Consider the following 144,179-nt stretch of genomic DNA (forward strand, 5'->3'; position numbering starts at 1 on the left):
TTTAAAAACTAAAAGAATAGACAAATGAACATTAGATAAGTGTATACTGACATGCTGAATGTAATGTGGATTGAAAGAATCAAGGAAATCTGAGGCAAGCTTTTATATGGACTGGACAGGTCAGGAAGAGGACAGTTCCTGATGTTAAGTATGTTATAAGTGAGATGGATGGGTAGGAATTTCGACAGTGTTGCTACTGTGTGCTTCCTGCACATGTGTACAATGTATATCTATATAATAAATAAATATAGCTCACACACTCTTCTGAAATCTTGTGTCGGTGGTGAGATCAAACTCACACAGCAGCATATCACTCCTTCACTGCTAGTAGTGTTGCAGATTGCTTAATATCAAAAATTCTTGGTCATTGTATCGGCCCTGTGGTATCGGGACACCGTAAGTTGCCTGCTTCACAACTGACAGGTTAGAGCTTTCTGCATTTCAGAATTACATAGTGTAATCAATAAGGGTGCTACTTCTTGTGTTAAAATATAAAATAAAATGAGTGAAATCCAAGTTGCTTTCATTCTGCAGCATTAGAGTTTTCATATGTTATTTTAAATGCAAAATACAATTCTAATGGTGATTTTAAAAAAGCAATTCGCAACTGTTTCATAGGATAATGGCAAATAAGTCTGAGAAGTATCTAAAATAAGAATCAAATTTATCTGTATTGGTTTTGACATGTATTTGTCTAATATCCCAATGAAAACCTCTGACTGGAGATTCCACAATCACTCTACGCAGTCTATTTTAGGTCTTAACTGTTCCTGCTATTAGAAAGTTTTCACTGTTTTCTAAACATCACCTGCTGAAATATAAATCTCTTACTACTTACCCTGCCAAAGTGTGCAAGTAGAATGGATTATTCCCCTCCTCTTTGCAAATGTCTTTCTTTCTCCCTTAATGTATAAAATACTTTTCTTTTTGTTTAAATTCTAGGCATTTTGATGTGTGTGTTCCTGTTGAACATGTTTGCTACAAAAGCTACAGTGCCTTTGGTTTAGTCATGTTATCCTAAACATTGTGTCTCCTGTATATTTCCTGTGGTGCTGCTTTTCCCACTCTCTGTGCAGGCCGATCCACAGTCAGTTCCTGCAGTGATTTTGCTCACAGTTCCTTTCTAAACTGCTGTAATACCATATTCTCAAGGCATCAATAAATCTGATGTATTTTGACTATTTATCTTGCAGGCAATAAATATCTGTTTACAAAGTGCGTTTCGTGAATTCGCTCAAATTACATTTGGGCTGCTGCAATCTTGGAAGAAAAAAAAGAGGCGGTAAAGGTTTGATGTGGGAGAACATTGCATTTAACTTCAGGGGAGAGCTAAACTTGTGATTCTGTCATCAGAGGTGAAACAGCAGAGCTCTATTTCTCGCTAATGTTAAACCATTTATTCTTATTTACCTGTCATTTTTATTACAGGCATTCAGTCTGATGCTCATGACAAAAAAGTTCAGACATGCTTCAAAATGAATTTGTTGCATACCGAGTGTAGAAAACTATACTTTATGGATGGTAGCTGGAGGTGACTTGTGGTTTACCACTGATTATAAATTATTTAAAGGGAAATATATATAATTGATATTCAGAGCTGATAGCATGTGTATTTATTGGAACATACTCTCATCTCTGGTTTTTTTGTGGCTATAAGCATGTAGATTGACCCAGACATGTGGCACTTTGTACCTTGATGGGCCCAACAGCTCTTCGTTTACACTTGATCTGTCAATTATGCAAATATTTTCAGAAACAGTAACAAGTTATAATTGGGAGTATACCTGTTATAGTATTGAGACAGCATGATGAAAAATAAATTCTTACTTGCTAATAACATAATATTTCCTCTAAGGAAAAGGGTTGTTCCTTAAACAGGTAATGGAAGTAGGACTTATTCAAGGAATTACTCAAGTGAATGATGCGCATATATATAAGAAGCCAAATTTCTGAACCTATATGTAGTCTCAGCATAAATTCATCCCTCTCTTGCATTCATCTACAGAAGCAGACAACATTGGTATTCACAAGTATTCCTAAACCTAATCTGCTTTGATCCTTTTGAATATACACGCTAAGATTCTTCTGGCAGATACCACAATTACCTTTTTTACTGTCTGCTCATGCTCAGCTGAGCAACTGCAGTAACTTGTTGTGCTGTACCTTGCCAAAGCTGTGAAAAGTCAGTATTTGCAACGTGGGCTTGAGCTATGGCTCTTGTTCAAGCTCTGGGAGACCACTGCAGAATGTTCCATCTTCCTCTTTTCCAGTGTTTCCTGTGGTCATGAGAAGATATTTTTGTGTTTGTTTTGATTTTGCAGAGTACAAATTGCATTACTGCCTAATGGTAGATGTTTACTTTCCCTTAGACTTCATGGCAATAAGTGAATAAAAGCAAGTAATTTTACTGCATAGCAATAAAACGAGTGTCCAGTGGTCTTTTGGACACCAAGCTCCCATGCAGCTCTGCCCACTATCAGAGCTAAGGTGCTCAGTTACTAACATCAAAGTGCAAGGATAGGCTTTATCCACTGTTCACAATGTCTCTGTTGTCTCAGAAGTAGGAGAAGAATTGATATTTTAAGTCTGCAAAGTTTTTTATATTTAGAAGTTTAAGGGAATCATACGTGACCCAAGACTGTGTAGTGTTGAAGATACAGAAATATATAAGACAATATTCCTTTTGTTTAAACATGGAATCTGAACTTCAAGCAAAAACTAAACCAAAACTCTGAGAAGATGCTGAATAGTTCATGTAGGGTGGTGCATGGTCCACCTTGTGAACTTCTCTCCTGAGGCTGAGTTTGGCAAAGGCTTCCTTCCCTGATGTAGGTTTCAAGTCCATGCTGCTGCCTGAATGCTGGCAAGATAAAACTAAGTGGGTCTGGAGGATGAGTGACACACCTGAGGTTACAAAGCAGAACAGTAGTGTTGAGAAAAGTAAGAAGCCAAACATATACTTGAGATACTGCTTAACAAATAATATCCTTATGATTCCTCATTTCTGCCAGAAAACATGCATGATATTTTATCTTCAACCTGGTTCATTTTTTGTGTGTAGTTAACGTCCTAACAAAGCAAGAGAAACATTCAGTGTATAGTGATTCTTTTGATTACAGTGCTGATTTTAAGTACTTTAGGTTTTGGCACTCCAGTGTGACACACTTAGACATCATCTGACCTTTATAATGTGATTATCAGGGTCACTGGAAGTGATTTTAATGAACCACTGAGTGTCACTAGTCACTATGGAATGTTTTGAGAACATGTGCAAGACAGGGATCTGCACAAATAATTTTGGAAGAAATTACCTGTAACCTCTAAATCCACTTAAGTGTTGAAATGGAATAAGAACCTGTTAGGTTGGTTGCTGCATTTCTGGTGCTGACCTTGGGAAGTTTAACATGCAACTACATTTGAGCTATAATAAATTAGTCTGTTCTGTGTTTTCCAAGTTCCAGCGCAATAATGGGATCCCATTATTTCAGAAATTCTAATGCAACAGCAATAAAAAGTAATCAATACCATAAGAGGATCTGCTAATTAAATAAAACATATAACATCTGTGAATATCCAGATAGCGTTTTGGCCATATGTATTTTCAAAAACTGATTATAACTGTTGGGGAAAATATGTGACAAAGTAAAAAAGGAACAGAAGTAATTTAAGAAAATGAGCTCAATACTGAGAGCTGTTTGGAACACTCATAGGAATTAGGTTCAAAACATGTATGATGAGCTATGTTATTCCCTGGTCAGGTAATTCAGCAGTAACAAGCCACAGAACATCTTCTTGGGCATATTTTTGACAAAGCAAATGGACCCTTCTGAACAGTTGCTTCAAGTATTCAGAAATGAGATTTTGGCACTTTTCCCCCATCACCAGACGTTCCTGCTTTGTAAGGTCTATGTGCCTTTCCATGAGATGCAGATGTAGCCAGGTATCACTTGTATCAGAGAGATATCAGGTATTATACCTTGCCCAGATTAACTGATATGTCACTGTCACAGAGAATGTTGTGATACTGTGATATATTATGCCAAGACAGGCATGTGCTACATATCATGAAATCCATGAAAACCTGTGCCTTTTTTTTTCAAAATTTGAACAGTCTCCTGTTATTTGGGTGAAGGAGAAATAAGTTACTGTCTGAGGGTCTCTGTAAGCTGCCTCTGTTTGGGGCCTTTCACTAAGGGCATATTCAGGAAAAACTGCCTCATAAAACTCTTAGGCAAATCATAGCTATAAATCATAGGCAGCAAAACAATTTCCCCCAAGCCAATGGCAAATCGTTGCTATATCTTGAGTGTAAATTACTAACAATCAGCAACACACCTAGGAAATGGAGCAAGTCTACAGTATATTTACGATTTATCAGAGCTGAATATACTTTTGACAGAATTTAAGATCTCCAGAAAAACATAAAGAAATAGGTTTGTCCCTTAGGTTGCACTTACCTACCTTTCTTGGGGCCTTCCTGCTAGTGCAGGAGCTGCTCAGTGCTACATTTCTTATTGCTCATTCCCAAGTCTGAGGCGGTTTGGTTGTTTTTTTTTTTTTTCTTTCATCAAGAGATATAATCTGTTAGACAAGATAATTAAATGTGTATGGGCTAAATTCTGTTCTTATTTACAGAGTCTGCAGTAAATCTGAATTCACTCCAATGACTGCAAGGGAGTCATTCTAGATTTATGTTATTATAAATGGGATCAGAATTTGACTTGTATAAATGAATATTAAAGAGGGAAAAGAACTGTTCATGTTCACACTCCTAGCCTCTGGCAAAGGCTAACTTAACTTCCTTAGCCTTCTTCATTGAATGTGGAGAGGTTCAGTCACCACTGCTCTTTAGGAAGGACTGAACCTGATTTAGAGCTTCCAGAGATATATTCATAACTATTAATTAATATTAGTATTTATTATAAATGTGTTATTGCCAAAAAAGTCCAAGGTAATTCTGACTTTATCTCTGGTTCTTCATTCATCTTTGGTAAAACTAAGGATTACTTCTGTGCTTCAAACACTTTTTCTCCTTTTTAAATTATATTTTCCTGTTAATACTCTTGAGAGGCACAGTGGCAACCAAGTGATGGAGGTACACTGTATTATGCAAGAAGTCTGTATTTTTTTACAAATTAGAGTAGGATGCTGTTCAAGGTTTCATGCTACTCTCTTGCCTTGTTGTTTCTGTAAAAGTCCTGACTTAATTCTTAAACATTAGGCTTTCATTGGGATTGGGCAATTCTTTGATATACAACATGGCAGAATGCTGAATTATTTACTACTTAATGTTATGTCTTCCCCAGTTTTGTTTTTTGATTTCTTCTCTGTAGTGGAGAGCAAGAAAACGAGTTTAATATGCATTTTTCGTAAACATTTTTCTGAAAAGTAATTTTTTTTTTTTTAATACTGTGGTAAATCAGTCTCCACTCAACTATAACCAGCAAATGATTCATTTTCAGAACTGGGCATTGTGGTTGAAGACTTTTTTTCTCCATCCTGTGATTGCAGGTACATAAATCAAAATCACTTTCTCCCCCTCATACCCCCTTCCAGTAAACAAAACCTAGCTATTAGAAAGCAGGGAAGTCAGATTCAACTCAACTGGCACTAAGTTTCAAAGAAAGATGGGTGTTTTTATAGAAGTCAGATATAAGTGGCTTCATTATTTTTTTTCTCCCCTGATAAAGAAGGGGATAGATACAGTCAGTGCCTGCAGTAGATACAGTCAGTGCCTTGTTAGTTGTAATGTGCAGTCACTCCGAAGTCAAATATTCCACCCTTTCCAATTTGCAAACATAAAATAAGAAAGTAGGTAATACTGGATATTTTTGTTTTACTGTTTCCCATTATTTTTCTCAGTAGACTGCAGTCTTCTTTTGTGATTATATGTGAAGATATAAATTAGGTGCCTTCCGAGTAAAATCATATGCTATACAGTGAATTGGTAGCTGATTTTTCAAAGGAAAAAAGACCTGAGATGCTACATGAGGATAAAGGAGGTTCAGTGTCTGATCCTGGGATTGTTTCATGTGGGGAGGGGTGAGGACTTACCTTTGTAAGTGGTATTTCCTCCTTGGATTTTCATCTGTGACTTAATGTACCCATGATCCTTTCCTAGCACCTGCCCACCTCCCAGTTTTCTTCAGCTGTAGACTCACACAGTTTTGCTGTAGCTATAGACTTTTACTACTTTTCTGTGAGTAGCCTAAAAATGAAATGATTTGTCTGAACATGTACAAACTCCATTTGATCTTAAATAAAATGGACTTGTGTCACTAGAAAGCCAGATTAGTTTTTTTTTTAATGAAGAACAAGCATGGTTTCTGTCTTGGTTTTTCTCTCTTCAGATAGGTTGATTAGTGTATTTTTAACATGGAAGTTTCTGAGAATGACAGAAGCCAAACCATTAATAAAACCTGTAGGCTGACAGAATAACTTTCAAAATGAAATATATTAATTTGTGTAGGAAAATGTCCCTATCACATTGAAAGTGTCCTTGATCACAGCCAAACAGATGCTCTGTCACATTTTTCCAGTAAGAGTAACAAAGTAATCCCCTTTTTAAATCAAACCAAGACTGGCACTTTGTTGAAAGCTGTTAAGCGATTTAGAATATAAATTCCCCTATCCAAAAAAAACCTTATCAGGGTTCGAATTCCAATGTTTATTCTACTTGTCATTATCCATTAATGTATTCCCTTCTAGAGGAGAACAATAAACCACTGATGTTACGTAAGGCAGGAATGTAGCCAGTAGTGATCTTGGTGCTTTAATGTACTGTGTGAACATTGGAGAAGGTTTTGTGTATTTTTAAAAATCACCTAATCATCTCCTAGCCAAGTAATAGACAAGGTGTGGTAAATCTTATATATTTTATATGAATGAAAAAAATCAAGTAATTGGCAGTGGGGAAATAATCTGTCAGGTCCAATGTACTTCTAAAATACACTTTTTAATTCTTATCTTTACTTGATTCCTCACTCTCATTAGTAGCAATGTGATTTTTGATTAACCGATGCTGGAGCATCATTTTCAGTTTATCAGTGCACACAAAAAGATGATACCAGATATATTTAATTCTGAATTTGTTGACTTGAGTCAGTCTGGTGCTATATTCAGGTACTTCTGTGTTTGTTCTTTATTCATCTTGCTTTCAGTTTGATACACAGCTATTTTTGGTGTTTCACACATGTATTGTCAGAGTAGCAGGTATTTCTTTTAAAACTCCTTTTATGTAATGTGCAACTAATGTAGTTTTTTTTCAGATAAAAAACTTGAAGTCCTCTAAGTGTAAGTCTCTGTCATCTCAGACCATGCAATCAATGCATTTTTGTGCGTCAGTCTTTTAAGATTTTAAGTCCTGGAAATTTCTCATACTTTATGTTGATTGAAATTCTATTCACATAAATGTGGAATAACAGCAAATCTAAGTAGATATGCACTAAATATTTGCATGACAGATTATATTTGGTAACACCATAACATGTTTCAGAAAAATAAATACTAAAATCATGTATAGCTTCTCAGAAGTCCAGATATTTACAAAACCCATTACACAGCTGGCTCAATGATACTGTACTTGTTTCTTCATAGCAAGAACATGTGGTGCAATAACGTTTAATGTGTTTCCTTCACCCTCCTCCTCTCTGGTAACAAGGCTGCTCTGCTTGAAGATGGCAGGCCCTAGAGGAGAGGCAAAGGTTGCCTGTTGTAGCTGCAGCTCAAGAGTCTCTCAACAAAATTGCATTTTGAAAGTTGCCTTCAAAATGCAAACTATTTGTTTGTGAAAAGTCATACACAGGCTAAAAAATCGAATTGCTATATAATCTCCAAGAAATTCGTCAGTATCTAAATCCTGAATACTCGTTGCTGAGATGAGAGGTTGGACAACTTTTTTCAGGTGCAAGAGCAGGGGCAACAAGCACATCTCAGAGGCAAGCTTATTTGAGGAGGTTGTTTGGAAGGATGCACGCTGACCTCTACCAAATATTTTACCATCAGAAGTTTTTATGTGTTCTCTGGGATGATCAGAGCAGACAGAAAGAATATTATGCTGCATCAAATGACTCACTTATCCATCTACTCTAATATACTTACTCCAAGGCTATGCAGTTAGCAAAGCCATTTCTATGGACCTTACAAGAAGTTTTCTGTTTTCCTTTTCATCAGCTGCTTGTAATCAAGGATAAAAGGTGATGATTCCAGAAGACAGTTTGAATTTGCAGCTTTTGGAAAGGAATCAAATATAAGGACACCTCCCCCATTTGTTCCTGCCCACTCACATTTTAACTAACTTGGTTGTTTTACTTTGGCTTTTTTGGTTGGCTTGGGTTCTTTTTCTGGTGGCTTATGGCTTATTGTTGGTTTTAGTTTTCAGTGGTTTGCTGCTTTTTTTTGTTTTGGTGGTGGTTCTTGTTTTCGTTGAGTGTTACTTGGAGTTGCCAGTGGGGTTAATTCCTTGGCTGTACTGTCAAATGCTAGCTTCTAGTACAGATATTTGTGTATATATGAACAACTGTTTTTTAATAACCTGCCAAGAAGCTATAATCTTCCATTGCAATCCCTCGGGATTTAATTAGAATGGTTTTCCACAGCCTGACATGTTTATGGGGCATAGGTAAAGAGACAGTTCATAAAGCTGTCAATTTTCTGAGAAATTAAAGAAAAATTGGGCTGCTTAGTGCCTTGGCAATTCCATGCTGCTGATACTAGCATTGCAAACAATGAAATCAAAGGCAATGTAACAAGATACTGATGCATTAGAGATGGGGAGGGTTTAAAATTATATACAAAGGCATTTGTCAATTTGAATTTGAATGCATAAGAGGACAAATATGGAAAACAAAATATGAACTCCAGTAGCTGCACAGGTTTAAACAGCACAAAGCTGAACAATGGTGTCTTCATTGCTTTAACAGTAGCTGTAACTTTCCTGGGGCAAGGAATGAAAACTGTGAAAGGAAGTCTGGACTATGAAAACCCTTCCTACAGGTTTCCGTGTTCTTTGCTGACTGGAGCCTCAGGATGAATGTTCAAATAACAAAAGGGTCTGAGCAGTTCTTAGAGATACAGTTCACAGTATCTTGTCACAGCTGATGTAATCCAGGTCTCTGTGAGACTCCGTTATGCATTGGCCATTGAAAAGAACCCAACTGCCAAATTCTGTCCTTTTTAGTAACTTTTCAGTCAAACTATTAGGGTGTATTTTAATCCAGCCACCCTCTTTAATGTAAAATAACAACTATTCCCCCTTCTTCATGGCTCTCATGTGTGATTGTTAAAAAGAAATTAGAGTTGCCATCTCTGCCTGTCCTGCAAATTCCCTGTAACTTCACGGTTGAATTAAATTGGTATTAAGAGCAGTGAGCAACGAGAGCTTGGAACATGGTTTCAATGGCAGGGTGATGTGTTGTTGAGGGGGCTCTGTAGTTGGGTTGGCATTTAAACAGAATTTAATTAGGATAGCTCATGTCTGTGTTTAGTATCAAGCATGAACTTCTTTAACACACTTTAATATGACTGAATATAAGGTCAGATGGATGTTTCATCTTTGCCATTCAATTGGAATAGCTTTTGCCTAAGTTCTGGGAATTACATTTTAGGAATAAATATGGACAGGCTGTGGAGCATTCAAGAGAAGGCTAAGAGGTAGTGCACAAAAGAAAAGGATCATGATTAGCATTCACCAAGTAAAACCTTTCTTAAAATGGTGTTTCTCTTGCTTTCCATAAAAAAAATAAATTTGCAGAGACACAAAGCAGCTTTCTGATGTATCAAGGACACATCTCCAGGTCCAGCAAAGTCATGACAGGAAACTATTTGTTCATTTATCAAAAAATGACTGACATTAGGAGGGACTTTTTAGCTAGGTTAATCCCTGGAATGACAGGTTATGCAGTCTTTGCCATTAGAGACTTTTAAGGAGGTTGGACAAATTCTTGCTTGTATGCTCTACCTGCTGTAGTGCAAAACAGAGAACTGTTCTAGTTCTGGTGTTTTGCATTGCACTTTCTGAGAATTGGACCATGGTCAATGTCCCAAACCAATACATTTTCACAGCTTCAGTTAATCAAGAATCACTATGTTGCAGTTACTGTGCCTACTACCACAGATGAGGCACTTGAAAACACAGGTGCTGTAAAAAAGGTTTTTAGGAACCGGTAAGGGAATTAAATACATTTGCTTTATCCAGATCTTGGACTGTGTTTGAAGCTACTCAGGTATAAAGAATGCAAAGCTGAACAGTGCTTCTGTTCAGGGCATATGGACTGGGCTCCATATTTCTCCTCAAAGTAAGCAGAAGTGTGTGACATTTCAGACTGAGGGTGCCTTGGCCTACTGTTACCTTGTGTCCTCTATCTCTGTTTGTCCACGTATTCATCTATTACACCCTGGCAAGACAGCTGAGTGTCTTTTGTGTCTGGAGTTTGTTCATACAATGCAATGCAATGTGTAATTGAATAAAACCCTACACTTCAGTCTCCAGGCACCATTTTAGTAGCAACCATCATCAATGATATCAGCATTTACTGTGGATTAGTTTGTTTAATTTTAATGTGCTATTTCTTAAGCCACATCATTTCCTTTTCATTTTATCCTACTCTGTGTGTCTGTGGTTTCCCCTTTTGCTCTCATTTACTTCTCTTCATTAATATTCTTATTACTTTTTTTTTTTTTATTTTCCTTCCTGCCCAAGTCTCCTTTCTGTCCAGCTTTTGAAGTCATTACTCCTATAAAATATATTGTAGGAGCCAGCAGACACAGAGTTTGTGTGATGTGCCTCTTATAACCATAAAACACCTTAGGGAGAATACTTTCTGAGGCCAAAACATCATATTTTTCCTTCTTGCAAGATTATTTAACTTCCTGTCTTTTTCTTATTTCTTTTTAGAATCCTACCATACTTACTAGGTTGGTGGGTTTTTTTCAAGCAACTATAAAATAAAAGTCACCAAGCCATTGGATCTAGGGTCTTTTTTATATATATTTCTGCACTTACATGATAAAAAAGGGAAAATAAAAGTTTATGAGCAGAGACACTGAAAAAGAAAGGAATGGAAGTCAAGGAGAGTCTGTGCTATAGGTCAGCAAAGAACACAGAGATTGAGTGCAGATCAAAGAAAGTTAAAAATTATTTGACAGCATTTGATTTAGAACAGCCATGCTGAGAAGTCTCCTGTAATAATTTATCCTACCTTTCAGTCGTAGATTGCTGAGCTGTCTTGAAAGAATTCAGAGACTGTGGAATGCAGCCACTCTTTTCATTTATGATTTGAGAAGATGGGAAGCAATGTAATGTGTCAATGTGAGATCAAGATGTCACCCTCCATCAGTATGGCTCCCAGTGATTTTCTGCAAAAGGCTGTGAACTGAATATTCATGAAAAAGAAGGAGTTTATCCTATGGTTTATGAGGCTGATTGAAGAAAGCTTAGAATAAAACATCAGCATGTAGAATTGTACCTCCTCCTGAGATTATTTCATTTTGTAGAAGCTCTCTCACATTATGAGTGTTTTTGTTGTGGTGGGGAGTGTAATAAAAATAGCTTAAGGTTAGTGTGATTCAGGACCTGGTGTGTTCCGTGCCTTAGAGACTTGCTTCTCATCTCAAGGGTATGTTACAAACCTGACATTCCATTGAGTACAATCCTGGGTCTCCAGAATTGGGCTTCATAATTCATTGCAGAGGCAAAGAATACAAATTATATTTGAATGCGCTCATCAAGATTGAACTGTACTGTCTCAACTACAAAAATGTTTTAGGAAAATTTTACTAGGATCCTAAAATCTTCTAATGGGGACTTATTTTAGTTATGCAGGGCTGCCTTGACATCTGTAGCATCTACTGCAGTACAATATCCCTGCTGGTGCTACTCCTGCTGAATTCACGTGTCAGACCATATCCTCCAAACTCATGAGGCTAATTTAAAATTGAGAGAAGTTCATTCAGTGTTCTGAGATTTGGAACTTTTAAAATTACACCCAGTGGTACATGTTTATGAGGCAAAGCAGTATCAAGGTGTGACATCAAAAAGAATAAAGTAGAGTGCCCAAACATGCTGGAGCTGTTCATACTCTCACCACCCTTGGTGGTGGCCACCAGCCAAACAACAATAACTACACAGAGAGTGAACTGGGGAGTGTATTTTGCTGGCAGTAAATGCCTAATAATAATAATATTAATGATACATGCTCTGAAGTGTTCTATAACAATTCCATTTTGGTTTAGACAACAGTCAGATTATGGTAGCTGTTTTCACTGATGGACATGGCCTGATTGGCAGTGGAACATAATTCAAGTATAGAAGGTTTCTACTGATTATCACAGGAAATCATATAAAATATGCCACAGCAGACCTTTAACATTTTTCTTCTGTTTCTATAATGTTCCTTTATAAGGAAAATGACCTGTAGGAATTTAATTCATGAGCACAAATTAGATGCCAATAATTTTTTAAGGGCTGTAATTTAGTTTTTTAGCTAGAATTCACAGAAGCTTCATCCAGAAAAAAAACCCATGCATTTAAAACAAACAAATAAACAAACACAATGATGCTGACTACTCATGCCTGACCAGCACATTTCTTCTAGAAGGAAGTGTGAGTTAGAAGTTTCCAGAAAAGGTTGATTGACATCAACTTCAAGTCTTACATTTTTTTTTTCAAAGTGGATGGTGTTTAGCATGTTTTCAAGAAGATATGTAAAGGTATGAAAGCAACTTTTGAGAACACACAGTATGCTGGCACTTATTTTCTACTATATTGTAAAAGGAAAAGAAATTATAGTAAGAACCATGTCAAGATGTGTTTTTTCTGTAATTGTGCTGCTATTTCATGGCTAGATGCCCACTGTCTGTATAAGAGACTCTTTGAACAGTGAGCTCAAATTTACAGGTCTACATCATCCACATCTATTTTTATTCAGCTGTGTCTGATCCTCAGTCTCTGGTTTGTCTTTAAACTTTCATATGACTTCATTAGCAAGTTTCTAATACTTATTCTGTTCCATTTTGACACTATATGTAAGTTATTATTACCACATACCTCTTCTAATTCTGTCTTGCTTTTTATTAGAGTTTTTGTCTATTTGCTGCCTACAACATCCTGTGTCTTTTGGGTTTTCTTCCCTTGCAAGTGCCCATCTGTGTGGTTTCAATGAGCTCCCACTTTAAAGCTTTACTAAATTTTGTGAAATTTAAGCAATAAATATATCTGAGCTGCTCACTCTTCTACTATATGTATGATCCAGTCTCACTCTAATTGGGTGCCTACTTCACAGGTGAGTTTAATTTTTTACTGCAACAAGAAGTCTGGAATGATGGGGTAGCTTATGACCAGCCATGGTGGTTTTCACTAAGGCCAGCTGATAGAGAACTTTATTTATAGAACTTTTTAATGGTAACTAGCAATAACGGTCTAAACTATGTCATTTTTGGAGGGAGTGGTAATCTTTAATCGTGTCAGAAAAATGAAGAAACTAAAGCTTATTTTTTAATCTAGGGGCTACAAATTTCAGTTGGACTTTACAAAGTATGTTAGTTTAAGCAGAAATACAAGATTTTCAATAGGCTTGTATAAGCCTGTCTGAGCTATCCCCACTTTTCTTCCTTTGAATTAAGACTACTTTGATTAAAATGTTCATATTAAATTCAGCATCTCACTGAATTTTTTCTAGCTTTGTGGAAAAGTCTTTTGAGACTTTTAATATATGATATTTTCACTATTTCTATTTGAAACCAGAGTACATGTGAAGTGTGTATTTCCAAGATTATTAGAGTAAATGCTGTAACACTGCAGCACTAGATCAAAGGATTCACCAATTACAATATAGGTTTTACCATCCTCGCTTTAAATGTGACTTCAAATGCAATATCCACCACTAATGCTTGTAGCTTTGTGCTTTCTAAATTGCTGTTTTGAAAGATCTACTTAACATCTAATTACCAACAGTTGCATTAAGGTTTGCAACAAGGAAACAAGGCCTTGCTTTCACCTGTTAATGTAGGCTTTACTTCAGTTCACTGTCTTCTGTAGACCTGATGTAAGATGATATTCCTTTGACACCTTTAGCTGTACAGTGGAGAATGTACATCTTCCATTTATTCAGAGATACATTTGAGCAGCACTTCAGGGAAATTGTTCAAGTTCCTTATAGATATACGTAAATTGTGATTATTTTGGTATGGGTTTAGTCTATGCAGTAAAGACAGAGTCCCATGTTTCAGTGCAATTTTCCAAATACTAGATTTTGAGGTGACTTATGATCCCTGATTTATGCTTTTTTTTTTTGCACAGATTCTGTGTCTATTTCAGAGGCATCTAGTGAAGTGGGAATTCCAGTTTCCCAGATAACCAGAAATCTTGGAATCATAGAATTACAGAATGTTTTGCATTGGAAGGGATCTTAAAGATCATCTAGTTACAACCCCCCTGCCATGACCTTCTACTAGACCAGGGAGGGGCTCAGAGCCCTGTTCTCCCTGCCTTGATGGGCCCTGAAATTTTACTAGGATATGGCTGTATTTGTATTTATATCTGTATTTAGACAACCATCTCTAAAGTCAGAATGAAGTGATACAGATAATTAACTCCCTATGATCTGTATTACTTATCCTTCTAGAATTGCTAGAATTACAAATGGATATCTGTGTCTTTCGCATTATCTGAGTTGAGTTCTGCTCTGCTTTTTAGGTAGTATTTTCCTAATTGAGGGATTTTAATTTACTGATAGTATTACTTATTATTTTTGATTTCATTTTTCCAAGCCATGGTTGCCTTGACTTTCCTAATCAGTGTTTCTCTAATTTTGCATTCCCCAAAAATCTTGTTATGATCTAACTGAAGCAATCTGCAAGCATGTTTTCTTATGTCAGATGCTACGTACAGTCCACTAGACATGAAATTCAGAGATCTGTGGTAGTCACTGTCACTGTGATGTGCTGTCTTGCACAGAATGTTGGCCTGTTGGGCTGTTCCCATAAATCCCAATAAGAAAGAGAACTTGAAGGAGAAGTTGCAGCCCCAGTGGCAGTTACTTATGTACTATGAGTGAGCCATAGGAAGCCAACCCTGGGTGTCACCTTCCCCTTCCTTTGACATCTTTTTCAACTGAGGAGTTGATACTGTGACTTCACACACAGCATTGATGCTCACCTTTGCTGTGCACCTTCCAATTCCATCACTGTTTAAATAATTTTTGTCACAAAATCTTTCTAATGATGTAATTGCTTCCAGCAAGCTATAAATTACCTTTCCATTGTTTTGGCTCGCACTGTCATTGTGGAACCAGTGGAATCTCAGGTTCTAACCCTGTGTGTACTCCTAAAGCTCTCTTTTGGTAGTTTTAGACCAATTCATCTGTTAGTCTCCGATGCAAAATACAGGCATTTTCCATGTCATTTTTTCCTCAGGGTCACCTGCACAATAGATAGTTCACACATTCAGCACTTTTAGGGAAAAGTGCTAGAAAGGCCTAAGAAAGGCCAGAAATGTGAGAATTTCTGTTCTCCTAAAACCTGGATCATATTTCCTGTGCAAAAGGTTGCACGAGAAACCTTACTTAGTGTAAGTAGTCACCCAGGGCTTGGAAACAGATAATTTGATGATTTTTAAATGTCCTGTTCAGCTACATGCAGCAGGGAAGCACCATTTCTCCTGCTGCACATACATGTGGCTACCAGGGGCTCAAACGAGAGAGATCAATTTTGTGCTCAGCACTTGGCTGTGGCTTGAATGGTGGTGGCATGTCAACAGCCACAACAGGCCATGCAACTCTCAGATGAGGAAAGGATTTTAAGATCTAAAGCTGAAAGTTAGGTGTATTTGTGAAGGGGAATGCAATCAAAGCATACATTTTTTTTCAGTGCATCAGAGGAAGGGGCTCTAAACACCCTCTCTCGAGGAATTCAGCTGCATATCAGTGAAGGTAAAAGTGGATATAAGAAAAATGCCATGTGTATGGAGAGCATTAGGAAAGGTCATATATTTCAAGAAAGAATATTGTTTACAAGGAGTGTTAATAGGTTTCAAGGGAAATGTTAATTTTTTTTCCTGGCTGAAATAGCTACTGTAAGTTTTTAATGGTTAATCATTCATTCTTGAATTTTTATATTAAGCATTTCATATTACTTTATTGACTTAACTTTTATGCTCTTCTTCATTTTGACAGTAAAGAATGACCAGGCAATACTCTTTGAAAATTGGAGACCATTTGCAGCTGCTCTCTGCTGGGGAAAGTGAATAATAGGGTGCCCTCAAGGAATTTCAAAGGTATCACTCAACAGAAACTTTTGTGTCTGAAGAAAACTAGATCATTTTATCATGGAAGGCATACTGATATGTTTGCTTTAATAAAATGCCATATTTCTGCCTTTAATCTCTTGTCAACCAGCTATTAAAACCCCAAAGTGTATGCGTGCAGCACATGTAAACACTTGTAGTTTCAAGTTTGTCACACAACATGCAAACAAAGCCTGTAATTTTTGTTTAGTGAACAATCTGTAATAAACTTACTGAGTAATGGCAATAAGGCTCTTTTTCTCATCCTTTTCTCAAGCCAACAAATCAATTTGGTTTAATTCAATAATCCATGCAATTTTTAAAAAGCATTATCTAAATCCTGTGGAGTCCTCCGAAGTGGCCAGATGATGAAAAAATGACAACTGTTTTCCATGTAAATAGTGAGAAGCACCTGAAATAATAGCAGTGTTGGAAGATGATTACTTATGAGAACTGACATTATGTGCCTCGAGCCCCCGGAATTTTGCACCTGCACTGAACAGTTCCCCTTGTCTTTCAGCATGGCAATTCTGTGCTGTTAACTCACTCATCATTTCTTGCCTGTTAAGGCAAGGCTTGAATTGGTGCCCACAGTAATAGAAGCTTTCTTTGGGAGTAAAAGACATTGTTTGTGACCCAGGTCTTGTAGTCCTTGCATTATGTTAATTCAGAAATTCCTCAACATTTTTGTGGATAAGGATACCTTTGTCAGTTTGGGAATAGTTTCAAATAATAGTAGAAGACTAAAATATAATATTTTCTGAACAATAGCCAATAAATATCTTATTGATAACAGTTATACTGTTTATGAAATAGATTTAAAAAATAATTACATTAACAGATATTGATATCCTTTCTGTTAATCCTCATGTGCTCAAGTATTTCAGAAGGTGGCATACATGAAAGAAGCCTGTTTGTTGATAAAACACTAACCCAAAAAATACAATGATAAAGACTGATTAAAAAACGATGCATTTAAGATTGTCAGCAGTCATATATCACATCAGTGAACCACAAGTATTGTCAGCTGGTGGCTGAGAGGGAAGCATAAAGCCTCACATGCTGCGGCTGCACGTGCTTGTGTCTGTGGGACAGACCCCAGCACCTGTATGTGAACAAATTGGGAGTGAAGTTTGCACTTCCCTGAAGTGGAAAGGGAGTCATACACTGTCTACTGACTGTTTGTACCCATTATTTCTCCCATTAAATTAACTCTTGTTGCTGTTTCTTTCAATAGAATAGTGTTAAACTTTCTTATTTCTACTTCTGGGGAAGATTTTTAGTCACATTGCTAAGTTCTATGCCTTCCTTTATTTCCTGTGTTTTGTTTAAGATGGAATTTGTCACAATGAAGTTAGTGTTATAAGTAAAGAAATGCAATAAATTTCAAAAGTTACTATTTCATTGTTGATATTCCATAAATGAAACCTGTAGTAAGTTTTCATGTAGGCGGGTGGTCCAGAGTAAAACACCTTCATACAGCTGTGCAAATTGCTTTCCTTTTATTGTTACAGTGTTCTAGGTTTTCCTTTATTTTTCACCGGAGTAGCTACTTATACGTGTGTGAAACGAAGAATTTTTTTTCCTTTCAGAGAAAGTTAATATTCCTTTTCTGTGTTGAATTTCAGATACATTGTGTCCTAGGTTTTTTGGGTGCTTTTAAATCTCCTATTAATCTTCTTTATCTTTGTCTAGCCCACATAATTAAGCACATTTTCCCGCCTCTCTATTTCCTTACTTTCTCCTGTCATATATTTTCTTAATTTAGTATGTTGGACCATTTTATTAATTTAGTATGTTGGACCCATGTTCTACTTCTTCCTAATCTGTAAACTGGTAACTAGTTTCTAAATCATAGGAAGATACTCCTGTAATCTATTATTTTCACTGAACCTTTTCTTTAGGTGTGAATTTTTGCAAACATTTTTTTGACCCTGCTGACCAATCCTAATGCATTGAAAACTCATAGGCTTACATCATGGAATTTGTGTTCAACTGCCTGTTTTATAGATCTGATTTGTGTGTCAGCCTGTTAACTGAGCCATTCTCACATCCAGGATTGCCACTAGTACTTTTTCATTCACATTTCACATTAAAAAAAATATTGATAAAATTTTGTAAAATAAGTTAACCATTGCCCAATAAGGACTAATAAATTATTGAACAGGTTGATGCTGTGTATAATCATAACTTGTTACCTTGCTTATTTTTTCTATGCTATCTGTTATGTATTTTTTTAAAATCTTTTCTAAGGTATTAGTGTCCTCTACCACATTCTTGCTAGTTACTTGAACAATTCACTTAAGAGCTCTTGTTTTCATTTAGACCTGGGTGTGTGGACATCTTGACATCTTGACAATCCTGTAGTTGGAACTCTCTCTCAACTTTTGGTTCAGTGTTGGTTGTTTCTGACTTATGATTGAAATAATTTTTTTTCTCCCCCATTGTTTCCTGTTGTGGAATAACCTTTGACAATTTTTCCGTATTGATAGGAGTGGATCACCCACTTCTGTGACAAGTCTGCAAGCGACCTGGCTCCTGTAGTCTGGTAAATCTTTTTAGTCCCTGATTCCTGTGGTCTCCAACATTATGTGTTTTTGCCTGAGTCTGAGGGCCTCTGATGGGAATTTTATCAAGACTGTGTCTGTAAGCTTTGCAGTGTTCTTCAGTTCCCCCAGGAAGTGATAGGGTATTTTTTTCTTTCCACTAAGATATTTGCTGGAAAAGGCTTTAATTTTTGTAGTAATAGAAGGATCTTTCAGTGTCAAAACAAAGAAAAGCTACTATTAAATGTTGGAACAGAGTGGGCTGTTTGATCAAGGTGTCCTCTTTCTTTCTTGTGTTGTCTTATGCTTAGTATTTATGCTAGTTATTTATCTTAACCAGTAGACCTTGTAGTGTTTCTGGGTCCTGAGACAAGATGTGTGTTTCAGACTATGTTCCATATCTTTTCAAAGTCTAAATATGATTCAATGTGCAGTTCTTAGGTGACTTTCACTGATATGCCATGGGTGTGGATAGATGGGACTACTGCTTAACATTGAAAAGTGAAAAAGCGAAGCTGTGCTGTACAATTATTAATCAGGAAATTATTATTCTGTTGTAATAATATAATTATTACAACTGTAGTCTGTTACAACCATTAAGTTTCTCTAGTGAATTTATTGCTGACAATTTGCTTTGTGTAGTCTGGATTTACTACTTACAAAATATGATTGCAGGAAGAAACTGTGCTTCTTTTCTGCATTCTGTAATGGGACTTTTTGTCAGTTCATTTGAGTGTGACAGGAGGTCTGACAGACAACTGATGAACCCTAGCAGTTCTTGGGAAAGAGTGCAGGATGCTGCCTTTAAAAAATGACTTTTATACATGTGAACATAATTTTTCAACATTCTAAAAACATGCATCAAATATGTCTTGAATTACATATTTTTTTACTCATGAAGTCAGACAACAAGCAGGCAGGCAGTAATTAGGATGGAGCTGCAAGAAAAAATTGTTTCATGGTTATTCTTAGGCTTAGGGTTTTTGTTTTTTTTTTCATTACCGGTAACAAAAAGTAAATTGTTTAAAGCCTTCTTGAGTGCACGTGTCTGGTCTTTAGAGTACAGTAGTTCATTCCAGATCAGGCAAAATCAAAAATGGAAATGTGGCTTTGCAGGAAGTTCTGGCCATGATGACACTGGGCATTTGTTAGCAGTAATTTGAGTCTTGGTTTCACTGCAGTCCTTCAGAGTATTCAGGGATGTGCGATATCATCTCTCTTACATGTGGCTGTCTTTGGGATGTTAAGCTAGACAGGTATTGTGCACACTTCCTGGGACATGTGAAAAGCCAGGCTCCTACTTCTGCACAAGAGAACTCTTGTTATAGAGGAGTACCAACAGTACTAGAGTTGTGTGGGAGACTTTTTGTTTGAGTTCTTTTTTATCATAATCTTTGGCTAGGCAAATGTGGTTATTTTCTCAAGAGATGATCCCCCACTAAAAAAAACCCACATTTTGTGGCTTTTGTTTACTTTGGGTCACCTCAAGAGGGCAGGCAAAATTTTATGCAAGTAAAAATGCACAAAATGTTCTGTGCTAATCTGTATGGCACACTGGAAGAACAGGATCAGCTCCTCAGTCTGCCATGATCTTTTCATGCATATTTGGGAAAAATGCATGTCTGCTTCCTCTACAATCTGTAAACACTTTAGGACAAATTTTTATCTGCAGGACAGAGCGCAATGAAGCCCAGATTTTAGCTTTGTCCTCTGGAAACTATTTTCAAAATGGCTTTGTGGCATCTCTCTAGACCCACATTTCAGTGCCAAGAGTCAAAGATAAAAATGAATGTTGTGGTCTCGTTTTAGTCCTGTTTCTATCCAGGCTTATCTAACACATGTCTGTATTTGGAAAGCAAGGATTTCTGTGGTCAGAATAGAACTGGACTGGTTTTGGGAGGTATGTAGGGAATTACAAAAGCTAAACGTGTTATTTTCCTCTTGCTAAAACTGAATATGTAAACATAAAAGATTCAAGCTACTTGTTAGGCACCATGGTCATGCTTTTTGATGGAGAATAAAAGATGTCCTTCAATCTGATTAGATAAGGTAGTCTTTGCTCCTCCTTCTTGATGAAGTAGAGGAATGCAGGAGTCCAGGAAAAGGCTGAAATCTCAGGGTGGTAGAAGGTGCACAATCTGGAATCAAGCTGGGGTTTGTGTATGTCAGGTGCCTACAAACCCAATGCTTATGGGGTAACAACAAAGCTGAGGTGTTTGGCAGCAAAAGCAGCAATCATGGCAAATCAACAATATAAACACTGTTTCTCCCAGTAGCAGGGTTTCCATTTTCCCCCAGATACAGGATGAAATCGTTCAGAGGCCTCCTTCTGTAAACACCTTTTTGGCATTCTCGCAGGGCAGAGATTTAACATGCAGGGTGAACTAGAGCAGAGACACAGAGCTGTGTGTGTGCACTGAACCTCCTCTCTCTGGACACATGCAATCGCCCTAAGGAGCCCTCTGTGCCGTGGTCTTCCTGCTCTGAAGAGGAAGAAGACAGCTGTTTTTAGAGGTTCACCTTGAAGCTGCCATTGAAGAGCAGATTAATTCTCTCTGCTGTTGGTGGTTTGCAAGTCAAGTAACCAAGCATAAATGCTCATGCAGGTGGAAGTATTTTAGACAGAGTAAGGCTTTGGAAATCTCTAAAGGAAAAACCAAAGCATGGGAGGCTTCTGTCTGATGTGAAGTGTGGCTGGATGTTCTAATATGTTCAATGCTTTCATAGATTTAAGAAATCAACAGCCAAAGAAAAAATCCACTCTCAGAATGAAAATTCTAAGTATGGCAGTTGCAAGATGGCTTTGATAGGATCTAACTCCAACTCCTATTTTGCTTGGGCTTTTTCTTTTTGTTTGCAGAGACTGGCAGGATGAGATGACAGGTTTTTTTTTTTCTGATGGCCTTGTTAATACTTTTCACTAACAAGGAAAGGGGAAGGGAATAATTCTCTGCAATAATATTGACTTCTTATGTGATCTTGGTTAAGTCACTGGATTATTGTGTGCTCAGCTTCCTCAAGAAGAGAACAATACTATTTCTGTAGCTTGCACAGGTGTTATGACTGTTGCAATGAATAAAGGATATTTTGTTTTTCATGGGTTGAACCAGCACAGAATGTTTTTAGTTCTCTCTTAAAAAAAAAAAAAAAAGAATGTTTTCAATCAGTCAAAGTGCTTTGGCCAGCATGTATTGAATTTTTCCATCACACTGTATAAATGTGAGGTTTGAGGTTTTTGATTTTTTTTTCCTTTGTTTGTTTCTTTTTAAATATTTAATTTTTTTTTTTAAAATCATAGGTGAATTTTTAAATAAAAATTGTCTTTTTTGGGAAAACCATTTCTCTCTAGAAAATATTGAAGCATAATGTTTTTACATTTCATACAGTGAAGTCCTTAGCATTTCTGAAATAGCTCTGTCAGAAAAAAACCTCCAGCTACTCTTTGACATGTTCAATTACTTCCTGTTCCACCCCCCATATTTTTTTCAGCCAAACTGTGTGTGAGTTTATTATAACAGTAAAATTCTTTGAAAGATGAACTTAGAGACCAAAGTGCATAAAAAGAAAGCTGAGGTGACTTTAAAGAACCTTTGCAACCTCTGGACTCCAGTCTGATTTATAGATATTCATGTTTGTGTGTCTTCTTTTCTGGGGCTTCCCAAGGAATCAAAAGAGTGACAAAATTTCTTCCATGTTAAATTCCATCACTGAAACATTTTTCTAGTGTCTGGCATTAGCGAATGTTAGTATTCTATGTGTATTTAGGGCACCTCAGGAGGCAACTCTTGAGACCTTTTCTGTAATGTTTGACTGTGGCTTTGCAGAGGCTGCCAGTTCTGCCCCTTAGTGCAGGTCACCACCTGGGCACAGACCCATTCCCCAGCAGTGTCCATGCCAGCAGCTCTTCTAAATTCTTTGATTTGGAGTTATGGTCAGACTGTAGTCAGCTATTTAAACAAAAACTCCCATCTTCTTGATCAAAGCCTCAGTGCTAAAAACAGCTTGTAGTTTGCCTGATAAAAATTTCTTAATGCTTGCATGATACTCTGGATGCCTTGAAAACAGCTTTTATAAATTTCAAGTGCAAATTTTTATGTGGGAATAAGCACACTTCATCCGGTCTTACAAAAGCCAAACACCAAAACCTCATTCAGAAATTCATAGCTTGTCTACCCTTTTTCTTCCTGTAAAGAGACTGAAGAAAGATTTCTTTTATGTTAATTAGCTATCTGCTGAAACTTGTTATAACAAGACAGAAAGCAAACTTCCCTTTTTGGTGAGCAATCCTGTGATTGCACATTTATTACCAAACTATAGTTTGTAAATAGGAAAAAAAAAATTCCCAGACTGCTTAAAACATAATTATTAATGTAACAAAGCAAGGCAAGAACAGCATCCAAAGAATTCATGTTTGAAGTCACAGATAATCCTGTAATTGCTACTTCTTGGTAAAATTCTGAGTATGTGAGAGGGAGCCTTTATTTTTAAAATGGCACATACACATCAAAGACACTTTCCTTGTCTTTCATACAGCTTTCTTTCTAGTAAAGAAACACCCACACAGAAGAGGGGAAAAAAAAAGTTCTGTTGTGCTTGAAAGTCCATTCATTTCTGCTCAAAGTAAATGCTGGTTTTCAGCAGCCTACAGATGGAAATGTGCTTAACACTGCGAAGGCGAATTACTGCTACAGCACGGACTGGAAGTGGATGTCAGCACAAGGGAATTATTATCTGCTCTTTTGTGACTGGCTCTTTGCTGAAGGGTTTTGGACTGGCCATCACCAAGCTTAGAGCAATGTTTATTTCCTCAGTTGCTGATCTTCATAAAAGTATCATGCAAGGAAAATTTGCCTTAGTGGGGATGAGAGCATATTGCATGGAATCCTGACTCGCGATGCATGCAGGCTGCTAGCAGAGCTGCCTGGTCAGTTTTCCTGAGAGTAGTGACCTCACTCTTTTGAGGTACAAGATGTCAAGAATCTGCTGTAAGCATTTTTCTCCCATTGTGATTAGCTTGGACTTGAACATCACTTGTACCAAAACTAGTGTCTTAGAAATTAAGCACCCACATTTTAATAGAAATCTGTTTACGAACATTCACACATAATAATAGAGGATAGCCTATATATCTGATTTTTAATTGTCCTATTGTCCTATACTCCTGTATACTGCATGTATGTATGCAACAGCATTTTCATCTCCACAAAATTTTACAAAACATTTATAAGTGTTCGGTTTATTGGAATTTTCCTAGGACCTTTCTTGAAGTGATTGGCAGGAGCTGGTGGAACTTTGGTATACCCTGAGTCATAGCTGTGCTAACTTGTACCTTACGTTAGCTCCTATGTGGTGGGCTGACCCAGGTGCCCACCAGAGCTGCTCTAGCACACCCCTCCTCCACTGGACTGGGAGTGACAATATAGCAAAAGCTCCTGAGCTGACATAAGGGCAGGGAGAGAGCACTCACCAATCACCATCACAGGCAAAACAAACCTGATCTAGGGAAAGTTAGTTTTATTTATTGCCAATCAAGGGGGAAATTAATTTAATTTATTGCCAAACAAGTCAGAGTAGGATAATGAGAATTAACACTAAATCTTAAAAACATCTTCCCCTACCCTTCCCTGCTTTTCAGATTCAGCTTAACTCCAAAATTCTCTACCTCCTCCCCACAGTGGTGTAGGGCGATGTGGAACTGGGGCTGTGATCAGTATATCACACGTCCCTACCACTCCTTCCTCCACAGAGAGAGGGCTCCTCACATTCCTCCCTGGCTCTGGTGTGGGGTCCTTCCCACTGGACACAGTTCTCCATGAATTTCTGCAAGGCAAGTCCTTTCCACAGGCTGCAGTTCTTCATCAACTTCCCCACTGTGGGTCCCTTCTGTGGGGTGCAATCCTTCAGGAACAGCCTGCTCCAGTGTGGGTGTCCACAAGGTCACAAGTCCTGCCAACCTGCTCCAGGGTGGAGAAGCAAACCTGCTCCCCTCTCCACAGGGCTGCAAATCCTGTCAGGAGTCTTCTCCAGCGTGTGCTTCTCACAAGGTCACAACGTCCTTTGTGCACATCCAGCTGGTCCTCTGTGGGCTGCAGGTGGATCTCTTCACTGTGAATCTCTCGGGGCAGCAGCAGGGGAATCTGCTCTGGCACCTGGAGCACCTCCTCCCCCTCCTCCTTCACTGACCTGGGTGTCTGCAGGGCTGTTTCTCTCACATATTCTCACTCCTCTCTCCAGCTGCAATTGCTCTTGTGTGACAACTTTTTCTCCTTCTTAAACATATTATCCCAAAATTGCAACAACTTGTTGCTCAGCCTTGGTCAGTGATGGGTCAGTCTTGGATCTGGTTGGCAATGGCTTTGTTGGACATGAGGGAAGCTCCTGGTAGCTTCTCTCAGAAACCATCCCTGGAGCTCTGCTGCTACCAAAACCTGACCACAAAAATCCAAAGCGACAAGTCATTGTTGTCTCTGCTAAAGAGCCTTTTCTGAATTCTTGACAAAGGTCCATCAGAACTGTGGTAGTGACCTCCCTTCCTGCAGTTCATGTTGAATCTTTTGCAATACTGATATTTATTTATTCTACTGCCCAAAAGAAGGTGTTCTTTTGTCTTGAACTGTAAGGTTGTTTCAGCGTGGATTGCTTCTTGTTTGGTGTGTGTCTTCACATGCTGATATCCCTTCCTACTACTAAAGTACAGGCATGTACTTACTAAAGTACAGTAAATGACATGTTTTAATCCCAAAGATGGTGCCCTTTTTACTTTGCAAGGCATGTGGGCTTTTTGCCTGTGCCGATGTCCTGGGTTGTAAGATAAGCTTGTATTCCATTTGCCATCTGTCGAAGGCGAACCGGTTGGACAGGTTTTTGTTATCTCTCTCAGAGACAATGGTTTGTCCTGTAGAGGCAATGGTTTGTTTATACACCATTGACTGATTTAATGAAGGGCTGAAAAAAATGTAACACCGTGAGGGGTCCCACCCAGAGGGGGGAAGCATCTCTCTCTCTTCTTCGCGGGACTCCGAGAGAAGCAGCTCTCTCTCTCTCTGCGCGGGATTCCCGGGGAAAGCAGCTCTCTCTCGCTCTCTCTTCGGCGGCACTCGCAGCGAAGCAGCCGGCGCGCGCAGAGGCGACGGCAGCGGAGCTCAGAGGCAACCCCGGCACAGAGGAAGACCGGCCCCACTGCCACCAGATCTTCAGAGGAAAATTATACCCTTCTAAAGATCACCACTTCAGCTGCAACTCATCAACTATTGCAAGGGAAAGCAATTGTCCCAGCAAAACTGTACTGGCATTCCTCAGGTTCTAGACTTTTTCTTTCACTGGTTTTGTTTGTACCGATTGCATTTGCCTTTTTTTTTAAATTGTTGTCCAGTTTTCTCCTAGTAAAGAATTGTTACTCCCACTCCCATATCTTTGCCTGAGAGCCTTTTAATTTAAAGATCCTGGTAATTCAGGGGGAGGGGGGTTTGCCGTTCTCCATTGTACAGGAGGCTTTGCCCTCTTTCACAGACTCCTGTCTTGTCTAACCAAGACAGAATTTGGCGCATCAACGTGAGGCCCGAGGGCATTGAGAGGGAAAAAGGATTAACAGTTCTTACGTAATTTGGTTTTGTTGTGTGTAAAAACATCTTCAGCATCACCATGTGGTCTAGTTTACCTTGGTTTGGGTGGCATGTGATCGTAGCTATACTTTTCCCATTTGCAGACCCTTATCTAAAAATGGGTCCTATAACTAAGGCTACGGTGTCTGTTATCAAGTTTGGCTTCTGGGTTAATTGGGTGAGGAATTCATGGATCTTTAATTTCCTCTGGAAGGCAGGTACATGGATTCATAGCTATCACACGTTAACTGTATGTTTTTGGGGTTACTTTAATAACGGTACCTACTGCGAGGAAATAGCACCTGGGCAAACTTTCTCTCAACCTTTTAACCATCTTTTTGGGTCTGCTCCACCAGTTCTCAAAGGGTTAAGATCCTTTATAAGTGCTAATGATACCATACAATGGGTGGTGTTGCTGATAGTCCTGTTATATTTAGCATTCAGAGATAAGGGAAGATTAACCTGGATAACTACCCTCACACCTACACCACAGACTCGAGATGCTGCTGCTCCAGAGCCTGACCCTGCCCCACAGCCCACCTCAGAAATGAACCGCCCAGATTGGGTGAGGGTTCTGGTTAAGGAGATACGAGAGATGCTGAAGGAGTGCATTTCCCCAGCTGGTGAGAAACCGGCCCTTTGCCTTGAGGAGGGACAGTCTAATAGTACAGCTGTGGAACCCACTAATGTTACAACTGTCCAGGTTCCAGCTGAACCACAAGGGCAGTCACGGTCAGCAGCAGTGGCCCCGGTAGAAACAAGGAAGTCTAAGGTGAAAGCAGAGCACCCTGCAGATAGGGACAGGAATGGAGGAACCTCACAACCCACAGGGGAGCCAGAGATTGCTATCATCACCGAGTCCCTGACGTACGAAAGTCTTCGCAATCTGCATAAAGACATTGTGCGACGAGGGCGTGAGGCTTATGCTACCTGGCTACTCCGGGTTTGGGATCTTATGGGTACAGGCGTGCAGCTGGACGGTGGTGAGGCAAGGAACTTGGGACCCTTGACCCAGGACTCGGGTATAAATCAGGTTTTTGTAAGGGAACCAGGGTCCCTTTCTCTCTGGGAGCGGCTCTTAATGAGTGTCAGGGAGAGGTTTATCCACAGAGAGAGAATGCAAGAGCACCATCATAGAATGCGCTGGAAGACCCTCGAGGAAGGGATCCAACAGCTGAGGGAAGTGGCAGTATTGGAGGTACTCTTTGGGAGGGATGGACGACACAATAATGATCCTGACAAGGTCAGGTGTACGGGACAAATGCTGTGGAGTCTGGCAAATCTTGGGCCATCTCAATACGCCACCTTCATTGCAACGATCAATGCTGACACCCACCGGGAGACAATAGGTTCTGTTGCCAACAAACTTAGGAATTATGAGAGTATGATTAATGGCCCAATGCAGGCTCATATCTCAGCTGTGATTAAGGAGTTTAAAGAGGAGATGAGGGAGGAGATAAGGAAGGTTAATACAGCACCCGTGAGAGTCACAGGCCCCAGAATCAGCACCCAACAATCCCCAGCTAGAGAGAGAGGGTACACCCCAAGGGCTAATCTGTGGTTCTTCCTGCGTGACCATGGGGAAGACATGGGGAGGTGGGATGGGAAACCCACTTCTGTCCTGGCAGCACGGGTCCGTCAACTCAAGGAGGGAAACTCTAACCGGGGGAGTTCCACCAAAGTGAAGGTAGCCTCAACCTCCCGTGACCAAGCTTGTGGGTACGATCTGTCAGACCCCCTTGAAGGGACCTCTAGTATGTATGCCCAGGGAAGGAATGATAACCAGTGTTAGAGGGGCCCTGTCTCTAGCCAGGGAGAGGCACGGGAAAACCGGATCTTCTGGACAGTGTGGATCCGATGGCCTGGCACATCAGAGCCACAAAAATATGATGCTTTAGTTGATACTGGTGCACAGTGTACTCTGATACCATCGGGACATGTGGGGGCAGAGCCTGTTTCCATTGCTGGTGTGACAGGGGGATCACAACAATTGACTCTGGTGGAAGCTGAGGTGAGCCTGACTGGGAAGGAGTGGAAGAAACACCCTATAGTGACTGGCCCAGATGCTCCGTGTATCCTAGGCATAGACTTCCTCCGGAACGGATATTACAAAGACCCAAAGGGACTCAGGTGGGCTTTTGGAATAGCTGCTGTAGAGGCAGAAGACATTAAGCAATTGAACACCTTGCCTGGACTGTCAGAAAACCCCTCTGCAGTAGGACTCCTAAGGGTGGAAGAACAACGCGTGCCAATTGCGACCTCGACAGTGCACCGCCGGCAGTATCGGATGGATCGAGATGCCGTGATCCCCATCCACAAAATGATTCGGGAGCTGGAGAGCCAAGGGGTGGTCAGCAAAACCCACTCACCCTTCAACAGCCCCATCTGGCCTGTGCGCAAATCTGACAAAGAATGGAGATTGACTGTGGACTATCGTGGCTTAAATGAAGTGACTCCACCGCTGAGCGCTGCTGTGCCGGACATGCTGGAACTCCAGTACGAGCTGGAGTCCAAGGCAGCAAAGTGGTATGCCACCATTGATATTGCTAATGCGTTTTTCTCCATTCCTCTGGCAGCAGAATGCAGGCCTCAGTTCGCTTTCACCTGGAGGGGCGTGCAGTACACCTGGAACTGACTGCCCCAGGGGTGGAAACACAGCCCCACCATCTGCCATGGACTGATCCAGGCTGCACTAGAAAAGGGTGAGGCTCCAGAACACCTGCAATACATTGATGACATCATTGTGTGGGGGAGCACAGCGGCAGAAGTTTTTGAGAAAGGTGAGAGGATCATCCAGATACTACTAGAAGCTGGCTTTGCCATCAAGAAGAGCAAAGTCAAGGGACCTGCCCGAGAGATCCAGTTCCTGGGAGTGAAATGGCAAGATGGACGGCGCCAGATTCCCACTGAGGTCATCAACAAGATCACAGCTATGTCCCCACCAACCAGCAAAAAGGAAACACAAGCTTTCCTGGGTGCCATAGGTTTCTGGAGAATGCACATTCCTGAGTATAGCCAGATTGTGAGCCCTCTTTATCTGGTTACCCGAAAGAAGAATGATTTCCACTGGGGCCCTGAGCAGCAACAAGCCTTCACCCAGATCAAGCAAGAGATCGCTCATGCTGTAGCCCTTGGCCCAGTCAGAACGGGACCAGAGGTCAAGAATGTGCTCTACTCTGCAGCCGGGAACCATGGGTTGTCTTGGAGCCTTTGGCAGAAAGTGCCTGGGGAGACTCGAGGCCGACCACTGGGATTCTGGAGCCGAAGTTACAGAGGGTCTGAAGCCAACTACACTCCCACAGAGAAGGAAATCTTGGCTGCCTTTGAAGGAGTTCAAGCCGCCTCGGAGGTAATTGGCACAGAAACACAACTCCTCCTGGCACCCCGACTACCGGTGCTGGGGTGGATGTTTAAAGGAAAGGTTCCCTCTACCCACCATGCCACTGACGCCACATGGAGCAAATGGATTGCCCTCATCACTCAACGCGCCCGTATTGGAAACCTGAATCGCCCTGGGATTTTGGAGATAATTACGAACTGGCCAGAAGGTGAAAACTTTGGTCTCACTGATAATGAGGAGCAAGTACAAGTGGCAAGGGCTGAAGAAGCTCCACCATACAACCAACTACCAGCAGAGGAGACCTGCTACGCTCTTTTCACTGACGGTTCCTGTCGCATTGTAGGGATGAACCGGAAGTGGAAAGCAGCCGTATGGAGCCCCACACGCCAAGTTGCACAAGCTACCGAAGGAGAAGGTGGATCGAGCCAACTCGCTGAACTCAAGGCCGTTCAGCTGGCTCTGGACATTGCTGAAAGGGAGAAGTGGCCAAAGCTCTACCTTTATACTGATTCATGGATGGTAGCCAATGCTCTGTGGGGCTGGCTGGGAAGGTGGAGGAAGGCCAACTGGCAACGTAGAGGAAAGCCAATCTGGGCTGCTGATATATGGAAAGACATTGCCTCTCGGGTGGAAAAGCTGACGGTGAAAGTCCGTCATGTAGATGCCCATGTCCCCAAAAGTCGGGCTAATGAGGAGCACCGGAACAACGAGCAGGTAGATCAGGCAGCAAAAATAGAAGTGTCAAAGATAGACTTAGATTGGCACCATAAGGGGGAGTTGTTCCTGGCTCGATGGGCTCATGATGCCTCAGGTCATCAGGGCAGAGATGCCACCTACAAGTGGGCACGAGACCGAGGGGTGGATCTAACCATGGACAGTGTTTCCCAGGTTATCCATGACTGTGAGACGTGTGCTGCCATCAAACAGGCCAAGAGAGTGAAGCCCCTATGGTATGGTGGGCGGTGGTCCAAGTACAAGTATGGGGAGGCCTGGCAGATTGACTACATCACACTGCCCCAGACACGCCAAGGCAAGCGCTACGTGCTGACCATGGTAGAAGCCACCACTGGATGGCTGGAGACTTTCCCTGTACCTCATGCCACTGCCCGGAACACCATCTTAGGCTTGGAAAAACAAGTCCTGTGGAGACACGGCACCCCTGAGAGAATTGAGTCTGACAACGGCACCCATTTCAAGAACAGCCTTATCAACACCTGGGCCAGAGAATATGGTATCGAATGGATATATCATATTCCCTATCATGCTCCAGCTGCCGGCAAAGTTGAACGGTGCAACGGACTCCTTAAGACTACCCTGAAGGCACTCGGTGGGGGAACATTTAGAAACTGGGAAATTAACCTGGCAAAAGCAACCTGGATGGTCAACACCCGGGGGTCTGTCAATCGAGCTGGCCCTGCTCAGTCAGAACCCTTACACGCAGTAGATGGAGATAAGGTCCCTGTAGTACATATGAAAGGTATTTTAGGGAAAACTGTTTGGATTAATCCCACCTCAGGCAAAGACCAACCCATTCGTGGGATTGTCTTTGCTCAAGGACCTGGTTACACTTGGTGGGTAATGCAGGAAGATGGGGAGACCCGCTGTGTACCACAGGGAAACTTGGTCTTAAGAGAGAACTGGGTGTAAGATTTCATGGTGTGCAGATGGAAATAGAATAAGGGGTGGATAATGTCCTGGGTTGTAAGATAAGCTTGTATTCCATTTGCCATCTGTCGAAGGCGAACCGGTTGGACAGGTTTTTGTTATCTCTCTCAGAGACAATGGTTTGTCCTGTAGAGGCAATGGTTTGTTTATACACCATTGACTGATTTAATGAAAAGCTGAAAAAAATGTAACACCGTGAGGGGTCCCACCCAGAGGGGGGAAGCAGCTCTCTCTCTTCTTCGCGGGACTCCGAGAGAAGCAGCTCTCTCTCTCTCTTCGCGGGATTCCTGGGGAAGCAGCTCTCTCTCGCTCTCTCTTCGGTGGCACTCGCAGCGAAGCAGCCGGCGCGCAGAGGCGACGGCAGCGGAGCTCAGAGGCAACCCCGGCACAGAGGAAGACCGGCCCCACTGCCACCAGATCTTCAGAGGAAAATTATACCCTTCTAAAGATCACCACTTCAGCTGCAACTCATCAACTATTGCAAGGGAAAGCAATTGTCCCAGCAAAACTGTACTGGCATTCCTCAGGTTCTAGACTTTTTCTTTCACTGGTTTTGTTTGTACCGATTGCATTTGCCTTTTTTTTTAAATTGTTGTCCAGTTTTCTCCTAGTAAAGAATTGTTACTCCCACTCCCATATCTTTGCCTGAGAGCCTTTTAATTTAAAGATCCTGGTAATTCAGGGGGAGGGGGGTTTGCCGTTCTCCATTGTACAGGAGGCTTTGCCCTCTTTCACAGACTCCTGTCTTGTCTAACCAAGACAGCCGAGCATGGATACCAGCACTTTGTGGCCTTGAAGGAGTGGTTCTCTTGTTTTCCAACAGATGCTAAAAGCCATGGAGCTGGTATGGAGCACTGGGATATAGGTGAAGTGTTTGGTCAGTTGTCTCCCTGACTAGCTAAAACATATTTCCAGACTATTCTTTTCATTAAATAATAAAGAGAAGAGGGCAAAAATATGTTCCCTATGGGCAGGTTTGGAGATGCCCCTTCTGGTTCTCCTGCAGCACCACCAAGTGATTGGAAACAGGAGCTGCTCAGACGTGATGGAGACAACAGAGCTGAACCTCTCCTAGAAAATCACAGGCCACAGTGATCTGCAAAACCTTCAAGGACAGTAAGTAACTAAATAAACTCACCTGATTGCATGTATCTGATCTGAGTATAAGGACACTGTGTTAGGGTGTGTAGAAGCAAGCAATATAACTGGCATAATTCATCCTGTTAAAACCAAGAGGCATTTTATCGTGGGTTTCTAATGGCAGTGGCACTTAGCCAGAGCTGGGGGCTATAGAACAGGATCTTACTAAGCAGTGTATCAGAAGACCAACATTTATTAGTGATGGTTTCCTTGTGGTTATAACCTTGTTGCCAACAACAAGGTTTGTTGCCTTGTTCCCACACTGGAGTTCTTTGCACAGCATTTCTTCAACTCCTCCCAAGCTTTTCAGGCTGTCATGTGTGCCATTGGAGTGCACTGCTGGGTAGACAGTAAAAATCTCTTCCAAGGAGAAGTGTATGCTTATGAAAAATTGTGTGTGACCCCATGCTTCAACACGCAGTCCTGTTGTCATAGATATCATAACGAGGAAAATACAGGGATTTAGAAAGGAAACCAAAGAAATATTTATTTTGCTGTAAAAAGTGACCTTGGAAATGTGCATATCAATTAAGCAGCATCTGCCAAGAAGTTTTTCTACAAATAGAAAACTAAAGAGCTTTCATAAAAGTACTTTTTTCTTTCTGGAAGAAATGGCTGGATGCCCACATGAATACTGTATCTTCACCAAGAATGTGTATTTTAAAAAATCTCTTATCAGATATACTGGGATGAAATTAGTCTTGACAAAAAATGCTACTGAGAGCCAAAGGAAATTGGAAATAAGAAACTCCACAGTTGCAAATGCTAGTTTAGTTCCTTTCACATGAGCCTGCTAAGAAAGAACAGAACTCTTGTGCGTCTTAAATGTTTTAATAACTCTTCCAATATCCAGCTCTGAGAAGGAGAGGGCTGTGGGCATTCGCTGCATGTCAAGTGCAAGAAAGAGACAAAGGGTCTGAAGGATCAGAGCTCATTCTGGATAAACTAACTCAGAGCTTAGGCAACCATAGCACTGCCTCTTGACAGAATGAGCTTATATACACTGAATAATTAAGTGTACTTACCTGCAGTGGTTTGGTTTTGCATGCCTCTTTGTTATGCCTCTGTTGAGCTTTCTGATAGAAATAAATTTCAGGAATTTCGTTCTTGAGAGTTAAAAAATGAGGGGAATAGGACAGATAGTCTTGAGAGTGGTAGGTGACTCTGGGAAATGAAAAAGGGAGGGAGAGACATTAAAGTGAATCGTGATATTTCAGTTGGGTTATGTGATTTTTGGTCTATCCATTTCAAGCAAAGAGAATTATTACTAAAGGCCAAACTGTATTGTAAATTACACAACCAAAAACTCTTAGCTTTACACACATAGCTTCCTTTTTTACTTTTTTTTTCCCTTTGAACAAATACAATGCTCTTAATCTGTTTCTCAGGAAAGGAGGAGGAAAATAGGAAGCTTTTATTAACCTCTACTTGGGCTAACATCTCAATTCTGAGGGATGCTAACTGCTTATCCTTGAACCTGTGATTGCTGTGCACAGGTTGATGGCTTGTGACTGCAGCACACAATTTGATAGATTAAACTCTGTCAATCACCCCAGTAACTCGGCCAACAAATTCCACCTTATTTTCACACACAGAGCTTTGCCTAATTTCTTTTTATGTGAAGGGCCCGTGAAAGCTGTAAGACAAGTTGGATGGACTCTGTTGATTTTCCTAGTATTTCAGTTTTAGCCTCAATATCCTAAAAAAAAAAAAAACTCTGTGAATAGTTTGAATAGTTCCAATCCGTTCCTATTTTTAAAACTGAAATCTTCTTTACCAAACAGAATTAATCATAAGCTGCCTTGTGCTTGTAGTTGATAACTGTTCCTGTAACATTCTCCTAATATGTACCTGATCAGATTAAAAATTTGGCAAAAAATTAGTGCTGTATCTAAATTTTTTTTTATTTAATGCTTCCAGGGATGGCGATTCCACCACTTCCCTCAGCAGTCTGTCTCAATGCCTGACAACCCTTTCAGTGAATAAATTTTTTCCTAATATTCAACCTAAACCCCTGCTGATTCAACTTCAGGTCATTTCCTCTCGTCCTATCACCTGTAACTTGGAAGAAGACTCTGACCCTCACCTGGCTACACCTTCCTTTCAGATGGTTATAGAAACCAAAAAGTTTCTCCCTGAGCCACCTTTTCTCCAGGCTAAACATCCCCAGCTTCTTCACCCACTCCTCATTGGACTTCTCCTTTACCAGCTTTTTTGTCCTTCTCTGGATGTGCTCAAGCACTTCAATGTCTTTCTTGCAGAGAGGGGCCTAAAACTGAACATAAGATTCAAAATGCAGCCTCACCAGTGCAAAGTCCAGAGGGAAAATTATTGCCCTAGCCCTGCTGGCCACACTGCTCCTGATGGCGGATGGCAGTTTGACTCCCTCCAAGCATTGATTATTAGTGCCATAGGTAAAGCTCTGATTCCCTGGAATGCAAACTCTGGTCTCATCCCACAGTCTGAGGGAGGATTTGTTGGTACAAGCAGTTCTTTGTTGGAGCTGGCAGCAATATGGTGGCATTAAAAAACAATGATCAGCAAAGAAAGCTTTTATTTGCTTCATTTCCCAAGAGGAAAAACCACAGTTAAAGGCTAAAAATGTGTCAATACTTTATGACACCTAAATCTGCATCATTTTACAAAGAACTTATAGCAAATGGAAAGATGTTTTTTTGCTGTAAAAGAAAAGGGGTGGAATGAGATGAAGTTTTCTTTGAAGATAACTGAGCCATGAAAGTTAGAGCATTTCCATGGCAATGGCTTACACACAGTGCAGGTACTGTTGTGCAGCAAAAATTGGTGCTACCTGGCTTCATCTGCCAAGCAGCTTCCTGGTTTGCAAGTTGCACTGAAGTATTCAGTTTGTTTCTACTTGCATAATTTTTCAAGTGGAGCTTTGGGTTTGCTAGCAAACAAAAACAAACTTTCTTTTTTGCTCCTTTTCTTCATGCTGGGCATTTTTTTGTCAAGGTGTCCTACCTGGGTGATAAGAAAGGCAGTAGAAATACTATGCATTTAATTGTGTGCTAGTCAGGCAGGAGAGGAAGAGCTTTAGCTGACCTTTGTGTGTAGTATGCAGTTAAATACAGATTTCACCTTCTCAAAAACAGAGGAAGCCAAAACAAAATACTTCTGGCTGTGAGTCCTAGTCATTAGCTCGAAACATGAGAGTTTGGCTGGGAAAACTAAGATGGACTTGTGGAGATCTTAGATGGATGTCAATGGCCTTTGAGTGGGAAAAGATCTTTGTGATCTTGACAGTCATTCCTATCTCACCAGTCTTATTATGATTAGGAAATTAATTTAATTCAAATAAGCTGTGGAATGGTTTATGGAGTAAATTTGACTTGAGTTCCTAAATTCATTGGAAACCTGGTAGCATGATTTACTTTTCTAACCTCACATTGTAATTTTCAGCAAGTTTTGTTTGAGCAACTAATTTACTCATAAAACTAGAAAAATGCTTGTTTCTGTAACAGAATTCAGTTTTTGCCTGCAGAACTGCTGCTTTTATTTCAAATCCCATGTTCTTACAAGACCCTCTTCCTCACTCCTCATTTTAGAATTGTTGATTAAAAAAAAAGCTTGATAGCTAAATTCCTGGCCATTCTGCCTATTCATCTTCCAAGACAGGATGATTTCTCACCACAGAATGCTGCTATGTCTTCTTGTGTTTCAGAAAATGGCCCATATGATAGCATGAATATCTCCAGTCTAGCTCAACTGACTGGTGCAAGTCCTATTAAAAATTTGATTATGCCAACATAGACCACCTGAGCAGTGCATATTTACCACTTTCCTGGGATATTTTTTCTGCTGGTTTTACTGTATCATGATCCTTCTAGAGACATTTAGATACATTTCCATCATGGTGCTGCAGTAAAAACAGTAACCACAACTTAATTCAGTGATTGAATCTGTCTCTATCTCCTATCTTCCTGTTTCCATTTCAATGTATTTTAATATGTGAAGTTAAAATAAAAATCTTTCTGGAATAGATGGCAAATAATTGGCTTCAGATTCTCTCCTTTTCCCTTTCCCCACTCAACCCACCTGGGCCCATGTTTATTGAACTCCATACATTGTCAAGACAGTATTTGTAAATGGAATTTAACTGTAGGTGAGCAGTACAAATGTAATAATATTACACAACTCTTGTTTAATTTTGAAAGCTCCATCCTCTGCAACAGCGCTTATAATGGACGGTTCAAGCTGAATTATCCATTATTGCTCCCAAAGTTTACAATTAAACTATCGATCAAAGCTGGCAGAAAATTCTCAAGCAGTCTGGATGTGTACCAGGCTTGTTTTAGATGCAGGCTGAGGGAGAGAGAGCCAGAAGCAGCCTTCAGCTAATCCTCTTAGTGCTAACTGTCCTGGATGCAGCAGTGATTATGTATCGTGCTTATACAGTTTTAATAGTGCAGGTCCTATGCAATTTGCGACCTCTATTTCTGCCTGGAAAGATTGGAGCTTAACAGGTTTGGATCCACAGGGAACCAGCTTCGGCTTTTAGGCTTCTTCAGACACTGCGGAATGCATCTTTTCTGGGGAATTCCACAATAAAATGACTGTTATTTATCATTACAAACCTCTTTATCATTTAGTCAATAAAAGGCCTCTCTCTCACTTTTTTTTTTTCCTATGGTGTGCTCAGAGTCAGAAATCTGTATTAGTCTCCCCTGGCCTGAAGGCAAGAGATGTCAAATGCTAAATCATGATCTGCCCTGGCTTTCTGGCTAAATTGTGTATGAAGGCCTGAGGCAAAAAGGTGCACATGCTCATTATTTGAAACAGAATGATTTTTTCCCCTTTCTTTCCTTTTTTAAAAAAAAACATATTGAGACATATATGGTAACACACATACAGTAAGCTTCTGAAAAGTATCAAACCTGAAACAAACCAGCCAGAGCTAAATATCTCAAATATATATGCTTGCAGATTGGGAAATAGAAAAGGGATTGTCAGGAAAAATCAGATGATCTCCCCCTTTTGAACTTTTTGTTCACAGTGGTGAAAGTAGTGTTAGAAGTTGACAGCAAGGTGACTGATTTGCTATATAATGCATCTGGTGAATTCACGCTTCTTCTTTTGGAGGGAGGAGGAGAAGGTTAAAATTAATCTTAGTTTGATATTGGTCAGAAAACCCTTATGAAAACATATTTTAGAGCCTATGAGTGTTTTGCAAACTGTTTTGTGTGTTTTTTCATATACTTATTTGTTTGCAGCTTGTGATATATCACCTTCCTTACAGGGCATTTGTACTACCCCAGGTTGACAAAGAGACTTTTGTGAAGAAGTTTTAGAACAGTCATCCCTTGGGAAAATTTTTGTGTGAACATATTTGCATATAATTGCCAAAGTCCTTCAATTCTGTAAGTAGTCTCTGAGGGATGTATCATGCATACCAAAATATAGGTGAAAAACTTATTTAAAGGGTCATGCTTGTCTCTGAAGCAAATTTAAATTTGTTATTTATTTATTTTGACACTAGGGAAATGTTCAAGATTGTTGTTTTCCAGTATTTGTTCAGCAGAAGGTGACAAGGAGCTTCTATAAAAGCATATAAAATTTCACTATTTCCACACTGCACTGGAGTTTCAAAAGCTGCAGTGAAACCTGGGGAGCTCCTCTGGAGAATCTAAACAATGTATGTATTATTTTTAGTGCTCAACATTTTCTGTGTTCAACAAAACATTCTACATATTTATGCTGACCACCTGCTCTCAGTGTGAGCATGAAAGCAACCACAGCTTGGAGAAAAAAAAAAGGGTTGTGTGTAACAGGGTATTATGTTCAGCCAGCAAAATTTTTGACATTGCAATTTCGATTTATATTCCAAAACACAATTTATTCAAGAGCTTCATTGCTAGTTACAAATGCTGGGAATGAGCTGAGGCTGCTTGAATTCAGATATTATATTTCTGAAGGGTTTAGGGAAATTTTATGATTGGATCAAAGTTTTCAGGAAGACCCCTCAATGGGATGACATGTCACTGGCTGAAACCTCCACCTAAAAAGCAAACTCTGTGAGCTCAACATCTTTTGAGCCGATCAATTTCCAGTTCTTGGTGGAGGGCTTTAGTTTTAGATATATCTTAAATACAAATTGGTTTGGTTTAAAATGTCACTGATTTATTAGAACTGTTCTAATATGCAATTTTTTTAGTTATCACTGAAATGGTCTGCATTGTCAGTGTGATTTTTCCCAATTTAAAATAATGCATTTTGAGAGCCCTTATAGCCTGGTCTTTGTAGTCAGATAAAAAATGAGGCTGCTCTGTACACATCACTGGTTCTGTATTTCTTCCAGAGAAAATGATGTCGTCTTGAAATTGAGCTCTTCCCCAGCTGTCACATATATGAGAGTGAAATTAAGAAGAGGACTATGGTTTTCAAAACCTAACATGGTCCCTGCTAGTTTGTAAAGTGCAATTAAAACAATCTTTAGGAATTTAACATACAGAAATCATGCCTGACTTTAATCAGAACATAAGCAAATTAAATAGGTTGATGTTTTCATATTTGTCATATGAAAAGCAAAACCAAAAGCAACAGACCAGTATAAAACAGACATTCAACACATGAACTTTTCAGCAATTTGACTTTTTCCTCCAGGTTGTGGTAGAGCTTAATAGAAGAGTCCTTGTAAAGAACAACACTTCAGAAACAATAAGGGACTCATACCAGTTTTAACAGAATCTGCTTCATTCTACTATTTAAGCATGAAACAGTTCTGTGTTCCTTCCTTCTGTATGTAATCTTCCACATTTTGCAAAGTTTGACTTTTCTGCTGCCTTTTTGTTTCCAAGATATCACATGCTCTTTTTCTATGTACATCCCAAGTTCTTCAGTAGAATTCTTCTGGAACATCATGGAATGCAGAATTTAAGAATGATATTTGTCTCCTAAATTTTATTGCAGAATTCTCATGCGTATTCACTTTGCTTGATTTTTTTGCTTCTATTTTTTTTTCTGTTATTTTTCTTTAAAACTGAATCCAGTGGAACCATATATTACTGCAACACGTCCAAAGTATTTTTGCACTGTGGCTGTCTCTTAAAATAACTCCATAGAAAGCATAACAGTTTCACCAAAATAAAGTGGTGAATTAGGCCCATAGGTTCTTTATTCATTACACAGGAACAGAAAATACTTTTGGGACTAACAGACTTTTAATTGTTACCTCCTTTCAACTTAATCACTGTGACTAACTTTCTTTAAAAGCATTTTAAAATTTACTAGCAGAGGAAAACAATAGTAATGAACTTCCAAGATGAGACCTTATATTGACACTCTTTGTCATATTGTGGGATTTTATGCCTAGTTAGAAATCATAAAAATTAGATTTGTAATGTAAAACCTAAACAACACAGACATGTATCTGTAAGAAGTGAGAATCACTATTATATAGTCTGAACTCCCTACATGATTCTATTTCATTAGAAAGTACAATTATAACTGTTTTTTCTTTTTTTTCCTTCATCTTGTCAATGTACAGGAAACTAATCTCATTGTCTCTGTCCTCCAAATTGAAGCTGCTTTCAAGAAAAGGCATACTTCAATGAATGAGACTGTTTATATACTTTTGATGATGTGCTTGTTTTAATTTAGTTGTAAGTTCATCCTTCTGTAGGATCCATCTGAATCTTATCCCCCAGCAATATGTGTAATTCAGGCTTCCTGTTTTAAGGTCATTCCTAATACAGAAAATTGTCATTATATTAGATATAAATGCAAGGAGGGATTTTTTAATGTTCATGAGCTTAGTATAGGTTTTCTTACTTCAGAAGTCAGCTTCTGTATCCTTCCCATGTGGAATCTCTGGATAAAAATTTTGTTCATATCCTTATACAAGTCAGAGCATTAGCCAGAGTAAAACACAATATGTCAACTATTCTTTCTCTTTTCTCATGGATTTTCTTTGTTCATCTGAAAAATAGATTTATTTTATCTTCTTAATTTATAGTTCCTATAGTGCATGCATATTAAAGTCCTGTATATGAAATGAATAAAGAAACTTCACCCTGTCTTTTAGCTCAGCAAAACCCCATGAGCTGCAAATAGAAGCAGCACTTCTGAGTGAACATTTTGATATTTTATTTTTTAACTATAGTCTCTGCAGCATTTGATACCACTCTGTCAGTTCCTTGGGCTACTCAGGTCTTGAATCAGTCAGGTGCTAAATGTCTGTCACTGTTGTCCTGTCAGACATGGCTGTGTTTGCATGGCTGATCACACTCCAGACCCTCTGCATTCCTGATATGTGGGAGCATGCTGGAATATAGATGTAAACTGAGCTTTAGAGCAGGGTGAGCCTGGGAAATGGGGCAGACCTGGGTGTTCAGCACATTGCACCACGTTGCACAGATGACAGCCTGAGAACTGTGTACATCACCTGGCAAAATGTCAGTGATCAGTCTGGGGTTGCTTGCCATGCTCTAACTGTAATATAAGGCCACTTGCTCTGGTGGAGTTCTGCTTTCCTCCACTTGTGCCATCTACTCTAAAAAGGAATCAAGATGACAAAGCCGTAGCTTGTCATAAGGACAGCAGAAGGCTTGGAGGGCAGGAATCTGGCTCGTTTTTTCTTGCAAAGGGCTGTGGAAACTTCTTTGGTTTTAACTCTTCATGTTTGTTCTTTTATTTTCTTAATCCTAAATTTTATGTTGTCTGAGACTGGTGCTTTCTCTTTCCTTTATTTCTAAAGCACACACCGAGTGTGGCCGTTCTCCCTGTTGTAGCCTGCCAAGTACTGCTGCATTACAAAGAGCGAGCAGCAGAAAGAAGAATGGACAGTTATTGACACTGTGTTTATAGGGCCACTGGCAGACTTGCGTCCTGCCACTTGGGTACTGGAATTGGATTTTAAAATCAAACATTATTTTCTGTAAGGAAGCATTTATTTTCAGAGTCCTTGGCACACAGTGGCCTGAATACTGCAGTCATAATTCTGGCAAAACTCCCAACAGACATCTAAGTTACTTTTTCCTTGATTCAGGTCTGCAGGACTCTGCTTTTCAGTACAAACATGTCATATGTCTGTGGCCTGGTTCCCAGAAGTTCTGAGCAGACCCACTGTATGTCGCCAACAAAGGGAATGGAGAGAAAGAGACAGCTTGAAATGTACTTAATGAAATAATTCATGTTGCTTTTATAATTACATTTATAACTGCATCATCATAATGTGATGTGTTGATTAGTATCCAGAGCAGTTCATATAATTAAACTGAGCATAGGGAATTAGCAGAGTTTGAGAAACACCATGCTGCTGTTTCTGGCACAGCTCTGTTCACAGCTCTTTGATGGATTGAGAGGCGAACACAGTGTGAGAACTGATGGAGAGGCAGTAGCTCCCTTCCTTTGCATGCCTCTTGTGTCTGTAAAGGGAATTTGCCACTGCGGCATTGGTGTTGTTGGTGTCTGGGACTGGCACTACCTGAGCATTACCTGGGTGCCTGATCTCACAGCCAGAAACCACCCATACATCTCTTCCTTTTCTATAGAGGTCTGCAAAATTTGCCATGAGCTGCTGCCAGAGATTTGTATTCAGCAGCACACTTTATCTGGAATGCACTGTAATACTTGGTCTATCAAAGTATTACACATGAACAAAAACCTCACATCACTCAAAAGGAGAAACTTGTGCATTGTCTCTGGTCTAGACTTCAGCTGTTTGACCATAAGCAAGTGCATTAAGTTTTCTTTTGCCAAGTGCCAATTTACAGTTGAGTTGGGAAATGTTAGCAGGGCTATAGAGAATGTGTAAAGGACTTTGATTGTGGAGCTTAAATAGTTGCAGTCATAATACAGTATTGACAAATATGGGTGTGAACAATATTTATGTTCAATGAAGTTCCATGACAAATACAAGAATCACATGAGTCTCTTCTATTCCAGCCAAAACACAGCTTCTGCTAAAGAAAAGAAGTGGAAATGTATCGTTAGGCTGGAGACTAGAAGAGGAGATCCGGTTTTGGAGATTTTCTTATTTGTATATTCTAAGAACATTGACTCAGTAACTTAGCCACTAATGGACAGTACCAGATGATTCAGACCCATAAGATCCAATAGCATGTTGCTTAGCAAAGTACAGCAAGGAAAAGGCACAATCCAAAGGCTTAGTTTTACTTTGTAATGCTTTCCATCTTGCCATATTATTTATAATCTACTTTCAGATGTGTCGTAAGGTGATTGCAGTGTGCAAAATGTTCTTATGGGGTTGGAGAGAGTTCAAGGAATTGTGGAAAACTAATCAAGGGTCTAATCTGTATTTTATATGAGTGCTTGAAAATAGTTCACAAATATTCTAACTGTCTTGTAATAATCCTCATAGGTTTTGATAAAAATATATGTTTGAAGGCACTTTGTATATGCATGTTACTTATTTCCTGGCTGTATTCTGAACCACATTGAGATAGCAATGTTAACGTGTTGATGCCTCCATGATTTAGGTTCAACTTTTTACCCTCATGGGTATTTGAACACTTGGCTGTTTCAATTTTCTGACGTTCATGGTAAATTTTCATTTCTTTTCTGGAATATTCCTTCACATTCTCATTTGGAAAATGTCTGCTATGTAATATTTATAACACAAGCAGAGACACTTGTGCTAGTCTGCCAGCTTTATTACACTGACTTGACCCTCTCATTGCTAGATGTCAGTGTAAAAGTATACTTACTATTACACTTTATTGCACCAACAAAGACAAAGATAATAAATTAATATTTTGACTGAGTTGTCTCTACATTTATAGGAAGATCTACTCTGCAGTCTGTATACTTCACTTCAAAAATGCATCTGTAGTAATCTGTGGTAATGGCACAGAATAAAATTTATTTTACAATTTTGAGAAACTATGGTTTAATTAAATTGATCTACTGAGTGCTTGAAGGTAGCATGTATGAAATTTATATATAGAGTACACTATAAGATTCAGTTGTTATCATTAAAAGAATATTATTGCATAAGATAAATGTGATCCACTTATGTCTTTGATTTCTTCTAGTATCATTTTTCTTTCAAAAATGAAATCTGTTATTTTGAGGGAATCTTTCCTACTGTTTAGCAGATTAATGATCATTCATGTCATTATCGGTTCTGCATGCAGTATGTAACTTTTGTATGGATTCCTGTACTAATATTGTACATCACTGGTGACTGACAGTAACAACTTATCCACCTAAATTTGCAGCCTGATTCCAGATATCTTACCTGACAGCATTCTAATTTCTAAGTGCTCATTTTTCATCTCAATTACTTTTTCTCCATACTCCAGATCTTTGCAAAAGACTACAAACAACACAATCCCTGCCACTTACAGGATATCATCTTCACATATTTTAACCTTTTTTTTTCCTGGACCACTTGCAATATAGGCAATTTTTCACATTTAGCTGGGATGCTTTCCAAGAGGGTGGTATACACCATATCAAAAATACTTTTTTGTTTGGATGTACTTTAGGGTGGGTTAGATGGGTTTTTTTGGGGGGGGTGGTGAAACTGGATTAGAAGTTTCTTGAAAAGTTATGATACATGTTTTTAGGTGAGTTTCCTATAGACTTCAAGAAAAATAAATTGTGTTTAATACTACAAAAAGCACATAGTGCTCTGGTAGGTAACAAACTGTTGTGAGGAAATTAAATATTGTTGAACTTTTATGAGAGACCTCCAGAGTGAAAACAAGTCTTGCTTAGTTTGCTTTTGCTGTCTGTAGAAGTTACTTCCAATGTGTCAGATGCTAGATCTGTAGTGGCCATGCTCACTGAAGCAAAGGGAAAGTTTAGTTCAAACCCTCCCTGGACAATTTTCAGTCTTTTCTGTTTCTGCTGAGGTCGAAGACAGCAAGCCTCATACAGAGCCATGGTCCAGCAGGATGGGCTATGCCTGTCTTCTCAGTCATACTGGCAAATAACATTAATATGAAATGTTCATATGGAAATTCCAAGGAATTAGTTACTACAAATATTTAAAAAATCAGGAGGCTGAATAAAATGTTTTTTAAATTATTGTTTTTTCCAATTGGAATAAGAATAAACATTTTAAGTATGGGATTTTTATGGAGTGTCATGGTAACTATGAGTATGTTTCTTCTTCTCTGTGGTTTTATCTCTGTATATCCAGATTCCTGCACTTGTACCTTTTTTTGCTGCTAACATTCACTCATTGCCCACTTCATTAACATGTTGAATCTCTGCCTGTTTTTAAAATCCCTTTATTTTATGTGTTAATTTGTGTATTTTTTCCTGTGCCTTCTGAATTTATTTTCCTCCTCTTGTCCTAAACTGGTCCCTTTTTTGCTGTGCAGTTGCCTTACATCATAATTCTGCTTTGTTACAGTATTCCAGCTTCAGTATTCTGTTCAGCTTTCTTCTTTTTTTTTTCCCCTTTGTCATTGCTCTGCATATGTAAACACTGGCAGGTATTCCAGGGTTCATTGCTAATAAATTCTTGGGTATCTTTCTCTAAGTCATAAGATCAGTAAGCTTTTACTGCTTATGCCTTGTTTTCTTGTGTGGCTGTTCCTCATATGTGGTTCTGAGTTTTTCCTTATGTCTTGCCTGCAAATCTGCAGGGATTATTTCCTTTTCCTGTTTCTATTGTGTTTCAGATATACAGTGTACTTTATAGTAGCAAATAAGGAAGAAAAATGGGTAAAAGAAAAGGTATTTATATTCTTTTCCTATTATCAGAGGTAAATGGAACCTAAATTTAAATCTTAAGGCTCTTGCTATGTCTTGCCTGCAGTGTCTTGCATACTTTTTATACATTTCTGCATTTTCTTCATGCCTAGGAAGGTCTTTAATATGCAATTTCTGAAGTTTTCCCACTGTCCCATGTAGCTGAGAGCTATATTGCTAAGCTTTCTTCATGGCAACTAGTTCAGAATTTAAATTTGGATACTGTAATTGTAGCAGTATTTTGTGGCTTTGCCATTAGCTTCTTCTTTTTATAGATGTGAATCCTAAATGCTACGTGTCTCCCTAACTGTGTGATGCAAAAAGGTATGATTTGCCATTATGGTTCCAGTCTTAAATCCATTCAGCTTCTGAGTCTTTGTGAACAGCTTCATGGGATTATGAGTCATAAAAAGACTGGGATTATGAGTCATAAAAACGCCATTTTATTTTCTGTATATATATTGTGGGCAAGGAAGAACCAAAGTAATGTTTATAAAAGAACACCCTGGGAAAAGTTATATTGATTTTATCTAGCCTACCCATGCTTTTTCATTTTTAATCTTAGTATTTTCTCTGCAAGACATGAATTTTTCCCCTTTTAGTGTTTTCAGTAGCTTAAATTTACTCACCTTTGGTCACATCAATGATGGTTTCCACAACTGCTCTCTTAGGTTCCTGGAGCTCCATGAAGATACTTCCTGTCATACTTATGAAGGGGAAGAATAGAAAAATCAATTTTACTTAGATGGCAATTGGAAAAAACACATTTTTGTCCTGCATTCTACTTTCAGGATGTTTTATTAAGCCTGCTTTTCTAGAAGTAGTGCTGTTTTAGTTTTGTCATTCTCTTTAGAGTCCACTTCATGCTTGCAATATTTGTAATCTCTTTAGAATTCACTTCATGCTTGCAATATTAGTAATTTCTTTCTATTAAGCTTTTATTTTTTTCCTTTTAATAGTTTCTGAAAAAAAAGAACTAAAAGCAATGTTGGGTATGTGCCATAGCAGTAAACATTTTCTGAGGCATAGATGTATTTATTTAAAAGGTTACTTAGAAATTTAATTTAAACTTCTACAGGACTAAACTGTACACTAAGTCGTGAAGATTCTTGATTTCCATGGCTTCAGGTTTTAAGATTGTTTAAGACTGAAGTGTGAAATGGAGTAAATCCATTCTCAATATGCAAGTGCCATGTTTTGCCTTTCCTCTCCTGGTGGGTTCAAAGAACAGTTATCACCAGGAAAAGTAAACTACAATAGTGCAAAGGTTGATAAAGCACATGAAGTTAGTCCATTAGTTTCACCAGTGAGTGGCTTTGTCACTGATAGAAGTCAGGCTTCAAGAACATTTCTGCAGCTGAGATAAGAAACTCTTCCCCCCTATAACCTGCTTCCTTTACCTATGTGCAATGTGTGAGAGAAATAAAAAGGGTGAAGAAAGATTTTTCTAAATATCAGCTATCAGGAAAGGAAATGAAAAATGAGTCATCTATATGTTTTTGGGAAAATTAATTTTACTGTATATAATGTGTATATATATTTATATAACTATATTAAAAAGTTAGATGCTAGTCATAATCAATGAGCACCTAAAAGACTTTGATTTTTCAACATCAGATTAGTCATGACTGAAACTATTCTTTTGCTTTTTCCGTGACTATAAAAAGCCTGGAAAATGGAAAATATTATGTATTTAGAATACATTGTATTCAAAGTTATTTTCATTTCCAACCACAATTTCTCTAAATTCTTTTTTTCCCTGGTGTTCAAGGGTGCATGAGTGTCTAAGGAAAGCATAAACATCTTCTAAGTTTTTGATTTGAGTATTAAACACATTTTTTGTGCTAACACCTGGATGGGTGTTTTTCAATTACCTTTCTTATGCAAAGGAATTACTACTCTTAAGTATTGGGATTCCCCTTCTAGCAACTCTCCACTTTCATGTTGTGGCTAGTGGGTCCTCCAAAAAAAAAAGTGTACATAATGATGTGCATGAGAAAAAAAGGCCAGGGTATTACAGTTTTAGCTGAATGTGCTGTATAAAACCACTTTACCCCAGCGGTATTACATGGTTTGATCCACCAAAATGTTACATTTAGGAATTTCATAGGGTTGAAGCTCAAACCCATTCATAGGCTTGAAGCTTGAGTCTATAATTAGTAGAGAGAGATTTTTGCACCAAATATGTTTTTGTAACTTAAATATAGGCTCTCAAGCTCTTTTTGGTATTACAAGATTCCAGCCCAACAGTGTTGTGTGGCGTTACCCTGGAACATAAAACAAAAGCTGGAGCTAAGTAGCACAGCTCCTCGATCTATAGTTGATGTTGTTTTGCTGTTTATACCGAACGCCAGGTCTCTGGATAATGAGGATGATGGAGAGATGATAGCTTGATTATCCTGCTGCTGTGCTTTTGCTGGGAACTGATGAATCCTTCACACTTTTTACTATCTCAGGCCAATGGTATGGGGGAGGATGAGAAAAAAATCGTAAAGATGACATGTTTGCTGTCCTGTTCCCTGATGGGGCTCCAATGTATTACCTGGATCTAATTATCTCATCTCTAGCTGACAGAGAGGCTTCCATGGCATGCTTTCCATCACTGGGAGCCTCCGCCAAGCTTCCAGTGGGCTGTCTAATAGCTTGATATATTTTTGGACCTCCTGCTCATTGGATGAACAAGCTGAAGTAAATCATGTGTTGACCTCAAAGCATTTATAAACTGTAGAACATTATATTCTCATCAGAGCCATAGGGGCAGTAAACTATAGTTTCTCTGCTGTGAAACATGGTTTTGGTTATGCACTGTGTTACTAGGGTTGTACTTAAACAATAATATATCATTTGTGGCACATGTCGCCTTCTTTATTGAAAGGCAAAACAAAGAGTTGAGGACAAAAATCATTACTACTTTAGCAATTTTTCACAAAATGCTTTTGTTTTGTACTTGACACACAGATGGGACATTGTACTGCAGTGTAAATGATGTACAGCAGCATGACAAATTTCATTTCCTTTATAAAATGAGAATAAGTATAGCGGATGAATTTGGGGAAATTGTGTTAACTTTTTTTTTCTGTTAGTGTTAAAAATAAATTAAATAGGGGAATAAATTTTAAAAAATAAAGTTAAAAAAAAGAGATTGATTATGAGGGAAAAGTCCTCTTGGAAACTATTTGAGCCCTTTAATTGTCTTGGCAGATATTGATTAAAATGCTTAAATGAAAATATTGAAAACAATAAACTCACTTGTGTTAGAGCTTTTGAATCACTGTGATAGTGATAATCCATGACCAAGGAAGAAATTCACACAAGTTGTTAATGCGACACCACAGCTGGACTAAGCAAACAAGAGAAGGTCAGTTCTGAGGAAAGTAAACCATATTCTCCGTACTGCTTTCAATCACAGACTGTTTGGTGTTTCAACCATGTTAAAGCAATATAAATGCTGCTTCTCAGTCTTCTTGCTTCAATTTAAGTCTGCATCACTGGAGTGTAATACTGTGTGATACGTCACACTGTGAAAGGTGTCTGGTTCTGGAGAAGAGTTTTGAATTTGGTTTTGCTCACATGGCATAGGTTTGCCTTTTCCTTTTGTGGTGGATTTCAGGGAAATATGACCAAAGTCTTTACTATGTTTCCAACCAGCAAATCTTACTTAGCGTTTCCTTGTTATTAATCTTCAATAAGAAAACAAGAACTGAATGGCTGTAACATGAGAATGTCCCAACCCATGTACAAGCACCAGGATCCCATACTGTGAAGTATTGTGCACACGTGAAGTGGAGCACAAATTAATAAGAAAATTTCCACTGCTTTCCCAAAACTTTGTGTCAAAGTGTTTTATCTCAGTCCTGTTTGTACAGCTGAAAACCAGTCCCATTGTCCTAAAATACAACAAAATTATTTTTCTCTGTTTCAGCAGATGATAAGTTTTGCAATTTTCACAACAGCCAAAGCCAAGGAAATTTTTAGCTATTTGGCTTTGTGACTGCCAAAATCCTCAGTCTGGACAATCATATCTAGATTGTAAACAATTAAAAGTTGGAGGTTTTTTACATCTACCAGTCTGGGGATGGTGTCTTAGAAACATAATGTCTGTCTGCATAGTATGGGTCTGAACATGAGCTGTCTTTTGAAGTCCTTTTCCCTTTTTGCTACCAAAACTTTGAAATATTACAAATTTCTTTGAAGCAGGTGAGGAAAAGATATCCATGGTAGATAAGTGAAAAACAAAAAAGACTATGAAATTTTTCTATGAGCAATGAGCTTGTGAAATCTGTGGTTAGGTCCTGTGTGGAGTCTCTCGTAGCTAACAGTGAGGTTGCTAATTATGCCATTTTTATCTTAGTCAAGGAACTTTTGTGGTCTTTTTCTGACAGATTTGTTTTAGAATTAACTTGCAGTATTCAAAGTCTTGAGACTTAGACACACACACACGCACAAAGAAGAATTACATATATGTGATTTCCCCACTCTAAAAGAATGTATTTTATTTGTACAACTAGAACCAGATACTGCAGAGACTTTCTTTATCTTTTCCCCATTGTTACTGTGTTAGAAACTATGGGCACAAAGCTGGAATAAAAGCATGGTGCCTGTCTGCTTTCCCTGCAAATTCCCATCACAGATCCAGTATGATGCCAGACATTTATTTTGTCTCCAATTTTAGGTATGAGCTGTAATGATTTGCACTATTTTTATTGTTTTGTGGTTAAGGGTGTTTCCTTTTTTTATCCTCTCCTGTCTGCCTCTAATTTTGTCATAAGAGCTTCAGTCTTATCTTCAGCTGGTCTAAGTTGACTCAGGTTTGCCTACATTTACATTAACGTGCTGCAGCTTTTACATATACGAAGGATATGGCCTTGTGTATGAGATCAGCATGAGTCTAGGAAATGACAGACAACTTTCAAAGAAGTATCCAGGACAGAGGACTTGTCTTGAAGTAAATAATTGGCCCTTATAATAGAATTGGTTTTCTCCAAATGGTCTCCTTTAGAGTATGCTAAATAAAGTTGCTGGATTGATTTTTGCCAAGGTTTATTGAGGTATTTTGCCATCATATGGTCTGCAGGTTCTCCCAGAGCAGCAAGATATGTATCACCCCTGTAGCCTGACCTTGTACTGTGGTCCCTCAAAGCCTGGAACTTAGTTTGAGTAGACCATATTCACAACCCTAGTCATAGCTGGATCTGATATTTTAATAACCCTTGTCTAGGAAATACACTTAGAAATCCTTCCTTACATATTAGGCAATATATACCTTGAATACAGAAGATTTGTTCACTTGGAATGTTGGAAACATTATTTTTCAGCATTTGTCTAACTGAACACTGCTTAATATTTTCTTTGTAAAGCAGCTTCTCAGATGTCTTATGTGTGTATCTGTAGCACCACCTTCTCTGGCAAGATGGAAGATATCTGACAAAAATAAATCACAGAAAGATGAACTTACCTTTCTGCTGTTGTAAGCACAAACTATGAAAAGACACCCTGAAAATCTAGAGAGACTTCTGGGCTAATTGCTTTTCTGTCTTCTGCTAACTTTCTGTGGGTAGTGCCTTTTGGCTTCCTTATGTGAACATCTAAACTAAATGGGATTAGTCTTTTCATGAACTGGGCTGCAGAATTTCTCACCCAAACCGCAATTTTCTCTTAATGTGCTGTGTGGTTTTGGTGGGTTTTTTTTTTGTTTTGGTGTTTTTTTTTTTGTTTTGTTTTTGTTTTTTTTTTTTTTTTGGTGGTGTTCATCCTTTTCTGAAAGAGAACTTCAGTAGTGGAAATCTGAGACAAAGAAAAACGAGATTTCCTTTTACAGTAGATGCTACAGCAGTTGGAGTGGCTGTAATCACATATGTTAGCTGCTAAAATGCCTGTTGAGGATTTCAGGTAGAAGCAGAATTCTGACAATAGTGTTGAGAAAGTGAGATCACAAGGAGCCCAAGGGATAGTGAAGAAGCTAGTAGTAATTATATTTTGGACCTGGAGAAAGAGAAGGAATCAGGTAAAATAATATATTTCACATAAGCCATATTGCTGTCTGTGGAGAGATGGAACACATTGAGACCAAACCCTGTGATATCCATAAACTGTCAGCTGTGGCCAAAACCCTTTGAATTACAACTTGCCATGGGTCGTTGCATGGTGACACTTGGATAATAATTTAAAAAGAGCAAGTCTTAATTTGTTTTCTTTTTGAAGAAAAGCTGCAAGTCTAGGACAGGCTTGACTGCATAGGACATGCTAATAATATCCAACCATGCTCTAGACATGACGACCGAGCAGTCAACCTCAAGCTGGCCTAGCTTCAAAATGAGCAGTGTGTCAAGAGTGAGGCACATCTTTCCTTTCAGGAAAATGTGTCTGGAAATTTCAAACTCTGGGCCTCTGTGCCATGCCCTACACCTCTTCCCCACAGATCAATCACCCCATGTCAGCCATCTGCTACATCTTGACCTTGTGGGTAATGATGAAAATCAGGTATGAGCTGCTGTCATTGTGCAATGAAAAGATGGAGATAATTTGAAAGTCAGGTGAACTGAGATTTGGATTTTAATGGTCAAAAAATTTTGAATGTCTTTTCATTCTGCGTGCAGTATTGCAAATACTCTTGAATAGAGATGCAAATAATATGTAAAGTTGAGGCTGTGCTCCCTGGTTTTCCTATAAAAGCAATAGGTACACTTACAAATTCAGTAATTTAACCTCTAGATTGCTTAATCTATGTTTGTTCATTGCTCTATGAGTGTTAATATTGTTAAAGATATGGTGCTAAGGAAAGAATCCTTTGTCACTACCTGCTGTTCACAGTACAAATAAGATGTAGAGGGAAAAGCATATCAGGTTTCACCATAGAAAAGTCAGGAGGAGTGCCACTTCTTTTCAGGTGGGAGAATCAGATCATGGACATCTTAAATCCAGTAGCAATTTTACAAAGTTATGTTGTTCCGTGATTGGGCCCGAAGTGACGTGTTCCTCTAATTCCTGTAAAGCCTGTAACAATGAACAGTCTGCACAACACTGATCTATTATGGGAGCTTATTTCAAAAATTGAAGCATAATACCCTTATATTTTCCACCTGCACCTCATGTAAAATTAATTTTATTTTATTCCAAAGTGAACAGATGTGTTTCACAATGTCATGAAAATAATTATGCAATAACTTTTTTTTTTCTTTTTTTACTGCTATTAAGTTTTCTCATGTGCAAGTTTTTTTTTTCCCCTGATCCTTGACTTTCATTTGCAATGTCTCTTTAGGCTACCAGCATTTGGGAAAATTTATGTCTTCTGTAGATATAAAAGGCATACTGTTATCTATGGGCACACCATAGGTACAGCTTTATCTAGAAATGCCTACTGAGGTGATGGCTGGTGAGAATTAGGGTTCATTTAAGTTAAAGATAACCAGCCTCTGCCTTATGGACCTGGAATGGATGAATCCAGAAGGGAAGGAAGATGAGAAGATATGGAGAAGAAGGGAGCAGTAGCAGGAGAGTGTCAGCTCATGCCGTGGAGCAAAGCAGTTGCTCTAGTCCAGCCACATGGATGCATGGGAGTGAACAGCCATGTGTGCCTGCACCTCATATTTTAGCCCTCAAGGTAGACAGCAGGAGGATTCTGGTCAATATTAACTGCCTAATCACAGTCCATCAAGTTAGCTGTAAAAACTTCTGTTTCAATTAAATATAAGCTCATTGTATTTTCACACAACAGTTAGTAAAATAAAACTCATTAGGAATATAGTGTTTAGACTAGGAAAACTGATATTTTTTTTGAATATCACAGTGAAAACCACATTTCCTTTAATCACCATCTGCTCTGTGTTAGGCTGCCTATAAAATGCGGTACATTGTTGACAATAGGGAAAGATGAAAACAAACAAGCAGGAAAACTACTAAAGACATGGTATTAATGTCAAAGTGCATTAATCCCTCCCTTTCCTTGGAATATGAAAAATTATTTTATTCTTGACCCTAAATAATTTAACTTTCTTTCCACCAATTTTGATTTTGGACAACAAGGGTGAATGAGTAATGGAAACAAAGCAGAGAATTTCATGTGAATTGAAAAATGAAATAAGGAGACAAAAAAGATGAGAAGATAACACACTGGTCTGAATAAATTAAACATTTTTTTTTTAAATTAAAACAGCTTCATAATTTTGGAATTGATTATACAAAAAAAAACTTTACAGGGACGGAAGTACTGACATTTCCATGTAGTTTCTATTTGTACAAATATTAGTGTTTCTATAGGAACTTAAGGATTTAATGTGAAGAAATGTATGAGAAAATTTGAGAGTACAGTGTGAAAAAGAGGAAATAAAAGGCACTGTGTGGGGTTTTTTTCCTTGTCTAAATATGTAACTATTGTTTATTATTCAGTAAATATTAAATGTAGAGATGAAACTTGTGTAGATGACTGATTTTAACAATGGGCTAAAAGTAAATGACCATAAATCTATTGTATTTAGGCAGTAAGCTGTTAAATACCTAGAGTGAATGGAGGGAGGCGACTTCTTTAATCATTAAACTAGTCCTTGAATATGGAGGATAAGTACATCATCTCTAATCCCATTCATAAACACCTCATGGTTCAAAGTTAAAATCATTGTGATTTTGCTCCCCTCTATTCCTACTAGGAAATATTTCATGGCTCTGATGGTTAGAAACCCTCTTATAATTTCCAGCGTAATTGTGGCTGGTTTATACCCATTTGTTTTGTGTCAGCGGTGTCCTTCAATGTGAATAGCTTTCTTCCTCCCTGCTGCTTACCCCCTGATACATTTATAGACAGCAATCACGGCACCTCTTAGCCTTTGTTCTGCTCTGTTAAACATGCAGTGCGCTGTTGGGCTCCTCTAATAAAATAGGTGTTCCTTTCCTTCTATTGTTTCTGTTCAGTACCTACTCTTTAAACTAATAGATCTTAAACATGTTTGACCACAATGGGGTTTGTGGTCTGTATCAGTCCCCCTGCATAAATCCTTAAACAGGGGCTGTTGATATATTTTTTTTTCTGCTTCTGGAAATACAGAACCTGATGCAGCCTGGGATAATACCCACAGTTTTCAAGGACCCAGTGCTGACCAGTAGTCATCCTGGTTGCTGCAACTATTTCTTTCTACTCCTTCATCTCCTCCACCTGATGATCCCATAGTTGATGGGAAGAATCATCATCAGTATTTTCTGAAGGAGAACAAGCTCGTATTTCCTGTTTTAAGTTCAACATTGAAGTAAACAGGCTCAGCCTGGTGCCCAGGTTCTTCTCTTAGGATGGGATTACTTGACTCTGGAGATGCCCATTGCATTCCCTTCTGTGTTGGCTGAGCAACCAAACTTTTAAGATGTCTGTCAGTAGGGTGGGGCACACTGCTGCCATTTGAAATGTTATCTCATTTATACTGGTCACCAGTACCAGACAGGCTCCTTTTGTGTGACCACCTCTTCTGTGACAACCCCTGCCTCTGGACTGTGTTATCAGCAGATTCATTAACACTTTCCTAATTGCTGATCACTAGAGTTGTTCCAGCTGCTGAAGGTACTGCATGAAATATAGATGTACAATTTCAACCCTAAAGCCTATGGAGTTGGAAAAAAGTTCCAGCTGATAAAAGAAGTGCTGCAAAATAATAGACTTTATGAAAGAGAGCTTTCTATTGATAGGTCTTTATTTTGACAATGCCTCTGCTAATATTTTAACAAGAAAATCCCACAAAAATCTCACATTTTCCACAGGTAAAAATCCTTTTTGAGAACATGAATTAGGAATTACTGCATCTATTTTATTTTTCCTATTTTAATCCAAATGGACTATATCAGACTTTTTGGACTATGCCTATGGGAACAGCAGAGGCCACAGGATGTGGAAAACCAATCTACTATATTAGTACATTTGTTTGAAATGTTTATGAGGTTTTTTTACAAAGTAAATGTTGTCTATTAAAACTAAGGTATTCAAATTGTATAATGTGAAGTAAGAGACAAGAACAAAACCTTTCTAGCAGGCTGTAGGAGGAAAAAACACTTTAATTTACCATTGTTTTATTCTATGATATTTATTACAAACTGTTAAAATTATAATTAATTATTATTAATTAATTAAATATCATACATATTTACAGGAGATAAAAATCAAGTAGCAGAGGATGCTTCTTAATTTTGCATGACCACTTGTGGCAGTGTGTGCCAGAGGACTGTGTGTATGATAGGACTCCAACTACTTCCCACTACATTTCCTCTCTGAGTAGAAATGCTACTTTGATTGGACATTTTATTTTATTCACTATAAGGAACACAGGAAAGTGTTTGGGAGCTCTTAAGAGCAGTCTCAGAAGTGGTTGCAAATGCCATGTGAATGCTCACCTGCATAATTCACACCTCCCTGTGTGCATGAGGAGTATAAATGCTCACAGGCCTGAACAAAACTCTTGTTCTGGTATGCCTGGTGGCATGCGAGTACTTGTCACATCACAGGCCCTGCCTTACCTGCATGTTCTATGTACAAACAGCAAATCTGACCTGAAAAGGGGCATTGCTTTGAGTGCAGCTTGGGTCAGATGCCCTCCAGAATTCCCTCATAGACCAAATTATATAAATCTATATAACTGATTATTGCTGGATCTCTTTTACTTTCCTCTGAAGCACCTTGGTTCTGTTTACTAAGGCAGAATATTGGACTAAATGGGTTTGAAATATCATCCATCCTGGCAAGTCTTGTATTTCCATGTGCAAACAGGATTTATTAGAAACTCAATACATATCGAATGTAGGTCTTCAGGGATCTCTTATTTACTTTGGGCAGGTAAATATTGAATTGTTGTGAATGGTGTTTGAGTCCATTTTGGAACATAAAGCAGAGGAAGTTAATAGAACAAAGAGAAGAAATCAACACCAGCAGTACATGGTAACACACATTACTGTATATCCCCTTCTGACATTGCATGTTTTGCATAGCTGTACCGAGCAAACTTTGTATTATTATAAGCCTCAAAGAAGTACCAGAATTGAGAGGGTGCTTCTGTAATCTTGTCAGACTTGTTTGTGAGTTCCTTTCCCCTGCCAGTTATTTCAGCTATGTTTCTTGTTGTTTTGAAAAAAGTCAACTAATTTGGCCTAATATGTTTTTTATCAGTTACAGGACAGATGAAATGCTGGTGGTTGCAACGTTTCATGGCCAATGTGAAATGTCAGTGGGGAAGCTGAGGCACTTTGCAGGGTTTCCCACATCCACTCAAACATAAGGAGCAGGCAGGAATGGGAATGTAAGTGATAAGTATTGCAGCTGCCCCACACCATGGCTGGAGCCAGGGAATCCAAGGACTTATCCTGGTGCTGCAGTGAGCTTTTTCACCCACTGTACATACATTAATGACACACTCATGGGAATGCTAGTGACTCTGTGTGGGAATGGTTGGCTGAAGCAACATCCAGAAAAACCCTTTTTTCCAAATGGTATTTCTTGATGATAGTTTTTCTTAAAACTTTATCCACAACTTTTGGGAATTTCCCAAAGGCAAAAAATGGTCGAAGTTTCACTCCCTCTTGCACAAGTTTTAATAAGTACCCTAGTGTCCTATGTGATACAAATACCTTTTTGAGATTGCCTATTATTGTTGGTAATATCATTAAAGTACTAGAACAGCTGCCTGAAAACGTTTTTCAGTTAATACTTCTATTTTATTTCAATTTATGCATGTTTCAGTTACTGAAGATTTTAAGTTTTTGTTGCATCTAAATTAGAGAATATAGAAATATTTGGATTCAGTGAGAAGTGTTCTTTCTACAACTCTGTAAATTAGCAGAAATTGGTATAGGAAGAATTCCAACACACACTGTTCTTTCAAACCTAGAGATTTGCAAGCAAGTCCATACAATTATTACCATCCCATGCAACAAGTAAGATTATTTCAGGCAGAAACTATTGCTGACAAGAGAAATAACACTCTCAATGAAACTGTACATATCAGTTGACCTAAAGGTTTTTTTATCTAGCCTTTTTTTCTTTCCTAGTGAACACTACTCATTTAAAAATGTCCAGAGGACACAGTAAAACATGTTTGTTTTTACTGATTAAAATGTGCAGGCTGTCTTTTTAGCCTCCCTGCCAGTGTCATTCTTTGCGCTCTCATCACAACACAAAGAGACTCTGTTATTTACCCTGGGAAACAGGTGACTGAACTTATAAAAATCACTACAGGACAAGATGTATTGAGGCCTGGCACAGAATGACAAATTCTGGCGGGGTTTGCCAAGAAGAGACATATTGATTTTTAAATGATTAATAAGGAGAATATAATTGTATTTCATTAAGATGGATGGGATTTCATTTAGTCTGTCTTCTCCTTTTCCACTTCAGATGCGAAAGGAAATCAAGTCATCATCAATGGCACCTTGTGTTAGCCTGCCATGGAAACGAGGTCATTGATTGAGTAAAAGAAGTTTCGGAGAGGTTAGCCTGGTCTTTAATGGAGTTACTTGCATAGATAATGTGGCAAAGATAACAGCCCTTAGTTTCTCTCATTATTTTGAGAACAATCAAGACTAAGAAGATATTGATAACATCTCTGTTATGGATTTTTATGCTTTTCAACTTGCATATTTTCTCAAGTAAATGGATTTGGATATACAAATACACTGGATTTCTCTTTTTTTTTTAAGTAATTTTAAGTCATTCAAATATCTAAGACTGTGAAATTTATAGACTGAAAAAGGGATGTGATCAAAATCCTATTATCTGTATGTCTTGTAATTCTTATCAAGAAAACTATACTCTTAATCATAAGTATTCAATTAACTTTTCAGTGGATTTTTATGTATTTTAAGACTGTGGTAAAATCAAACATTTTTTTCCACTGCTACTTGAAATTGAGGGTTTTGTGAAATTTTTAAGCAACTGCTTAACAAATAGAGGAGAATTTCCTCTCCTGTTTTCCAGCACATGTGCCCAGGATGCTAACTCATGTTACTCCTGGCTGGCTGTTGCTTTTACTTTTACAGAAGATTTTATTCTAGTTGTTGGGATTATCCAGCTGCTCACATGGCAGTGGCTAAACTACCTCTGAGGATGGCGTGTTAAGTAAAGTGGTTTTCATTGCATTGCCAGTTTCTGTGTCCAAGCATATCAGTAGTTTTGGGGGCATCAATTACATTGATTACATTGCAGTTTTCGTCAGAAGCTCCAGATAAAATATTGAAAATAATTTAGTGATGGGCAAGACTGAATGAGAGGTATTAGGTATTAATTAATGAAAGATGAAAGAGTGTAGGAATTGACAGGAAAAGATGAAAGAGTTAAGGAATTAATAGGGAATGGAAGGAAGAACACATAAAGGTAGTAATCATGTTCATACAGAGAATGCCTGCTCTTTCTAAGTTACAAATATATTACAGTGCAACACAAAAATTACATATTATTTTAGACACAGTTGAAGACATGAAAGACATCAATCTACTTCTACAGTTCAGTTAGAGGAAACTGGATTTTCAGTTCAACAACATGGAAGGGGGTGAAGGTGGAGGGGTAAAAACACGGATGATTAATTAAAAACTGATAAACCAAAAAACCCTATTTTTTTACTGAACAGGTGGAAAACAGATTTTCAGGTATCAGAGATTAATTAATTATAATATAATAAAGTCAGAGTGACTACTCATGCATTCAGACACTGTAAAATGTATTTGACAAAATACAGTGTGTTATCAAGCCCATTTTCCAGGGAAGAATGCTGAGACAATGAAGTGGAGTGGATTATATTCTGAGGCAGGGTATGAAGGATCCATGGGTTTGTTCCCTGAGCTAGATATTAATTTACTGTAAGACTTTGAACGAAATGCTTAGAAGTCATGCTAGGATGGAGATGTTGGTATTTAGTTACGGGTGTCCTGTGAGAATTAAACAAGGTTTTCTGTGCAGTTTCCTGTAAGAGTCAGTTACTCCCTGCAATGTGGAGGCACAAAAATATGTATATATACATAGCTGATAAAGGAGCTGGAGGGGAATTTCTTTTTTGTGTATGCTAGGCTTCTTCCTTCCATGGAGCCTGAGGAGACCAATTCTTGAGGTATGCAAATAAAGGGGAAAGGTAGGAATCTGGGGTGTAAAAGGCAGACCACAAGTGGTTTTATATCTATGTTGACACTGGTTTTGAAACAAAGGGGGCAAACTGTTTTAGTGAAGCTCTTTGTTACCATTGGGAGAGATTCCATATTCATCTTGTTCTTCCACTTCAAATATTTACTGTCTGTGAAACCACAGTTTCAAAGGTTAGCAAAATTACCTTATCTGTCTGAGTTTGTGTAGATTCCTCCAGGTTTCTTGGTGGGGCTGTGCAGCCCAGGCCTATACAACAGGAACTGTCTTGGATACGTGCAGCTGTAAAATGATTTTTATTGCATTTTGGAGCACAAACAGTTTTAGCCTCCCACCCCTGCACTGCTACCAAAGTACCCAGGAGACTTTTTGCTGATATACAATGCACTATGATTCCCTGATGGGCACTTGCTAACTGATGTCCTGCTGGATAAGGGGAGATATATATATATGTATATATATATATATATATTTAGAGTATTACAGAATATACTAATTCACTAAGGCATGACTTATCCTGACAAGTTTCTAACAAAATACCAAAAAAGGAACAAATCATAGTAACTAGGAAAAAGAATGAGAATTTGATCCTGGAGTTGGACTGTGGTGACTGCAGCCAAAATTTTCTAACAAGAACGTTCTCCAAAAGTAAAATGTGAGTTAAAAATTTGGGGTTCTATTCGAAAGGCTCTCATTTAAAGCAGAAATTCTACTAAAAAAGTGTAGTCTAGGATACAATGTGGTTTGTATCTGGTTACTGAATCAGTCAGGAAAAGTCCTGGAATCTGTGAGTCCTGTCTTTGGGGTTAATAGCTATGATGAAACAATGAGGGTAATTTCACATTTCTCATTGTATAAATTTGTTCTGGATTCAAAAAGCTTTACATTAAAAAAAAAAAAAATGATGGAGTAACTTTGAAGACTCAACATTTTATTTGGTATTGGAAAAAAAAACATGTAAGCCCTGGCTTTACTAAGGATATGTTCTCTGGTTTTGTCTCAGAATTTTGGAATGTTCAGCATATCATCTTTGACTATATTAATCTTTTTCTAAGAAAGATCTTATACTGTTCTCCTGTCTTATCTCTATGGACCCTATTTGTATAAAATTTTTTTGACTGTGTTTTGAATCCAGAGCAGTGTTAATCATCACCTAATATTTTTTCTTCTTTGGTTAAATTATTTATTCTAGCTTTTCTTCCTTTTCCTTTCTTCTTATGAAGTTTATAAATATGCATTCTGGTCTTCTGTGTTTTGTTTTGAGAAGCTTTGGCAATGTCTGAGATGATTTCTCATCGGCTCTAACATCAAATGCAAAGGGATGAAGAAATTAGATATTTAACAAAGTCTTCATTTGTTCTGTAAGTTAATTAGTCACTCTTGACCGTCAGATTAGATTAAAATTAAATATGGGTCAATTAACACTTGTTACTTTTGTTAGCTTCATTTCTGACCAGTCACGCTGAAATTATCACTGAAAGCCACAAATTTATTTAAGTGGAAATCAGGATGCAGCATTAGCTTTCTCATTTTTACTAAAATGACAACTGTTTTTTTGTTTGTTTTTTTTTTTCTTCAGAGCTTAAATCTGTTAATCTTTTCGTTTTGATACAGTGACATGTTTAAATATGAGGCAGAAATTAAGTGTCAGAGAAGACTTGCACCTTTTTAATCTTATAGTATATATAAATAGGTTGCTTCCCAAGAACTTCTTAACTTTAATGGTTAATAAACTCCCCTGACCAGACTTCATTGTTTACATGAAGCACATACATTAGCACTTAAGATTGTACTCCAACAATTTTCAAGTTTTGGAACTAAATCTTGCTCTTAGTCCTTTACCCTGAGTCAACCTTGTCCTGCACCGTAACAGAAAAAGATTGTATCCTTGATTTTTCCTTCTAACCAACAAGTTAGAGCCTTAACTTCTTTCTGGGCATCCAGCAGATGCCTTGCTGTACAGTGCCTTCACACCAAGCAAACTTCTCAGGTCTGCAGTTTTCCTCCCTCATATTTCTGCCAAGCTAAAAGCAAGGGTAAGGTCTCATTTCACTTTATTAGGAAAACAGTGTGCAAAATCAAACATTTGCCAATTAGATTACCCCTTTCTCTGTTTTTACCTTCTGAGCTTGTGGGCTGTTGCCATCATTGCGCTGGTTATCATGGATCCCCACTAATTAAAATATGTTTTTGACTTGTAAATATAATTTAAAGCCAAACAGATGGAAGACAAACCAAACAAACCCACTGTTTCAGGTTAGAAATTATTTTCAATGTTGGTATTACATTTTTTTCTTTGAATGTTGCTCTGCTTTCCCCACCATTTTTTCCATTCCTTCCTTTCAGTCCATAATTTATTTTTATTGGTTACAGTAAGACTGCAGGCTTTTCTACAGCTGAGCACAGCTGCTAATGTTTTGCTATTGATTCCACATGTTAGCTCAAAAGTGTATAATAATCTGTTTTAATCGTTGCCTTTGGCTTTTCCTCTTCCCACTCTGAGAAGTGCCCTCTGCCTCTGGCCTGGCATGGCCATAACCAGAAACTGATCCTAATTACATCAAACCACTCTCTGCCAAAATGCCCAAATATCCGTAACGTGTTTGAATAACAACTGTTGGGAGACATAACTCCATCCAGCTCCCTGGAAAATGCTTCAAATTATCAACTGTAGATGTGCTGACAGAAAGAAAACCTTGTGGGCATGGTAGGAGGCTAAGCTACCTCTGGCCCGAAAGGGAATACCTCGGCAGTACAAATGTAATGCTATTTAATTCCCCCCCTGCTTCAAATCCCTGCAGCTCTGAGGAAGCTCCAAATTATAACAGGGCTCCTAAGGGAACGGCACATAATCAGCCCTACTGAAAACATGTTGAATAGTGCTAAATAAATCCCAGGTCTAATTATGTTACTGAGACTGCACGGGGACTGCGCATCTGGAAGTGCCCCCACCAAGTCCTGTGGTAGTTGCACAGTGAAGCACAGCCAGCTCCTCCAGCCTCCGTGGTAGCTCAGCAGCCATCTCCAGGAAGGAGCTGTGAGAGTCCCCTCACAGTGCAGGAATAGCCTACATTAAATCACTGCTTATTTAACCTGTCAAACTCCTCTTCTTCGGTCTAGGACGTGTCTGGTGTGAGGAGCAGAGCTGTGGCATCGGGTGGGAATGACTCACCTGCCTTCTGCTCTTTGCTAACCTAAACAAAGCCAGTCCTTTTCCAAGCATTCAGTACATAGAAATGACAGAACCAACTTGGGGTTTTGTCTGCAAATAGAGGGTGGCGTTTTGTTGGTGCAAGCAAAAGCTTTGCCACTGGTTTCTCTGGTGCTGTGTCTTAGCTGCATTGGCTCATGCACCAGCCAGCACTGGGAGAATTTGCTCAAAAGGCTCAGCACCTTGCACAATCTTTTCTGTAGGAAATTAATGGGATTTTTTTTTAACCTCAGGAAGTGTGGTTCCTTATCTTAATATGAGTTGCACCTTTCTGAGAAGCCCTTGCAGTTACTGTCATGATTTTAAATTGCAAACACATACTACCTAGAGTAGACTTCACTATTGGTAGCTGACTCAGACTACATGGTAGGTGTGAAAATAAAGCCTCTTGTTTAGGATCCTGAATTTTCTTATGCTACTCTGTTTTTCATCAGTGATTCTGAAGAAAAATATCAGTGTACATGTATCACCAAGAGGTAGAAAAACTATTTACAACTATTTGCATAACTCTCTTTATATTTTTCTTATGTTCTGCTTCTGTCATTTGATTATTTGGCTGTCAGAAAAGAAGATGACATGCTAATTACTTTTGTAATTGTTATATCAGTATAGTGCTGGTAGTCAATATTACTGTGGTCTGTAGTCAGACTTCTGCATTGCTACATATTATTATGCATCAGTGATTCTTGATGATACATGAAGTGAATATTACTAGGCTTTTCACCTTCCTAAAGAGGCCTGGAAGCACCCTGAGAACCTGAGTGCTAATTATAGAGACCACAGAGACAAATTCTTTCCTCTTTGCTTCATTAGAAAACAGTAGAAACCAGAAAATTTTGGATGGTCAATAGCTCTGTTTAGTGTTTAGAAGAACTTGTAGAGAATATTTTTTATTGCTAAAACATATGGGAAAAAAAAAAGACATTTAAATTTCTCTGTTCTATGGGGTACATATAGCTATTCTTTGATAAAATGCTCCTTTAATGTTGTGCATAAGAAATCAGGTCTTTCCTTTGAAGTCAGAAGGAAAAAGTAAGGAATTAAATTTCCTGTTCTCTGATTCCCCTAAATTTAGATACTTTATCTTAGAACTTTATTAAAAAGAGGGTTTTATTTTCTCATATTTTCATATTTTCTCTTTCCATGTGCATGGGGGTTTTTTTTGGTTTTTTTTTTTTTTTTTTTTTTGTGGCTCATTGTATATAAATATATTCCTGTTTCTTTTCTCCAATCTGCAATTCTACCTCCAGTATTAAGACTTATTTAAGTTTTGCTTGAAAACATCAGACCTTAGCAAGACTTCACAGGTAAATTTCTATTAAAAAATAACCCAGATGTCTTCCCTACTTCTCTTGAAGTGACCACAGATTTACAAAAGCTCTAGATTTTTGTTCTGTACTCTCAAAAAAATATTGCACTACAGAAAATGCAGATTTTCTTTCATCTTTGGAGGGCTGGTGCCACATCATGTTTTTCTCTCCTTGCAGCAGTTTTTGGGCACAAATGGAAAAATCAAGCTGGACTTTTTGAGGTTCACCTCTCTTGAACTTCAGTCTAGTCCAGTGATACCTGCAGCACCTTTGCCACCAATATTTTCTGCAGTGCTGTTTGAACTGTGTGCCTGACTAAGCAACAAAACTGCTGAGTCCCCAAAAATGAAATTTCCAACTAGAAATCTCTGAGGCCTTCAATATTTCTCCAGTGGCTGCTTTTACTAATGAAAGCCCTGGTCATGTCTGTGGTACAGTAGCACACTGAGACCCCCAAGAAATTCAGAGTTGCCCTGGAATACTCACTGCTTAAATACCCAGTGAGAAGGACAGTGGCTCAGGGGGGTAACATCCAAATTTTCACCAGGGAGAGTCACAGCACAAGCAGGTATTGCAATGTTCTTAAGCCTTTCAAAGAAGGGGTGAGAAGTGTTTGGGGCTGTAACTGCTGCTCCTGCTCCTTGCTCAGGCCTTGGCCCCTTAAAAACCCTGACTGAGACACTGAAACTCCTCCTTTAGCTCAGTGCTGCACTGGCTCTTTATCTCCCCAGGCTTCCACAGAGCTGGTGTGTTGGCATGATGTACTATTTCTCTCCTGACATTTAAAAAGAGTGAGGAGATGCTGATAAGGGAGTGGAGCCACTTCTGCCCAAGGAACCCTAAAGTAAGTCAGGGTTCTTCAGCCCAGCATGGAGAGGGGAAAGATGGGCGTGAATACAGATCTGCCTAACTTGTGGAAGAGTTAGGAGGTATCAGATGAAGCCAGAGTAGTCATTTCAAAAAAAAAAAAAAAAAAAACCCAACAAAAAAACAAACAAAACAAAACAACAACAAAAAAAACCAAAAACAAAAACAAAAACAAACAAACAAACAAAAAAAGTGTTCCCAAGGGACACAGCAATGTGCTGAAACTATGTGCTAGAGGGTGATCTAAATCAGATGCTAACACAGGTTCAATAACTGGGTAACTTCATGAGTAAAAAAGCCTGGTGGTTATGGCAGACACGTTTGTTGAATTAAACATCTCCCAGTTAAAATCTGGGAAAGCATTTTGGTTCTTTTATCCCCTTTTGGCATTGACAGACACAGGACACTGGGCTAAACAGACCCATGGCCTGATCCAGTCTGGCTGCTCTTAGGCTCCTGCACTACTGTGCTTTCCTACAAATACATCACATCACAGAAGGTCCACAGGGTATCCGTGGAGTTTCTTAGAGGAGAAAACAACAGTGTTTCTTTTCAAAACTGATCTGTTCAGTGTGGCTTGTGCCATAACATAGTTGCTTTCCCAGGCTAACAATTCTCATCACTTGCAATGCTCTTGCCAGTGCCCAGGCTTTCAGGAAGGGCCTCATGCTGCTATCCACTTTGTTAAACAGAAGTTGGTTTTATATTTAGTGGTGCATGGAGCGTACAGATGAAACAAGTCATTCTTATAGATTCAGAAAGATGAATAGGTCCTGTTGAAAACTAGAAAGGAAGGCTGAATGCAAGATTAATATGTAGTCCCAAGTTATGCTTCCCACAACTTTTATTGATTATTTTGTAAGTAAAAAACCACACAATTCCTTATGTAATTCAGGCTAAAATTCTTGTGCAATCATTCTTAGAAGAAAATAATTCGTCTGTGAGGAGAGCTTTTTTGACTGGTTACTCTTTGAGGGGTAAGAGGTTTAAAAGCATCCTGTCATCATTTTAGTATTGTTAACAGATTCTTAAAATAAGCACAGAATTCACAAATAAAAGGATTATGCTGCCTAGAGGATTCTCCATGCTGGAAAGTCATCTCAGGCAATAAGAAAGGACCTGTGATCTATTGGTTTCTTTCACTTTGATTTGTAGCTATGAACTGGTGACTCTTACTGTGAGACAGTAACCATCTCTGTGCTGAGAATGTGATGGAGATCTGGCATCAAGAAGTGTTTCAAAGTTCAGGGACTGGACGAGGTATGGACTGTGAACATGCAGTGTGTTGTGTGAAGCTTTGATGTTTGAATTATGTCCTGTGTTGTTCCCTCAGCTGCTTTGTAGATAACCTTGTTGAAGAGATGTACTTTCTGGGTTAGAGAAGCTTCTTTCTAACCCAGAAATCCTGCAGTAGTATGTAAATTGTCAAATTTACACAGAACAGAGAATGGCAATGTCTTCTCTTCTTTCCCAGTCAATAAGTAATGCAATTATCATTAATCTGCTATCTTAATTATGTTTTTTAAAATTCATATGAGTGCTTTCAAAATCATCAATGCCTGGCTGCAGAGGGAAAATTCTGACCAAAATATGAATCTATAGCGAGTCATCTAGAGGATGTGAAAAATTATATCCTATAAGGTCCAATGCTTTGTATTGATCTTACAGAAGAGACAAATCTCATGGGTCAAAGTTGAAGTGATATGGACAAAAAAAATCAATAATAATTTTAAAAATAGACATTTTTTTTTCCTTTTCTTTTACTAATTCATGAAAAAAAATAAAAGCACACCATAAGATTTGCACATTATTGATGTTTTATAGATTACTACTGTTTTTTTTAAAAATTAATTATGTTTTGGAAAATATTTTGTGCCAGCATCCTGTTGGCAAAAACATATTTTCAAAGCTGAAATCAAGTATTCCTATCCCAAAAGATCTGGCTTCTGTTTTGGGATTAGGACAAGGGTTTTTGGTACCTTGAACACGTAAAAAATTACAGCTTTTCTTCTTTCTTCAGTAACACTCAGAATTGCCTATGACAGGTTAGAAGGACCTCTGACATTCTGTGATGAATCTCACTGGCTGGTTTCTGACACTGCTATTCTTGTCTCTCCAGGCCTTTTCCCATGTACTCTGAAGGCAAAACCAGGAGGTAACAGGAACCTGTGCTCCAGCTGACTCATTCTCAGTCTGGTGTAAAAATGCAGCCCCATCTGCACTGCCATGGTAAGCAAAATTAGCTGAACAAACAGTACAAATATTTTTTTTTTTTCTGCTGCTACTCCCAAGACCATAAGCACTAGTGGGCCAGGTAGGCTGTTGGAGATGCTAGCCTTTTAATCAGTAACCACCAGAATTTCTCTGAAATTATGTCTGTGCAAAGTGATTTTTGGTACCACAGACATCCCTATATTTTCTGACTGCTTGTACTAACTCCTATTTAATAAATCTTAGTTTTTTTAGATGTGGAAAGATCTAGATTTTTCTTTGTTTTATGAAAATAAAAAAAGATCCTCTGGGCTGGAAGTTTTTGAAATCTTTCTGTCACTGAATAAATGGTAGCAGATTTAGAGTAAAGCTGATTGCTTGTAAAACCTTGCAGTCACTGAGGCCCTTGATCAGACATCTGGCCACAGGGGATGGAAGAGGAGGCATACTGTCCTATCTGCCCTTACACAGAGTCAAAATCTAGGAGAAATCTCCTTGGTTGAAAGTATTCCAGAACTTCATTGACTCCTGGAGGCTGGTTTGGACTTGATCTAGCATTTTTTAAGGTTTCAACTGGAATTTCATGCAGCTTTACCCTCTTACCCACTCTTTGCCAGCACACAGAAATTTAGCTGAGAGCTGCTTAGCTTTTTTCCTTCCCTCTTAGGAAAATCAAGCTGTTGTAGAGTTTTGGCATGTACAAATACACCACCTCTACCAATAAAGGAGTCCCTCTGTAGTGTTTTCCATGACACCCACTCATCAGTGTCCACCTTCTTAAATATCTGTGTGCTGGCATGATCACATTAGTGTTTTTGTTGATGACTAAAATGGAGGCTAGTGTTCTGCAATATATGCCAGAAATAAATTTTTCTTGGCAGGTACCCTGGTAACAGCTTATCCATTTAAAAAAATAAAACAAAGTTAGAACCCAGATTTGAATTATTTTGTTGAAGGGCTCAGGAAAATGCTTCAGATCCATGTTCCTTCTTTCAGTAAGTACTCCCAGTATTTTGCTCCTGCCTATGTCTTGTGGCCTCTCGGTTGAAGAGAATGAAAATCAACATTAAATAATAACAACATTTAACAGCAGTTTAGTTTAAATCCTCAAAATACTGTCCTGAATAGACCACTGTGGAAGGTGTCAACCATCAGGAGTGTTTTTGGCTCCTCTTATGAGCCTGCTGAAAAGAAGCATGCCTTGTACCTTTGCATAGGAAAGCTTGTCAACTGAAGACCATGTGTGTGGGGCTGGGAATACAGTAGGAGAATCCCACACACCTCATTGCAGTCTTTAATATTATACAATGTTTATCAGCCTTAAAAAAACAATTGTTTAATTTCTAAGCTCTTCTATCTGAACATTAGTCACACATAGCCCTTGACTTGCTGCGTTAAAAATCATGACCCTAAAAGTGCTTATTTGAATGATTCCATAATTAAGGAGTCAGTCCAGGAATATCCTTTCCCAGTGACAGCAGACATGCTTTTGGGTGAAGGGTTACACCAGGGTAGCCAGTGGCAGAATCCAGCTAAGAGTATATAGAATCATAGAATCCTTTGTTGCACTACAACACAAAACAACTCACACACTCACTCTAAGATCAAAAGAACAAAAGGAAGGAAGTTTTATTTCTGACTTTGCAATATATAGAATCCTAAAAGTGACAGTGGATTGGAGGATGAAATTGTTACTTCTCTAACTACACTGGTCAAACTAACAGTCTATTAATTCTCTCCTCCCACAAAGAAGAATGCAAAACAATCATTATTTACATGAACAGTGTGTGAGAAACTCCAGTAGAAATATGTAAACATCATAAGGCATAGAAAACTGTTAAAAGAATTTTAAAACATTTAAAAGAACAGGATGACAGTCCTTCAGTTTGGAAAAGAAATTTGAGTCCAGCCAGTAGCCCAGCACTGCTAAGTCCACCACTAAACTGCGTTCCTGCATGTAACATCTACTCATTTTTTTAAATTATATTATCACTTTATATATATATATATATATATATATATATATATATATATATATATATATATTTAAATTATATTATCACTTCCAGGATAATTGCATCACTTCTGTGAGCAGCCTTTCAGTGAAGAAATTTTTCCTAAAATCCAATCTAAATCCTGCCTCTGCCTCTGCCCCCAGTTCAACTTGAGGCCATTTACTCTTGTTCTATCACTTTTAACATGGAAGAAGAGACCAATCTGGCAACACCTTCTTTTCAGGCAGTTTTAGAGAATAATAAGGTCCCTCCTGAGCCTCATTTTCTCCAGGCTAAACATCCCCAGCTCCCTCAGCTGCTTCTCAAAGGACTTGTGCTCCAGACCCTTCACCAGCTTTGTTCCCTCTCTGGACCTGCTCCAGCACCTCAATGCACTTTTGCAGAAAGGGGCCCAGAACTGAACAGAGGATTCAAGATGTGGCCTCACCAGTACCAAGTACAGGGGCGCAATCACAGCCCTGGTCCTGCTGGCCACACAATTGCTGATACAGGCCAGGATGTCACTGGCCATTGACCTGGGCACACGCTGGATCATGCTCATCCACTGCTGACCTTCACCCCCGGGTCTTTTTCTGCTGGGCACTTGCCAGCTGCTCTTCCCCAAGCCTGTAGCATTTAAGAAGTGCAGTGGAAGTGGATGGAAGGAGTGTAACAGAGCAGATTGAAATAGAGAAAGAAAAACAATAGGTACAAATTTCTACCAGTTTCCTCAGGCATCCATAGCAGCTGCTTAATGATACATGTATCATTATATCTTGGAGTAGTTGGAGGGCAGAAGCAGACTTGATTACACTACAGACAATTGTTTCACAATAATTCTGGACCATTTTTCATTAGCTGTCTCCCCTCACAGCAAAACAAGGGATAATTTTTTTCCTAAAAAATCTTATACCTCTAGAAGGTTGTCCAACAGTTAAAGATTTTTAATAATTCATCATGCGAAACATCTTGAACTAAATACTAAATTTCCCAGCAATAACAACAAAAGATGAATGAAAGGAGCTGAGGTTAACTTGCTCTGATAGAAACAAAAGGGTAAATAAAAAGAAAGATGCTATCGCTTTTCCACGATTTATCAGTACATTTTTATTATACCCTCCTCTTTGACAAGTTGTCTCACTCAGTCTGTTGAGCCAAATCAGTTCATTCCAAGGAAGCTGATTAAGTAACTGATTAAAACAAAGCAGCAGATTCATCTGCCTATAATAATTTACCATGACACAAGTGTTAGGTGACAGCCCATATTGGTAAGTGCAGCTGCTGACATTACATTTCACAAAAGATAAGGACTTTTGGTTTTGATCACCTGTCCTAGACCAGCAGGCCCCAGGTGATATGACTGTAGTGATGTGAACAACAACTTTTTATGGCAATTACTTTGTCTTCTTCCTTTTGAACCACCTTTAAAAATAAATGTTTAATTCATAGTATCATTCAAAGTAACATTTATATGTGGCACTCCTGACTTCATTAGATGGACTGAATGTACCCAGCAATGAGCAAGGAGCAATTTGTAGGATGAGACACCTTGGTAATTCTTTTAGGCCTTCCATGACACTGATTGCTCCACCTTGGCTTTCCTGCGTGGATAAAGCAGGTGATGGTGGCAGTCTGCATAATTTTCAATTTGCTCCTAAAACTTTTTTTGGGAGCCTGAGAATGCAGCTGGATACCAAGGATTTACCAAAGCATATCAAAGAAGTGAAATGAAAGTAACTGAGAGTGAGAGACTCAAACCAACCTCTGTGGTTTTCAATATGGGATAAGGGGTCTATCTGGCTATCTAGCTACCTGCCATGGAGCGTGATCATCCACAACAGACTCCTCCTGTGAGATGTTTCGAGTATGGCTGTGATTGGTTAAGTAGTAGCTGCCTGCCTTTTTAAAATGACTATCCTCTGGAAGTCAAAGCAAGAGGCTGTCGCTGTTCAGGGTCTCAGTGCCAGACATCCTCACAGGCAATGTGTCCAGGAATTCTATTTCCAAAATCTTGTTTTGTGTGAAGCAGCTACTGCAAATGGCAAAAAATGATAAATTTTGATTCTTTGTCTGCAAGCAGAAAATACATTTTTCTTTCCTCAAAGGATCACAAATTTTCAAGTTATAGGAAAAAATCTTGTCGTCTTTAGATACTGAATCCTTAAAATACTGAAATGAGACTCTATATACAAAATGTATTCACATTCCCTGCTTCCTCTTGGTAATCAACAAAATTTAAACTACTTCTGAATATAAGGACAGTGGAATTTGGATGTGCTTCTTAAACCTGTTGGTTTAGCAACTGATTCTGAGATCAAATGTGTTCTGAAATGCTGAGTCCTGCACTAGGTTGCACTTTCATTGCAAGCTAGACACTTCTCTAATCTTACTCAATTCATCATTGCCTTGTTTGAAGATTGCAATTTCAATAGGTTTTCAGAAGAAAAGAAGATACCAGCTAACTACAGAACACAGCAAACTGTAAAACATCCTGCTGTGTTCACTTTTACATTGCCCTAGCAATTGATGCTGTTTCTTCTCTTGCCCTGTGAGTTACAGCTTTAGTAAAGCATTGCCAGATTCAAGAAAGGAGGCCTGTGCTGGCACTGCAGAATGACAATTCTTATCTGTTTTCTATAGCTTGACATTTTCAGTAAGGCCTGGAAGGTTTGGTTAATAGGGTTTGTCAAAAGGGAACTACAATATAAAATGTTGAAATATGGAAGGAGAGCATAGCAGAGAACCCGTGTCACGTTAAATGTTACCAAAGCAATTTTTAGGAGACTAATTATTCACAATAGGTAACTAAACTGTAAATCTCTATTACAAGGGGGGGGGATTGAATGTGAGTTTCCTTGGCAAGCAGTTCTGAAGTCTGCTTCTTTAATAGCTAATGCATAAGGAAAAGGGTAGATGTGCCAGAGGCTCTGGAAGATGAGAGGTCAAAGGATGAATGGACGATAAGTCCTGGATTCATTCCCTCTGTAAGTCCTAAAAAGACATATTTGCATTATAAACTGCCTGATAGAATTTTTTTTAATAGTCTGATATTGAAATAATTCTGATATAATAATTTTTTAGGACTATTGATAACTAGAAAAAGAATGAAGGGACAGACATCTAAAGAGGGGCTTCTATATATGCTTAGGCATTGCTCATCAGGGGTTCCAAAGAACAGTGATAATAAGGTACTTCCTAAAATTTCATGTCCTGCCTTTTGTGTGCAACGTCCCTTCTAGGATGGCAATTGCACTTGCTGATGTTCCTGTGAAATGCTGTGCCCCATTACCTGAACTAGCACATAGCCAGTAATCTGTGTCCTGAGGCAGTATTTGTTCTTGTCCTTTCTATTATGAGGCATTTTGTTAGAGGAGAGGAAAGGTAGTGGACAGTGCCTCTGACAAGAAGCTTTCTGACATATTCTTCTCTAGTGGTTCAACATTTCTGGTTTATTTTCTCTAGATGGTACTCAGCCTTATGGATCCCTTTGGATGTTTTTATCTTTTACTAAGTAGTTTTTAATAAGTAGACAGTGCATTTTGGCAGAAACTGTAGGTCTGACTATAGTTTCCTATATTACCTCTGCTCTGCCACTTTATTATTGCTTCTGCAGTAAATTGTGTTTGGCCTGTAAATATATGGAGACTTGCCAACACAAGACAACTGCTATGCAACTGAAAGTGTATTCTTAAGTAATAGAGATGTAACTATACTACAGGTTGTGTGAACTCTACTTTCTGATTTGAAGGGTATCATCCAACTCATTAGTAAAGCATACTTAGAGAAGCTCTTGCTTCTTTATGGAAGAGTTAAAATGCAAAACTGTTCAGGAAGGTAATTTCCTTCTTGGCATCTATCTGCAGCTGTAGCAGTTAAAAAATGCAGTAAGATTGTCTCTGGCAAAGCATTTGATCATAAATGGAGCTCCAAATCTTGGAGTAGTTGGGTATTAATGAGGAATGTTGATGTCCTAAGCAATTGAATTTGACATGTCTTAAATGTAGACAGGATGAAGGAGAGATGGATTTCTTTTCTTCTGCTTACAAACAAACATGCAGGTTTTTTTAAGATCTTACCATATTGCAGAAAGTTTGCAAATTCCATTATTCCTTGCCACAAACATGAAAATGTTCTTTTTGCTTTTTTCTATTGATAGCCAGCAGTGACTATGACTGGAAAAAAACAAACTCAGCACTTTTGACTAGGCAGTGACCATGGTGACACTCTGTATTATGATGGTGGAAGGTCCTGTTACCTACTAATGCAGTTGTCTTGTTGATGAATTCTATGGGCTTCAAGCAATAAACCACCACTTCCTGTTGCCTGGCCCTGGGATTAATCTGTGCCTCAGGACTTCATAGGTTTGGAGTATTTTCAAGTACTCTGCTCTGACAGGCAGTATGATTCTCTTTGTGCTACTGCTGAGTATTTTGGACATAACTGCAGCAGGTTGGTTATAGTTAATGTGCAGAAACTCTGTGCAGAACGGCCCTTTTCCCTGTCTTAGAAAGCACAGAGTGATGAACTGCATGCATCAGACAGTCACTGCTCTTGCACAACAAAGTGGATATTTCTGGAGCTGGCTTGTTTATTATGCACCTCTTATGACTGGCGAATCCTAACATATCAAATTTATTTCCTTCACTGTGCATCTAAACTAAGACTATTCATGTCTACAGAGTCATGAACAGAAATACAAAAACTCTTGTGCAGGGGAGTCGGTATTGTATCTGTATTTAGAGAGCAGCAAGGAATCATCAAGGAATGAATGATCAAGGAGCTGCAGAGAGGAAGTGTGGACTATTTTACTACTGAAGTAATTCTTTACACAGAAATGCTCCTAATTATTAAGCTGTTTGCACTCTCATAGTGCAGATGATTGCCAGGTTTATTCTAGGAAATCTCTCTTCTGTTGAGTCTTTAGATTAGCCTCATAATTTTAATATCTATCATTAGTAACATTGCTTAGTCTTTATCTGCAGCAAAACTACCATTGATATCTGTCATATATGAACAGTAATTATTGGTAAATATGTGTTTAATTATTTCTGTGCATCTAATTTTTATTTATTAGAGTGGCATAATTTTCTGTGTATTAATTTTAATTCAAAAGAATGACAGTGAAATTGTACAAGATAGTATAGCAATAAGGATTACAGCAAAATAAGTACAAAAGCAGGAACAAAGTTTCTTGAGTTTGAGTAAGATGTGATTTGCTATGCAATGGAGCAGTTCCATCAGAGTTGCAGGACAAAGGAGTCCTTCAGAGGTAGTCTACAATAAGTGGTTGCTACAGCAATAAAATATGAAGAGAGACTTGTAATAGAAAAAAGATAAGCCTAGAGTCTCATAAATGGACAGTGAAACAGGGGATTAAAGGTCTGACTTTCTCATAATAGTCTCCAGTGTTTTTGTCTGAGTAAAGTGTAGAGATTCTCTTCCATCCTGGTATAGCTGGGGTCTCTGAAATTTCCAGAGATGTTAGGGCTTCACAGAATCACAGAATATGTGGAGTTGGAAGGGACCCACAGGGATCATCAAGTCCAACTCCTGGCTCTGCACAGAATACCCCAAGAGTCACACCATGTCCCATAGAGAGCAGTCTAAGCACTTCCTGAACTTCCTGAACCCTGCCAGGCTGGTGCTGTGACCACTTCCCCTGGGGAGCCTATTCCAGTGCCCAACCACCCTTTGGGTGAAGAACCTTTTCCTGATATCCAACCTAATCCTCCCCTGACATAACTTTAGCTGTTCCCTCAGGTCCTGTCACTGGGCAGCACAGAGAAGAGCCCAGTGCCCGCCCCTCTGCTTCCCCCCTTCTGTCAGTGCAGAGGCCAGAGGCACAGAGGGTATATTTGCAGAGCTTTCATTTGTAAGAAATGTCTTTCCAGCAGAGGACACAGAGAAGAGGTGAGGTGGTTGACCACTTGGGAAATCTGTCTGACGCTCTCATGCAGCCAGCCAGTGATACCATGGTCTGTGTTAGTTCTCAGATCTGTGTTGCTCCATTTGGGAGTCAAATTCAATTTCACTATTAAAGGATTCATACATATTATTATGCAGCACGGTACTGGTACTTGATGGGGAGGATGAAAGCTAACTCTTTTTCTAATATTTTAAGGCTGTAGAGGCCAGACAAAAGGGGTGTTTTGACTGACCTAATATGCACTGGATTTTAGCCTATAAGTGTGAATGCAGTAAGAATTCTGGACACACTGAGGGCTAAGTTATCTGGAAAAAAATTTGACATAAATTGTAAATATGAAAATTTCCAGGAATATATGGATGTAAGGGCTATTTCTTTTATTTTCATTTTTTTAGAGCTTTGAATTTATAATTGAATTTAAACAGCTCTCTTGCACAGGTGATTCTCAAGTGAAAACTATTTTGTTTGAGAGCTTTGGACCAGCTAACTTCTTGAACATAATTTTAAAATTGGTTTCTTTTTACTCCCTTGACTTGATTCTATAAGAACTGGTGCAGATTATTATATAACTCTTATTAAGTGTTCAGGAAACTGAACAAAGTTTTTAACAAAGTGTATTTTTTGGAAAATTTTTCTTTTTATCAAAGTGTATTTTTTAGAAGAAAAGGTGCCCGGTGGTGGTGTCTTTTTTTTTTTTTTTTTTTTTTTTTTTTTTTTTTTTTTGTCTGGTTTATTTGTAGCAATCTTTGCATTGACTAATGCTTGAATAAATCCCATCTGTACTATCTTTTTTTTTTGGTGAGGAGCCTTCAGTCAAATATCAGGTCCCAGCAGTGATAAAGTGTTAAATAGGTTATGGATGAACAAAAAACCCCAAAATATTTCCAGTGATTTTCCTTGCTTTCCTTCTAGGCACTCATTCAAGAGGCTGTTAGTAATTTGCTCAGCAGTCTACACGCATGCAAGGATAGGAAAATAAAATTTTATCAGAGCTCTTTGCATTAAAAGTGACTTTCTTCCCTGTAAATAATGTCACAGAACAGTGAAATAAAATTTCTGAGAAAGCTGTCTCTAGTAATAGAATTGTGGTGGAGTCAACTCACTCCAGAAATGTCACAGAACCTGCATGAGGGAGGTGGAGCCACTGGGATACTGCTAAATTCCTTCTGGTATAAATCACCAACATTAACATGAGATTTTCCTAAACAGGTGTTTCCTCTTCTTCCTCCAGAAGATGTTGTTAACCATGCAGATGTCCTTTGAGACCAGCACCTACTAACATGTATTGGGTATGTTCTTTTACTATAGGGAGCTATAAAATTGTAGGAATATAAATTCTTCTGCTAGAGAGTATTACCCATATTAAATGATTTCTTTATAATTCAGAAAAAAACCTAATGCACAATTGCCACTGCTATCTCTTGTGCAAACCCTCAGCTACAACAAATAAGTCTGTTTTACTACAGAATTAAGTATTTCAGTGGATAGTTAAAGTTAATTTATCTTAACATTCTTATAATATAAACATACAGAATGACTGAAATGGAGGGAAGAACATTCTAGGTTGCAATGGTTCTTTTTAGTTATTTATGCTCACACTATATTTTTTAGTATATTTAGCTGCAGAAACAGTAGTTTTTTAAATAAACACTGCCTGGAACTAGGAGCAAAGGGCAGCAGATTTTGACAAGGCATTTACATTTTTTTTCCAAAAAATGACTCAGTAGTTTGCATTCACCAGGATTAAATGGGTTTTTTTCCTAAATAAGCCATCACATTCAAAGTTGATTTGTTCCAAGGAAAAGAGCTGAAATTAGTTACTGACATGCAATAACTCATTTCTTATTTTACCAACAGTAATTAAATTGCCTGGAACTGTTGTCATTTAACAGCTTATTAATTGACTAATGTGCATTACTTGCACGCAGGCTATAGGTAAAATCCAAGGATTAGGAAAGGAAGAAAGCAGAAGGAAAAAAAACCTTGCTGCTTTTTGTGACCATCACAGATGAATGATTATTTTATTTCTTAACAGAGTGTCATTTTTGCAAACACTAATAGGTTAGATTTTAAAGATGCAATTTCGCCAGCAATAGTCCTAAAGAAGGAAATGGTAGTTAACTAGTAATTCTTTGGAGAGGAGAAAAATGAATAATTGGTTCTGCTTTCTTTTAACCATATGAAGGTTGTATTTCTCCTTCTTCCTTAAAAATCAATGATTTCTGCTTGGATCAGTATTTACATTATAAAATTCCTTCCTCTAATCCTATGATTGGCCAAATATTCTGAAATTTTCCTCCTTTTGTTCCACCAACATGGAAAGAAACTTTGTCACATGCATCAGGGAGTCTCAGCCTAATAGAACTACACACAAAAGTGGTTATAGGCAAGTTCAGCAGCTTTGATTGTGTCCAGTCAAATATGATACATTCCTGTGCTGCATTAGTGGCCTATGTGGGGGAAGAAAATCAATGAGGTCAACATCTAGGTCCCAGCTGAGAATAATCCATTTCATAAAAATAAACTGAAAAGTTCTCAGTCATCCCAGTAAACTCTAATTTATAGTGTTGGAAGCTCCTAACAGAATCCATGACTGTGTACAGACAGGGAAACATAGGTCAAGTTTTTAAAGGGAGAAATGTGAGATGGGATTTTCTGAATTACCTAACCATCAAGAGACTTATAACAATAGTGTCCTTCTATGAAACTTGAAATCATCAATTAGAAGACGTGGGAGGGGAAGTGAATTGGCTATGTGAGCTGCCTAAATGCGAGAGCAGCATGGAAATTCAGTCCAGTGAAGTCGCAGTTAAGACACTGATGAAAAAAAGACGAAAATATGGAAGTCATTGCATAGGGCTACTCAGAGGATGAAGGGGAATGGAATAGCTCCAGGACACAAGGCTGAAGAGATCATCCATATTACTCAGTTTATACACTATGGCTGGGAGTTGTTTGTCCAAATGCAGGAATCAATAGTGCCCATATCTCCAGCTGCTTGGCTCTGTGGGTCTGTGATAAAAATCAGGTGATTCTTAGTACTGTTTTTCCTTTTTTAAGGCACTGTAGGTGAATTGTAAGCACTCTGCAAGTGCTTACTTTCCTGCATTGAGTAGGAAGGGAGTCTGTACCAACAGATGGGATGTAGGGACTTCCACTGTGGATCTGTGAAGTGGAAGAAGATTAATCCCATATGGAAGTACTTGCCTATGGGGACTTGGCCACATGCTTGGTTTTTAATAAGTACTTGGCCACTGAACCTGCACCAGGCCTAAAATATGGTGGTGGTTTTGGGGTCACCATCATTCCTGTTGTTCAAAAGCAGGCCACAGGTAAAGTGAAGCCTTCAGATTCCTATGATTGTGGTGCAGAGAGAAGGAAAAAACACCGGGTTTGCAGTCAGACTCCCTGGAATTCGTTAGGCTGTCTTTCAAAGTGCAACTTCATGTAAGTCCATAACGTGCTTGTTTTTATTTCAATAAAACAGTAATTTTGACAATAACTAAGTACGTCTGGCAGAATAGATGGAAAGGCTATGAAGCTATTAATAACATTTAGACACCTCCTGCACTGTTTTAATGCATCACAAGTTAGCACAGTATTGATTCAGTATCAAAGTTCTGAGAAACAAGCCTCTTACCAATATCTAGGATCCGATGTTGTAATTGAACTAGAAAATGTTAGATTTCCAGCATTACTGCTGAGAATTCTTCCCAATAAATGTGTGTTTTCCACTGGGGCTGAAATCACTGCAAGTGTTAGTTTTAATTTTTTTCCTTTTTGTATTTTTTCTCATCATACAGGTTCCCTTTCTCCCCTCTGTGTGTAAAATAAACATAATGGGGCCAGCTCTTGCATTTTACTACCTTGACTTGTGGGAACATCCTTTCACATACTTGGGCTAGGTAATTAAATCTTTTGTGGAAGGACTGAACTCTGTAGAAAGGAAAATGGATGGAATTAGAAAATACTGTGTAGGGAAAAACACCCAGTAGGGATCATGGGCAGAAGAAGCCTTTGTTAGGAAAAAGGAGAAAGAACAGAAAGAAAAAGAGAGCCATTGTTATGACACACATTGTTATGAAGTGCTAAGAAGAATCAAGACTTACTACTTGAAGGAGAAATGAAATAGTGTGAAGGAAGGATGAGAGAAGAATGGCTGTGTATGTAATGGCTGTAATGAGAATAGCTGTAATGAGTGGGTGTTGGTATATCAAAAACGGATGGTACACCAATTTCCATTATATGTGCCTCCTTATTTCAAGATGTCCCTCAGATTTGCATGTATCCAGCACCTTACATCTACAGCTATTAACCTCCAGAGTTTGTCAGTAAAACTGAAGAAATGCAGAATACACCTTTTTTATTTTCAAAGCTTATTTTGATTTTCCTTCTTAGGTCTAGGATCATATTAGTTTCTTTCAGGATCATAAAGGTAAGAAAAAATAGTGATTTTTTTATTTAGTATCCTTGTCTTAGTTAGATGCCGGTGGTTGCTAATTTATGCAGGGCACCTGCAGAATAGTGTCATTCTTTCTTTCCTTTTACAACATCCTGCAAGGTAAAAGGTAAAAGGCTACTTTTGTTAGACAGCAGAAGATACAGCTATGCAGAAGGGGTAAGAGGAAGGAAATAGAGAGTTAGAAATGTCACTGGCACTGCAGTAATGCCTCTTGTCAAGTTACATCAGGTAATTTATCCAAAGGATCTCAAAATTACATTTTTTTTTTCTAGTCTGTGAATTAACAATGCTGGGCATGGTATGCCACCATGGGCATTTGTCTCCCTGGTGGCTTTTCAAAGTGCCTGGATTTTCCTTATCTGAAGCTATGCTGCTTTTGGTGAGAGTAATTTATGTGTGAGAAGATATGTGGAGTGCAGGAAATCTTATTTCTGGTAGGAAGCCAAGAGTTCTTATCCCTACAGGGTTCATCACATAGTTAATGCCAAGTGGCTGAAAAGCCACAGCTGCAAGTAACTTGCTGGTTACATGTATTTTGTTCTTTGATCATTTTTCCATAGCTAATTATGTATAACAAAAATAACATGTCAAGTGTAAATAGCCTAGAAGTTATTTATCCTTTTTCGTATTCATCCTAAGTGGCTTCTAACCATGAATAAAATATGCCACAAGTGGCAAAATCTGAACCTGTAAGTACCTGTGATCTACATGTTTAGCATTTAAACTGGAAGTGACACTGGTTTCACATCACTGCACTCATCAAAATTTCAAAATCTGAAGAACTTTTGAACCTCCTATGATTTCTAAGCAAGTGCAGTCCAAAAAACATTTACTCTTTCTGACTGATTGGGCTGTAGAAGTTAAAAGAAATTTCAGTGGTTCAAATCCAGTAAAATTTTGTTCTGGACCAAATATATCAAGAAGATACAGCAATTATGAATTGTCTGGATTAAAAGTAGTTCCCAAAGTTATCTGGCATATCATCAGGCTCTGTGGTTCTTCATAATCTGCTGTCTCATTAGAGTAGCTGACAAATCTCATTGAAAAGTACTGCAAATCTGTATATCTCTCAGCTGTAGGAGCATAAGGGCAAGTACTGACAAGTACTTTCAAGAAGATACCTTAGTAAGGATGCCAACCTCCTGAGAAAAACATTAAAATAAGATTTATCTTTTGGTGGTTATGGTTAATGTCACAGAAATTTATGCTAAACCTAATTTCTTATACTGGTGTATGAACTTCTGCACTATCACACCACTTGGCTTGAGTGTCTGTGCATTCCCATTTCAGATTGAAGCAGGTTTTAGATAAATGGAGAAACATAACCTGAAATTTTCTAGTCACAGATCTGAATGTCTTGCTCTTTCAACTGCAGAAAAGCTATTCTAAAATACTTTTGGAATTTTACATTAAATTTGGCCAAATAGCAGTGATTACTTGACTCTGCCAGTGCTTGTTTCATGCTACTCATCTGTTTATGAGACATAATGCCAGTCCAGTTGCAGTGTTCTGGTAGAAGTACCTGTGCATGAGAATTCATACCTGTAGCTGTTGTTCCTGTGGTGACATAGTTCTATGTGTCCATAACATCATTATTATCCTAGACAATACCAGACATGTGCCATTGTTGCCGGGACAGGGCTCCTGTCATTTCAGGAATGGTCTGATGTGTTGTTCCAATTCAAAGTGAGGGGCTGTGTATTATTTAGTGCGCAAAGTTTAGTTGTCAGTGTGTGAAACTCACATGTTCATAAACCAACAAAGGGAAGAGCAGAGAGCATATTAACATAGGATTCAGAAATAATTCATGATGATTTAGTTTAATTTGAGTTACTATAACCCTATAGCTCCATTAAAACCTAAAATGAATGCTATTTCCTCCTGAGAGCAGAAAACAATCTGCTAACTTTTGCCGAGATGAGAGCTATTAGGGTGTACAACAAGAATGCATATAAATTACAAGTTTTATATTTGCTGTTTTTGCTAATGTTAACTTTGACTGGCAAGTCAAATTAAAAGCAAGAGGGAAAGAAAAGGAAAAACCTGCATCAGATTAAGGAACTTGCAAAGAAGTGCAATTTCTAACTACAAAACGCAAGACCTTCACACTTCAAACAATCCAAACAGGTTTTCTTTTAATGATTAGGTTTCACTTTTCCCCCCTTTATACTAAGGATGCATAGAGAGCTACAGTAGTATTTGGAAATAATTCAGTAAGCTGGGTATCTCCTTTTTTCACAACTCTGGTAACACTGGGGATGTTTCAGGTTTCCTACTGTTACTGTTTGGTGCAAGGAATACAGGAAAATTAAAGTAGGTTGAAAATTCCTGATTGAAAGCAACGTAAAACATCAAAGAAAATTTTAGGACATGGCATTGAAACTATCCTGAACACTTTTTTAATGGCACTTGCAGCCTTTTGCAGGTAAACAAATAGGAAGTTTCTTTCCATTAAGGAAGACAGATGCTGCAGAGAGTCTGTGTCTCCCCAGAGCAGCTGCTCTATCTAAGATCCAAATAGGTCATTTAAGCCCTGATCCCGGAATGAGAACTATTGGGTCAAAATGTGCCTTTCCAGGGACTAAGTAATGACCTGATAAAAGTAAAAAACAGTGATTTTTATATATACTTAAAGCATGCTTTCAGAACATGAATATTTCAGAAGAATATTTTTTTCTGCCTCACTCTATATTTGATACAAAGAGCTTCACCTTTTGCTCATTTTAACTCAGCTGATTTTTGGTCCCATAGTTCAGCTCTTTTTTCACTCAGATAGTTTAATTTACCCACTCTTTTATACACAGAGCTACTGTGTTTATGGATAGTGAAATGTTTTTCTATATGTCAAATGAGCTTTTAAAAAGTATTATACTCTGCAGGCATGCAGGGGATGATGTTTAAACATAGCTTTCTCTTGCCTAGGCTTCCAGATGATTGAATTTTGAATCTCCTATAAGGTAAAAAAATTGATTATGGACCATTTTGGATAGGGTTTGGAACATAACTCTATCGCTATCTATTGATGTGCATTACCAGAAGCATCGTAGGATGCTTCAAGGATCCAGGATGTCTTTTTAAGGAGATTATTAGATAGGGAATGGCCTAAAATTTCTAGCTTCCTTTTGAATATTTTGAGCAGGGAAGGATATTGCAGCACAAATCTTCTGGAATATTACCTTTCCCCTCTCACAGAACCTAAACCACTCATCAACATGCAGCAGGAAAAGCAACAACTGCCCATGAAGCAAGGGGCAGTCAGGAAGAGATGGCAGAGACAGGCTGAAGATTCATCTTCCTGTGGTGGCAGGGAGCTGGGGCACAGGAAGGTGATGTGGGTGGTAAGGAGGGTGGAGAGACTGCCATTTCCACTGCTCTGCATTGCCCCATCCCACATGCCTTCTCTTCCACTGAGATTTGCACAAAACCTTTTGGCTGCAGTGGCCAGCCCGCAATTAATGGCAACTCAGATGCCAACAGGAGTGAAAATAAGCTTTTTAAGATGTCTCAGAGGTGTTCAGTAGTGGAATTAAGAAAAGGCTAGATCAAAGTTGTAACTTTCCATTTTTGTTTTCCTGCATTGTCACTTGTATTTTAACCCTTTTCCTACTGAAGAAAAGATGAATTTATAGTCCTTACAGCTTTGGTCTTTCCCTTTTCATACTTAAAAGAATCAATTCCTAATGTTCTCCTTGAGTCTAAAACATTTCCCAAGTCTGTTAATTTCCTTACTGTATTATTTACAATTACAAAGTCATCAGTCTCAATTCTATCACTGGTTTTGACTGTCTCACTATTTTTTTCTTTATAGTTTCAAGTTCACTCTTTTATTGCTGAAAAATCCTAGTATTTTTATTCCTTTTCTAAATCTAACTGCTTCCAAATCCCTAGGGTTCCAAGCCAATATGTTTGGTAATGACTTTATACAATGGAAAAGGAAACAAAGCCAATTTGTGTTTTCCATTGTTGTGATAAATGCATATCTGAACTTTCAGCTGGTCTTGTCTTCAAAAAATAAAGTAACCAACTTTTCTGGGTAACACCATAGTCTGAAGAGCAGACATAGTTTTCTTTGCTTATTTTTTTGTGCTCAGTTGACTTATCCTCCACTTATTCATTTGAAAGCAAAAGTAGGAGATGCAACCATAAAATTGAAACAGAGGATTACTGTAATAATGAAATTAGAATTAGGTCCAGGCATTTGAACAAAGATTAATGTCATCCTATAGCAGGCACTGCATAAAAATCCCACAAAGAAAAGCCATGCTCCTAAAGAGAGCACAGAGGTACAGATGACTAAAAAGCCTTTGAAAATAACCATCACAAATTCAGGTTTTGAGGAAATCAAGATTTTCTCTGGAGGACACCAAATATTATCAGGGTTTTTTGTCAGGAATATTTTGTTCACATGCGTTGTAGGGTAAACCATCAGTAAAAGCTACCAATAACCCTGAATTTTTGTGTGATGTTTTCTTTCCCGTTGTCTCTTGGAGTGACTGTATTCTTCATAAGAGAGGTGTTTGCAGACTTTCCCAACTTCCCCTTTCTTCTTGTCTTACCTTGGAGTCTAAAAAAATGAGATCAGGTTTTGTTTTCTTAAGAATTCTTGTATATTCATACCCATGCTAAGACAAACTGAACAGAACACACATGTGGAACCACAAAACTGAAAAAACCCTCAAGCAAAACAGCTAAACTTCAGCAAAACTACCACCCTTACAGCACCTGCTCATGGACAAGTTTTCTGTACTAGGAGCTTCCCAATGCACAGTGTGTAAAACTCCTTATCTGGACACATTGGTTTTGGGGCAGAGCTCCCAGTGACCCCTTTAAAATCAGGGCAAATTTAGTGGTCAGTGTGTGCTGCTGTAGCCCCACGAGCAGTAGGAAAGCTGGCTGACACAGAGCAGGGTTCTGCATCCCAGCCCTGCAATGCAGCCACACAAAAGTGACATTAATAAATATGTGCTTAAGTAATAGTATAATACAAGTGTCCTCAGAGGATGAATTGTACTGAGAGCCAGTATACTGATCCTAAATTGTGCACTAAATTGGAGGCTTAAAAATGAGGAAGCTAGTAAAAAAGATGTTAAGGTGAAAAGTGAGGAAATTAAAGTGTTGCAGCTCAGCATGGGGGCTACTTAAACATCCCATAAAATGAGTAATAAATTACTACCCCTAGGAGGGGAAGAAAAAGAAAAAGAAGAAGAAGAAAAAGAAATAAGAGCAACTCAAAGAGTAGGATTGCAAATTAATAGGTATAGGTAAAGGAAAAATTCTGGAAAATTGGACTGTGTCTCTGTACCGGAAGGGAAGATCTCAGCTTATGAAGAGGATTATAATTAATGGCAGGTAAATATGAGACAAAAATGTGGGGATATTAAAAGGTATTTTGCAAAGCAAACAGCCAAAAGCATATAAGCAAATAACAAGGAATTTGTTTAAATCTACAAAGAGCAGGAAGCCTGCTAAAGCAGACAGGGCCAGAGTCAGCTAAAGGACAAAGCACTGGGAGAGGGGCAGAGGAGGAAACAGCTGTGTGGTAGCTCTCCTGGCTGCTTCTCCTGGCCATGCTCTTTCCTGACCTAGTGTCCCCTGCTCTGAATAGTTCCTTTTCTTGCCACAGGCATTCTCAAGTGATTTTGAATGTCTTTCTTTCCTATTTTTCTTTGGTCTGTGGACTTTGCTCTGTCACTGGGCACAGTCTATGTCTTGTGTTTCCAACTGTGCCCTGGAGAAAGGGATATTTCCCCAGGATTATTTAAGTCTAGAAGCATTTTGAAAATGGAATGCCTGTAAAATCCCAGACCCAAAAGGTCCTTAGGGAATTTAATCTCTATAAATGTTTTGTCAACAGTTTCTTTTACCTCTTTTGTGGCTTATATCGCAATGATTGAAATGTGGGACCATATGGTATAACATAAGATATTAAAATGATAAAGAATACACAAAGCATCCTTGCAACAGCTTTGTGCATCTGTTTCAGCATCTTGGCTAAATTCCAATATGGGTTATTAGATTCCTAAATTCCCTACTCTTTAATTGTCTCTGTGATGATGTTGAATTTTTTTCTATTCTAGTGTCCTGTGCATCTGTGCCTCAGTTTCCCAGCTGTACTGGCCTCTGATTAAAGAGCTAATTTAGGATTAACCCTTGAGCCCAGCTGCTAAATATTGCTGTATCAAAACAGTCTTTGAGAACAAATTAATGTTTTCAGCCACTCTTCTGAGTTGCTTGTATTCTGCTGGTGTCTTTGGAGGGCTGAAGTGGATATTTCTCTCACCTTTTTGAAGTGCCCTGAACAGGGCACTTGAAGAGTAAGACACTTTGCCAGAGTCCCATGTCTTAAATAAGGTGCTGCTGGCACATCATTCCCCACTAAGCACCCTTTTATATGGTGAACATCCACCAAATTCTAGCATTGAGACTAACCTGTGAAATGTAGAGGGGAAACAATTTAAAAATAATGTAAGTTTATAGCATGCAGCCTAATATTGTTCTAGTTTGTTCTCTGAATATTTTGGGAGTGTTTTGTATTTAATAAGTATAATGCTGTCTTTAAGTACTTTCTTTGCCTTAAGCTCTTAAGATACTATTCAGGCACCAAGAGTAATGGAAAATCACTACTTAACAAAGAAACCTGATTTTTAGGTGAGGTAACCACTTTATTTTGTAGGGTTTTATTCTATATTACACTATATTTAACAATAGACGTAGATCAGGGGATGAATGAAGGGAAGTAGTAGGTTAGTAAAAATGATGATAGATTTCCTTGTGTAATCATGAAAATGACATAAAGAACCTTTTCCTTTGTAGAGGAGAAAAAATAATCTGTGGTTTTGAAATGTAGCTTAAGGGAATGGCCGGTAAAAAAAGTGCTGAAAAAAGTTAGGAACATGTGCCAACAGTAACTGCCTGTGTTTGTTTTGCTTTTGGTTAAAAAGTCACTTTAAATTGGAAAAGTAAAAATTTTCATAACTGGGGATTTTGATAGTGAATGAAACTGAACTTCCAGAATTTCCACAGGTTTTGAGAAAAGTGGACTTTTTTATTATAAAGCATATGTTTTAATGCTTTGAAATAATATGTCTAATAATGCCTATGTATATATATGTGTGTCGGTATATACAGTATCCAGAGAAGGTGAGAGGAGGAAAAGTAGAACTTCCTATAACATGGTAGTCATATAAAAACAAACATTAATCAGAGTAGGTCAAAATCTCACAACAGGAAATGTAGAGAGCCAAATCATACTCCCTGTGCACCATTTCAATCCGTAACCACACTGTGCTGTGGGGAGTCCTGGGGGCAAAGGATCTTCCCACCCAGATGTTCCACAGCTGCAGCAGGACAGGCAGAACAGGCTGCTTCACTGAGGAAAGCATGGTCATGTGGGGAAGGTGTTTGGCTGAGATCTACAAAACTGTGGAAGGAAAACACTCAGGGTGGTTAACCAGCCTTCAAACCAAGGTGATCTGGAAATTTCCAGGCTTTTTATTTTTATTATTATTTTATTGTAGTTTTTTTTTTTTTTTTTTTTTTTTTTTTTTTTTGCTCTGTTGCGGGGAAAATAAATCAGAGCGGTAAGAGGCTTGAGAGGAGATCAGGTCCCTACGCTGTATTTCAGCTTACTCATTGTTCACTCATATATTTGGGTAATATTATCCCAAATATATTTTTTTTCCTAAACAGACATGACTTACTATAAAACTGGAGGCCAGACATCACTTTTTTATTTGTATCTGATCTACCTCTGAATCAGGAGTGCTTGGAAGTAGGCCACTGTTCCATCAGACAATCATATCAGAGAAAACATTTAGTTGTGCATGCAATATGTACTTTTAATGGAAATGTTTGCCTAATGCACATGATGTTGTACTACAGGATAATTATGTCTTCCCTCTTCTTTTATTTCCTGTGTTACTTCTAATGTAGACCAGACACCAAACACCCATATTGGAAGTGCATCTTCTTAGTTTATGCAAACCACATTGGTGTAACAAAACTTAAGGTAAATGCTGTTTAAAAAAAAAAATAATTACGGGATGCATTTTATTTCCTTGGCTTCTATTTCTCATGCATTGATGATTATGACTATGACTGTTAAAAATCCATTGAATATTTCTTCTGTTTATTAAATTTATGGGCTTGAAATTCCTCATAGAACTGATCAGTTCTGAGCTCAAGGAAACCTTGACGGAGTGAAGAAAAATAATAGTGAAAATATGAGTGACATAGGAAATAGGTGACGGAAGAGTATCATAGAGAAGAAAATATATTCTATCAGAATTATGCTTCTGATGGGCATTGAACCTCATGTTTCATATCTTGTGCTGCTTTTTTGACATGTCTGTCTTACCCACATAGCTGCAAATTTGTTGTCCCTACACCCTGTGGACCACGTGCTTAGCCTGTGGGAGCAGCTCAGCCAGCAATACTTGGGTCTGCTCCAACAGAAATTGTCAAATCTCCTCTCTGTTCACAGCCTGAGTACATCCCATGCTCAATGATGCCAGACTCTGGGAAAACAGTGTCTTGTCTCAGGCAGCCTGCAAGTCTGTGATGAATCGGTGAGGTTCCAGAAGACTTCAGCTATCTAAATTAGTGTTGGACTCCCCAAAATAGAAACCATCCTGCAGGTCATCATCCAATGGCTGTTATCCATCCTCAGTCCTGTTGGGCTACAGATCCTCAGTGCCTTGAAAACTCACACTGCTTTTGCTCAAGTCAAGAAGGCTGGCTGTGAAGCAAATGAAACAATTCAAATAATTTTGTGTGCTTCTTATCACCTACTCACTTTGCTCACTAGGTCTTTCACACCATAGCAGGCAGTGAACTTTTCCAAATTAAGACCCTCCTTCCTCTTTTCTGCTCCCTCCCCCTGTTATGCTTTTTATGATATGCTATGGCTAAGAGCAGCCAGACCTATGTGAGGAAGAAGAACGTGTATGAAACCCTGCAGAAGGAGATCCAGGTGATTGTGCACCTTGGGAGAAACAGCCGTCAATTTTGACACTTTTTGCTGGCATATTATGTGGTGCACATGGAAAACACCAAAAATTCAATGTTTATGAGATTTACCTGCTATTTCCAAGCTCATAATCTATGGGCACCATAACTACAAGTATGAGGATCCTTGTGGGAAGCCAGAGTCAAATGGTCAAATATTCAAAAATAAACACAGTTTTCTCAATGATGCTAATGCTTTTCTGCTGATCTCAAAACCATTTTTCTACATTATACTCAAAAAAAAAAAAAAAGAAGTTCTGATAATTTATGTTACCCAGATGTTTTAAAATTCAACAGCTTTCACTACCCATAAATTTAATAGCATTAAACACCTGCTGGGTCAGAGAAGCAGCTCTTGCCAAAACGAAAAGCAGGAGCATAGAGATACACTACTAATGTGCTCTCTTTCTTACTTTAAGAGCTAAGGCTCTGAGCTGAAGCCCAGCACAGCATTACCCCATGCAGAGAAAGTTTTTCTGCCTCTGTGCTTCAGAGTACAGGATTCATAACATTTCTAGCCTGCCAAATAATTTAAAAAATAGGGGAAAAGAAAAGTAAGTTTGGAAAGTTTTGTAAGGAGACTTTTCTTAGTCACTGGTTGAAATTCAAAAAAGGGTAATTATTGGAAACTGTGGAGAAATCTATAATGAAACATCAAAGCCTGGGGGCTCTTAGAACTGGGAAAGAAGCACAGGTTTGTGACAGTCAGTGGCACATACATCAGTCTGGGACCCACACCTGGAATGTCAGAGGCATGTGATGGGTCAGACTGCAATAAACAAGTATCTTGGTGTTGGATAAGCTTCAAAGGACAGGTTTTAAAATCTGTAGGGAAGGCTGAAAAGAAAAGGGAAATGCTGGAACAATTGAATGAGGTGGGAAGTCATTTAAGAGTACAGTTTTGGAAGGAATGCCAATGCACTAAAAGCAGGGGAAAACAATGAGGAGAGAGCTTTAACAGGCTTGGCTGAATGTAGCACATAGAAGTTTTCAGTAATGTTCTTGCAAATATAATCTTTAGCATAGTATCACTAGGTTAACATGCCTTGTATTTCTTCATAATGAGCATGTGAATGGTTTTTTATTTATAGAATAATTGCTCTTTCAGCAAGAGAATAAACAATGATTCAGAGAGGAGTGAGTGTTACCAGATTGCTGTGGGTCAGCTGCTAATAAAGAAATGAAGGAGAGGGACTCTTCTCTCCATGATGGACATTGGAGGCTGGTAGCAGGGAAGTGAGGCACATTTTCTGAAAAAAAAATTTCTAGGTGTTCCTGTGGTATTTTGGATGAATCTCCTAGGAGTCAGGCCACGTTTGCAAGATGACATTAGCAAATAAATGGAATGGAAATGTTCGAAGTTGAAGCTCTAACAGAACAAGGAACCATGTCCTGTTTGACTTCCATGAGACTGTACCAGTAAAAAACTATGTGTCTCAGACACTGTGAACAGCTTGGAGTGTGGGCTATGAGCACCATCCTCTCCCAGCAGAGAGTAGTGTACAGAGCCAAGTGATTGCTGGCTCATGCCTCAGTCCTTGCAGAAGGATTGAAGCAGTGCTGCTTTTAGGAGCAGCTGATTGACAAATCAGTGAGAACCACACACTTCAAAATAAGTAATTTGTGTGAATTAATTTTTCCAATGTAGCTTATAATGGACCTATGCTTGTATGTGGTATCGTAGTTTGATTTGCGAGAAGGAATAGACTTGAGGCTTTTTTTCAAGAAACATCTCCAGGTAGAAGCTGCAATAATAATGTTTCACAAATAAGAGGCAGTTTATGTTTTGCTTTTGGAGCAAACCAATAATGTACCCCTGACTCCAAAGGGAAATATATTGTAAATGGAAAAATTGTCTTCATCCTCTCTTACTATTTAAGGCAGTCTTTGCTGCCAGTTTATCATGAACACATAAAGGTCTAATGCAGTAGGCATTAGATTGAATAAAACTGAGAGAGCAGCTAGGACTCCAGATGTTCATTAGTGGAGTGGCTATTGTAAAAAGCCACTGAGGAACTTCATTTGTTCTCTTCCCTCAAAGATTTCCAGCCAATAAATAATTTTCAAGGGACTCATATCAGCAGATTCTGTTGTGTTTTACAAAACCTTTCCTTTTGGACACTGTGGGCCTAGTTCACCATTGGCATCAGAAAAGGAGCTCCATCGCAGGTGCCCCTACTTATGTTAGTGCTGAGTTCAGCCCCCTGCACTTGTGCATACCTACTGCAAAGGGCACTCAGGTGCAATGACAGATGGGGTCTTAAAACTTTATAGCCCTGTGTCTCAAAGCATAAGTAATAGCCAGTTTTGCATTGCTCTGATATTTTTTTAAAGTAAATTGGATTTTTTTGATTGTATTTCATTCTTTCTTTGTTAATAAAGTGTAGCAGGCATACTTACAGGGTTAGATTTTCAAATTATATAAAGAAAAGCATTCTTTTCCTCCAAACAAGATGCATTTAGTCCTGCTATTGCAGTGAGCTGCCTCCTACCATCTGCTGTTGTGCCCTACACTGTAGAGAAATGCCTTATCTGCTAAGAGAGAAATCCGGTGTTGATCTTGATGTTCTGAATTTCAGAATAGCTTTAGACATAGCTAAATAAGAGGCTGAAGACTTTTTTTTTTTTTTTAATTTGTGTGTGCATGGTAGGATGTTTGGAATGTTTTTATCACCTTAAAAAGAAGAATGGTCCTCTGGGTCACCCAAAGACGCCTACTTGTTCTCTTTTTCCAAGTCTGTTGTACTTTTTCTCGTTCTGCGCCACCATCTGTTTTTTTGCTTTAAAGTACTAACCTTGCCCTTCTTTTTTGCATAATTTCATATGTTTATTTATACAAAGAAGAGGTCCTTTTTTATTAGTAATAAACTTAGAATCAGTTTCTAACAGAGAACCAAGATGTGCTCTGTATTCTTGATCATTGGAGAATTTAACTTCAGGGATATAAATAATAACATTAACCTTAGTACCAAGCATATGAAAGTGAATTAGCTACTGGGAAAGTTCAGTGACTTTGGTTGTCATTTCCTTTCCATTTTCATAATTGCCATTTTCTGTTTAAGGTCAGTGAAGATGTTAAATGTAAAACCATGACACAGAAAAAGTTTGTCTTGCTAATTGAATATACAGTCCTCAAGTAGGGACTCTTCTAGAAATTGAAAGAATTTGTGTTTTATTCTCATTCCTGTGAAGCAATAGTTTCTCAAAGCAGCCTTAAAATATATATATATATATATATATATATATATACACACACACATATATGTACGCATATACATATATATATATATATATATATACACACACATATATGTACGCATATACATATAGGCAGAGAGAGAGATTCCTAGAAAAAAGTACATTTTCATAACTTGTCAAGTCCAAGTGAAATAATGATACATATTGTTACAGCTGTTCCTAAATAGTCTTTTTGAAAACAGAGATCAGTCAGGTAGTGAGAGGACAGAATGCTATTTTTGGCTTCTATGCCTTCATGAAGCTACTGCCTCTTATTGGCTTAAAATGGAACTAAATACCACAAACCCATCCCACCTTTCCTTTTTAATCAAAAGACCCAAAGTTTCTTGCAAGTTCAGTTTTTAGGAGCTATGCATGATGCTTTCTAATGTTTGATTCAGAAGGGTTTTTAATACAACCTAAAATTGGATTTTCTGCTACAAAAACCCCAGCTGTTACTTTTTTGTTCATTGTGTTAAAAATACATGGTACAGAGGGCACAACCTTTCCTCAGTCTTTGTTGTGACAGGTGATGACACTGCCATATGAAGCCAAATTCAGTCCTTGACTACAATGAGAGATGGGAGAATGTGCCTTTAGGGAGAAAAGCATTCTGGATCTCTCAAAAGTTTTTGATTAGGCTTCTCTTTCATTGGGTGTATTAAAACTCAAGGCTTTTCAGCTAAGATAGGAAGCCAGATGAAATACATTGAGCCATATCCTTACATTATTTCACTCAAAGCAATTGTACTGAAGCATATTTGTGGTGGTGGAAGACAGAGCCATACAAGTTCCATTCCTGACAAGTTCCTGGATCTGTCAGGGCAGATCAATTCTGTACTTTCCACAGTGTAGTGAGATTAGAGTCCTCACAACAAAAAATATACCTATGAATGTACAGACATGAAGCTTAATCAATAACTGCATTATTGTGAATAATTTCCTGATTAGTTATATACATTTAGGCCCACAAGTAGGTGAGAACTTAATGGAACTGATCCCTGGTTTCAAGACTTGTGGCACCATAACATAATTTACTGCCAAGTAGAATTCTTAAATTAGTTGTTATTTTTGAAAACAACAGATTATTTGCGCTTAACGCAATGCTAAGCCCATTTAGTTCTAGGCCCATTATTAAGCTTTTGGGCAGCACCAACTCCAAGTGGAATCCAAAGCCTCATATTAACTGTATTATCTATGCATTTCCTGGCAAAAGGAGGGCTCATAGAAAGGGCAGAATAATTGCAAAAGGAGGGAGAACTACAGCTAACCAGGACAAAATTCTCAGTGAAGAAGTGGCTTTAACTCCCATCACTTCTCAGAGCTGAGCTGTCGGTGCTGTCTCCACAGGACCCATGGTCTGGCACTCTTTCCTGAGGGCAGGGGCCCAAAAGTGTTTCTTTTAAAGGGCTGAGCCAGGTTAACTTTCATAAAGCATTACCAGCAGGTGAAATCAACCTTTAGTAAATTAACCTTGTAATTAATGTGCTCTTCCAGGTGCAAAGGCTCTTTAATCTACTATTCCCAAAGGAGGTCTGAAAACACATCTCCCATGTGGATACCTTAAATCCCAGGCTATGAGATAAAAACAGCATGACCATTCAGGTGTAGTAGTGACACACCTCAACTGGACAAAAATCAGGGGTCTGGCTCATACATAATATGTTATGAGACACATGCTCATTTATTTTGCATGCTTTGTTCTCCAGACTGTAGATGAGTGTCCTGTTTTTGATATCTGCTCTCAGAACTGCTCACATGCATTACATTACACTATAACCAAAAAAATTGCAAAAATAGTTTTGAGAGTGACGTGTACTACCTTGTTTCAGTGAATCCCCAGGGGAAAATCAGATCTGTCTCTTCAGAGTTTGAGGACACTGATAATAATGACTTACTTCACAGGAGATTGTGGGCACATTACACTTTCAGAACCAGAAAACTGTGTTTCATGTTGCCACAGTAAAGGTACAATACTGGCATATTTGCAAAAATACTTGATCTAAGGAGCTGATGTGTCCTTTCTGGTAGAAGGCACAGTCTCCAAATAAAAGGATTTGGAATTAACAAGAGAAAGAGTATTTCCAGGCTTGGTATCCCTAAGTAAAGGTTCTTGCCTTTTGAGCTAAAGCCAAATTTTTAATGACAGAAATGTGGAGGAATCACATGCACTTTTGTCCAGTCCACAGGATTTCTGAAGCTGACTACATGATTATTTAGAAAGGATTATTTTTCCTTTTTTTTGATCATCTTTTTTCTCTGGTTGATTTATCCTCCTGCCCGCCTTACACTGTCTACACTTTAATCTGTTTCTGATTTATGGTAACTATAAAAAATCTTTTACACTGAGAGATTTACTTTATTTGAATGCAAATTAAAACTATTATCTTTCAGTTACAGGCCAAAGATTGCAAAATAATGCTTGTTTATATCTTGAAAAACTAATCTTCCCCCCTCCCCTCCTGTAATGCCATGTAAATTGTTCAGTTAAAGTAGAAATGTACAGTTAATTTTTGGCAATCATTTATATATTTTATATGCTAATTTGCTGAAGTAGATAACAAGATGTAGAAGAGTTAGATTAGAATGATATGAAACGACAATATACTTTGCTGCTGCTGACTCTCTATAAACACAGTCTTAGGCTCAACCTCCTATGACAGTCTATGTCTAGTTCAGACTTTTAAAGTTAGTGGTTATGAAAATGTGAAATTTTTTGTAGACAGAAGGTCTACAAAGAGAGGGAGAAGACGAAGAACACACTACCTTTAGAATATGATAACACAAATTTTATTTGAGGCTAGATAAAGAAATAAGTGCATTTCCCACACACTGATCCTGCTCTGTCTGTGAGAAACTTTGGGTAGCACAATTGGGTCCTTTTGTAAGGCAGAGAATCAAATGACCCAGCAGCTGGGTCGTTTAAGGGGAATGTTTGCTCATTCACAAATTCAGAAATTAATGGAGGCTCAAGGCCATACCAGCAACTCTGGCTTGATTTAATTCCTAAAGGCTAATCAGACCAATCAGTGATGGAAGAAAAGACATTCTTAAAGGTCAAACACCTCCAAATCAGATCCCTTTTCTGTTTCACCAGTATTGTTGTTAGCTGATATGGAACATTTTTGACGCTCTGAGAGCATCTTTCTTTAAGCAGTGAAAGCCACTTTTGATTGCCAGCATTTTGGTTGTGGGTTTGGTGTTGTCTGCTTGCCAAGAGAGCAGTTAGGTCAGCTGGGGAAGAAAGAATTGTCACACTCATAACTGATAACACAGCCAATATCCACTGCCTTCTGTCTAAGAGATTTTGCTTCAGCTGAAAGTCTTCCTTTGTATTAAAGAATTAAAGTGTGATGTTTCATAACCCTGAAATCCTTCCAGGATGTTTCTTTTTCAAAAACTTTCAGTGGGTTGTCACAATATGAAGTTTGGGATCTTCAGTTAGCACAAACCATGCCAGTTTCTGAAACATAAAAAATCAGTTCATGGTTTTGTCTGCATCTGGTAAATTTATTTGTGGGACATTAGGCTGTTGCTGAAGAATACAAATCACAATCTTTGGAATAAAAAGTGAAATTATAGTCTCTGGTTTTCTTTTCTCCTGGTTGCAACCTGTTTTCCTCAAGTCAATCAAAAGTACTTAAAATATGTGTGACTTTCCTCTGTAGAAAAAAAAGCAATGAAAGATAATGCTGTTGTAGTTTCTCAATACCAGTTGCAAGACAGGGAAATGTATTTCAGGTAATTATTTTTTTCAAGTTGGAAGTTTTTTGTTAAAAAAAAAGTTTTCATAACCAAAATTTATAAGAAAAGAAAAGTCAGTCTTTCTGACAGTTTTAGGAAATTCTAGCAAGAAATTCAAACTTTCACTTGGTAATAACATGTGTAGACTTAAAGTGTTTCTTAAATTATTTGAACTTTAAAAAAACTGTATTTATGTTTAGTAAAAACGTTGATTCTGGGTTAATAACAAATATTACAACTTGGAAGGAATCCTCTGCATGTGACTTGATTGACTCTCTGGAAAAAAAAATCTAGGATATAATCCAGTAAAATTTCTGTTAAAAAACCTGTGGTTTGTAGACTGTTTCTGCTGGAGCTCTTCTTGATCACTGCTTTATATAAAGTGACTTGATTCCTAAATACTTGAATAGATAGGAGGGGGGACCAGGGAATACAGATACAATCTTTAAATACTGTTGCTGCTAGTGTTATAAGAAGTGTCTTGGTTAATTTTGACTGATATACTTTTATGCTCTGTTTTGAAATACTTTAATTTGAATCTTGAACTGTGAAATAACAGGGCCAGAGGAATTTCCCTTTTGGATTTTACTGCTCCCAAAATTAAGTCATATGGGTAAAGATCTTAAAATCTGGCGCCAATATGTGGCTTTACTAATAGTATCTATGTGATCGTGTCATTCCTGAGAAAGCCATGTTTCCAATAAAAAGGAAATGTCAACCTTGAGTATGTTTTATTAAATCTCTTTTCTTCTCCTCTTCAAGTTCAGCTTAAACTGGCCACTTCCTTTGTCTGGTTTATTTTTATTAGAAATTGTAAGATTCATTAACTGTGCAACTTGGTGGTCAGGCAGTGACTGGATATGTCCAATAATGGGTAATAGCTGTATTTTTCATTGGGAGACCAATGTTTGCTTTGGAGATCGCCTGGGGAACAGATGTAATCTGAGACGGCACCATGTTTACCTCTTGTTTCACTGATATGCCGAGCATGTTTGAAACCAGTGAGAAAGAAAAGCAAACATTTGAGGAGAGAGAACCTGCAAGCACTCACTGCACCCCAGACAGTGTCCCTGGGCTCCAGTCAGGAACTGCAGCAGCAGGGCTGCACACGTGCACGTGAAATGCCAGCCCATGCATGCACATCTACATTTGTGTTTCATGGCACAGTCACGTCCTGAGCCTGCCTCTCCAGCTGGTCCCATCAGTCACCTTTTTGCTGTGAGGGTGACCAAGCACTGGCACAGATTGCCCAGGGAGTCTCCATGCTTGGAGGTACTCAAAAGCAATTTGGACGTGATCCTGGGGAACCAGCTCCTGCTTGAGCAGGTGGCTTGGACTATGTGACTTCCAGAGGTCCCTTCCAATCTCAACCAGTCCACGATTCTGTGATTTTATGTGTTTTGATGAACTTCCTGTCAACTGATGCAAGTCAGCACCAAGGCTACTGATCAATGTCTTTCTGCTCATCAGAAAATTTCCTTGATTTACAAAGTTTCATCCAATGGGTTTAATTTTTTTTCTTTTTGCTCCTATTAGTGCCATAATTCTTTTCTTTCCAGCAGTTTCCACTTTCTACATGAGTATTATAGATAATCAAGGCCATTTTAAGAAGTAGTTACATAAGTAACTCAGAAAACAATCTGAGGAACATAAAGAGAAGTAATTGAGTACTACACATGATATTAAACTAATATGATTCTTGTCTCCTCGTGGTGTTTTCAGCATTATTTTCTCTTTCAAAATGACTTAATTTCACATTGCAGTTTGCATTTATGCAATAAGGTAAACAAGGAAGTAGAACAAACATTTCATATTGCCCATTTCCCAAAACTGTCTCGTTACTCTTTAATTGTTTCCTTTGCCAAGCACTCTTCACATGGCAGCAGAATAAAACATTTATCCAAGATTTACACAGCTGCCAAATATGTACTCCAGTTTAGTTTTACTCAGTAGAAATTGCTATGGATGTGGACTCTGGAAGGCATTGTCCACTTCTGTGGGTTGTTCTATGGCTCCCAATGAATATTCAATGGTCAGTGTGTTCTTTGATGTGGTTCTAGCAGGCACTGGTCTTATTTAATGTGTCATGGATGAACTGGGAAGGAGTGACTTGTCACTAGGGCTGTTCAAAGTCTACAGGGTTGGTTTGTGCAATGGCTTGTGAAATGAAATGTGCTTTCAGTAATTGGTAAAAAGCCACATTTTCCAGGAGGTAAACCCTTCCCAACAGGTACCAGTTTCTACTTCTGCAAGGTAGAGTTGGGGGAAAGGAGAAAGGCCAGGTTTAAGGACAGACTGAATGATCCTCAATTACAGACAGGTAAAGAAAACACTGTGAAAGACCAGTCTGTCACTGATCCCCCTGTGGCACTCTTCATGTGTTTTCAGATTGTCCCCAAGAACAGAGTTCCCCAGCTGGGCAGGAGGGCTTTCCTGAGCAAACAGAAGCTTTTATTGAGTAAACAACCATGTCAATATCACATTAGTTGGCAGATTTTTGAGGCTGCTCTGCAATAAATTGAGTATGTATTCCATTCAGGCAGAGAGCAAGTCACAAACCTGAGCTTTTAAACTAGCATTGCCTGAAAGTGGGATCTGGGTTTGCTATAGGAATTGTACTCTACTGACTGTCTTGTGGCAAAATTTCTGCCACTAAGGAACTGAATACATCTGTATTATTTTCCAGTCGCAAACCCCCTCCTTTCTTGACAGCTTTTTACTGCTAAAAGAGAACTATAATTGGGTGAAAAGGGGATAGTGTGAGTCAACCAGCTTCTTAGGAACTTTTAGAGCTGATGCTTTTAGACTGGCCAATTTCCCAGAAACAACATGAGGATTTAGGCTGGACCACCAGATGGAGAAGGGAGGTGGGAGAGAAAGATAGTTCTGTAGTGAGGACATTATTTTCACTATAGGAAACAAAGATACAATCTAGTTACGAACACAGTGTGTTTGTATGGCTGTTCCAACCCTGGCTGCCTAGAGTGGGAGAAACATTTCTCTGCTTAAAAGGCAAGGAAGCAGAGTTCCTCCTGCCATTTGCAGTGACAGAGCTGATGTCAAGTGCCATGGTTCTCTCTATTTGGATCTATTCTATTGTGTTACAGGCTCCGGGGATGTGCTCCTGAGTGATCAATTTTCTAGCTACTAATATTGTATTGGTGTTTGTAATATCATGGTCTTTTGGCTGGAAGTCAGGAGCTGGCAGGTAGGGCTCCTACCTGACTTCCCAGCTGCTGACTCCACTATTGCCTGCATTTTTGTCAGTGGGGAGAGGTTCTGGATGGGCAATGAACAGGGAGAGTTTAAAAGAGGAAAGGGAGATGGTCAAAAGGGAGGGTCTGACAGATGCATTGGTGTTACTAGTCACGTTTTGAGGAAGACTATGCTCATTTTGGCACAGCTAGCTTTACTCATGGAATCTGTCACATAAAGGGGTGCCTCACCTTCATGACGGCAAATCAGCACACTACATATTATCATGGCAAAAGATGGGAAAGCATGGAGAGCTTTGGGAGTGTGTCTGCTAGACTAGCAGTGAATAGGCAACTCCTAGATAATATGGTGCTTTAAGCATATGCTTGTCTTCTCATCATCTGCTGCTGGAATTGGGAAAAGTTTTACAAGAAAGAAGTCATGGATTGCTTTCATGTGTCACAGTACTTACCCTCTCACACCTCCAATCTGTGTGACTGCAGACTGCTGAAGGCAATGTTCAGATAAAGGTTTTATTCCGAAGTCACCTGAGTATCTGAATCCCTCTGTCAACTCTGTTTCTCTTGGGAGCACACTGTAGGCTCTTGAGACTTGCTGATACTAGATGCTGCTTAATAATTTAGTAGGTTGTCTTTTCTAAGGACATTATCTAGACAAGGAATTAATCACTTTCTGTTGAATGAAGTTATTTATATTGAATGTTGAATCACTTCATGTTGAAATCATTGACACATTTAGGTTTGGAAACAACAGATAAAATAATTTCAGAAAAAAAAAGACTGAGATGGAGGAGAGCAGGTGATGATTGTAATAATTATGGTATTTGAATAAATGCACAGTACATCACACTATTAAACAGCAAATGTACTTTTTACAGCTAAATTTTTGTCAATTTCAAATTAAAACCAAGGTCAGATTTCTGGCCTGACTTACACCCCATGTGATTTCATTAAATGTGGAATGATTCCATGGCATGTAACTTGGCACTGAAGTTAGTTTTCATTATGTGGTTTTATAGTTCAGGTGCAAAATACTGCTCTGGCTCGCTTGTATCTAAAAGTTGTTATATCTTGGACTGTACTTCTTTTCTTTGTTTTAAAATTTAGCAGATCAGCTGAACTGTTAATTTTCTCAATTCCCCTCTGCTCCCTCTCCTTTATTGAAAACAGGTTTATTAAAAAATTACTGAGTGTTCACCCAGAATGTGGGCTAAGGTAAGTTGAAAATTTCAGAATATTAAATCAGACAAATGAATCATATTTGAAAATTAGCTCTTTGACCATATTTGACCAGCCTTCTTTTTCTAATGTGCAGATCAGTAATCAGAATGTAGTAGCTACCACTTGTGCAATGACAGTAGGAGGGCAAGAGAAAGGAAATTATTTTTTTGTTTTGTTGTTCTTTCTCTGTGCAAAACACAGTGACAAAATACTCTAAGTAAAATTGATAAATTTTCTGGCTCTGCAGGTATCTTATAATTAGGAAAAGTAATTTCTTAGTGAATTTCTTGGTGCCTAACAAAACACATCTCGCAATGAATTTTTACACATGAGAATGTTTTGTTCAAAAGCATCATCACTGCACTTCTCACACACACTGGATCAAGTAATGCTGGACCTGCAGTGTATCTCAGTGTAACAGGTTATTTTGTGGTATTATAGTTATTTATATTGTTTTTGCCTCTGATGTTTGAAGTCAGGAGAACCTTCAAAGGCTCCTAGTATGCTAAGAATGATTCTCTATTTGCATTCCTCTTGTATATTTCTAAAAGGTTGCTGACCATTACTAGAAAAGATGCCTACCTTGTACATGTCATGAATGCTTAGCAGTCAGTTTTAAGATGTACAGTTAAAGCAATAAATCCTGTTTTCAGTTCGTTTTTAAATACCAGGTGCCCTCAACTAGATTTCTGGCCTAACGATCTGCCAAATACAATTTTAAGCTTAACTAAACAATTAAGATTTTTTTGCAGAGCTGTATGCAGAATTAGCACCTATTAGATTTCAAAATTCTGTCTGTGAAGAAGGCTGAGCAGGAGAACACAGCAGTGCAGGTTGTGACCTGACTGTTGTGCTGGACTCTTCAAACCAGTATAGAAATATGGTTTGCAAAAAATGGTCAAGCAATGATTTCAATGCTGCTTTCCAGAACTTGGTCCCTCTACAGCTGAAGTGTTTGGGGATGTTTTTTAGTTTTCACAGGGAGAAGATCTGGATGATTAAATAAAGCTTTAGGATAAGCAGCCTTCTTTAACCTCTAAGAAGGTCCAGAAGTGCTGGATCCACTTGTAAGATGTTATGCAGAAAGAAAGTCTGAAGGCCTAAGATGGTCCTCAAATAGATAACCTCATTGGCACCATCTCAAATTGTCTACCTATCCTGCAGATGGCAGAAAATTCCCCTTCTTATGGGATTTCCATTACTTTGGACTTCTAGTTACACTGGAAATGTTAAGTGCTTGCCCCTTCTGATCCTGCCATTCTATTTTCCATCTACATCTAGGGAAGAGATGGGGTATCTAAAAGGAAGCAATATGAGGTCAGCTTTTCAATGTTTTCTAGTTTGATATTTGGTTGATACTGGCAGTACTAAGGTAAAATTTTGGGTTGAAGCTTTTTCTATAGTTGGGCTTTTCATAACACCACTGATCCTCTCTGTCTCCTTAAGCCTTCACACCTCTAAACCTTCAGCTAACAGGGATAGAATGAGCCCACACCAGACAGTAACTATGAAGTGTGTGATAACATTAATTTCCTTAAAAAGCCAGGATTAACTTGTAAACTTTTTAATATCTATAATTAAATGCATATATATATATATATATATATATATATATATATATATGTTATTTTATATTTGTTATTTTAGCTGCACTAGTTTATGTACATGCTGTCACAAAAGAATGAATGAAGTTGACCCAGTTTTGAGCAGGAGGTTGGATTTGGTCTCCTCTGACCTGAACTGACCTAAACTGACCTATGGTCCTATGGTCTAACAGCTTATTTCTGTTCCTATATCCTGCTGCCCTACTGTTCTCCCCATGCAGAGGGATGTGAACTGGCAAATAACAGGTTATTTGACTGGGATGCCTCTCTGAGCTGTGAAAATGTCTCTCTATCTCATATATTTGGAAGTTATTCTCACTGTAATAGTAATGCTTCCTTGTCACTTAATTGTATCTGTCTTTCCACTAGAACTACATGCTGTGGATGACACCTGTCCCCTAGCTGCCCTCAGCTCATTGTTTATACGATTTGTATTATGAAAATTGCATTTCTGATTATGTTAATGACAAAAAACCTGGCATTTGAGATATGATGTGTAATACACCGAGGGAGCAGCTAAGCATAAAAAGTACAAAATTAAGTCAATTGCTGTATTTTTTTTTCTTTTTTTCTTTTGGCTGAGTTCATACTGAAGTCCATGTGTTTGTTTTAGCCCTTTTGGGACATAGTTAAGCACATTATTTATACTAAGTTACTTCAGTGGCTGATTGTTATTAATTACCACCCTGAGTTATTTGCAAGTCAAGCTGGACTCCAAATGAAGTTTGCTTTCCAAAGTAACTGAGAGTTAATGTTGCAAAGTGTGTTGCTTATTGTATTCTTGTAATAGCATATTTGTAAAAGTGTTCATTTGCTTCAGAACCCCCAAATCTTTCTCTGAAATATAGAAAATACTTTAAAAAATATTATAAAAGGCCTTCCTCAACTCGATACATGTTTGACTGGGTGCAAAGAATTCACACATTCCTGTTATTCTGTAGCTTTATGGGTTTAAGGCCCCTCATTGAAAGTAATATGCAAATCTGAACAGAACTTACACTGTATTAGTTAGATTAGACCATAGAGCCACTGTCTATTCACCCACATCATTAGACTCCTTTCAGACCATCTTATAGAGATTTTCCTTGGTTTACCACTGATCTTAGAGTCTGGTTTCAGCATGTTGAAATGTAAATGCATAATTTATTGGTTTTTTTTTTAGCCAGCATCTTTCAATCTTATTTCTATGTACAAAAAGATCTGATGAGTTGAAAAAAAAATTATACTTTTTGGCTAAATAATAAGAAAGGAAATAACTGCCTAATAACAGATTTTCAAGATCTAAAGTTTTCTGAAAAATTATGATTTCCTCAGAGTTTTGGGGTTTTTTTAATTAAATAAACCTAAAAATTGTATCCATGGTTGTAGACTGCATGCCATTGTGGGGAGTTTTCATGGGAAGAACAAGAGTCATGATGTAGAGTGTGTTTTCATCAAGATACCAGTTTTGCCAAAATTATTCTCTTGTTGTATTTTTGTGTATACTCAGAAACAAAGCCATCACACATTTTCTTTGCACATTTACAACTTAATTGTACATTTTTCTTCTCACTAAAATATACAGGAATTTCTGCCCTACTCTTTTTTTATGTTTTTATAAATCCTGACAGGAATGGTGCCTGGCAAAGAAATTTCAATGTTTGTAACATACACTTCTAAATGGTATTGCTTTTTGACATGCCTGGCTAGAACTTTGCTGTTGAGTGCTGGGTCAAAGGTTGAAGAAAAAATGCAGTGACCTTCTGGCCCTTCCTTACCTATTTCCTGTAAGAGAGAGACATTTCAGCCAGCCATGAGCCTCTTCAGAAATTTCATTGTGATACAATGGCTGATATTCAACTATCATGGTCTTTAGATAAGCAAATTTTGAAGCGGCAAGTCTGCTTAAAATTTTTCAGAAGGCATGTATGATTCTATGAAGATCTCACTTTAAATGACTGCTCTTCATCAACTCTCACAGGTCTTAGTTTCCCAAAGTGTAAGGCAACTTGTGCACGTTGCTGAAAAAAATAAATGCCTCATTAAAGGGCAGAAAGCACAGACTTTGCAGAAATCCAAGAGATCACAGAGTAATCCACTTTGGTAAGAACATACTCATAGTGGCTGTAAGCATGCCACAGACACCCTTAAATATAATTTGTTTCACGGGATGCAGCAGCTGATAAAGGTGCAGGGAGAAGTTGATTATTTTTTTTGTTGTTTTCTTTCACCCTAAGTTTTTTTTGGGGCCACCTGAAGCCAGCAGCTCTCTGCAAGTATTTTTCCACTTCTAATAACATAGTGGCTCTTGAGGTGGGGCTGAGTGGCAATAGAGGTGATGGAAAGAGGGCCCTGACAGGCATTTAACACGTAATCTATTCCTTACACCATGGGGCTCTGAGCTCTGCACACCAGGAGAGCTTATTCCCGGTGTCCCTGTTGTGTTATTTACCTCTGCTCTGAGCAGTTAAGTCCACCACAGCTATTTAGTAAATTATCAGTTTTCTTATTGGCCCTAAATTGCGCCTAATTAAAAATCTGACCTCCACAAAATAGTCGTCTTCCTAAAGACACAGAACATAAACAGGAAAAATCGGCTAATTGCTGCAAAAACTGCTTTTGTGGCACTGTAATTGGACCTCAGTGAAATGAATGAACCCACTGGGGATTCCCTAATGAATGTTTAACTGCAAACAGTAGTTGGGCACTTAAGCAGCAAGGCTGATAGTCCCTAATGAAATCAAATGAAATCAAATAAAATCAAATAAAAGAATCTGGTACTTTACTAACCAGATTTCTTGGCATTGGGACATAAAAATAATATAATTCTGGGTAAATAAAATGTAAAGAGAAGTTATTTATAAAGCAGTGAAAAGTTAGCCAGTCTTGCTTGGATTTTCTTTATTTTTCTAGTGAAAAAACTCACCATGGAAAACTCTATATAATATCTCTAAGCTCTCTAAAGAGCTTTAATTTATTTTGTTCCTTTCCTAAAAACACTAAAACTTTTTGTGTTTCCTGTTAATCACATTCTGTGACTTTATTTTGCAATGTTTTCAGAGGCTAGCTATGGAACTGTATGATATTGACAATTGATTAAGATCTTCATTTTTTCAAACCTGAACAAGGAGACAAATTCTGATGACCTCAGTAATGTGTGCTGTGCTGTGCCTCCAAATATCTCTTTAACATGATGTGTAAGAATCTGGACTTAGTGTTTCATGTGACACAGGACCTCAAGATTGCATTAATGCACAAAGCAAGCTTAAAGAATCCAGGCTGTGGCAGCACTACATAACTTTGTGTAATATTATTGTTGTTATTGTTATTAGTCGTAGTAGTATATTTTAGGCTGAGTTGCATAATGATGGGACCTTGTAAATCATTGAGAGTGTGTGTTACATTAGTTAACAACTTGCAAAAAAGATCTTGTGTTTGGGTTTTTTAAAATACAATTAAAAAGGCTTAATAAAATTCCACTATTGAGTTGTAGCATTGATGACGTGAAAATCTGGTGAGCTGCATTTTAATTTGTATCTCACATATTTTAAATCTTTGCTGAAATTTGCTGAGGTTATATGTTATTTTGAAAGTATTGCAATTTATCCAAGTAAGAAGTGGAGAAAGTTTGATTTAATCATGTTCTGCTAGATTTATTTCAATGGAGAAAAAGTGCTACTTATCAATGTGTCTAGTATTCAAATACATATAGTTTGTTTACATATTATAAATAAAAAGTCTATTGCAATATATTTTCAGAATTATGAGTTAGAATATCTGCTGGCTGTTTCTTGATGTGTGTGATAAATGAACTTTCAGCCTTCTCATTAACAACAGGTAGCATTGCAATTACTTATTGTTGCCAGTGAAAATATTTTTCACAAATAATTAACACAAAGAGAGTGAAGTTTGCAGTATGATTTAGCTTCTAAACTGCGCAGTTAGGGTACTCCTCCATTCTGAAGTATTTTGTGTAACTTGATGGGCTTATGAAAAAAAGTGAAATATAAAAACATTAATACATATATTTATATATACATGGCAGGGGGACAGGGGTTCTGAATAACAGCTTTGCATACTGAATGATGAGTTGTGGTATAGACAGGAACCAGCAGTAAATGTCATGATGGCATCAGTTGCAAAGCAGCTATTCTCAGAAGAATCACAGAACATTCTGAGTTGGAAGGGACCCATATGGATCATCAAGTCTAACTCTTAAGTGAACGGCCCATATGGAGTCCAAACTCACACCCTTGGCATTATTAGCCTTGTTCCAGATACTGTAATGAAGAGAAAAAGGGATTGAGCATCGGGAGCATCAATTATTACCAATCACCTCCTGGTTGTTTCCCAGTCTGGTTAGCACAGCTAGCAAACAGTCCCATCTAAGTTCCATTCCACTTGCACTGGTGAGCCCAGACAAAAAACAAATCCATCCCTTAATAATCTCTGAGTGAAGAAATAGTTACCAACCCAACTTGTAAAAGCAATGAGCCCTCTCACTTTCAGAAAGCAGTCAAGAAGATGTTTTAAAATAAATCAAAGATCACCACCTGTTATCCATTCAGGGTTTATTGAAATATAAAAATGAGTGGTTAGCGCTGACTAAAGTAGGAGTTTTCTCAAAAAATTGGGACAAGAAACCTCAGGGATACATATTTCATGATGGGCTAAATCGCAGCTATGAAAGAAATCCCTCATTCTTCAAGGAGAATTTCTCTTTTGAAGACTGTAAAAGCTGAGAAGTGCTATGTTGGAGCCTGCACTGAGGAAAATTCATAGTTCTTGTACAGGAAATGCACCCACTGCACTGGCTAATTTGACATGTAAATACTTCAGAGTGTTTGGAAGGGATGGTAGGGAGAAAGAGTATGTCTGTATCTGCATCTGAGATCCTTGCTCAGTATGCTGGTGCTGAGTTCAAAGGACATCCTACATGGACTTCACTCGTTAGCACAACTGTTTGGTCCATTACAGTCGTCTACAAAATGACAGTATTTGAACTGAGTATAGAAGAATTGAAAAACATTCAACATGGAATATCACCTCTCAAATTGTAGTTTTTTGCAATCACTGCAAGGACAAATGGTGTTGTCTTTCTATATCTGTTTCCAGTTGCCAGATCATAGAAAATGCACAGTTTGACAGTATTATTATTTGTAGTGTCTCATAGCATTGCACATTTACCCAAATAGTTTCTTGCACATTTTTGTTTTAAGTAAAGAGACTTTAAAATTCATTCTTATAGTTTGTAAAAGGTTTTGGGGAGTACTTCACAGCTTTACAATTTTTTTCCAATACTTGTATCATGAGGACACAGGTACTAGAGGAATACCTAACCCATTGCTTTTAGTTATGCTTTGAGGCCTCATGAATAAATGGGCACTTTTTAATTGAAAATTTCAACTCCTTTTTGGTGAATTAAAGTAGTGTTATTAAAGAAAAGTTGGCTGGTATTAACTGTCAAAAAATTTAATTTCCTTTGAGGATAGGCAGCAAGACTGAATGGTGGTAAAAAATTTAGGGGTGTAATGGGATGAGAGGCTATTTGATGTTCTTTGATATAATACTCAATGGTATGGAACAGCGACAGTTTGAATACACACATTCAGATGTTGTCACTGTATCAATGTCCATTTCAGGATGGAAGCCCAGCAGGTAACTGTGCAGAGTCACCAGAATTTCCCCATCAGGGCTGTGTTTATTTCTCATCTATGAATCGTAACTCTGATGGTTTTCAATATTCAAATGTAAAATATAAATATTGAAAACTTTCCAGGAACATTTCTCTGAAGGTAAAATTTAAAATTATTACTGAAGCTTTATTAGCCAGATTAAGAAATTTATTTAATGAGACTCATGAATATACACAACTTCATATGGATAATATAAAATTAATTCTTTTCTTCAGGACTCAAGATGAAAATTTGAGCATGTCTCCTTACAGTGTGCTGCTACACTGCTTCCAGTTACCTCTCTGTACCTTGCCATTTGCACAGCTTTCCAGTTCACTTCCTTCCATGAATAACAAGATGTTCTTCATACATGCATTAAAATTTTGAGGTTTATATTTTATTATAATTTTATGTGTCGCCAATTGTAATTTTACTCATCTAATCCAGTGTCAGAAGATGAATCTGTCCATATTTACTACCCATGGCAGAACCAATGGTCACTGAGGGCATCGCGCTGAGTGTTTCACAGAGCTGCCACCTTCCCTGCTATAGCCAAGGCCTTTGGCTGTCCCAAGGCAGTGGCAGCAGCACCCTGTCTTCTCAAGAATATTATAAACAAAGCAGAAGACACTTTCTTTTTGACAAGTAAATCTAATTTTATTGATATTGTCAGCTGATATTTTTTGTATTTTCTAATTGATAGAGTGTGACATCTCCTAAGTTTCTACAAACAAAAGCAGTGAGAAAAGGTGTAATTTATTCTTCTGTGTAAATTAATGGATCAGATATGAATGTGCATCAAACAAAAAATCACCTTTTTTGTGAATACAAATGCCAATGCTTCTTACCTAGTGTGGAAAAAAATCATTACTTCAGTTAATAATCTTCTATTCCTTCTCCTCTCCCTTTCTTCATTTTTCAAATAATGGCATTCCATTATTTGAATGCCAGTTAAGAATCACAGAATATCCTGAGTTGGAAGGGACTCACAAAAATAATCAATTTGATGACCAGTAAGGATTTTTAACATGTATTTATTTTAAAGAGGATTTGCATTAGTCACTTGCAAATAGGCACATTCTCTAGCACAAGAATGCTGGAAAAGCACTTCATGCATGGAAGTTTTCCTGCCAGAATTAATAGCTCTTCATGTGTCTTTGATTTCTGAAAATTTAGACTCACATGTCATTCTGTGCCAAATGGTATCTTTGTGTCACCAGAGATACTTTGTGTGTTTCCCTTTTTCACTCTGTTTTTCAGGAAAAATGTTGTTTGTTTTTTTTTTTTTTAATTGGCTGATACAAGTTAGAGCTGTCTCTCCAAAATTTTATCTGCTTAAGTAAATACCTGTATATACAATTGATCTATGACTAATCTGCTCCTGTGTCTGCCCCCAGGAAAGCCCACAAGAAAGCTACTGCTTATGCCAGTGGAAGCAGTATCAGTCTTTATAAGGAAGGTATTTTACATAAGAAAAATAGGAAAAAAAATTTCCTACTACTGGAAAATAAAAGGAATATACTGTTAACAGTAGTCTATCTCCTTCTTTTAGCTTGTACAAAAATAGCCCTGATTTTTTAACCTTCAGTTCTTCTGCATTTGTAACAAAGCCAAAATATTTTATCATCTCCCACTCCAGTTAAGGAAAAGGGACTGCTATTTTTTTTTGTTAAGATCCTTAATAAGTATAAGAGTATAATAGACATAAAGACATATGATAGAAACAATATTTTTAAAATCACTTCACAGCAGTAGGCATAATTTAGTAGTTCTCTATTCATCATTTCATATTTATAGACATGTAGTTATCTACAGAGATATCTATGTCTGGATGGTGTGCCATCAATTGGTCTGACATCTGTGTGTGGGTATCCTTTACCTGGACTGTGGCCCTCTGCTCTGGGTGGTGCTTGTAGGTACCATGTGTGAGCTGTTCACTAGGGAAGCTGGGCATTAGGCTCCTGTGCATGCACGACATGAAAATCTCTGGGAAAACAAAGTCTTAGAGAGGTGGGAATCTCACACTGATATTCTCTGAGCGGGGTGGAAGAGGAATGCACGTGTCAAGACCTGCGTGTGTTTGATATGGGCTCTGGAGTAAGCCATGAGTTGAGCTGGTGGCACTCAACCTTGGAGGCTGAAGCATGGCTCTGCTGCTCAAACATTTGCTGTTCTCAGCCCTGATCATGAGCAGAAGGGAAAAGTAATTTTCCCCAATAATATGTTACATGTTTCATTGACTAAAATGATGCATTTCTCAGGCAGGTCTTTATTACAATTCCAGCTGTGAATCACTGCTCTAGATTTCCTCTAGCACAACTGAGATCAGAGTCCCTTCCACTCAATGTGTCACTATCAGAATGCTGAAAATCAATCAATGATTATAATTTGTGATTATTTGTGTATCTACAGGAGTAGCATGTATCGATTCCCAATCTCTACATTGCCCTTTATGCTGACAGCCATATAATGAAGAAAAACAATAAGGAAAAAAAAAAAAAGAAATCAAATAAAATAACTCCAGTATAGTCTATGTTGTTGCAACTGGAATAAAGCAGTTGTAAGCATGTTCAACTCCAGCCTTACCCATTTTATATTCAATTTGTAGAGAACCAGGTAATTAAAAAAAATATAAAATAATAATGCATTAATGCATCACCTGGAAATTAAAAACAAAAAAGTGAATTTCTTGGTCTGACACTATTGTAAATGCAATGTGAGTGAATTATTCAAGAAAGAATGAAAACTACCTGAAATATGGGGAGACTACACGAGGGAGCTGAAAAGCATATGCCCACAAACAACAAAGGAAGAAAATACTTTTTTTTTTCTTCTTCTTCATTTTAGGCTTCTGGGATTAATAAGCAAAGGGGAACTTGAGTGCTAAATTTTTTTATGTTAAAAGGCTCATTTACAATAAGACAAAGTAAATGGAAGAAAAATAATTTATGCAGTGAACTGCTAATCCAGCTGTTTTGCTTCTGGGCTTAATTGGATTTACCTAGAATTGATATTTGGTGTCAGCATGTGTTATATCTTCAGCACAAGCAATAGTTACCAAACATAAAGAATCCTATCCAAGACAAAATATTAATTTATTTGTCTCATACTTATTGCAATCACTTTTTTATTCACGTATGTTACTACTTAGTATTCCTGCTTGATGATATTTCATGTATGTGATCCAGTCTTAATTATTCTATCTTAATATCTGAAGCAGTTCAGCAATGTAGAAGACTCACAGCTGAAAAAATGGACTAGGAAATGGTTATTCATATCTTGTTCTGCCTTCCAGGCAGCTGTGCTGGCTATAAAAGTGTGCATTGTACCTAGTGGCAGGTGGGTGACATCTTGAGTAAGTGAATTCTTGAGTAAGACGTAGCCTGTCGTGTACAGTACCTTCAGCAGCAAGAACTTTACTGGTTCATTCTGGCAACGTGGAGCTGCCCTCAGTGGCTGAGCAAGGTTTGTCAGCCAAGAAACTTTGCTTACATATAAATGCAAACCTGAATCTGTGCAGCGAAGCAGGGAAATTGGAGTCTTTCTGCAGTGCAGGGGAACGGATGATTTCATTAAAAGTATGCATCTCATGTTTTTCAGAATGGCCAGATTATCTTTCACCTATATTAGATGATAAATATGGCATTTTTCTCCTTGGTGAGATAATAGCAATCCATGATTCATTTTATACAGGGATTCAACAGATATTTGGATGTTATCTCCCAGCCTGCAATATTTTGTTGATCTGTTCACTTTGCCTCATTTGTGGTGATTGGTTTCCTAGTAACAATTTGTCCTGACTCCCCTGGTAGCAGAAAATACTGAGAAAACCAAATAGTTAATGTGACAAGTGACGAATAGACATGAATGGTGCATGTTCTTGTTCATGAGTGGATATTCCTATTTGCTAGTGAGTGCAATGGGACCTTTTCCCCCTTCCCCAGCCCCCGCTCCCAATATTATTTAAACAAATTATCAGCGCTGATGCTCCATTTCAGGGCGGTGAGTGATTCTGCACCTACATGGCAGTATATGGTGGGCAAATGGTCCACATCCCACAGCACAGGAGTTTGATTTTTAACAGTGGAGTATAATGGAGCAGGTGACTACATCTGAGTGTCCACAATCAGAGGCTCAGCTGCATTCGATCAGCTGTGCTTATGAACACAGCCCTAAAACTGAACTGCTGCTACACCTCAGCAAAGGAGACCATTGCATTACTTGCCATCTTCTTCTGGTGCCTGCAACCCATCCTGTCCACCTGTTTGCTGTTATTTCTGCATGAGGTAGATGGGAGAGCAATTGGAGACTCTATAATTTGCTGTGGCCCTCAGTCCAATGGCCACTGAGCCCCAGGGCTTGTGGTTCTTCCTCAAAGCACATGCAGAGCCTGGCAGCTCTGCCTTCTGTCCTCGCGCCATGGCCATTGCCTGGCACGCCGGCATTGCCTCCACACTGGGGTGCAGTGAGAAAGAAATTCCTTCAGTGACAGGCAACAAACTGGGGCCCTTCCAAGCCTCCTGATAAAACATAACTGCAAGATGGGCAGCATTATCTGAGTCAGGGTTGTTCAGATGGGTTTGAATTAAATGCAAACAAGATCATTCCAAAAGTGGTAAATGGTTATTATCACAGCTTTTATTTGTTGTGGGCTGGCAAATATTTTCACACCTCATATGACCTTGTTGAGCTGGAAAATAAGAAAACCCAGAAGGACCATCTTAGAATTTCTGTCACCAAGAGCCAGACTAGTAGAGCTGCAACACCTTTTTAAGCACCTTAGGTAGCTCTAGCTGCCTCACCAGCTCTGCAACGAAGGAAGAATTTAGAAGCTTAATGTGGCTCTGGCTGCTGCTAATGGATATTTGGCTACTGTCTCCTCTCTAAAGCACAGGGATAGAGTATATGTTTGGGAGCTGGAAGTCAAACAGGGGAGGATGAACTTAAAACAATCTCTGCCTCTGGGAGTTCTCTAGGAGTGTCTCACCTTTGATCTCTACAGGGTTTTCTCTAGGAGGTAAAATAACTTCATTTAGAGTCTTACTTTTGTTATAATACAATTAGTTGTTAATGCAGCTCCACTGATTCCAACATTTTCCTATTGAATGACATGCAGAGGGAGAGACATTTAGTAACTTGGTCTACTGATACTTATGCTCAATCAATGCATTACAGTTTGCTAGACAAGAGCCACCCTCTGAAGTCAATGCAATGTGTAAAAATGGTAAACATTGAAAAAGGAACTGTGGGGAGTCAAAGTAGAAGAGGCAACCTTTTGCCTGCAGATAGCTAAACTCATGGTTAGGATACTGGTACTGAACAATTTGGATGGAGTAAGAGAATGTGAAAGTAAGTATTTTGCTATGTATTTTGTCGGAGAATGTAGGGCTGATATTATTTTTCATTTCACTAATGTTCTTCTCTTTGATATGGCTGACCCCCATGGATGAGGCCTGAACTGTCCCTGTCTTTAAGAGCAGGCATGAATGAGGTTATTCCTACCATACCTTTCCAGATATTGGAAGTACCTTTGCTGCTGACATTTCACAAGTGGGAGTGAGTGGCAAGGGAAGACTGTGGTAAGCAAGAGACAATTTAGGAACTTTAGGAGACCTTTCTTCACAGATTGTATGGTCAGAACATTGGCATTGGCTGCCCAGGGAGCTGGTGGAGTCACCATCTCTAGAGGTGTGTAAGGAAAGACCGGACCTGTCATTTTGTGCCATGATCTAGTTAGCATAGTAGTGTTTGATCACAGGTTAGGCTTGATGATCTCAGAGGTCTTTTCCAACCTAACTGATTCTATGATTCTGTGATTTTGTAAAACAGGCCTGAGCAGCACTGTCTCAAAGAGGCATCTTTCAGAATTCCTGTGTACTAGTTTTCCTCTGTCTTTACATCACAGCCTCTGAATACAAGATAGCTTTGGGGGTCCAGATTTTCATAAGCCCTAGCATTACTGCTGTTTATGCTTATGCCTACATTAATGATTAAATATGTCACTTAATCACAATTTAAGCAAGTAAAATGACCCCTGCTTTTCATTTGTATCTAGTCCTCTAGTGAGCATGATAAAGTGTATTTGGATCTTTGCAATACTGAATGAGGATCATTTTTTCCTGAAGATCTGAGTAGCTTCCAAACTCAGCTTCTTGATGTGGTTATTATTTGTCACAGCTGACAAATAGTTCTAATACTTCTATCTCTTCAAAGTTATCATCTTTCTGTCTGTTTGTCTTATCCACAGGTGCATCTGCTGCCTTATCGTTGGCAGAAATGCTAAGGAAGAAGGAGTCATGTGTATGTTTATAATATTTTTAAGTTTCAAACACCTTAATTTTGAGGTATAATAGAGATAATGTGAGAAAATTATTATTAGCTGCTTAATTATTTGACCATTATGAGAATGCAGGCAACAGTATGCTTGGGGATATGTACATGGGGAACAATAGGAAAGATTTCTGCTTGTATGCCTTGAAATTTGGGAAACCAGTGTAAATAAAAACAGGACAACAAAATGTGTTGATATTAATATATGCCCCCAGCAAATCACAGGAAAACCTTGCAGTATATAACTAAAAATGCTGCTTATACATTCAATAAATAGTTGTGGTAGAAGCTAGTGCCAACTTAATATTAAGCCAAAGCTATAAATTATATTATTGTTGTTGATGGAAAAAAAAAAAAAAAAAAACCCAAAAAAAAAAAAAAACCTGTGTCATTTACTGAACTAACTACGTTTTGAGATAACCTGCCTGTGGTTTTCCTTGACATCTCCACAGAAAGCAGTGTCGACTGCAACTCCATAGATGGCAGCATTTCCCAAAGAACTCGAACCCTTTCTTCCTTCCTTATTTTCGTTCCTTTTCCCTTTCCCTTTCCCTTTCCCTTTCCCTTTCCCTTTCCCTTTCCCTTTCCCTTTCCCTTTCCTTTTCCCTTTCCCTTTCCCTTTCCCTTTCCCTTTTTCCATTCTCCTCTCCTCTCCTCTCCTCTCCTCTCCTCTCCTCTCCTCTCCTCTCCTCTCCTCTCCTCTCCTCTCCTCTCCCTCTCCCTCTCCCTCTCCCTCTCCCTCTCCCTCTCCCTCTCCCTCTCCCTCTCCCTCTCCCTCTCCCTCTCCCTCTCCCTCTCCCTCTCCCTCTCCCTCTCCCTCTCCCTCTCCCTCTTCCCCAGCCACTTCCCTGATCCATAGTTGAAATTAAGAATTCTCATTATTTTACAGGAACTAAATAAATACTTTAGGTATTTTGAAAACCTCTGAACTATATCAGAGTAGTTAGAAAATATTTTAGTATGGAAAAGATATCAAATGGATATCCAAAGCATTTAAATCATTGCCTCAGATTGGTGTGAATGGGATTCTGAGAGCATACTGTTTGCAGTACCCACTTTTGAATTATTTTGTCAAATCCTAGTGTGGTGTGACTAAGACTTCAAGAGAGCAAGTCTGTATGTTTGTGTGTTGGGGTTTTGGTTTCGAGATTTTTTTTTTTTTGAGGACTGAGCAAATTCCAGGGTAGAAAGTATCTCAAAATAAAGTAGAAAAATATCAAAAGGGCAAAGTCTCCACTAAACATATCAGAATGAATGATTCAAAGCCTGCTTTATTAATATATCATATAAGACCTGCACTGCTTCAAGACAAAAGTCTTGAAATTTGTTTTTCATATCAGAAAGAACTTTCTGCAAAGATTTGTTTTCAGGGAGTTCTAAGTTTTCTCACAAATTAGCTTTTAGACTGATGTAAATCTCCTTATCCTCAGTGGTTTTTGCATCTCTGTGAACCTGAAAAGAGAGCAATGAACCTAATTTTGAGTTACACATGCACAAAAAAGATGATATATAAGAAGCAATAAAGTTGTTGAGTCATAAATGAATACTGGAATTACAAATTGAACCATTTTATCATATAATTAGTTCTCCAAAGGACAACATATTTTGATCAAATGGGAAAAAAATAGCTGAGAAGTAAAATGAAGAAATGTAGAATATACAATATATGGAGCTAGTATAACTCGGTGACACAAGCATTTGACAAATGCAGCTATTCAGTTGTTTTTACAGAGGATTCAGGTCTATGTGGACAAATCTGGCCATTTGCCCACAATTCAGTTGGGTTTAGATTCTGGATGATTTTATTTATACTAATCCCTGCAGATTCTACTGAATTCTTCAGACTATAGGAATTAAGTCTAAGCATGTCAGTAAAACGTATCCATCTTTCCCTTTGGTCTGGGTTTCTCAGGGCAATATTTTGCATCCTCCATTGGCCAGAAATGTGAGAAATCTGGGTGGAGTATTAAGTATGGATGAAGAGGTTCCTTCTGAAGTGCCTGGATATTGCTGAGCTTGTTTAATCTGTAAAGGCAGCATTTAGGTGGGAAGACTTTTTTTAATTACCAAGAGCTCTGGCATGTTACATGTGATTCCTCCCTAACAATTTTTATCACTGTTTTTATGAGTGTTGATGTAACTGTCTCCTTCCATATCCATAAATAGCAAATCATTGTAACTATATTGCAGAATTCTCAGAAGATCCCTGAGAATTGCTGTGGTTAGGACACATATTGGGAAGGTAGCAGACCACAGGTAAAATTTCTTATTGGCTATTTTAGAAATTTAAAATAGGTGTTTCACATGCTAAAGTGTGTGAGAGATTGGTGACTAACCACCAATTTATTAGACTTTTTAATGTGTGTGTGTGTGTGTGTGTGTGTGTCTTGTCTAATCACCTATTGTGGACAAACAAAACCTTTGTAACACAAGCACTGGATTTGACTAAATGATTTGTTACCAGCTATATGTGGAACATGTGGGTTCAAACCCTGGTTCTACCACAGATTTCTCATGTAACCTCAGGCAAGAAAATTTATCTACCTAAAAATTAGGCACCTAATCTCAGCTAGTCATCTAGGCTCCCACTGTAGTCAACGTGAGAGATAGGCACCTCCAGAAGGCAGCTGTAAGCCCTGGTTCAGACCCCTATCTTTGAAGAAGATGAATCACCCCCTGCAGGTGCCTGTATCTGCACCCATTGATACTGAGGGAGCCTGGGTGTCTGCCCTAAACAAGTTGCTTAAGTATTAAGTAGCTAAATAAAGGCAAGAAGCATTTCACTGTGGGTATCCCTGTGCCTCATTTTCTGTGTGCACTGAGAGGAATTCAGCCTGTTTGTGAGGGATAATAAAACAGACACATACAGGCACGATGGTTGTGGGTGGTTTGCAAAGTTTGGTTTGTCGACATCACAAGCCTTACAGTCTCAACATGTAGGAACCAAGAGGATGATTTGGTCTTCAGATATCAAAGCATATTCCATGTTTGCAAAGGAAAGCACTCTCACTTTCTGTTAGTCCTATGTACAGAGATACAAAGCAGAAGGAAAGAGACACATTTAATCTAAAAATGATCCTTTTAGCTGTAAATATTTTTAAAGAAATCTGTGATCTACACAGATTTTGTATCTTTGACCTAGATGTCAAGTGAGACTCAATGTGTTCAACTCCTTTCTGCTAATGAATCAATCCTGAATCATTTGATCATCCTTCTGCAAGAATGATAGGAATTTGAACAGAAATGAAAGTCTCTGTTGGTCTGTGAAGTATTTACTTCATCCTCCAGTTTTATATTTATTGCTAGCTATCTCAGGAATGTTTGCTCCTCTTCTATTAGTTAGCCATTTTGGAGTCTTGTATTGTCATTTATAAGGGAGTTCCCAGTGGAAAGGGACAGGTTTGTAAAAGAGAGACCATGAGCTAAATATTTAGCCTTGTGCTACAGTCTGTTACCATCTTCTGAGGCTATGGTATGTAAAGGTCAGAAAGACAGTGTTAACCACAAGGCCAAGAATGACTTCAGGAAGAGGCACAAACTTTTATTCTTCTCTTTGTCCAAATGCATGAGATGATAGAGTATTTAGGATAGGGGAACTGGAATCAAAATGGAACAATGGAAGGACTGTTCTCTTTTCATTTTTCCTTGGGGCTGCTGTGTTTCTATTGTGATGCAGCTAAATCTCTCTTATGAAATACAGAGGGTTGGGGAAGTGGATACCTATATGTGCATTTGAAAATGCATGCAGTATTGACATAGAAAAGCATATTAATAGATCAAATTTGGATTAGATATGTTCAAAAATGTCTTTCTAAAAAATAAACGTGATACCACTTTAATCTGCAGTGTGATTTAAGAAAAAAGTATATGGAAGCATGGAGAACTTTTATGCATTCATGTATTTCATTAATTGCTGAAATGGACAGCTAAAAAGGGCAGAAGCAGAAGCTTATATGCTGAAATATATATTTATTTTCAAAAAGAAAGATGTAGCTGATTCTCTTATACTTTGAAATCAGGCCTAGGGTGTCTAATAAAAATTTGTGGCTTCTCAACTTTAAGGCAGGGAACTTTGATCACATACTTGACAATGAAGATTGTTCTGTGGAGGTAAAGAGCAACTTGCTGATTTAAGCATATTCATTTTTCTCACACTGTTAAGTGAAAGCTTATGATCATGAAGAGTGAATTTCTAGGTGCCCTTTTGTCTGTCTGCTTTTCTTTTTCATCTGCAGTAAAACAATATTAAAAAAGAGAAAATACTAAGAAAGGCAGTATATGGACTGAACTAAAGAAGACAATTTCTTTATTTCCGTAGAAAACAAGGCTGCTGTTTCAGATGACATTTTTGGTTTTGACAAAATAGTCAAAAGTGATTTAACTCCTCTCTTTCCAGATCATAAGATTTCTGTAAAAGCAAGAATGCCGAGCCAGATTTCCTCTGTCTGTTATTGAAGACAGATTGGATTTAGCAAACTCGGTGTTATTTTGAGATAAGAAAATTGCACAGAAATAAACAACTTGACATTTTACTTCCTCTTTACACTCTGCCAGAGGTGGAAACCACATGAATATAGGCATACTGGCTAGGAAATATGAAACATGACAAATCTTTGTTTTGCTTCGCTTTCAAACTCTAAGCTGAAAAAATTGCAAGCTTTCCTGTGAATTACGTTAAAGTTTCCCTGGGTAACCTATGATTCTTCGGAACCTTTTTTTTTTGTGTGTGTTTTTGAGAACTGTTAAGCCAAGCTAGTAATTGTTTATTAGTCCTCAGTGTACAGTTCAAGCCAGATAATTGCAAACATACCCATTCTTATATAATCTTAAAACTACTGATACTGAAGGGAGGCTGCTTCCTCTTAGAGGAAAAGGCATACTTTCTTATTAAATAGGACTGTGGGTCATATAAAGTGTGGCCCCGCTGCAGTCAGTGGAAGAGTTGCCCTTGAATTAGGGCGACACAGTTCCAACCACCTGGTGTTACATCCCTTTTTGTGCAGTGCCAGTACACTGTCTTGCTTGTTGGAAGCAGAACCTCAGAGCTGCATACACTGACTGTCCCAGTCCTAAAGTGTGCCTAGCATTCCCTTTTGAAGCTAGATTGTGAAAGATGAGAAGAAGGAAATTATTATGGAAAGATTAAAAAAAACTTACTAGTGAAGTGCACATGTTTCTATGATTTAGCAATTGTGTACCCTCCATTAGATGATTTTTTCCGAGTTAAATCAAGCTATTCCATTGGCATGATTTTCTACCAAGGAAAAACATTTTTGGAAACTAATCAGTAAATTAGATATTAACTCATTATGTGATGTTTATCTTAAAAATAGGTGTAAATTTTATTTCAGAAAAGTTCCTAAACTTTCTTTAACATGTAATTGCTTGATGTGCTGCTCAGTTATTGTAAGAAGTTATGAAGGATTTTTTATGCATGTTACCAAGTACTCTGCGAATTTCCAAGAGGAGGTAAATAGCTTCTAAAGAACTGTGAGAGTTTGAATGAGCTGGACTGAAGACCTGAAAATGCAGTAGATAAGTCAGACTTGGGTTGTACTGCCACTGTGGGTAAAACTCAGGGATGTGTACTAAAAGGTCCAAACCTTGAGCTTTGGAATCACTTTTAAGTTGACATAACCCATGCTCTTTACCTAATTCATTACACTAAGCCCCTGTGAATTTCATTTAGTGTTCCCCATTTCTTATATTAGTCCTTTTGTATTTTTTCCACATATGAAAAACTGAGATAAGGCAAATTAATTCCCAGCCAGAGGATGAATTAGTTATTATTCAGATTGCATTTCCAAATATTATATATAATACCATAGGAAACTATGGATAAATATAATTTAAGATTCTGAAAACCATCTCCAAGGTATGGAGAACTGTTCTCTTTAAAAACAGGCCTGTTGATACTCTGGGGAGACACACTGTACTAACAAGATATATAGGAAAAAATTCACCTAAAGCCACTGTATTTTGTGTAAGGTAGAATTTCATTGCATGAATAACTTAAGAAAATAATTTTAAGGTTGGAAAAATCAGTGTCTTGCATGAAGAGGGAAGGATTATTGTTTGTAGAAGCTGTTACCAGCCATAATACTGGTGGAAAGAATGTGGTTTTGAAATCACGGAGACATCGATGGAAAAAAGCTTTCAGGTAAACCATACGGTCATTTTGAGACACATGAAACTGAGATTATTTTGGCTATTGTAATTTTAGAATATATTTATTATTTTTACAATCATTATTATCCATATTACAATTAACCTTCATCTTCTGTACCAGCCAGGCATTAATTTATAAAGGGAAGAGGAAAGAACAATCCTTGTATTGAATGATGGACAGTCTACTGCCTTGCATACTATAAGTTTCATTTAGGAAACTTTGATGAAAATTTTCCTTATGGTAGAATATTTTTAATTGTAACATTTGACCTGAATTAATTTAAGTATTAAACCACAGTATTGTTAGAAATTATAACTTAGGTCTGCAGGTCGTTGTGTCTTGGAGATTTCCCTACTCTTCCTGTGGTTCAGAGATGATTCTTCTTGTCATAATCAAGTCATTATATTATGACTGCCACAGCTGTCTGAATGCAATAAGGAATATATGGCCTGGCCAAGAAACCAGGTCTCTAGGAGAAAAAAAATGTTGTATGTTTTCTTCTGACTGCCATGAGATAGTTTTAGTGATAGAGCTGATCACCAGTGAAGTGATTCTGACACAAGTATTGAAATATATCAAACATTTGGGTAGAGGAAAGCCCAAATTTTTGCTCTAAGAGAAATGTTGAAAGGAATTGTACTATTATTTCCAAACAGTTGTCTTGATTTATAGTCTTTGGTTTGTATTTCTTAATTTTGGACAGAGTGGCACTCCCTCCTAAAATTACAAGAATGATACAGAAATGGCAGTTTCTTCATGGTGGTAATTCTGTATTCTGCACATTTCTCCTAAAATATTCCTCTGCATAATGCTTTACTTAATGCAAGCAGTCTGCAGTGATCCCTGTGACAATTAACTGGGTGATAAATACTCTGTCCATAATTCAGCCAGTTCTCCAGGTCAGTGAGTGATAATGTTCAACTTTGACATTCACCTATGTGAATTGCTAGAGTGGGCTGGAAGAGAAATAGCTGGGAAAAGTAGTCTTTTCTGGTTGATATCAAACTTTGTTATTTTGTTTTAGGCTGCCACTAGAGAAGGGGCCGGGCTGCAATTCTCATCTATCCCAACTGAACACCTTCCTCACTGAAGTTTACCTTTTGTAGATGACCTCCGCTTGTCCCTTCCTCTGCTGCAGGGGATAGTAATGCTTCCTTTTTCATTGCTCCAAAGGTACATCCAGAGTCCTGGTGTTTGATATAATTTTTTTTTGTGGGTCACAGTGCAGAACAATGTAACAATCTGGTTTTCGTAATCAGGGCATATCATGCAGGTGTTGTGCTGTGCTAAGCAAATGATGACTGTGTTAGTAAACCCAGACCTCTGAGCAGGCACGAGCTGGCTGCTATAATAAGCACAGCAGACACAGGACCCAACTCTATATTCTGATTAAGAAATGAATGTACTGTAATGCAAACAGAGTGTTTCTTCCTGGTTCTGTGTGAAGGGTGGAAAATGTCTTCTAGTGGTAATGGACCAAGACACAATGAATTATCTCTAGTAAGAAATCACTGCTGGGCCTAGTTGGTATCTCCTGCATTGTAATCATGTGCTCAAGACAGAAAAAAGAGACAAGCTCACATGCTAATCATTTATTGTTTCAGATGGTAAAAGCAAGTGGAAAGTAACGGCAGTGCTGTCCTTTGTTTCTTTCAGATTTGTATTTTATTTCTATTGCTTTAAATTTTTAATGTATGATGTTCTGCCATGTTTCCCTCATTTTCTGTCATCATTTACTAAGTCAGGAGAAAAAAATCGACTCTTTTAACAACTCTGTGAAGCTGACCAATTTTTGTTTGGTAAAAATACATAGTGCAACTTATATTATTCTGGAAGCTTGGTATTTCCCATGCATTCCAATGGTGATCTCCATTTCCTCTGCTCTAATCAACACCATCAGCACAAGAAAAAAATCTGCTTCCTATTTGGTTTTAAAGTCCCCTATATTTTTATATATCTAAGACAGTTTGAAAAAGTTTTTAAATGCCTAGCCATCAAAAAAAAAAAAAAAAATCCATTGGTTCAGTGGATGAGCCTTTCCACAGTAATAGTTCTATTACCTTCAGTTTTGCTCTGAGACAAGAATAAGTGTGATGGGGGGAAGGCTGTTCCACAAGAAAGAGTGGTATTGCATCCAGGAGTAAAGATTGCTCATCTGGTGCAGCATGTCAGGATTAAAGCTGCTCTCTCTGTTTCAAACAGGTTTTAGAGTATCTTTCAAGTTTCTCCTAATAAGCAGTCTTATCAGCATTTATTTTCTTAAGATTGAATCTCTGGACCTAGCACCCTAAGTCTGAGTCCCTTTTATTTGGGAAGATTTTCTTCTAAAGTCTGTGACCCCAAGTGCCTAATTAAAGCGTGACTGGCAACTCGCATGAATTGTGGGTTTTCTGAGTGCCCTAAATTAGGGTGATATTCCACTAGAAATACACATAGAAAGAGGGATTACTTATGTGAGTAGCGTGAACTCGTCCTTCCTTATTTTTTGTGTCATGAAGTGCATTTGATCTTATTCTATTGCTTAGTGTACTGTTGTAGAAGTGAAATAGAATAGAGAGTCATTGAAGAACCATAGTGAGTTATTATGGTCACAGTCTCTCCCCTGACTATTTGCATATTTGCATTTTACTAACAGGAGAAGCATGTGCTAGATTAAAACAAGGAGGCTTTCTTTTCTTTCTTTCTTTCTTTTTCTTTCTTTCTTTCTGCAAAAATTATGCTTTAAAGTTTTTGTGAAATATCTCTTATTTTCAGGGAAATATGTTTTCAAAATGGATTGCCACCTGCAGAGTTTACTATATATTTTGTTAAATCATTTTCTGTCTCTGCAAAAATAGCAGTTTAGTTTTGCAGTATTTTTTAAACAAAATGCCTGAGCATTTAGCACAATTATGTTCAGCACTATAAGCTTTTTTTTACTTCTTTTGTCAAGCCATCTTTTAACAGGGAATAAAAAATGAGACACACTGTAAGCTATTTTGCATAAATGAATAATTATGATTGCCACATATTGCCAATTGTAATTAGAGATAATAATGCTAGGATTTTGGTGCTTTTACTCATGCCTTGCTTTTCCAAGCAAAACAGAACTCTTGTGACATTCATCCAGTTAAGTGAACAGACTGGGTTTTCTGCACACACACACACACACACACACACACACACACACACAAGAAAAGCATGTGCTTTTCTCTTCCATTACATTTTTTTTAAATGATAGCTTTAATTAGTTGAAGGTAAATAAGTAAATAAATGGCACACTATAAATAGTAGGCTCTTAGCAAAATTAGAAGCACATTAAAGATAACATGCTTTTGGGACTTACAGATCAGTTAGCAAGTCGTCTGAGCATTAGAGGGAAATTGGCAGCTGCTTACAGTTAGCAACCAAAAATGCTGTAGGTAGTGTGTGCATGTGCAGATCATTTAAGGGCTCAGTTTCCCTTATTTACATTCCATCACCTCTGGGATTTGAGAAAGGGTTGTTGAGTTTTTTCTTATTGGGGTTTTCTTGGTGTTTTTGGTTTTTTGGGGGTTTTGTTTGTTTGTTTGTTTGGTTTTTTGGTTTTGTTTTTTTTTTTGTGTGTGTGTGTGTGTGTGTGTGTGTGTGTGTGGAGAGGGGGTTGATTCCTGAAAACTGCTGAGTTTAGAAAGTGTTAGGCATACCTGTTCACAGAGCAAGTTGCTCACTGCTGCTGTAGTGAAAGCTTCACTTTAAGCAGTTCTCGGATACTGTGCATCCACACTGACAGGAGAACTTGGCATGGTGCTAGACTAAAAACAATGCTGTTTAATCAGGTGTGGAGCGCTGGCTTATTACTTTTGCCAGTAGCTTTGTTTTATTTGGACCGCATAGCCTTGTAAGAATTCAAAGCCACTGCAATATTGCTGAAGAAGCTTTCTGAGATGTATAACTAACCATAATGCTGTATCTCCAGGGTACTGAATGAATGTGGCAAACAAACTGTACTTTGCAATTGTCTCATTTTCCAAGGAAAAATGGACCAACTTCGGGAATTGTTGTTCAGCTCTCAATATCAGTGGGAGTTCTGTCTGAGCACAGACAGACTAGAGTCAAAACAATGAGCATTAAATTTGGCCCCTTCATCTCAGATCTCACAATTCTTTTGGAAATGTTAGCAAATTAAGGTTCACATCCCCCACCCTGTAAAATAACCCTGTTCCTCTTTCTCAGATGAGTAAAGAGCATCATGAATCAGGGACAACAAGAGCTACAGATCAGAAATCTGACTCTAGAGTAGGCTGCTTCATTGTCACTGTTCATTATTTTCCATAGCCCTGTTGATCCCCATCTCTCATTATGCTTCTCAAGAGTTTTCACAACTGGAGTTGAGGGTGCTTGGATGTGATTTTCCACATGGATTATTTGATGCATTTTCCTCATTCTGCATATCCTGACTTGACTTTGTCACTTAAACCCTATTTGGAAGGATTCTGTAGCCATTTCAGGTTACAAATCCTGCTGTTTTGCCTACCACAGGATGATTTAAATGCAAACATAATCTCTGTTCCTTGCCCTGCAGAAGCTTTCATGTGGCAGCACATCTCACAATTAGGCCACACCTAGCTGAAATCTCCCAAAGGAGTGCTCTAGAAACTATTATCCTCTTTAGGGATTGGTAACCTGGTATAGATAAAAATAGGGGGAAAAGGAGACCCAATACTGTCTTAAAATATATTTTTAATGGAATTTGAAAATGATGTGACTATTGCTGCTTTCTTTCTTGGACAAGGGATGCATCAAAATACTCTCTAAATAGTTTATGCTTATCAAACAGGGTAATTTTCTTCTCTCAGAGCAGAATCTATATTTGTATCTTAGAATTTTTACAGAGTTTTACAAACAGAGCTTTACAGGATTACCTTCTCACCATTCAAGATCTCTCAGCAAGGTTGTTGTAAAAGAAGACACAGTTTTTGAAAAGAGTAGTATTGGAAAAATACTTTCTGTTTTTAACTTGCTTTAATATAGTGCATTTACTACTTAGATGAATTCCTAGTCACTCTTTCTATTTTCCTTATATCTGTTGTTCTCTATTCTCTACTATCTTATCCTCTTCTTCTTCTTCCCTGGGTACACATTTCCTGAAACTTCATTCCCTTCTTTTTCTCTTCGGTGAATATTCTGTATCATTCCTTTCTTTTGCTTATTCCTTTGTAAGCAAATTAACAAATGGTCACCCTCTTTCACTTGATCTTTTCTATATAGTGATCTTCTCAAGGCTGTAAGTCTGCTGATTTTCTCAGAGTAAGAGCTCAAAGTCATGTGCTTATTTTCTATTTGAAAAGCTGTTTGCTATTGTCTGGGCTTTTATCATGTAGTGGTTCAGTATTTTCTTCTCTCTTATTTTGTTTCTCTAGATAAATACAGTTCTGTTCTGTTACAGATAATGCTACAGATACGAATTTTCTATTCTTTTAAATAAACTGTGATACCCCTTCTATTTTCATTGCTTGGACAGGTATGCCTGCTTTTAAGCTTTTTTAGTTTTTGTTCCACTGCTTTTAGGTTAATTTTCAAACTATTCCTATGATCTCTTATATTCTGCCCTTAATTTATAGGAGAAATCCAGCAGAAACTTTCAGGGCCACTGCATTGCCTACATTTCAAAGCCTTCTTTGAAATTCTCCTTGCCTTCTTACATTTCTCCAAATGTCACAGACTTAAGTCTATTGTCCACTGCTTATCCTTCTTATCAATATTTTCTCCATGTTTCTTTTTATTCCCTGGATAATTACTATTTTTAAAGCATTAATAACTTTCTTTATATTACAGTTGTAATCTGTTGCAGCTCTAATGATCATATTAATCTTTGTAGGGTGCTGATTACCATGGAGATGTCAAGGACATCTAGTACTGGGTCTCTTAAGAATTGTGAAAACACAAGTAAAAAGTTACTGCCACTTCAGTCTGTTGTCCTGTGTTATACTTACCATCATCAGGAATCAAACACATGCAAATGCACCTATCCTGCAACCTCATTCTAGAGTTTGCTCTACAGCTCTTATGTGTCAAAATCCTGCAAAGTTGTCCAAATAAACTTCAGTGTTAACTAGTCAAGAAAACACTTTTTTTATTATTATTATTACACACAAAGATCCTTGGCTAATGATTCCTAATGAGCCTGAGAACTATATGGTGCAAGGAACACAAGGATCACTGGTTCCTCTTGTTCATTTTAGGCCACTCTGTGCTGCCATGTTCACATATATTCAAGCTGAGCATACAAGCTCAGTTAAACTAATTGCCTTCAGTATACACTCAAGGCCAAAGACATAGAAGTACAGCCAAAAAGGAGGAGAATGTGTCTAATGGGGACTTTGCTAGTGCCAATTATTTTAGGGAATCTTTTTGAAATGAAAAATGAATAAGTAATCACACCAGATTCCAATGATAATGAGAAAAGGGCCAGTTTAATCTTTCAGTTTGTTGGATGAATGGAGGAGAGAGAGTAAAATAATTTCACAGTAGCACAGATTATGCTGAGTTGGAATTTTTCTGCTGACACCCACCTCAGAGCCATGCATTGGCCTGATGGATCTGCCTATTCCTGTCCTTGTAACCAGAAGAATTGAGGAAATTACTACCTGTGCTCCTGATCCTTTCTGCCAATCATCTCAGGGCACTGCAGTCACTTTCAATTGCCCTTGGACTTCTCTTTTTTATTTTGTCACTGCCAGTTTGAACAGCCTGTAGTTGTGATCAGAGAACCTTACTAGACTTGAGAATTTTCCAGTAATGTCCCTTATCTCCCCTGGATGACTGCAGACTTCCCTGTGAGTTGTGTCTGGTCTGCATATTGGGCCCTCTGTTCCCCTTAGGAGGGAGTGTCCTATTTAAACTCTCCTTCTTTTCCTCTTAACAGAGGAGGTTGTGATGAATGGTACAGGAAGTGCTGTTTTAGGACACCCTACTCTCTCTCTAGAACCTGTGCCCACCCCATCAATTGTCTGGCCTTACGATTCCAGAGCCTCATACCTGTTACAGAAAGTACCATTCCTACTATGCAAATTCTGAGAAGAAGGAGAAACCTTCCTCCTGGCATGTGCTGTGACCTGCTCTTCATCAGACACTTGACTAACAGTCCATTGACTAACTCCCCTGCAGGTTCTGAGCCCACCTGCTTCTTTGCAATGATGGAGGTTCCAGACTCCCAGGAGACTGTAACACCTCTGAAAGTAACTGGTCAATGTCTTGCTCATTTGTTTGAGTACTGGGCACACTTGTACACTTCTCCCTGTAGCTCCTTCACCTGGTGATGCAGCTCCTCAACCACAGCACAGTTTCTGCAAAAGAGCTGTTTGTCAAGCCAACCTTGCTAAGAGGCATCAGACACTCCGGGCAAGCTCTGTCCTGGGGAGCTGCACCTCCCATCAGCAGGTCTGTCTGTCTGTCTGTCTGTCTGGAGGCCTCTGACATGGCTGGGGCAGTGACCCTCACAGTTACAGGGGATTGAACTTTACAGTGTGTCAGCACCATAGCTGAGGAAGCTTAAACCAGTACACTAATACTGGAGCTAAAAGGATCTCCTTCCTCTTCCTTACCACTTTCCTCACCCAAAAAAATGGGCTCATTTTAGTGGAATGACATCTTTCAGAAACAAACCAAAAACAAACAAAAAAAGAATAGAAAACCCTGAGATTATCTTGGTTAGAACATGGTGCTGACCACCCTAAGGTTGTGGGTTAAGTCCCCATATGGAGCATTCACTTAAGATCTGGACTTGATGAGCCTTGTGAATCTCTTCCAACTCTGAATATACTGTGATGCTGTGAAATGATGAATCACAGAATCACAGGCTGGTTGGGGTTGGAAGGGACATCTGAAGGTCATCTGGTCCAGCCCCTCTGCTTAAACAAGGTCCTTCACAGCAAGCTGTCCAGCACCATTTCTAGACAGCTTTTGAAAGTTTTCAAGGGTGGAGAATCCTCCACCTTACTGGGCAACCTTTGCCAGTGCATCCTCACTTTTTCCTCAGTGAAAAAGGGTTTCCTGATGTTCAGAGAGAACATCTTGTGTTTCAGTATACACTTTTGTCCTGCCACTAGGCACTACTGGGAAGAACCTGGGTCCTTCTTCTTTACAAAACTTCCCTTCAGGTATTTACATACATTAATAAGATCCCCCTGAGTGGTCTGTCCTCTAAGAAAACAGTCCTGCCTGTATGTCTAACCTTTCCAGCCTTTATTCATGGAAGAGATGCTCTAGTCCCGTCATCATCTTAGTGGCCCTTTGCTGAACTATCTCTTGTGGCTCCATATTTCTGTTGTCGTGTGGCTGTTGTGAAACACTTAGCCCTTCTCTTTTAAAAAATGCATTTTCAGATTAAAACATCCAACTACTTAGTCACAAATGTGTGAATAGCTTTTATCAACCCAAATTATTTTCCAAAGGACAAAATATTAATTTTTTTCTTCTTTAGGTCAAATTACATCAATGGATTTCTTGTGTGTTTTTTTACAGAATACATATTTCACAGGTCAGCCTTTCTGTGCTATATTGGTACAATCCCTAGATAACTCCAATAAATTAATACAATCACTTCTGGTTTACAAAAGTGCAACTCTACTGAGATTTTGAAATTTATTATAATATTGTGTAAATAGATTGAATCTCTCCTCTTCAGGAACTGAATCTAAACATTCATACTAATTTTTTTTCCTTGGTGTTGTTAATAAATTTGAGACAGTTAGTATTTATAACATTAGCAGTTATTCTTAATGATTATCATTGTTAAGGGAATTTTTCAGAGTATGAAAAATGCAAGTAAGCACCCAAGTGAGAGAAAAAAAACCATTTTGCCTATTAGTGTTAGTAGATCCTTTATTTATAATATATAATCCATCCTCATTTTCTGGCTGTCTTGATAAGCATTTGAGCAAGAGATAATGTTTGACTAGAAGCTCATGTTTGCCTTGTCTTTTTAAATTAAATTTTAAAATTTCTCCAAAAATAATGATTCAGTATGCCCCTTTTTCTTATATTTTGGTTAGCTGTATTTTTTTGCTTGCAATAACAAAGCCATGGAAAAACACAGCAATCCCCTTGCTCGTGTGATATAATTCCACACTCTGAGTGTGAATACTGGCAGATCAGCAGAATGAGCCATCTGCAAGCTATAAGCTGTGTCTTTGCATGAGTAGATTTAGGATAAAAAAAAATTGTCTGACCTGGAAGCCAAACGTTACTTGGCATCTTTACCAGAGATCCCTGCGAGGCCAGCCACTGCTTGTGCTGAATTTGTGTCCTTTCTAAAATATACGTCCCTCCCTCTTGTCATCATATTTTATAGTACATGTTCATAAGTGCACACACAGAAATGCACACACACAGGGCTGCACCATGGGCCACCTCAGAGATGCTGTACTGCAGTTTAATGAATATCAGACTTCATAGTCAGTCTCTGTTGGATTGCCATGCTGGTGAATAATGAATATCATACTTCAAGGTTAATCCCAAGTGGCCAGTTTCCTGGTTTTAACAGGCTGGGTGTTAGTCTGAAATGCTTGTAAATGTCTACAGTTCATGCATTGTGCTGTGTAGGAACATGCACCTCTAAATCCTCACCTTACTCAGGCCAGTAACTCTTGCTGAAGCCAAAGGAATTAGTCAAGAATGTAGCACAAGATGGATTTGTTCCTGCAGTCTTCCCTCTCCACCCCTCATCCTGGTTATTATCTCCAAAGATGCTGAAGTCCACCTCAAACAGAAGAGCTATGCATTCTGCCGGTTTTTCCTTTTCATGTGCTGATGTCACTCTTCTAAGCTTGTTTTTGTTGCCTCTGACATCCTGGTCCTCTGAATTATAGCTTGTGCCTTTAACTAATGAAATTGTTGGCAAAATTCCCACTGACTTCATTCTGAGAATGATCCAGCTGAAATAGTGCTGACTCCTGAGAGCTCCTGAGCCCTTGTGGCACAAACAAGAGCTGTGGAGCCACAGGATTTGTAAAGATTTGTCCCTAGATTATAGAAAGAACATTTGGGACTGGTGGAGTCTATCTTTTCAAATTGCTTGCAAAGTGCCATTTTCATTTCTAGAAATGATTAAGTGACTGTAACCCTTGTCAAATGACACAAAATCTCAAACTCATGGAAAGAACAAGGAGCAGGAAGCCATTTGCTTTTATTGTCCTTTGTGAGATGCATGTGGGAAGGAGCTAGAACTACACCTTCAAAAAGAAGTCCTTTTTTACCCCTCTAGTTTGTCTTTTTGGCCTCCTTCTCTGTTCAGCCCATTGGGAGAACTAGAATCTGATCAAACCTTCCCAGCTGTTCTAGCTAAAAGTTATTGCCAGCATTAGGTAGGTTTTTTGATCTCCTGTGCCTGCTTCAAAAAAGACCTGCTTTGAATTGCATTAAATTTTTCCCTCCCATGAAATTCAACATCAGCAAAAACAGATTAAAACAAAAACAAATGAAAAAATATTCCCTTTTCCAGCATTAAAAGACATAGAGGTTTATTTAACACGAAATAATGTATTGCATGATCCTTCTTCTGCAATTACAGAGAGTATTAGTGCTGCCTAACTGCTCTTTTAATAAAAGCTATAATAACCTAGAGACATTCTCAGGTCTTGGGACTATAGGTGGTGACAAGCTTGCACTACAAAGAGAAAAAGCAAGGTGTGATATAAGCATGACAGGCACTGAGGGGGAAATATTTGGTATATAAATGTATGAACATATTGGCTGTGGAGCACAGACTTACCAAAGGAGGTTTCAGCACCCCAAATCAGGAGGTAACAGTGACTGTGCAATAGGGAAGGAGTAGTTCTTTGAAGGCTGATACGACTCTGCTTGGCACCTGCTTGTGTGAGCCTGGGAAACACTGGCAGCATTTGGGAGGGCAAAGTTGGCCTCCTTTATGCCTTTCACCTCCATACATCATAGTGACTTAGAGCACTTCCCCTTAAACTGTGCACTGCTGGCCATCTATAGAATGGGGCCTTTGTTCTGCCCACCCTGATATTTATGCAACATCCATCTTTGTGCTTCATGACATTTAAATGACAGAGTGCTGGGCTTTGGCTCACTGTAATAATGTGGTCTCTATTCTACCTGCCCTCTAGAGACTAAGGCCATGTTTTGAGCAAACTGGCCAATTATTCTGTTTAGAGAGACAAAGCAGAAATGCTACAACAGAAGAAGGAATGACTTTATAAAGCATGTGCTGGTACAAATACAGCTCTAGGTACCTAATGCTGAGCAAGTTGGCACCTTCATACGAGCACCTTGCTTCCACTCTGTGGAGTACCTCACTCACTTTTTTCCTTGCACAAGAAGTTAAGGATGCACAACAACATTTAATGCCAGCAATAACCACATCCTGCCTTACAGCGGAGGGAACAGCAGGCAAGTTCTCAGAAACAGAAGCTAGAAATTGGATATCCAAGTAGGTACTTAACTATATGTCTACTGTGCTAATTTCCTAAAGAGCTTAATGCCAGTCCTGGAGTTTGAGGTCAGGCATGACAGCAGGAGAGGCAGCCACGTTAAGGGTCAAGGGCCCCAGGAGGCAAAAACTTCTGCCCATTCCCTGACTCATTTAGGTCAGACAGAGCTTACCAAGAGTTGAGAAAGCTCATTAAGATGAGGAATAAAAGGAGAGATGTTGGCTTTAGAGCAAGGAGAGCTGCAGCGTGGGGAAATGGCCCCTGCAGCTCATGTTTTGTGAGAGATGGTTTCTTTTTCTTTTCTTCTTCTTTTTTTCTCCCCTGAATTAATAAAGTCAGCCTGAGGGAGAAGCCTGAAAAAGATTTTGGCAGGATGTTAGTCCTTCCTGGGTTAGGGAAACAAGCCAATAGCCTTACAGGCAGCTGACTCTTTAATCACATATTTAGTATCTGGGAGAAAAATATTCTGAGGTAGCTAAATGACCTCTAGAATCAAAACCTATTTCAAATGTTACTCAGATATTTAGGAACCAGGGCACCATATGAAGCCCATCTATCATCTTAGCCCTTATAAGGGCTCAGAATTTTATCATTCCCTAAAGTTCAAATTTTTTTGTTCTTTTTTGTTTTGTTGTTTTGTTTTGGTTTGGTTTTTTTGTTTGTTTGTTTGGTTAGGGTTTTTTTGTTGTTGTTTTGTTTTGTTTTAATTTTTTTTTAATTTATTGTCCTGTGACATTTTGTAACAGACTTTGGATTCTGTATGACATTGTCGTGTTTGAGAATATTCACTTTGATTTTCTCTTCCCAACATTCCAGCTGGGATCAGTTGGTTTCATGAATATTCAGACCCTTTAACAACCTTTCTAAGCATGGAACCATGGATGTAAGCAGTTGAACATCGACTTCTCTCTCCAAGCATAGGTCAAATTATGAACATAATGAATGAAAACAAAATGTGTTGTTTCTCTATCCAGTGAACTGTCTTGAAGCACAAAACCAGATTGGGTCCACAGAAAACATCATGTCCTCTTCTCCCTTATTCCACCATTGCTGATAAAACCCTTTTCAGATAGACAGGGATTACTCAAACATCCATACATCTCCAAAAACACTCCAAAGGGCTTCAGGAACATGGGCTATGTGATCACCAGAAAAACAGGAAAAGTTGGGAACCAAATGGTGGGTATGAATACATGTAACCAAGTACTGTAATTCCTAACTGGATTCACCTACTGCCTGTAATCACTTTGCTTTTGCAAAGTGTGCTCTCACAAGAAAATGAGAAATTACTGAACACAGTTATCCAGCTTACCCCAGAAGGACGTTTGAATCCCACAAGAGAAAGTTGGCTGAGACACTACACCTAGGAAATTTGTTCTCCCTCTAGCTCCAGAAGCAGGGGCCGTTTTGAGGTTGTGGGGTGGTGGCTGCAGTTGACAGATGAAAACATGGCCGTAGTTTGACTTTTCTCTTTGTTCAGATGGAAAAACTGAACAAAGTTTTTTCAGATGGAAAAACTGAACTGAAAAAAGTCTGAAAAACTGAAAAAGTTAATAGCTTTCATATATGCAGATGGGACTTAAAATGGTGATGCTAATGTAGCCATATGTGCCACTTCAAAACATGTAAAGGGCCCAGCAGTCAGAAACGAACTAAGTTATAGAAAATGTAAAAGGAAAGCCTTTGTAGCCTTATTAAATCTGGAATTCACCAGTTTAAGTTCTGACCTAAAGGAGAAATACAATCACTCATTTGTCACTTTTGGTTCCTAATTTAAAAACTTTCCCAATTACCAGAAAGTGCTGGAAATTAAAAATTGCTTTTTTTTTTTTAATTAATAAAAACACAGAGAAAAGTGGAAAATTATGTGATATCTCTTACTAGATACCTTGCTGGAGAGTTTCCTTTCAGCAAAAGTAATAAAGCAATCTGCTAGAGGAATTCTCTGATGAGACAAAAGGAAACTGAAATGACAAAGCATGTAGTAGCACCATAGAAATTTGGAGCACATATTTTAAAAAGGGAATTTTCTGGACTTCATTTATGACTTGGAAGCCAGGGATCCATTTAATCACAGGAGCAGAAAATCCAATGCACTGGTAGCTGTTTGTTTTTCAGGTTTCTTTATTTTCCATATGCATCTGAAACATTTGGAAAGTGGGAAACAGAAAATTGCTTCTAAAAACCATGCCTTTGGTGACTGGTATCCCTGAGAAAATTGGGCAAGCTTTGACTCCAGCTCCAAGCTGCTAATGCATGTGTGGCAAAGAAGAAGGGAGGAGGAAGAAGGCAGCCAGCTACTGATTCAGACAGAGCACAGAATTCCAGCACAATTAAGCATGAACAGGAGTGGTGGCAGAGAAGAAAGCTGACTGCACCGTGTGTGCTGAGATGGGGCAATATCAGGTTATCACATCCTAGTTAAGCCAGGAGCAGCTGCTGCCAGCAAAACCAAACCTAGTTTGCTCCTTGGCTGAAAACTTAAATATCAACACCCTTTAATTATGCATAAAAAGATAAACAAAGCTAGCAGCTTTAAACTACTCTTATTAATTGCACCAAATGTTAGTGAAAGGTTGAATTATTCATAATTATAGTTCTCAGGGGTTTCTTGGTTAAGGGAAATAAGGAGAATTTGTTGTATCTCATTCCACACAGCGTTCTCAGTTCCCCTAATCCAAGAAACAGGGATATATTTTACATGTCAGTTCTGCAAAAAATGCATATATCTGCTAGTTCCTTAGCAACCTTCTGGGATATGCCTGCATCTACTCCCATAAACCCTGCATATCAGAAATCATCTCCAGTGGGTTTCCAGGGATCAGTGGATTTTGCCACAATAATAATACCACCATCCATGTGCAGTTCGAGTAAATAATTTTATTTACTTACAGGATCATTGCTGTGTTTTGGGGCTTATTGAAATGTTTCTCTAGGAAAATAATATGTAAACACATTTCATTGAAAGCCCTCTGTATGAATGAAGAAGGCTGGAAGCTGTACTAGCTGTAAACAATTTTGTAATAACTGAAAATAAATACTGCTCCTTCAGAAGCCAAGTTGTTCTTGTCATAGCCCTGGCCCTCTTTTCTCTGCATTTTAGCTAGAGGTAGCCAAAATCAGTCTAAACTTCTGGAAAGGAAGATTTTAAAAGAACAATATGTCTCTAAAGTTTGTGCGATTTCCTCTTCAAAAATTATCAGCACAGCATACATGCCTTAAATTTATCATTCTGGTATAATTTATGGGTGATCCCAACCTTATCAAACAGCCTCATACTTTGGTAACTTGCATATGGTAACAGACTGAGGGAAGTTTCAGCTGAGTGATTTTTAGTCACGTTAGTAGTGGAAACTAGTTGGAGCATGGAGTAAGGGTCCTTTGCTTGAGACAGTGCTTACTGGATTAAAATTGAGCTCAAAATACTCACTGCAATCAGGAGTGTGTGGGTCTCCTCCAGCAGATTATTCAGTGCACGTCAGACCTTCACCAAGAGCATCTGAAGAGCTTCTGCTTAGCCACTCATGCATCTACCTTTGTGGGTGGTGCTTTGGCACGAATGCATGCAGGTATTGTTACTTAGCCTATCCAACACTCGTCTACAAAGAGTTTCAAGACTGCGCTTCCTTCTGATGAAATTGATGGAGTTTAGCTTAAGTCCTTGGAGGAGTTTTTACAAGCATAGTAGTGACACAACAGGGGATAATGGCTTTAAACTGACAGAAGGTGGGTTTAGACTGAAAAAATTCTTTGCTATGATGGTGGTAAAGCACTTGGACAGGTTGCCCACAGGAGCAGTGGATGCTCCACCCCTGGAAGTGCTCAAGGCCAGGTTGGCTGGGGCCCTGGGCAATACCCTGATCTTGCCCAAAGTCCATGCCAACACAAACCATTCTATGATTCAATTTGTGGCATGTGAAAATGTAATCTATTTATGTTAATAAACAGCTGGAAAAATCCTGTGTTTTAAAGTCACTGAAGGTTTTGTTGTTTCCTTCACAGAGTCAGATTCACACTAAATATTTTTTTTTTATTTAGGATGAGAGGCTCATATTTATCTACAATGTTTTCTTACAAGAAAATGGCAAGTCATAGTAATTTAAGTCATATTTTAGCATCTTAAGGCCTAGAAAGACTGAGCAAAAGTCACACAGGTCAGGTATATAAATAATTCTTTAAATAACTATGGAGGCCATCTGAAGAAATAGATATAATGTATCTATGAAAATACATATTCAAGATACAGAATGCATATATAGTCACACAGATTTGCACATCCATTTAAATTAGTCCCATGTAAATACATGGGACTAATTTTTGGTGTGATAAATGCTCTCGCTGTCCTTTCACACATTTATGTAATAAGGGTGAAATTGTATTCACACTTGCTTTATCAAAATTAATAACATTTGACAGCATGTGAATACGATCTTTAAGTAGCTTTTAAATATAATAAAAATTACAGTTTACCCTTCATGTGTCAGTTTCTATACAAAACAAAGAAGGATTTACTCCAGGGTTGCCTACTTTCTCCACCCATTAGATGGCATTTCTGTGGCTATGATCACAAGACATGTGCTTGAGAGAAATCTCTTGATGTAGAGATGACAAATTTCCAGCAGTTACCATTTCCTCCAATGATGATGCTGGGCTGGGCATGAAGCTGAGTCCCCAGGCAACCTAATTATTGCAGCTTCTGATAGCTCACTTTAACCAGATCTGTAATCCTGTTGGTCCTATTCCCCACCTTAGCGGTTGCTTGGTCACCTTGGTTTAGCAGCTGGTTCAGAGGATAAGTATTTTTAGAATAAATGAAGTCCCAAAAACTGCTATGGATACCTTGGGCAGAAAAGGATAAATAGGAGGCATGTATGAGTTTTGATATTGAGTTTGATTGTGCTCATGGTGGGGGCCAGTGTCCCTTGTGTCATCGTTTTCCCTTACGCTGCCACTGAGGGCTTGTCAGCCAGGTAGGAGTGCCTGTGCCAGCTGCTGTGCCAGCTGGCCCCGTGTTGACTTCTTTGGCACATCCGTGCTGTGCAATGATGTGGTGCAGAGGTGTTGGGATTAAACTTGCCCTGAGCTGTTACGTCCACACTGTGTGTTGCAGCATCGCGCAGAGATATTGGCTTGAGTCCCATCAACAATGTATTGCAATAGTATTGTTCCACCAGCTCTGAGAACTCTTCCCTACATTTTCTGTGGTAGGTTTGATCATCATTACTCCCACATTTCTCATTTTTGATCATTTCAGCACTTTATTCCATTTTAGTTGTGACACAATCAGACAAAGATAAACTCAAGCCAGCAAATAGTTACTGAGATAATCACTGTCAAAACCTGAACTCTACATCAGTACTCAGAAAAGCATAAAAGTTAGTGTGGTTGGCAAACCTAATACTATTAAGTTTGTTGTGTGGATTAGAGTTTCTCTTGACTGCATCTTTTCTCATTTTGTAATGTTGCATCCAGACCAGAAAAGCATCTTATTATGGAATTACCCTCTCTAGCAAGTCACTGGAGCTCATTGCCTCCAAGGATCATGTGGTTTCTGGATAGATATGCTCAGAAATGGGTTTCAGCTAACTGGAGACATCCCATGTGCTCTCTGGGAAGTCAACCATAATCTTGCGCTGCTGTGCTGGAGGAATTGATAAAGGATTGATTGACCAGCTTTGCCCTGAATGAGGATAACCATTTTCTTCTTAAACTTCCACCCAGTACTTTGGCAAGCAGAAAGTCTGTACCATTGCCAAACATGGAATTACTTCACTAACAGTGATGACATGTATGCCTGTTCTGCATGATCCTATTTTGTTGCTTCTTCTGTTGGCTATGAACGACTCAGATAATAGGAACCTCATCCCTGCATCTCTGTCTCAGCAAGGGGAGCTTTAACCTAAGCTTTGAGCAGATTTTAAGGAGGAAGAGAAAAAGTACATCAAAATAAGAAAAAGCAAAAGTTGTTCATGAACAGGTACTGACTTGGTAAAAAAAAGAGCAGCATGTGCTGTCTCAAGGGCAATAAAAGCCATATTGCTGTACTGAGCTTTGCACATACGTGACAACCATAGCGAGGTGGAGGTCAGCAAAAAGCTGCCACAGTGTCTTGGGACATTCTCAAAATATATGGATTGTGCCACGTGGTGTAGTAGTCATCAGTCCACGAGGGTCTGGCTTCTGCCACTCCATTCTCTAGTCTAGTCTCTTCTACTCTTCACCAAAGGAATGTTTAGTAAGTAGCTAAAATAAATAAAATTTAGCAACATATTATTCTTTCTTGCTGTCTCATAGAGAGATAATCATGCATGCAATATGTAATTTTATTTTAAGTAGCTTTCATCTATTTCTTTTGTGACCTCAATTTAGAAATGTGCATGGAATTAATTCATCATCTCTAGACAGTCTCCTCAGATGAGGACTTCTACTTTTTTTATATGTTTGAGTATAATGTTACTGCAATTAACAGAACTCTTTCATAATCCAGTTCAGCTCACTGCTTTATTCTAATTTCATTACAGATTTTCTTCACTGTATGTGCCTGTGGATACATGTATACGGACACACACAAATGCAATATGTATCAAGGTAGCAAAATTACTCATTGTCATGCAGAAAAGGGATCAGTGTCCTGTAGGTTCCATGTGCAAGTTACTTAAAATTCACTCTTTATCTCCAATGTTTTCTCACCTGCTTTGTTCAGTAGAATACACATTTTTAAATGACCAAGAAGGAAATATACATCCTTTATACTAAAACTTTTTTTCCCTTCTGTGCAGCAGCAGCTGCCTGCCATGTTATTGTTTTTTGTCGCTAGCAGGCTTTTTGGGTGTGTGCCAAGGATTTCCTGTGGGGAGCAGGACGATTTGCATGTGAATGGTGAATGGCAAGGCTGGGCGTGGGTACTCTCAGCCACACCAGGTGAGGTAGAACAGCCGCTTCCAGCTCACCTGGAGTAATTAATTCAATAAAAAGTTAATTACAATGAAAGGGAAAAACAAACTTCCATATAACAGATGGTAAATTTTTAGTGTGATGAAAACTAAAAAGATTTTCTTTTTAAACACCAGTATGGTGTGCCCTAAGTGGTATACAAAATTCTCTTGGTATACACTCAAGTAATTGCATATGTTATTTCTGTATACTGGCTCTGCTGTGCTTTTTTTCTTCTGTTTCAGATGTGTGAGTTCATCTTCATAAAACTTTCAATCAACATAGAGTATTCCTGGCAGAGTATGTTAGTAGCTTGGCTGCTTGAGGAGTTGAAAGTCTTCCATGTCAATCAGTCACTCCTTTTCTAGAAACTTTTGAACCTGAGAGTTGAGACATCACCCAAATTACAGAGAGGAGCAGATGCCTTATAAAAACTGAGACTGGGTCACAAATAAAAGCTTTGTCCACTCCTTTATCCAGAAAGAGCCATGGTGTAAAGTTTAGCCCTTTCCCAAAGCATTTGGCTGACCCAGCCAGTCAAGTATGCAGCTGGGCAGTTTACGCAGAGGGCAATCCACATGCATCTTCTGCTTAGCTGACAAAATTGAGTGAAAATATGGAAGAAAAGAAAAAAATATATGTTGAGATGGGCACAAAACCATTCCTTACTAGAAATTGGTGCACAAGTTGATGGTAGGGTCATAAAACTTAAGGAGGCAGAGCTGGGGTTTAGTTAAAATAGCCTTGAGAAACTGTGTTTAATTAATATTAGTGCTTGTAATAAATTCTTTCTTGACAAAGAGAAACTTAGTGTACAGAACAGAATTTAATTGTGCTAGAATGATGTTAAAAAGTCTGAACTCAAAGTTCCTTGCTGTTTTGCAAGCTAGCAACATGTTTATAATGATTACTGGCTCAAACGTTCAGAAATGAGAGGCACATATGAATGCATATGAATCTTGGAAGAATCCTGATTTTTATAAAATACTGAGCCTCCACATGAGAAAGCTGAGGCATTGACCTCAGCTCCTTCTAAGGTAGTCCTTCAGTATCAACTGCTATTATTGATCCATATATTTAAAGTATTTAAAAATAAGAATATTGTGCAGGCTTAATTTTTTTCAAAAACTTACCTAGTCATTCTTAGTGCATTTTGCATTTCTTCCCTTTCACTGGCTCTAGTAGGAGGTTAGCTTCTTTTCAAAAAGCCTGATGGTATCAGACAAAAATGTGTCATTGAGCAGGCAGAAGAAGAAAACCATTGCTTTTCTCAGTGATGGGTCTGATCCTACACCATTTTAATGCTTTCCATCGAGCCAACTCATACAGAGCATTTATCAAAATTGAAGGCTTCCAGCTGGAAGAGATCTATTCAAAACACTGCCAAAATTTTCCATCATTTTCAGAACTAGACCCCCAAAAGTAGGCTTAGGAAATCCTGGTCCTGTTGCTGTCAGTAGGCAGACTCAGTGTTCTCTATTGCATAAGGGATAAAAGGAAGGGAGGTGATGATTTATTCTACAAGATAGCAATTTCCCCACATGCTCCCACTCCATCTGCAGGTAATTAGAAGTTGCTGGTGTAGTTAATCACACTGATAGTGTAGACAGACTTCAACCACAGACCTGGGTGGCACTGCTGCCAGTGCTGATGCACAACCCAGGTGTATTTAACACCCTCCTGGGAATCCTTCTTGCCCTTCCCTCGCTGTGACTCCAGGCACCTCTGACAGCACAGGGACTCTGTACCAGCTATCAGATGAGATGCTGTGCTGTCTAAGAAATAGCAAATGTAGTGACATGCTATAGCAAAAACACACGCTGTGGTTTTGCTGCAAACTACATGCTGAATTATTTTGACATGAGTGTTTTACTGGTACAGACAATGAGAAGACTGGTGACACTCTGTGTCTGCTTTCTCTGATGCAGATCTTTTCTCTACAGAAGATGGCCAACGAGGAAACCTCACACAGGTTCATGTGTGCTCTGTAGCAGTCTTACTGTTTGCTACTATCGCACACTAAATTTATTGAATGTTGTTTGGTTTTTCAACTGGAACAAATAAATCTGTCAGTATTTTAACTTGAGCTTGTTCTGCATGCAGTGGTTAACATTCCTTAAGCCTTTGTGCTTGATATTGTATTTGGAAGCTCATTTCATAATTATAGGTGGGGCTGTTGGGCTCCTTGTCATTCAGACTATTCTAGACCTGAACCAAGGTTTTGTAATGAAGGAGACAGTTGTCTCAGGGACCCTTGCTTGATTGTTTGAGAGACCTACAAGATGTAGGTACACAGGGCAGGGGGTTGCATGTGAAAGTGATTACTCTCATAGTAAAGCCACTTAGGCATCACCCACATCAGTAGGATTCTTCCCTTTCCACCAGGTCCTCACAGTTGTTTTCAGGAAAAATTTCTGATTGTGGAATATTACTTCTTTTGTTTTCACAAGATGAGAGGTTAGAACAAGGTCAAGAGAAATACATCATGCTTAGAGGGGTAAATGGTAGCACTCTGCACTTGATCTATAAAACCAGTGGCATCTCAGACTGGGTACCCACAATGTGGTTTCATGTAAGATCTCAACCTTTCTGTGTCCCACTGCCTGATTTGTAAAACACAGATGATCAATTGTTACCTCAGGAGGATATTGCTGAAAAAAGAAAAAAGACAAACCAAGCAGTGATACTGATAGAGCATAATAATGGTGGAGGCACAGAAAAGATTGTGAAAAAATTATTTTAAGACCTACATAGAGTTCCAGCTGCAGAGTTGGAGACCTCACACTAAGGTGGAAAAAGTTATTGCAAAGTCACTCATTAAATGTGCCCCATCCAATCTGCTCTGGATAAGGTGAAATTCACTTGATAATAATAGACTTTAATTACTCACATGCTGTTGTAACACACATAGTGTGGCTGAATTAAATATGTAGATAAAATCTGAACTTCCAAACTTTCGGAAGCCTGATTTTGCAACCCAAGTAATACTGTTCTGGCACAGGAAGATGGAGGGAGATAGGGTTGTTTGTGACAAACTGTAGATTCTTATAATTACTTGTATGATTTCTAGTCTCTCTTTGTTCCCTCTGCAATAGCCATAAGATTATAAGTGGACGAAACAGGGAGAAAAAAGGCTTTTTGGTCATATAAAATACTGTAGAAGGTAATGAAATTATACTAGCACCCTACATTTTTAATATGATAAAAAGAATTTTAGTGACACCCCCAGGAAGTCTTGAACAATATCATTAGACATTTGATGTGAGATATATTAATTTTCTTATGAAAATTATTTGGGTTACAAGATTACCATGAGGCGTTGATCAGAAGTCTGTTGCTGTTCAACAGGCTATTATGCAGGTATTTAGTAGAGGAAAATCCCTGCTCCAAAGGACCTTCAAACTAACTTATATCTATTCTGAGTAGGTAGAAGGGCTCAAATGTCTGACACAGGCTTGTGGTGTGCAGACAATGAGATTATTAACTCAGGACCTATAGCTCTACAGCACAGTGATGTGCAGCCCTTTTGGGCTATCTTGAACTCTAGAACATTCAGCCAATATCTTCAGCTTCCTTTATCCAGCAGCTGTGTTGGCAAAACTGAGCAGGAGGCAACAGAGATGGAAAGGGAAAGTAGCAGAGCCAGGATGGAGAAGACTAGTGAACCAGTCTTGCTGCTTCTATATCAGCCTATGGGATGTGGGATAGGTTGAAAAGAATGAAGAAAATACTGTTACTACTGGAATGTTGATTTTGGTGTCCTGAACATCCCGTGCATCCTGACTATGTCCTCACTGATGGTGGCAGGTGCAGCCATTTGAGTTTCCAAGGACTGGGAAAAAAAGGCAGAATAGGCAGCTACTGTGCTGGCTACAGCAGCCTGCTACCTTAGGCAGTGACAGGGTTTGCTGTTGCAGCAGGGCCAGGAGGAAGCAGCCCAAGCAGGGAGCTGGTTGTTCATACTTGTGCTGAGTTCCTCACTAAGCACTTTCTCACTAAGTGGCCCTGCAGAGCTTGTGCTCAAAGATCTGCACACTAAAACATGCCTTGTGGCCCTCTTCACTCAAAAAGAACAGTTTTTGGTTTAGTTTTCCCTACAGTGTGGATTTTGTAAACTGAAGTTGCCTCCACGGCCCTGACTGAGGTACATGGTCCTTTGTTTCTGTTTTGTTTTTACTAAGCTGCTTTACTTGGAAATCTTATCAGTGTTCATGAAACTTTAACTGTAATGCATTTGTTTCTGCTGAAATGCTTTTTTACAAAATGGTATTTTGTTTCTGCTGCTTGAAATTATATTTAACAGTATCCAAGCTAAATTTATGCATGCACATTTAAAGAAGGAGCCTAGATATAATGCATTTTTAACCATGTGAAATATATTAGTAATGGTACTTACAGAAAGAAAAGAAAAGTTATTTTGGCTTGCATTAGTTCCATCTTTGCAGTATGCAGATAAGTACCATACCTTTGACAGTGTAACTATATTAGGTTTGCCTCAAAGCAGCAAGCCTTGTGCACAGCAGCCATAACAGGTGTCTGGTGTAAGGGGTGCTGTGGTAGCAGGAGCTCCACACACTTTTCACTGTGCTGTCTCCCACAACTCATAATGGTCCACATAAAAGTAGGAGAGACAGAGCACAATAAGCATCACCCTGACCGAACAGTTGAGGAGTGGGGTATTGTTACAATCAGCAGACATCATAAGGGAAGAGGAGAATATTAAAATACAGACTTGACCTTGACCTGTTCCCCGTTCCTCCAGAATCATCCAAGGAAAGGAGAAGTGCCCTCATTTGTTCTTTCAGGTATTTTTTTTCCCCTTAACATGTGTTTTCTGTGTTAGAATGGAAGCAGCTAAATGCAGAAATCCAACTAAAGGTGGCTGAAAAAAAGGTCAAGGAGAAAATTACTTCTTACACTGTCATAACTATAATGGTAATGAGAAAGGATGTGGTAACATCTCAAACAGAAGACTATTATTAAGTGGAAACCAACCATCAATCAGATGTGGGGCTGGCAGACTTCTTTACTTAGCTCAAAATAAGCAAGCTGTTGTTTTTAGTTTTTCCAAGTGTGTTCAAACAGTTTGGTAGCACAGATGGAAACATGAAGCATTATCCTGGCAGAACGGATGATGCTTTGCACGGCTCTTGGCTGCTGGTGTTCAGGATGCCTGGCTGCCAGGCTGGTCGTCAGCCTGGGAAGGATCCAGCCAAGTAGGGACCTTTCCAGCTGTTGTATCCTTGTATCTCACCAGCATGTGCAGCCCTTCCAGCGCTCAGCTGCTTCTGCTGCTCAGGAGAGACTGAGGAAGGCTGGAGTGACAGCAGAGGGTTTTGGGGGCTGTGGATGAAGTTGAGGATTGTTGCCTGCTTCTCTGGAGGCCTCAAGCACATTGTTTTGGGCCTGGCCAAAGTCTGAGCTCTTTGCTCATACAGCCTCCAACCTTCAAAGGTGCTTTACCTTATCCTGTCTCCAGTTACGGACAGATCACACTTCATCCATTGATAGAAATGCCTCAGCCTTCCTGGCAAAACCTTCCTACCTAAGCCCACTGGGAAGCCAGGAATTACACATTTTGCTAGTTAGAAGCCCTCAGGGGCCACCCCAGGAGCTGTCTGTGAAACATCCTGCTCGCAGGATGTGGTCCTTTGGGCAGGGTCAGCAGTTGAGAGCAGTCCTTCCACAGCCAGTGCCCTGAAAAGTTGTCTTTGTCCCAACGGTCCTCAAGAATATTCCTGTGGAACGATATGTGCTTAGATGGAGGGAGGCAAGTCCCCTTGTTCTCCTGTACCTACCTTTATTGCCATCAGCCTGCTGACGTTGACTTCCAGGATTAGGGTGTGCAAGCTTGCATTCCCTCAGGCAGCCGGAGGACATGGAGCAAGCTCTCCTGCATCCTGGATGAGTGTTTTAAGGACTGCATGAATGCAAAAAGCCTCCACAATGGCAACTGCATGCCACAAAAAGAAAACCTGGATCCTGCACTCAGAAAGAGTGAAGTGAGAGCTGTGTGTGTTCAGCAGGAAGAACCATGTCCTGGGAGAAGGAAGCCAGAGGAGAGGGGACATGTCTGTGGAGAGCCAGAGGAAGAAGAAATATTTAAATCCCACCTCCATTCTCAGCTCCTTTTCCTGGACAGTCTCTTGAGTGCAGACATCTCCCTTTCCATGGGCTCTTGATTTTGGTGCCATTCTGGGGCACCTAGAATAAGGGAAAAGGTGGAAGGATGGTTGGCACTCTAATTGTAGACATTGCAGTTAGGTCTGAATGGCACAATGACACCTGCAAGATACCTGAACCTACCTAAGGAAACTCTCC

At 38.5% G+C, this 144,179-nt stretch overlaps 2 long non-coding RNA genes across 4 annotated transcripts in view; one reads left to right on the forward strand and one right to left on the reverse strand.

The window, feature by feature from the left end:
* LOC146768279 (uncharacterized) overlaps positions 1-7,759 on the reverse strand; it is an 18,182-nt gene extending 10,423 nt beyond the window's left edge. For all 3 annotated transcript variants that reach the window (XR_014952703.1, XR_014952702.1, XR_014952704.1), the window contains exon 1: positions 1-7,759. This exon is cut by the window's left edge and continues 4,288 nt beyond it. This is a non-coding gene — a long non-coding RNA (uncharacterized LOC146768279).
* A 16,433-nt stretch (positions 7,760-24,192) lies between these two features.
* LOC146768280 (uncharacterized) lies at positions 24,193-91,553 on the forward strand. Its single transcript, XR_014952705.1, has 4 exons — positions 24,193-25,620; positions 32,200-32,547; positions 66,855-66,964; positions 76,076-91,553. It is a non-coding gene; the product is annotated as an uncharacterized LOC146768280 (long non-coding RNA).
* The last annotated feature ends 52,626 nt before the right edge of the window (positions 91,554-144,179 follow it).

Source organism: Lonchura striata, chromosome 2 (genome assembly GCF_050655825.1).
Source record: "Lonchura striata isolate lonStrDom1 chromosome 2, ASM5065582v1, whole genome shotgun sequence".
In the NCBI taxonomy this organism is placed as follows: domain Eukaryota; kingdom Metazoa; phylum Chordata; class Aves; order Passeriformes; family Estrildidae; genus Lonchura; species Lonchura striata.